A 144,179-nucleotide genomic window follows, 5' to 3' on the forward strand; every position below is an offset into this window, starting at 1 on the left:
ATGAGGACCCCCTGCCCCCAAAAGGCTCTGCAGAGGCCAGGCCCAGCCAAGGGCCACTGGGGGACAAATCTTGGCACCTGTCCCCAGCGAGTCCAGTTCCTCCCTGAAGGGGGTGGACAGGCTGCCCACTTTAGATGCCCGGTCTCTTCACTCTGTCTTCCGCTCCCTGGGGCTGCGAGGTGTGGGGCAGGCTGGCAGCGCACTGCCTGGCCCTGGCGAGGCCTTTACTGGAAGGCCTGTGACATGGGGTTCTCTGATTCGCTTTCTTGGCTGGATGGAGACTTGCTGCTCCAGGGGCTATTGGTACCCAGGGCGGGGGAGCCGTTAAAGCTGTCCTCGTGGTCAACACCTGTGGGTGCGTCAAACCGGGTCTTCTCCAGCCGCGCAATGAGCCTCTGGTTCTGGTCCCCACACTCCCCGCCCATTAGGGTGGGCTCCCCCACCACCTCGACATCTTGGCTGGAGAGGGCGATGGTGCTGGCTCGGCTTTTCTTCTTGCTGTTGTTGGTGGGGGTGCTTCCGCGCGCCTCCCCCCCCCCCCCTGGTGCTGTCCCCTAACATCCGTTTCTGCGGTTTGCTGGGCTGCTGCCCGCGGGCTCCAACAGGGGACGCTACCATCCGCGGCCACTCGGGGAAAAGCCGGGTCTCGAGGCAGCGTGGAGGGCTGAGGCTGTGCGACCGGAGGCGGGACGTGAGCTCCTGCGTGGCTCCTGTCGGACAGCCCACACCAGGTGATTTTTGGGAGAGGTGATCTAACATCGGGGTCCTAGGCACGCGTGGCAAGGATGCTGCGGGATGAGCTCCGCGTGCTCCAGATGCTGAAGGGCCACGTCTGTATCCACGTCATGCCGTTAAACGTGAACTCCAGATACAACCGGCCCTCCATACACACCCGGGTGAACAAGCGTTGGCCATACCGGGTCGCCATGCTGTCCTGGTTACAGTCGAGGGTTACGTGTTGCTGTGGAATGCCTCCTTGGGGAGCCGTAGCACCCCAAGATGCTGCGGAAGTAGCCCTGGATGAGGGTGTGGCCAGGGTCACCGTCCTCAAAGCATTCAGTTGTGAAAGCGTCCCAGCAGGGACTGTCACAGGCCTCTCTCCGGTTTTGAAGCCGCTGGTAAGCTCTCATATTCTGTAATCAGTTTGGTTGCCATATGGCGCGTGCCTTCCAACCCTGGACTCCAGGGTACATGGGCGGGTGGTTACCTGGGAGGGTGGGTACCTGGGAGGGTGGGTACCTGGGAGGGTGGGTACCTGGGAGTCGCCCCCCACCAGGATCTAGCCTGGGGCCGGATGGGAGGGGGAAGGCTTTGTCCTTCGGGGGCTCCTTTGCAAGTACAGTTTGGGTGACTTTGAAGAACAACCTGGGGGAACAGAGGGGGGTCAGGAGAGGTGAGGGTGGGGGGCAGCTGCAAGCCCAGTAGGGCCCTGGCAGGGGTGAGGGCTGAGGGGGCCAACCTCAGCTGCTCATGTCCCGAGTGGGACAGGCAGGTGTGGCTGGGAGCTCCACTCCCGGCTGCACAAAGACTCAGGTGCACAGCCTCCCCGCCCGCCCGTCTCCTCAACCCCCCACCTCAACCCAGGCAGGCACATCACGAAGCAGTGGGGGAAGTTGCAATGGCCACTGGGTCTGGGTGAGGCCAGGAGCCAGCCTGGGGAGTGGTGGGGTGTGGGGAACCAGGAGCCTTCTTTGTTTGCAAGTTCTCTCAATGATGGCTGCTCCACTGTTTCCTCTCTCCTCCTCCTTCTGGGCTCTCCTGGTCACCGCCTCTTGCTACCTCTGCCTCCAAGCAGCCTGCCACCCCTTCCCCGATCTCCAAGCTCCTCTGCCAGGGCACCAGGCTAGGCAGGGCCTGGCACTCACACTCACACTCGCACACACACAGAAACAGGTAGCGCCGGCCTGCTCCCTGCCTTTTCTCTGTTTCTCTGTCTCCTTTCCTCCCCACTGGCTCTCAGAGTCTCTCTCAGAATGAGGCCCTGGGGCAGGCAGAGGGTGGACCTGCCACCCTGCCTCCCCCCTCCCCTGTAAATAGTTGTTACAATATTACTGACTATATTCTCTATGCTGTGATTTATATCCCCATCACTATTTTGTGACTGCCAATTTGTACTTTTAATCCCTTCACCTTTTTCACCCTGCCCCCAAAACCCCCTCATCTGACAACCAACAAATTATTCTCTGTAACTCTGAGTTTGTTTCTATTTTCTTTGTTCATTTGTGTTTTTAAATTACACATTTAAGTGACATCATATGATATTTGTATTTTTCTGTCTTTCTCCACAATACCCTCTAGGTCCATCCATGTTGTTGCAGATGGCAAGATTTCATTCCTTTTTATGGCTGAGCACTATTTCACTGTACATATGTATCACTTCTTTATCCATTCATCTCTTGATGGGCACCCTTAGGTCGCTTCCATATCTTGACTATTGTAAACAATGCTGCAATGGACTTATGGATACATATGTTTTTTTGAATTAATGTTTTGGATTTCTTCGGATAAATACCCAGAAGTAGAATTACAAGGTCCTTCTTTGTCTCTTGTTATAGGCTTTGTTTTAAAGTCTGTTTTGTCTGGTATAAGTATTGCTACCCCAACTTTTTGTTTGTTTCAATATTCATGAAATATCTTTTTCCATCCCTTAACTTTCAGTCTGTGTGTATCTTTCGATCTGAACTGAGTCTCTTGTAGGCAACATATGTAAGGGTTTTGTTTTCTTATCCATTCATCCCTCCTATGTTTTTTGACTGGAGTATTTAATCCATTTATAATGAAAGCACTTGTTGATAAATATGTAGTTATTGACATTTTATTACTCTTTTTTTTTTTAAAGTGGTGAAAGAGTAGTTTATTAGAAGAGATAGTACACTTCAAAGAAATACGGACCTGAGCAGTAGAGACTGGATCAGGGCCCTGACTAATCTTTATTACTCATTTTTTAAATCTTTTTTCTACTTCTTTAAGAAGAAGAAGAAACATTTAACATTTAAAGTAATTGTTGATAGATATGTAGTTACTGACATTTTATTATTTACATTTTTTATTTTATTTTCTTCTTAAATAATTCTATTTAACATTCTTTGTAATATTGGTTTCGTGATGATGAGCTCCTTTATCTGTTTCTTATCTGGGGAGATCTTTATCTGTCCTTCAATTCTAATAATCTTGGTTGTAGGTCCTGACTTTTCATCACTGAATATTTCCTGCCAATCCCTTCTGGCCTGCAGAGTTTCTGTTGAGTCTTATGGGAGCTCCCTTGTAGGTAACTAACTGCTTTTCTCCTGCTGCTTTTAAGATTCTCTCTTTGTCTTTCACTTTGGACATTTTAATTATAATGTGTCATGGTGTGGGCCTCTTTGGGTTCACCTTGTCTGTGATTCTCTGTGCTTCCTGGCCTTGTATGTCTATTTCCTTCACTGGTTAGGGAAGTTTTCTGTCATTATTTCTTCAAATAAGTTTTCAATTCCTTCCCCTCTCTCTTCTCTGTTGTTATGCTTGATATTGTCCCTGAGGCCCCTTAAACTGTCCTCACTTTTTTGGATTCTCTTTTCTTTGTGCTGTTCTGATTGGATATTTTCTTCTACTTTATCTTCTAAATTGCTGATTCAGTCCTCTTCTTCATCTAATCTACTGTCAATTCCTTCTAGTGTCTTCTTCATTTCAGTTATCGTAGTCTTCATTTCTGACTGGTTCTATTTTTATGTTTCCTGTCTCTTTGCTGACGTTCTCACTGAGGTAATGAGCATCCTTATAACCAGTGTTTTGAACTCTGCGTCTGGTTGATTGCTTGTCTCCATTTTATTTAGTTTTTTTTCTCTTTTTTTCCTGGAGCTTTGTTCTGTTCTTTCATTTGGGACATGTTTCCTTGTCTTCTCCTTTTGGCTGCCTTCCTGCATTTGTATCTGTGTATTAGGTAGGGCTGCTATGTCTCCCAGTCTTAGTAGAGTGGCCTTATATAGTAGGTGTGCTGTGGGGCCCAGTGGCGCAGTCTCCCTGGTCACCAGAACCAGGTGCTCCAGGTGTGTCCCTTGTTATAGTTGATCCATGGTTGTTGTTTGCACATCAGTGGGAGGGACTGACCCTCAGGCTAACTGGCTGTGAGGACTGGTCATGACTACAGTGGTGCAGGGGCTGATCCTACGGAACAGGATTCACTTTAGCAGGGCTCTGGTGCCTGTCCAGTGTGCCCTTTGGGTGTGTCATTTGTGAGGTGGTTGGGTGCTCTGGTGTGGTCTGAAGCTGGCCACCTGGTGTGTTGGTTCTGGGGCCTCTCAGGAGGGCCTCTGTTGCAGGCCCAGTATAGCTGCTTCCTATGCCCTGCCCAGGGCCACTGGTATGATGTACAAAGTGATCTGCAGACAGTTGCCACTTGTGCTGGGCTCGGAGGCACCTGAGAGAGAGACTAAGCTGTGCATTGAGACCAGCTGCTGCTAATGCCAGGCTGGAGCTGCTCAGCCAGGAGCACGGGACACGCCAAGGGCAGATGCTGCTTGTTTGGGGTTTGTGAACCTTTGGGAGACTTTCGGAAAGTCCACAGCATGAGCCCAGACAGGACATTTGTGTGGAAAAGCCACTGGAAGGAGTTTGGGTGTATCCGAAAGCTGGGTGGGGTGTGGTCTCAGAATCACCAGGGCTGGGCCAATGATCATTAACCAGGTGGATGGAGACTCAGATATGGCGGCCGCCTGCTCGAGCATGCTGGGAATGGGGAGGGCCAGCAAAGAAACAGTGGCTTCCGTGCGCTCCTGCTTCCGGGACAAAGCTGCCTCTCCATTCCTCACTCTGAGACCAGACAACTCGGTTCCTCCCCATATGTCCCTGGTGCCTTTCTAGCTGCTGCCCCAGCGCTGGAGCTCGGAGCGAGTGAGTCCATCAGTGGGTAAGTCCATGCTCGGGCCTTTTAAGAGGAACAGCTGGGAGTGTAGCTGCCCTTCATCTCACTCAGCCACAATCTCTGCTGGTTTTCACAGCCAGAAGTTATGGGGGCTTCTCTCCTCAGCACTGGAACCCTGGGTTGGGGAGCCTGGTGGGGGGCTGAGACCCCTTGTTCCTCCAGAGAGGACCTCCGCAGCCAAGATGTCCCTCCTGAATTTTAACCGTAATAGGCAGGTATCTCTCACAATTGTATTTTGTTATCTTTTCTTTAGTCCCCATCATAGTGATAACTATTTTCTTGTTCCTAACTTTAAAACGTTCCCTAGCGATGTATTGATGAGATACAATGAGTTTTATCTATTTTTAAATGCTTCGAGTCTGAGCGCCACAGCCCACATACACCAGGCTGCATTGCTAGAAGGGGGCCCGGCCCCAATCCTGGCTGACTTCTGCTGCTCCCGCTGCAGGTGCTGCAGAGTACGTGCCGCTTGGCCCTGGAGGAGACAGCTTGGCCAGTCTCAGAAAGGCCTTAAACTGCAGAACTGTGAGTAGAAAACAATACTCTTGCTCATTTCCATGAAGAGTTTGCAATCATGAATGGATGTTTAATGTGCTCAAATAGGTTTTCCACACGCACGGCAAAGATTACACATGTTTTCCCTTCAGTCTGCTCAGATGGAGGATTGTATCGGTAGGTTGTCACTTGCTCGTATCGCTAGCTAGCCTTTGAGTGGGCCATGGGTCATGCTTGCCAATGTGTGTTAAGGAATTGAGTAGAGTTATTTTTAAGTGCAGTTGGCCCACGGTTCTTGGTTGGGTTTGAGTTTTATGTTTTGCCAGCTTTACAAAATGATTTGGAAATTTTTCTTCCTTGTCTACCTCCTTCTTCTGATCAGAAACCTTTAATATTATTTAAGCATCTCTCAAATTGTTAGAAATCTGCTGTGAAAATGACGGGGCCAGGGGCTCCTTTGCAGGAAACCGGTGAATTCTCTGAAGACTTCATTTGTTCCATGTTACCTGGCCTATTTGGAATGTTTCCTTTCTACAGGAGTCAGTTGGGTGATGCACGTTCTCCTCCAGACTCTCCATTTATTTGCATAAAGTTCAGGAAAGCTTGTCCTTACCTAGTTTTTACTCCCCTCGTATCTGTAGTCGCTCCTTCCTTACTATTTTCTATTATTAATAGTTTGTTGCTTTTATGGTTATTGTTGGTCTTTGATGTTGAAAACCCAACTGTTGAATTTATTAATTAGCTCTATTTTTTTCTGTTTCTAAGTAAATGATTTCTGCCTTTATTAATTTTTTGTTCTGCTTTCCTTAATTTTATTTTTTTAATTTCTTGGGTTGAATAATTAAATGATGCATTTCCACTTATAGTTGCTAATCAGTGTATTGGCAGAGGAATTTCTTCTGAATGCTTTTATAGTCGAATTCTGTGGATTCTGGTATTTCGTTTTCATTGTTATCATGTTTAGGTATTTTGGACGTGCAGTATTGTGGTTTTGATTTATTCTTTGACCAAAGTGTTGTTAAATGGAAGTTTCTTAAATTTTCTTGTGACATGTTTTTATAATTGGTTTTACTTTCTAATTTTGGTTTTTAATTTCTGAGTTTTTCTAATGCTGTCTGTAGCATTTCTACTCATTTGGTATTTAGTGAGGCTTTACTTGTGGCCTAAGAAAAGGTCAATTTTTAAGGACTGTTACATGAACACTTGAGAATGTTTGCATATATTCTGTTTCCACGGCGTATAATTAGACATATATTAATTAAATTCACCTTATTAAGTATTTAAGTCTTCAAGATTGTGATGTATTTTGTCTACTTTTATCTCTTATGTAATGAGTGCGGTGAATTAAGATTCTGCTGCCAGTATGCTTCTATTTGTCCCTGTCATTAGTTTTAGCTTCATAAATGTTGCTTCCAAAGTATTTGGTGCATAAACCTGACGTTTGTTCTGGCTTAAGTTCAAATCCTGGCTCTATCAGCTATTAAGAGTTCGACGTTGGTTGAGTTACTCTATTAGGCTGAGCTGCCCTTGTCTGGAAAATGGGATAATGATTCATACACTGCGGAATCATGAGGAAGCTTGGGAATAATGCCCGTGAAGCGCCAGGCCCGTAGGCCACGCCAGTGACCTGGTGCGGCTCTCGTTGTCCTGTCATTGGTCTTGTGCTTCTACTCTGTGAGCAAACATAGTGGTTGGCTTTCATTGCGAACGTGCGATCAGCAGTGCACTTTTTGAATGGTTTCTCTACCTCTCTGGGGGTTATTTATGTAAATACGTCCACCACACATACTAGTTTGCGTTACTCATGCTAATTTAATGCTGTTCCCTGAGTACCACTGCTAGTTCTCAAGCTGTCATTACTGTTACTACTGCTGCTGGTATTGCTACCCTGCGATAATTCTACTTTTCTGCTATTTCTACTCTAATACGACTTCTAATACAACTGCTTCTGGTGTTCTTACTGTGTTGTATCACGACTGCAATCATGGCTCGTGAATAACAATTATGTATGAGCTTTTTAGTATAAAGGAACGTGGGACCGGAAGCTGGAAGGTCCGGCGTGATTCCAGTTTTGCCACATATTCAGAATAACTTGCTTGCTGTCTCCAAGCACGGTTCCTCATCCGATGGGTGAGGCTGTCAGTGCTTCCAGGGTTTCCTCACAGAGTTGCATGACGTTCAAATGAGATAACATTTGTGAAAGCCCTACGAAGACTCTAAGGCTCTTGAGGTCCTCTGAGATTGTAAAATCCCTGTGTCTGTCTTTGTTTGCCCCAGAAAGGCCTGGCAGGGTGTGTGTGTGGGGGGTGGGGGTGGGGAGGAGGTTAACATTGATAGAAGAGCATAGGACTGAGCTCCTCCATTTGCACCTCTAGTCCCAGACCAAATGCATTTATGCAGAGAGAGGATCACGACGGCCTTGAAATTCTGGAGCCACGTTGATTCTCTGCTGCTCCTGAAGGGAGAAATTAGGTACATAGAGGCCAAAATATGAGTAACACTCTGCCCTTTAGAATATTGAGTCTCAAATTTCCAGTTGAGTCCAAACTAAATCCAAGATAAAAATATATATCTATAGATACAATAATTAGTTTAGGTTCCAAAATTTATTATTTCATACGTGAGGACAAGAAGATGGCTTCTGCCAGGTTTCCAGGAGAGCCGCTACACACCAGAATGATACTTTTTTGTAAGAAGGAGTTACGTGTGGTTTTCATTAGGGTTGCCAGTTCTTCCGTCCGCGACAAGCCTGTTATTTCCCAGGGAAGTTTGCATTTACAGTCGCTGAGCCTTCCAACTACAGGACAGAAGTGGTCCTGTGTCTGCAGGACAGAAGTGATGTCATAAATGAGTTGTGAACCTCCAATTCTGGGTGGATTACTGACAGCTGGGTGGGTTGGCCCAGGGATGCCCTCTCTGAGCTTTCATTATTCTCATATTTATTACATGAGAGAGTCATTCCTAGCATTTGTGTATTGTATTAAATGAGATCTTGCATGCAAAAATGTTTGAAACCATGAATGCACATAGTAAACATACAACAAATGTTGTTATGATTAAAATGAAGATAATCTGTATCCTGCAGGGGGCTTGGCTATTAAAGGGAGGGACCACATGCCTGGCACATTTTGGGTGTTTTGGAAATGTTACCATTTTCTCTTAGATGTTCCATTGTAAAAGATGATGTACGTGGTGCTAATGAGAGCCAACCACACATTAGGATTTTGGAGGAGTAATTAGGAGAGAGAGTTAGGCAGATTAATTTACGTACAAACACTCGTATGAGTGAGTTCCCACACGTGAACATGGCTATAATATTGAGTGTGACATAAGAGCAAACAGAAGTGAGCTCCGGATCAAAGCATGCTGGACAGGTCATGCCCTGTCACAGACAGGTGCTCAGCTGGCTGCTGGGCTTGGACACAGGTGCCTCATCTGGAGCAGGAGTCCAGGGAGTGACCTCGCCTCCCTGCTACGATGCGTCTCGTCAGTGGACCTGATCTAAGGCAGCTTGTTTCAGAGGGCTTCAGTGGCCAGGTAGAATGTTCCGGGTTGTCAGCAGTGGGAAGGATTAGCGTTCAGTGGGGTGGGAGGCCAGGTGAGTAAAAGAGAGTCTAAAGTCTGAGGTGGCAGGTGGGCAAACTGACCTGGAGAAATTTCCGAGCTCAGGTGTGTGTTGCTAATCCAGGATTTTATCAGGAGAGCACGTATTGTGTTGGGTTAGGGGGTCACTGCCTCGTGACCAGTCTGCACAGAGGCCAGGAGGCTGCATGGACCGGGGTAAGAGGAGCCATGGTTCCCTGGAGAAGGCACTTTACCACTGCATGTCTGGGAGGCGACTGCTGGAGGGTGGCCGGGCTGTCCACGTCAGCCCGAGCAAAGGGAGTGACAGCTGAGTGGTGGCTCAGGCGACATGAGCACCTTTGTCCCTGGCGGGAGCACTCCAGAGCAGAGAAGGGTGTCTCTGGATGACTGATGAGGAAAGTGAGTGCTGGCACATGAGAGGTCCACCGTGAAATGAGAACAGAGTCACCTGGACAGATGAGGGGTGGGGACAGCTACGGGGACTTTATCTTGTCTTCTGTGAACCTTGGTCACTTAAAAATTGTCCCTAGGGCTCGCCTGTATTACAAAATCATATTTTTACGGCTCTGCAAGTCCACGAATCGATTTTATAGGTATATGTAATATTTGATCCTCAAATTCCACAGAGGAGGATATGGAGCCTGGACAGGCAGAATTTGCTCAGGTTCATGCGGCTCGTGAGAGGGGACACCTGGTGTGATGGGCTTCAGCGATGGGGCTCTTTTTCTCTAAATCTCTTGGCCTGAATGTCCTAAATTTATCCAGCCTTCCAGGGGTCATCAAGGGGTTGATTCTTTTTTGAAGCTCATTTATGACCATATGTTTATTCAACTGTTGCCTGCAGGCAGCGTCTGGCGCTGTGTGGCTGTGTGTGCACACGTACCGGCTGAAGCAGGTGTGTGTGTGTGAGTGTGTGATGTTTGCCTGAGCGTGCACCTGATCCTACTCCAGCCAACCAGGGGCTGTTACCACTGAGCTTATCCAAACACCCAGCACAGACGTTTGGCTGTAATGCGTGTGACTGAGGCAGGGCTGGGATGTGTGGTATGAGGGGGCATAATTCCCTTTCATTAAGCCCTGGAAACATCTGTTTCTCTTCAGCCTGTTTAAAGGTTTCACTTTATTAGATATTGGTTAATGATCACAAAGCCATTTGCCATTAAAACCAGGTGTTCCTCCCTGTGCTGAAAGCTGCTGAGTGGGGCTAATGGCAGAGTGACAGGCCGTGCAAAAGTGTGGGCGTCCCAGAGCGAAGCCCAAAAGCACTGAGGCAGCAGAGCATTCAGCTGAGGGCCCCTTGGCTTCCAGTGTCCTGACCCCAGTCCTGCCAAGTCAGGGTCATTCGTGTTTCATTGGGTGGGGGTAGTGTCCAGTGTGGTGGAATGTCACATTTGGACACATAAAGCACATGCATGCTGGAGTCAGTGTGGGACATCTGCGGTGGCCCTCTGGTCTCCTTAGTGCCAACACAATGGACCGCTTGCCCTTGGCTGCTGAGAAAGGTGGTGAACTTGGATAGCTGCCTACCTGGTTCTCCAGGAGTAGAAAACCCCGACTTTGCTGGAGCCAGGCCCTGGGAGGAGCATTGGAGTGAAGTTGCAACCACCAGCACCACCGCGCTCTCGGGAGCTCTGGTGCCGTGCAGCGCCGTGAGGTCCTACCCAGGCCCCCGCTGCTGGCTATGACAACGGGCAGCTTACGGCTTCTTCATGGTTGAGGTTAACGCCAGAGATTTTACAGGGAGTCTGGGACGGAAATGTAAGAAGTCACGATTCTTTATCCTGTTTCATTTCAGTCCTGCAAATGTTTAATGCGTCCCTTCCTATATGTGTACAGGGTCCTGAGCAGCACAGTGATGGAATCAAAGGCTGGGATGTAATCCTTTGAGAAGCTTAAAAAAATATTTTTGATCATCTAATCAAAAATTCCGTTCGTATCTGCTTGACTTTAATGACTTGAGTTATTTCTACTCAGTACCTATTATAAGCAGAAAGTTCACTTTTCTTCCCTCAGTGTGTCCAGAAGGGAACGGATGGACTATGGCAGATGGCCTGTCGTTCAGGCAAGGACTGTGCACCCTCTCGCTCAGTGGCCCTGCATGTTGGTTGCGCATTAGAACCAGGGGAACTTTAAAGCATACCAACCCCAAGGTCAGCCATACCCCAGAGAGTTAAGTCAAAACCCCTGAGGCTGAGATGGAGGCGTCATATTCTTTAGTTCCTGGTGGTATCAGTGTGCAGCTCCCCTTGAGAACCAGTGCCCCAGGGCTCAGAGAAAACAACAGGTGTGTCATATTAGAGAGACCAATTTTACTCCAAACAGCCAAGTGATTTATTTTTCAACAGCTTGGTTTGGCTATAGAGTGTTGTTTTTGGATCTTCAACATGCAGCAGTGAAAAAAAAAAGTCCTTGAACTTGAGGGACCCAGAGCACTCAGCAATGTTCTGTTTCAAATATCCACTCACTTGCCATTTATTCAGTCAGGTTGGGTGAGAGCTCATTCTGTGCTGGCATCGTGCTGGACAGAAGGACGGTACGGCTAGTCCTCCTCCACATAAAAATGTCATAATCTAGTGAATGAGAGAAACAGGGAAACCAGTGACTCCAATCCAGATATACACAGAACCCCAGCCTCAGACGATGGCACCTGCTGTAGGTAATGGCTCCTCTCAACACTGCTCTGACCCTGGGGCTGTTTTCTACGTGAACATGAGCTAGCTGCCTCTGTCCTTGGCATTGAGACACATTTCAGGCCCCTTCTGTTGGACAGTTCACGCACCTGACCCATTGTTATGCTCTTTTGCACTCGTGTAAAAAATCTACACCTCTGTGTGGTAGGTATGACTGTAAATGTCTTTCACTGAGAAGAAAGGTTGGTTTGTTAGTGATTTGTCCATTCCTGGGTAGCAGCTTTCTTCATGGCCCTGCTTTGGGTGAAGAGGCCGCCTCTCCCACGGCGACTCTGCTGGGCCCCGGCAGCCACGGCCCATCTGGCTTCCTTATTGCAGAAGAGAAGGGTGTGTGGCAGGCACTGACTCGAGTCCAGGTTTTCATAGAGCGGTAGAGCAATGGGCCACACAGGAGAGCTGGGGTACAGAACATCCTAAAGGCCGCACCCGGTGTGTAGGGGGCCTTTCCCTCATCCCCTTAGACTCCAGCCTCCAGTGATTGATTTGTTGGCAGCAATGGAGTATCTTCTTCCACTGATGTGCCAGAAACCCTGGCCTCCTCCTAACGTTCCATTCCAACCTCTCTAAATCTGGATATTTATGCAGTGATTTTCGAGCCTCAGGTTCTGCAACTCTCCTTTGCACTTAAAAATTAAAGTCTGTGTATTCATCCCAGTCAATTCATCTTTCTTCCTTTGACATTTCATCCAATGGACAGCTAACCTAGGTAGGTCTTTAAATCATGACTCCTGGCCCACAGGGTCATATCAAAGACCTGGGGCACTTATGCTGTATATCTGACACACCATTAATGTTTTTTCCTTGGGTGACGTTACCTTCAAAAGAAAAGAAAAATTACAGCAAGTGTGCGGGTATTTATTGGGAGATTGAGTACGGCTTTGTGCTCCCCTCAAAGTTACTGGGTGAGGTTGGTCCAGCTTCTTGGAATTCCAAGGCCTTGATCTTCTCACATGTGAAATGAGAGGTTGGAGTTGTATTCCAGACCAAATTTGAGTTTTTGCACTATAGCTGCACAGGATGTGATGTGAGACCATAAAAAAATCCATCAGTCAGAGACAATCAAAACACTGACACTTAGATGGCTCATCTGCCTAAAACACTGACACTAGGAAGGCTTGCAGGCTGTTCTTCAGTTCGAGGTAGTTGTAGAGGTACCTTTCAAAAATGGTGCGCTGTCCCCAGTGGCGAGCATCTCTGACAGGCCAATGTAGCACAATGCTCCATGCTCCTTAACCTCCTAGCGCCCAAATGTCACTTGGTGACATTGTGTAGAAACCTGTGGCACAAGTCCAGCTCAGAGTGCACGCACAGTAAACGTGACTCCTGCCTTCCAGCCTTTCTCAGTCTCCAAGGATTGGACTTGTCTGATGGCGTCCACATGGGCTGTTGTCATCTGGCTCCAAGGTGTCAGCTTCCCAACGGTTGTGAGTGACAGACATTTGTGCTAGTTTAGTGGCCAGGTGTGTGTTGGCTTTAAGAAAAAAAAACAGAGAGAGAGAAAGAGACAGACAGACAGACAGACAGACAGACAGACAGAGACAGCACTTAGGCTTTTTCTCTAGCTTTTTTGGCTGGCTGCTTCCTGCTTCATAAATCTGGGGAGGGAGGTGGGGGTGCGGGTGAGCTGCTGGGGTCCCCAGCCTGTGGCGGGGTCGGCCGCAGTGCCTCTCAGGCCAGCTGCTGGCCCATCTGCAGCTGGGGCTGGCTCCGCGATCAACGGCCAGAACACTGCGCTGGAGCCCTTTACTGCTTCACAGCAGCTGGTGTGAATGGCAGTGGAAAATAAACCCTTCTCTTCCCCAACAGCAGGAAAACGCTCCCTAAGACAAACAGCCTCCCCCACCCCCCACCCCTGCCAGCTCTTCCATTCTGCTTGAAATCTCAGGCCTGTGGGATGGAGCCCCATGGCTTGAGGTTTTCACTTTTCACCATCTGCCTTTTCACTTGGGAGTCTGTTGGATCCCCAGCGATGCATCCATGTTGTTTGGCATTCAAGTTCCCTGCCTCCTGAGGACTTAGGAGCCCAGGAGAAAGGAGTGGAGTTGAATTAAGAGGGAAAGAAACCTGTTCATTTTCATTTCCTTTGGATTTTAATTTGAAAAACATTGTTTGAAATGACAGAGCACAGACAGCTATTCTGTGAGCTGTTAGAAGCTGTGTGTTTGCCTGGATCAGCTCGGTAACTCAGGGACTGGGGACAGGCCGTGGGTCTGTGCGCCTTCAGCTCACCTGCTGCCCTCAGGTAACTCAGGGACTGGGGACAGGCCGTGGGTCTGTGCGCCTTCAGCTCACCTGCTGCCTGCAGGCCCAGCACACAGCAGGCCCCCTGGATCTCACTGAAACACCCCTTTGTTAAACTTGTCTCTACACCCCTGAAATTCTGGAACATCAGTTAAACAGCACAGGGATTCTGATACGAGCTTAGCTAAAGAGCCAGAACAAGGATGTACTTGTTCTTTCACTCGGCAAGTATTTTTAATAGATGCTAATAAGTGCCAACCACTCTGCAGTCTTCAGTTAAGACAAACCCCAAACCCTGAAGGGGTTCAGAGCCCTGCGAGAGGAAATAGAACTCTGGGCAGTGGTGCTGTGGTGTCAGGACAAATGTGTGGAGGGTCCTGGGGTGCAGGGGAGGAAGCTGCCAGACCTGCCGCTGGGGAGGGACATCAGGGAGGACAGGCCTTCCACACGGTGGCCATGTGGGGGTGGGACTGAAATTCCCAGTTCATTGCCGCCTAGATCTCCAGGAAGCATCTCTTGACATTTTAGCCCAAAGGGATTTTTTCCTTCCTCTGGGTTCTAATAGTTTAGTTTCTAAAGCTTGGTCACTCATTCTGAATAGATGTCTCAGTTCTGTCCCTAGAGGTTCTGTGGGTAAAGATCATATGTGACACATCTGGTGTCCCTAGTTTGTATGCTTGGCAGGTAGGTAAGTGGTACGTGCTTCTTCTTTGCCTGCATAAACTCCTGGGCAGGTATCCGCCTCAGTCAAGTGCTGTGTCAGGGCCTGGCCAGCTCAGGACCAGTCTGGACAGATGGGGGACGGGGGAGCGGGGCCTGAGTCCACTGCTTGCAAAGCATCCTTAGTCATGGTGGCCGTCCCGATGGAGTTAGTATTCACCAAGGTCCTTATCCTGATAATGTTGAGCTGGGAAGGTGAGCGCTCACATGAAGAGCATATGTTCGAGCTAAATGGAGCCTAAATTGAGGAAGCTGGGCAGACGAAAGAGAAGCTATCATATGAGAAGGTCATGGTTCATGGGCTTCCTTATTCTACCGCCATCGTGTGCCACCTGGTTTCTCCAGACTTTGGCATCTTCATAATTAGTGGCATTTGTGAATAGCATTTTTATTGAGTAGAGAGGAATTAATAGTACACATATGAGTATGTAAAAATACCTAGCACAATTACTGTCAGAGAGAGAGCTAGGTTAGGATTCATTATATAAAGACATTTGTAGAAAGGGAGCCCATTGATTTTTTTCTTTTTTCTTTCTTTTTAAAAAATCATAGCAACAAGTGTACATGGTTTTTAAAAAATCAGAGCTCAGGACAGATGTGTAGACCCCTGTCATACCCCTCCCGAGGCCCCAGGGTCAATTACTCGAGATTGTTTCAGCTATTTCTTTTGGTTTAAAACTTCAGGTTTCTAAATAACATATATTTGTTCTGGTTTTTTTTAAAATTGAAAAATTCTCATTGATTCCAACGATGAGCGATGACGGTTCAGATGTCCTACCATATGTTTACCACACGTAGCTTATATAAAATAATTGATTTTTGTTCTATGCACCTATCAATAATGCTTTTTTGAAAAGATGTTTACGATCCCACCCGATATCATCCAATACATGGAAAGTATGTTGATTCCATTGTGTCACTGTTGTTGAGACATGCTTCTGAGGTCTTCCTTCCTGCCCTAGCCCAGAAGCCGTGTTAACCTCAGAAGGCTAGGTTCTGCAGATACCAGCAATCATGGTTACGATTCTTATCTGAGTCCTGGCACTTTGAAGATACTTGCTTCTTCTCTCCGAAAGCTTCTCTCTCTTATCTTTATGATTGATATTCTGAAACTCTGCCATGATGCTTCTTGCTATCTTTTTTCTCCCCATTTATTAAGTAGGTCACTTTATTGCTTTCCTGTGGCAGCAACAATGAGCACAAACTGGGTGGCTTAAACAACGGAAATGCACCCTTCAAGGCCAGCAGCCTGACATCAGTTTCACTGGACTGAGACCGCGAAGTGGGTAACCCCGGGCTGCTTGCAGAGGCTCAGGGGAGACCCGTTTCTGGCCTCTTCCCGCTCCTGGTCGCTGTAAGCATTCCTTGGCTTGTGGCTGCATTGTTCCAGCCTCTGCCTTTGTGGTCACTGTGCCATCTCCTCGGTGAGTCAAATCTTCTTCCTCCTTCTTATAAATAACATATACAAGTCACTGCATTTAGGACCCACTTGGATAATCCAGAATAAGCGCCTCATCTCAATATATTTAACTTAATCACATTTTCAAAGATTAAAGAAAACAAACAAACCATATAACTTTCACCGGTTCCAGGGGCTAGAACACAGACATCATTTGGGGGCCAACATCCAGCCCTCCACAGTCACGCAGTAGGGAACTGGAGTTCTTTGGCTCTAAGATGTTTTCTCTTATGATTTCTTTACTAATTCTTCCCTTCCATTTACTCTGCTTGTGTTTTCTGAAACTCCTATTATTGAGACATTTGATTTCCTAGATGAACCCTCTTAATTTCTTAACTTCTCCTACTTCGCATTTTCTATTAATATAATTTTTATTCCAATTGCCAGGAGGTTTTCTCAAATGTAGTTTCTAGCCCTTTTGTTGTTTTTTTAGTTTTATGTATTAAAGTTTTCATTTCTCAGAGCGCTGTTGTTCTGTGTTCGTACTGAGCAGTATTCTGCTCCTGTTTCATTGGTGTACTGTCTCTGAAGATGTTAATGAAATGGGTGTTTACAGTTTTCTTCTGTTCATTGTGCTGCCTCAGTTTCCTTTTCTCCTTGTCCTTAAGTTCCGATGTGTCTGTCCTGTTGGACACTCTCAGGTGTCTCGTGTTCTTGGTGTTCTGCTCATGTTTAAGAGTCAAGTACGAAAAAGCTCGTCAGAAGGGCTGTGCTACGTGACTGGGAAGCTTCACTTAGTAATTGTGCCTGGGGTGAATATGACTGCGTACTCGGACCCGTGTCTTTCCTCTCGGGCTCATCCATTCTCAGGAAATCCATTGTCCATCTCCTGCCGAGGGTGTGCTGGGAGCCCAGGAGAGAAGCAGCTCGGGAGGACTTTCTCTTGCCTCGGTGGCCTCATCCATCCCCTCTGTCTTCAGCCTCATGCTTTACCTTCTCTCTTTTCCCTACTCCTGTGTCTGGAGACTCTGGTTTGATTTCTCCATCAAGTAAACACCCAGCACAACCCAGAAGGAGGACGGCACAGCGCAGGGTGGAGCGGTTCTGGAGGCCGCGTTCTCTGTACGGGTGTCCAATCAGTGCTTCTGTTCTAGGCTTTCCTTCCTCCTCTCGCTTCTAGAAGTAAGTGGAGCCTTCACTTTCTGAGAGTTTCCTGTGGAATGTGTCATTAATAAACTATTGACTTTTACTTAGCATAACACTTAGCTAAGTGAATAAGTCAGACTGAGGACGACAAACACCATCTGATCTCACTTATAGGTGCAACCTAAGGAACAGAATAAATGAGCAACCCAAGCAGAAATAGACAGATACAGAGAACAAACTGATGGTTGTCAGAGGGGAGAGCAGGAAGGGGCTGGGTATAAAAGGGGAAGAGTGAAGAAGTACAGTTTGTTGTTGCAACGTAGTTTGGGGATTTAGGGTACAGCATAAGGAATATAGTCAATAATATTGTAATAACTATGTGTGGTGTCAGATGGGTCTAGATTTACCTACAAATTGGTAGTTACAAAATAATCATGGGGACGTAAAGTAAAGCACAGGGAATATAGTCAATGATATGGTAATAACTATGTATAGTGCCAGGTAGATATTATACTAGTCAGGGGGATCACTTCTTAAATTATATAAATGTTTAACCACTATGCTGTATACTTGAAACTAATATAAACTAATACTGAATGTCAACTGTAACTGAAGAAAAAGAGTTTAAAAAAAAAACAAACCTACTGACTTTTAAATACAATAATGTTAGTTTTCTTGTTTGGATAAACAGCAGACACTGAGTGCATACAGTGTGCCAGTGAGCAGGCGGGGCATAATCTGAGACCTATGGACGTTGGTGAGATAGAATCAGTGGAGGAGACATACAGGGAATTATTAAGAACTGAGTTGGGGAGAGTCAGGGCAGACTAATCAGAAAGGTCTCTGTGTGCTGCACGGGACAGACTGAGTTCATCTGGGGGCGACGAGGCACGTATGAAGGGACTGAAACAGAGAAGTGGGCTGTCTGGGAGAAAGTTGAACGCAGGCGTGGTCACCACCTCCCTCCCTCTTATTCTCATTTCTTTCCCTCTTTGCGCCCTGCTTCTCTCACAGTCTTTCTGATAATAAACACTTTCATTTATAAATCTCCTAAGTGGATGTATTTCCTTTGAAGTATTTAAGATCCTTTAACTAATTTAGCTACTCCTGCTTTATGCCATTTGTTTTTTTAGTAACAAGTGCAGAGTTTGATTTGTTTGAGGCAGATTTTTTTTTATTATTAAAATGAACAGTTCACACCAATCAAAAGAAGTCAGTGCTTTGAGTAGCTGAAAATAGACATCGAGCTTTGGAACATATTTTGATAACTGAACAGGAGGACAGCTTCAAGATTTGTGACTAAAGGTTGTCCAAGATTCCCATATTTTAAAGATTTGCAGGCAAGCTCAAAACCTGTTTAAAATAAGGAACTCCCGTCTCAAATGCCGGTTGCACTTGTGCTATGTATAGACAGTGCTTATTTTATAAATGTCATCCAAGGGAAGGTCAGAGCTACCCACCTGGTCCTTATCTGTCCCAGCTATGAAAAGAGAACGTTGTGAAAAGAGAGCTTCCAAAAAATTCACGTCTCTGGCCATGTATGAAAAAAAAAGAAAAGAAAAAAGAACAGCAGGAAAGGACGCCCAATATATGGAACTGTGTTCCAGGTGCTGTGCCCAGTACCATCCCCTGCAGTAACCTCACTTCATGCGATGGGGACAAGAGGCGTGTCACTTTATTACCGTCTTCAAAGGCAAAACCCCGGCTCAGAGGCTGGAAGGTCCAGATCACAGGGCGGAACAGGGTGCGTGTCTGGGGGAGGCGCAGAGTCTGCACCCCAGGGCCGCCTGGGGTTCCGCAGCTGCATTTCGGGTTCCAAGGGAGTCAGCATGACCCAGCGGTTCCCGTGGTGCACTCCCGAGAGGAAAGGGCCCTGGGACACTGCTGTGGTTGGACGGGAAGGCGGGTCCCTCTCGTGCTTCCTTGTGGGCAGCGGGGTCTGCCTCCCTCCAGCCTGGAGCACAGGGTCAATTGAAACCCCGTGACGTGCCAGGAGCCCCATCTGCTCCTCCGTCTGAAATGGGAATATTTTGTTCTCTCTCTTTTTGGGAATCTTGATTTGGTCTTTCAGTGTTTGCGTGGCAGCCTCCTTGCCCAGAGGCCAATAATGAGGAAAACGTATTAAGCGATAAGGGGGAAATCAGTGAGACTGACATGAACGAGGGAGGAAAGTGGCAAACGGGAAACAGAAAACCCAAAATCTTGCTGAAATGTCCAGTCCAGGTGTGATGGGGAATGAAGGCCCATTCCTGAGTGATTCCAACAGAACTGACGAAGCCCCCACGTGCGGGCCGAGGGCTGTAGCCGCCCCGGAAGACGCGCTAGAAACACCTGGAGGAGCCGAGGGGGGGGGGGGGCCTGGAGACGCCGCCCGGTGCCAGGTCCCGCTGTGGCGTGTTAGGGACGCTCAGATGTTATGCGAGCCGGCCTGACAGCGGCTGCTGCCCCGCACGCACCGTGTGGGCGTCTGCACATTGTTGGTTCAAGTCCATGGGCAGAGCTGCACCTCTCCATTATAAGAATGGGAGGAAAACGTTTCAGAGAATCATAAAATTAGAGCTTGAAGCTGTGGGCGTGGTTACGGGGTGGGGGTGGGGCGGCGCGGCGATGGACCAGGAAACGCCGCATGGAGAGGCTAGAGTCACCCCTGGAATGTGCTGCTGGTTGACCTCCAGAGTCTCCCTGAAGCTGCTTCCTCAGCTGGAAAATGGAGCCAGGGCTGGTTCCACAGAGAGTGGATGCAAAGAGCAAACGAAGCGGCAGGTTTCGTATGCTGGTGAGGGAGAAAGGTGTTAGTGGTCACCTACTATGAGCTCTCATTTTAGTGCTGGGGAAGGGAGGCCTAAGGAAGTAAGCTGAGAATTTTCCTTTTTTTTAAGGAAAGCAATAATTGTATAGCTCTTTGCATTAATTAAAGTGTTTTCAGATAAGTTGTCACCCGTGGTTCTCATGGTGACCCCTGGATGTGTGACAGGCTGAGCCAGCCTCGTGTTGCACCTGGGAATGCAGGTGTGTGGCTCTGGCCTTGGCATTTCTTGCAGGAGTGTGGCCGTCGCCTGTGGGCCACGGACTCCCTGGGCTGGACAGGAGTCAAGGCAGGTCATCTTGTGCTTGACAACCTGCCCCGTGGGGGTCTCAGCGCTGCCAAGGAGTCTTCCCAGGCTGCTTGGGGGGAAGTCAGCACCCCACCTCTTCCACGTTTAAAATCAGACTTTGATGCAGATTTTTTCGGATATGCAGAGGGCTAAATTGATTTCTTTAAAACTTTGAAACTCTTGAGTTATGCTCTGGTTCCCTGATTTGGCACAAGGGGAACTGTGAGTCGGAAAGGTGGGGCCACCACTGAAGACACTCGTCCTCGAAGCGGCTTCTAACTCTTCAGACAGCACTCCTGCCCCAAAACAGAAACTCATCCCTTGTGGGTCGTTTATGGATTCCCCGCGGTGTCAAAATAAAGGCTGAACTTCATATCCAGGTAGGAGACAACACATGTTTGGAGTGTGGTTGTGAAAGTATTTACACAATGACAGCAGGTCATTTAAAAATCTCTGTTGTTTTTTAACATCAGGTAAGAAGTTGAAGCACCATACACATTTCCAATCCTATCTTAATTTTAAAAGTTAAGGCACATTAAAATCAGTAGTACCACAATTATTCCTTACGATTAAAGGCAAATGGGAAATGGGCTAATACATGTCTCCTGTTACAATTTCTCGGGTTTCAAAGACATGGGGAGACTGTGTCTTTGAACATGAGGGCACTGTGTGCAGCAGCAAGCACTCACTTCCTCACGCTGGGAAGACAGAAGAAAGAGAACGTTCCTCCTCACCCCTATGCCAAGGGGTGTGGAAAACGCACCAGGGCTGTTCTTGGCTTCAGAAAGTGCATGAGAGAAGTCGGGTCCTTGCTGGGCCAGGGTCTGCCCTGAGGGAGGCCGGGCTTGGCGTCCACCACGCAAGCAGGGCTCTCCATTCCAGAGCAGGTGCTCGCCGATCGCTGCACCTTCGCAGAATTCCCGATGCCAAGTTCAGCCTTTGCTGGCAGAGCAGCTCCCTGGCCAGGGGGCTTCATACCATGTCAGAAGCGGCTTTCATTTCTTTGTTTTCCAACTCAGAAAACATTTTCTTTCCTCTTTGTTTTGCTCTCCCTGTCCCTTGCCTCTCATTTGAGTTTGCTTGTTCAGCACAGCAGTCCTCCTTCCCAACAAAATAACCCACGCGTCCTTCCAGATGTTGGAAATCTGAAAGCAGTCTTGGCTCACCGAGAATTTTCTCTGAGAAATCACCAACTTTGTCCTGAACAGCAGGTGTCACTGTTGCAGCAGAAAACCCGGAGGGCCCCGGGCCAGCCCACAGATATTTTTACCCAAAGGAGAAAAGGCCCAACAGGAGACACAAACTTGGCAAAAGGAACTCCAAAATGAATGAGAAGCCTCATCAAAGGCTATAAATTATCAGCATGTCTTTAAAGGCTGAGCTGTCGGCTTTGAGCACCCGTCCTTCTGGGAGAGGCAGTGGGACTGGGCCCAGTGGGTAACCGCTAATGACCTCACAAAAATCGGCAGCAGCAATCAGGTCCTTCATGCCAGGAGGAAAATCATTTTCCTTGCTCAGGAGGGAGAGAAAGGAGCTGGGACCAAACCCCCTTGTCTCCTGGACCACAGACCTCAGGGGGACAAGAGGCAGGTTTGCGGTGCTGTGCTGCTGTCTGGAGCCCAAGTCCTAGATTCCTGATGACAATGTCATTGAGAAGCTGTTCTCTGGACTGCACAGTGTACCTGATTCACCCAGGATGCCCAGGGGGACGCAAAGCCATGCTGGACCCTACTGGCCATTTGGCAGCTCAGGCTGGCATAGACTGAATGCAAGAACAGCAAGGCACTTGTCACCCCAGCCTCTCCTGAGTTTCTGTGCACAGGAATGTGTAAGACCAGTCACTCACAAAGGTGCTAAGGCACACACAACTCAAAACCATACCTTTGCATGAAAATGTGCTTTGTTCTTTGCAGACGTGGTCGTTCATCTAAAGCCAAACATCATGAAATATAAATAAGAAGGGTACCTGCCTTCCGGCACCCATGCAAACTACCTGTTACAGTAAATGGGACTTTGAAATGCTAGCATGCAGCCTTGCAGCATTGCCATAGCACGTAAATAAGCCATGTTCTCCTCATTAATAGAGAAAACAAAGGAAATGAAGAAAAATTGGGAGAGACTGAGGCTGCGACCAGATGCCGACAGAGTGTGATCCCTCAGCTTCCCAAACAGGACCCATCTTGCCGTGGAGGCCAGCGCCGGGGGCGGGCTGGGACCTGCACTTGCTAGTCAGTGGAAGCCAAGCTCCCCAAGGACGCGAGCGGCGTCTGCAGCACGTGGAGACAGAGGGATCGTGTGGTGTTGGCTTCGGGGAAGAGAGATCAGAATGTTTGTCAACTCAAAAGTACTAGGTTCTGGGGACAGCTCAGCGGGAACACATACAGCTGTCCTGAGAGAGGGACGCAGTATTGTGTCAATGCTCAGATTCAGCTCACAGACCGGGGGTGCTGGTTGTTTTCGTAACACATCCAATGACATTTTTCATTTAAAAAAATTGCCTTTAAAATCTGTTTTTTTTAATATTAAGCCATTTCTATTAATGTTATATATGTTGTATTAATTTAAGAAGTCACGTTGCCATATCCCTATTCCTTTCTTCTCTAGTGAATTCTTCTATTTACCTGTAGGTTTCTCATTATCAAGTTATACCATTATTTCACGCTTTTAAAAATTAATAGACTTGGTATTTTCGAGCAGTTTTAATTTTATAGAAAGTTGGGCTGCAGAGGTGGTCCGTAGAGTGCTCATGTACCCCCTCCATCCTCTGTCACAGTTTCCATGTTATTAACATATTTCTTTACTGTGGTGCTTTTGTTACCATGGAACCAATATTAAGCAGTCTTAACCCAAGTCCATAGTTTACATTAGGGCTCGCTCTTCGTGTTGTACATCCGATGGGTTTTGGCAAATGCATAACGTCATGTAGCCACCTGGACACACCATACGGAACAGTAACACTGTCCTTATCATTCTCTGTGTCTGCAGATTCATGCCTACCCTGAAACTGGGTTTTAATCCTGGACCTGAACTAGCCAGCTGTGTAGCCCTAAGTTAGCCATGTGATCTCTCCGAGCCTCAAGTTCCAAATCTGTGAAATGGGATTTATAATACTGTCTGCTTTATGGGGTTGTTGTCACAAGGAGCAAGGGAGAAAAAGACTATAAACACACTGAGCATAAACCCTTACGTATGGCAAATGCATGTTAACTATTGATTAATGCTACATAACGTGGGTCAGCGCTTCGTCCTCCTTCCGCAATTACAGAGTTGGATGGCTGGAGGACTCTGACTTCAGAGGTGACAGGGAGTTCCATCTCCTGCCCCCCTGTGAGAGGTGACAAGGGTTGTCTGAGGGCTGCTTCGTGCAGGGTGCTGAAGCTGGGTGTCACTTACCTAGGGCAGAGTTTTGATCTTCATTATTACAGCCTGTCTAGGGCAGAGAGAAGTGATGTACGAGGCCTGCATACTTGCCTCATTTCAGACAAGACCAGAGTGGTCAGGAAACTTTATCCTCAGGTGACACAGCTCATTTTATGCCCGGTCAGGTACAGCCCTCAGTCTCCTGGGCTTCACTGAGGCAATTTCCTGTTCAACCATGCAGCTACCACTGCTGATAACCTCGGTTTGAAATACAGAGAGCCTTGTACAAGAAGGTGGTGTTAGTGGTAAATCTCAAATGCGTGCCCTCAGGCCTCTGGATGGGATCAGGGGTTTAACTCTTCAACTCCAGAGTAGAATTTCTGTAATGACTCTGCCTCGTCTCTATTCCCAGGGTAGGCTAAGAATTATGAATTTTCCTCCGTGTCCATCAGAAAGAAACGAGAGCAGTGCCATTGGACAGAGTCCCTGTGGAGACCCTGCCCTGCTCTGGCAAGGTGACCGGTCGGCCCAAATGTCCAGACGCTGACCTGCAGCCCTGCGGGTAGATGTGACCAGTGCACAAATGGCATATTTGAAAGTAAATGTCATAGAGCTGGAGATGACCCTATGGTTTGGGGCCAGCATTCACTCTAAATGGCATATCCCTTTCTCCTCTCCCTCTGTGCTTCCCCTTCCCCAGGACCCCGGGTCCCTGCACCCAGCCTGAAGTTGGTGCAGAGAGAACAGCGTCGGTGTTCACACACGGCTCCTCTAGCGCCGTCAGAAAAGCCGCGATGGGCTTCACCTGTCCCCGCCTGTGGTTTGGAGCACGCAGAGGGCTGGACTGGCTCCCGAGTGACCATCCCCCTTCACGTGCTGTGATGAGGTGACTTGATCCTGCCATCTAGCGGTCGTGTGAGGCAGAGTGAGCACGTGGCATGGAGGTGGCCCAGTGCTCACAGCCCAACAGGGGAATCTCAGCGCTACCCCAGTGGCGCCTGGTCCTGGCTGCGTCCTACGTGGGCTGCTCACCTAAGCTGTCTGTCTTCACCTACTACCAGAACTTTGACTGCAGTGGTCCAAAGTTCATGGCTAGCAGATCACATATCTATTTCTAACAATACCCAGAGCTGCTTTAACTCTGTGTGAGAATTGCAAGAGAATTAGTTGAGAAGGGCCAAACCCACACTGTGGAATGAGAAGAGAACTACCATGTTTCCCTGAAAATAAGACCTAGCTGGACCATCAGCTCCAATGTGTCTTTTGGAGCAAAAATTAATATAAGACCCGGTCTTATTTTACTACGATATAAGACCGGATATAATATAATATATAATATAATATAATATAATATAATATAATATAATATAATATAATATAATACCAGGTCTTATATTAATTTTGCTCCAAAAGACGCATTAGAGGTGATTGTCTGGCTAGGTCTTCTTTTCAGGGAAACACGGCACACATTTTATTAGGCGTCTTTCTTCATGCACAAGTTTAAGTACCATCTAATACAGTGGTTCTAAGATTCGCATCCTCAGCCAAGTGTGACCAAGGTAGTCATTTCTACGGAGTCTCTTCTAAGTTTACCTGGTTCCCGTAGCCAGACCCTGCCAGTCAGCTTCTGTTGGTGCCATGCTTTCTGGCCCCATGTCAATAGATGCTAGGATGCTACTTCCCTCTATTGTGTTCTTAAATAATTCTCAGAAAGTCCTTGCTTTCTCATTTCAGTTGCTAAAAGAATGGTGAGAATACCTCACTCTTATCAACTGCATTTCTATGAGTATAAAGGCTTCCTTTCCTCCATCTGCTTTGCCCACCTCAGCGATTGACTTGATAGAGTGGGGGTTGGGGTGGGGGGTAATTATTTCCCTTTCTGTTTGAGTGATTTCTAGCACAGTTTGTGTCCATGTGGCTTTCACCAAATGCCCTGACCTGTCCCACTATGAACCCTCTGTGTTTCCTTAAATATTGGAAGTGTTCTTTAAAAATCTGTGGAGTTTGCTTTATTTGTATTGCTGTTAGAAGGATAACTTCGCGATCTAATTTGGAGGTAATAAGAGAGCCCCATCCTTCCATCTTTGGACGTTCACCATCTTCCTTGGTACAAGCAGCTGAGGGCCCCAATATCTAATCAGTGCCTGTGTTTGTACTGACAGAAGAGCAGGGAGTCCCCTGGTTGGCCACCCCGTGTTTCTCGTACTCCAGGGCGCACAGCGCACTTCACACACTCCCGGTCCTCCGACACAGGCTTTCTTCACCCACCTAGTTTGCTGATTGGTAATGCTGAGGCTGACCTTAGAGCCCCACCTTGTCTGTGAGCCTCACGCCGGGAGCTTGTTTCCACCCCAGGTACCCGTGGTTCTCCCAACTCTGTCAGGGCAAGCATCCTTGTACAGGTGAGGGAAATGTCTCCCTTCCGCCCTCACGTCGTCTTCTGGGAAATGAGTGCATTTTATCGAAATCACCAACTGAACATTTTAAATGGATAATCACTAACAGGAGATAAAAACAGGCAAACATTCCAAATAAAATTGCCACCAAGGGCCGCTGGCTGTGGACGTTGCTTTTGGCTCCGCACTGTTCAGTCTGGAGAACCCTGGGTGCCCGAAACTAGGGTGTTTTTCCTGGGACTTGTACGAGGCGGGGGCTCTGGGACCCCCTCTGTTGCCTTGGCTCTGCTGTTCCTGGGGTTCTGAGCACAGAGGTAGCCAGGAAACTCCCAGTTCTCCGGCTATATTCTCTAGGTTCTTTTTGAAGTAGGTGTTGGGCATTTGGAAGGGAGAGTGAGGCAGAAAACGGGGAGGAACTTGGAAAGAAAACATGTAAAGAAATAGTATATAAAAAAGTCTAGAATAATGTCCAAATACCCTGAAGTTTTGTGCTGGATTTTGTATGTGTGTTGACTATAGCTTAAAAGGGGTGGGATGTGCTAGGAGAAAACTGGGCTCCTGTTTTTTTGTGCTACTGAGACAGGCAGTGATTAAACAGAATGGAAATACACAGTGTTGAAGGGGGGAGAAGGGTGTGGCGTCCTGGTGCACAGCTTGTGTGAAAATAAGCTGTTGTAACCTCTCTGTAGACGACATCAAAAGCTTTAAAAGTGCCCGTTGCTGTGAACTGCTCTGAGGGATTTATATTAAGGAAATTATTAGTCAAGTGCCAAAATATGCATACAAAAAGATGTTCATCAATGTGTTTTTTAAACCAAAAATGACCAGGTTAATCAACTATACTCTTAATAATTTAAGGCATTGTAGCAAATAATAGCATCACATGCATGTGGAGCCACTGAAATAACACTGACCATTATATGAACATTATAATGAACACATGATGAACATAACAATGGAATTATTAATGTGAAAACCGGATAATAGATCACAGCATACGCAGTGTGATTTCATTGTGTAACATAAATATGTGTATTATAAATCTATAGAAAGTAAAAGGGCAAACTCCAGAAAAGTTAAAGGAGATTAAAAAAAGACACTCCCTCCACCAGTGGGTTAACATGAACCACAGCAAGTTGACTTTAATACCCCCCTTATTTCTGAAGAGTTTATACAGAATTATTTTCCTGTTCTCCCCTTTTTGCTTTGTATTTTCTACTTTTGCAAAGAAGCATGCTTTACCTCTATACTAAAAGTAATGGGAGTTAAAATAAAAATGAGGAAAATGTCAACCTGGATTTAAACATCCTTCCCTTCGAAGAAGAAATCAACGGTTATTTGACTGGCCTGTGTTTTAAAAATGATTTCTTCATAAATTTAAGGGTTTTTGGTTTAGGACCCGTTGAGTCCCCCAATTCTTTCCAATCTGCAGTTTGGAAATGCCAGCTGCCATCTGTCCAAGTGTTGACCACAATCATCGAGAAAGTAAAATTGTGCTTAAAAAAGAAATACAGAAGAGAATTCTGAGACTTAAAATACAGAGAAAGCCCAAAAGCCATTGCTCTCCCTGAGAGAAGACCCAGGGAGCTCATGCTGTCTGTTGGTTCCTGTTACCGCCCAGCATTATCTTGTGTATCGCTTTCAACAGAGACGTAGTTAAGGGGCAAATGGGATATTTGCCCCCATGTCCCCAATGATATTCTCTTGTCTCTGTGGGAAACACTCGAAGGTGCAGTTCCTGTTCTTCTGGATTCAATATGTTTACTCGTTGGTTCATCCCTGAGTGTGAACTAAGCAGAATGAACAACTCCCCGCCCCCCAAAAAAGTAGTTGTGACCACATGTGCGTGCTGGCTGAATATCAGGGGCGCTCTTGGTGTTCACGTAACTTCCAGTTAAACCACTGGGTTTGGTAGAGCATCTTTTGCAGCAGAAAGGTCTGTAGCAATGCAGGACCCGCTCAGAGGATCAGCCTGGACTTCGGGCTGATTTCCACTTCTCTTCCGAGTGGACTTTCTTTAGCTTGATGATGATGGTGTGGTTGGGTCCCGAGTCCTTGGATTCCGACGGAAGAGGACTTGAACCTCATCAACCACACGTCCTTGGGCAAGTTCTTCCACCTTTTGCGGCGCGGCCCCCTACGTCACAGAATGGTGGTGATGTGATTTATCTTGCCCAATGGGAGATCCTATAAGGCACACAGGATGCCTACGTGTTCTAGCAAACACATATGCAGTCAACCGTCATTCTTACAAATATCATTAATAAAACAAAGTTAATCTTGGCCTTTAGATAAAAACCTGCTTCGTGTGAAGGCAGTTTTTGAATATGAAATAGTCTAAACAAAAGCTCATTCAGAAGCCAGTGCAAATATTAATTAGCAGTCTAGCAAGAAGCAGGTCACAATGCTGAAAGCCAATATGCTCAAGTGTCTCCTAGTTACAAGACAGTAGCACCTTGCTAATTTGTCATTATTCAAGGGCCCCTGGCGCTGAGAGAGATGACAAAAATCTGTATGAAGAAGAAATTCTCACTGACTAAATCAGGCTTCTGCAGTTTTGTAAAAATGTGCGACTTTTGTTAGCTTTTCTTTGGCGTTTTTAATGATGTTTGTATAATTGACAGTGTCTTCTGCAGGTGAGCACTTTCTTCTTCAAATCGAGTGCGACAAAATGTTTTTATCTTAAGTGACAAAATCTCATTGTGGACCTGGGACTAGAGACTTGTCCAAATTTTATTTTTTTAGTTCAACTACCTAGATATTTTGCAACAGGCCCTGTCTTCAAAATGAACTCATTATTGCATTGTCGTCAGGAAAACGTCAAGATTATTTGGCATTTCCTTGTGACTATGGGAGAGTTGAGCAGATTGAACCCAATGAGAAAGGAAGCGTGAATTCAGATGAGTTTGTATTTGACGTCTGATTGCAAACGGAGTGAGTGACCTTGGGACATACAGATAAAATGGGGACAGCTTTTCCTGGCTGACAAGGTTGATGGAGGGAAAGTATGCGATGTTCTGGAACATTGCAGCACCCGCACACGGAGATACGCAACTTCTCTTGTCACATAGATGCTTGTTAAGTATATAGTGTTGGAAAGAAGAAAGGCTCAGGGGCCAATTCTATTCTCGATTGCAGCCTCTTTGCCCACAACAAATATTTAGAGAAACTGAGAGCTCCCAAATGTTTTCTGTAGGACCTACTGAAGACAGACAGGTACTCGTTTTTAACACAGTGACTCAGTGAAAATTCAATTTACCAATGATTTGTGCAGCAGCCCTTCCAGGTGGCCTAGTGTGCCAGTCTCATCGTAACCGTGAGCTCTGCTGTTAGGGGTTTTGGACTGAAGTTTCCTTCAGATTGTTTGGCCACTCCACATGTGTGTGGCAATCCAGAATTAAAATCCCGGAGAGCGGCCAGCATCCTACACCATTTGCTTCTTTGTTAACAGAGGAACTAGTTCTTAGAGGCCACGTTTCCGGCCGGACGTAGGCCTGAGTGATTCCTATACGTGACCTGCGGTGTAAATCAGCCCGTTCTGAGGACTGGGGCCCGGGATCTGCCTCAGTTCTACGTGCACGGAGCCACAGAACGTTGAGCAAGACCCTCTTCCTCTCTGGTCCACTTCCTCGTCTGCAGGTCCCATGTGAGGTCCCACACTGGTCATCCATCTGGCTGTTTAGGAAGTGACATGTGCCCAAGTCTAGGTTTGCATCAGAAAGTCGCTTGCTCAGGAAAGAAATCGCAAGGGAAGAAGTAGTTGTAGACACTCCTGCACAAGAGCTTTTAGTAATTAGCATAGTGTGACAGGGCTCATATACATGCTCTACCGGAGGGACAAAACTCAGCCGAGAGTTTGGGCAGTGGGAGAGTCTTGTGCTCCATGCATTTACAGGCAATTTACCTCTTCCCCCATTTTTAGCAGATAGTAGAATTCCTCAACTGACATACTTATATTCCCTAACATTGTTTCATATTCTTTTGTCATAAGTAATATTAAGAAGCTCTGCTGGTCTTCCAAAAGGTTAACGCATGATTATGTGTACTTAATAGTTTGTCTTTCCCTATGAACTTGTGCTTATAGGGATCCACCATAATGAAAAAGCCTCTTTTTAGCAGCCCACCTCTTGGTTCTCATGAAATCATATTTATAACCCAGAGGTATAAGACATAATAATAAGCCAACATTTTATGGTGCACATTTTGTGTCTGGCTTTGCTTTCAGATATTTAGCTCATTTAATCCTCATGAAAAATTCTACAGGCTTGGGAAGGCAGTATTATTGTCTCCATTTTATAGATGGAAACACCGAGGCACTGAGAGATTATCATGCCCAAAGTCATAAAGCTTGTCCCTAGTGGCAGCTGGAGGGGAACCAAAGCAGGTCAATTCCAGTATGTGTAGAACCACTACATCGTATTGTCCTCATGAAAAGTAGAGTTAATTTGGTTTAAACACACAGGCTTGGGAGCCAAGAGCCCCAGACTCTAACTCTCTTCTCTGTGTTGGCACAGCCCAGCCCCCCCGTCCTCAGACCTCCCCCTTGCTGTGGCTACACTACTCTGGTGTTTTCCTCCAGTCTTCTGGCTTTAAATAGCATGTATGCCCCGCAGTGCATATCTGAGACCCTCCCCCAAACTCCAGCTTTCTGTGACTAGCCATCTATGTGATATCTCTTGTTGGATATTTCACTGGGTCGACACTTAACATGTTCAAAAGCAAACGCCTCCTTCCTCCCCCCTCCCCACCCCAGGGAACTGCCTCCCCATCTCAAATGACTACCATTCTTACAGATGCCCAGTCAAAGCACCAGGAAGCCAGTCATCTTGGGCTTCTCTCTTTCTCTCACGGTTCAGCTAGAGATTCCTATTGGATCTATCTTCAAAATAAATCCAGAATCTAAGCCCCTCACTATTTCCAATTTGACTTGCTGATCCAAACTAACTTCATCTCTCACTTGCATTGTGACGATTGCTCCCAATTTATCCAGGCTTCTTTTGCATCCATAACATGGCCTATTGTTGCCATGGGAACCAGAATGATCCCTCTCTGTGGAAGTCCCCTCATCTCAGCCCTCTGCTCACAACCTTCTGATGGTCTCCATATCGCACTAAGTGACAGCTTTCTGACCTGACTCCCCTCCACTCCCCTGGCCAGCGTCCCCCCGCCTCTCCTTCCATATCACTGGGGCCGCCCTGCTCCTTGGACATGACGAGCTGGTACCATCCAGGGTCTCTCCCTTCGGTTCCTTCTTTTGGACACTCTGCCATCAGATCTTCCCCTGCCTCCCTCGCTCCTTCCCTCCCTCCCTCCCTCCCTCCCTCCTTCCCTCACTTCCTCTCTGCTAAAACAACACTATATTATGGAGGCCCATCCTTGGACACTCAAATATAGTGACCTCCCTCCCTCACCACACCTGGAAATTCCCTCTTCCTCATCTTGCTTTGTTATTCTGCGTGGCATTTAATAGCATCTGAAGTGCTCCATCGTTTTGATTGTTTCCTGCCTGCCCCTTCCCGTCCAAGCCCTACCAGAATGCTAACACACGAGGACCGGGTTTTATGATTATTGTTGCAGAATCTGTAGAGCCCACTGTAGTCAGGTAAAAGTACTTACTGAAGAAGATAATGAGTTAGTCTCCCCCACACCTCCAGGTTTCATGGAGCACAGCCACCTCGGCTCAGCAGCAGGGCACAGAGACCACGGGGGCTTGAGCTGAGCTGTCAGGGGAGGAAGTTGGAACCAGGTCAGACCTGGCGCTGGGCTGACTCCTGACCCTAAGAACCAGGAGTCTTAGTAACTTTGTCCCCGTGTGGTCAGGGGGACAAGTGTGGGGACAACTTTTGTTTGATCTGTGCGAGTGTCAAAATCCAGGGCGACCTAGTCTGAAAAGGGGGATGCAGGGGTGACATTTGCAGTAATGATATCAAAAAGTTCAGTCTATTTGGATTGAAGGGAAGTCTGTGAGTGGGGTCCGGGCAGTGCACAGAGCTTGGAAGGGAGTCGGGACCAAGCAAAGTGGCGGGGATGGAGCGAGTCAGCACTGTGGGGCCCCGTGGAAAGTGTGTGGGGGTGTGCTGGGTCCCCACAGACTGTGTGTCTCGTCTGGGCCAACACCTCTGTTGCTAAGCCCAGACTTCACAGAGCCCACCTAGAGCGTCTTGCCCAGGTGCGGGGGTGGGATTTCACAGGAGCTGTAGGCAGCACCCACACCTATCCCTCCAGCATAACAGATTACCTTTCTGGAGGTTTCTCCAGCTTATGTTTATGGTATTTACCTTCTGTTGCTTTTGGTTTGTTTGTTTATTTAAAGGAAGATTAAATAACCTCATACAACATCATGACTCTTGAAAATAGAATGAGTCTTGAGATTGTTTTTACACGGTGGTAATGAGGTAAACAAACACCTCTGTCTCCTGCCCACCTCTCAGGTGGGCCTGCTGTCGGCGTTCTCCTGTTCCATCAGCCTTACCACGGCGTACACCTCAGTCTTTCTCGTAGGCACATGTTGTTTGTAAATCTCAGGGGCCCCTCCAGGCCTCCTCCTCCAAGAAGCTTCTTTGTGCATCTCAGGTAATGTTCACTCAGCCCCAGCTGGAAATGTGAAATATCGTTTTCCTTCCTATTGTCGTCCCAAATCACTCCAGTTCTGTTTGTGGCCCAGATGTTGGCCGTGGGCCCAGGCCCACTGCCTAGTTGACTTCTCCACTTCGATATCTCAAAACAAAGCATCTCCCACTTTAAGCTGAAGTTTCCTCTCTTCAATGCTGGTTTATTTCAGAGAGTGACACCAGTATCCATCGTGGGCTCTCTCATTTGGGATGGCAACTGTTTACTCCTGAAAATGGCATCAAAGCCAGGGGCGGCCTTATTCCCAAACAACACGTGCAAGCACAGTCTCTACCTGACACGTTCAATAACAAAACACAAAATGTCCTGCTAACCTGGCACCTGGGGGAAGGGCGGCGGAAGGTCCCAGTCTCTGCTCTGCCACATCCCTCTGCTGTCCCCACCCGTGACATGTGGGGTGCGGCTACAGGAGGGATGTGTTTCCAGCAGCACCAGGAACCATGTCCCCCAAATGACTTTGTGCATGAAAACAATGAAAATGCCATTGCTTTACAATTTTCAGAGATATTGTCCTAGAAATACAGATAAATCATCTTTTTAATTGCATCAGTCGTCCCTTAGGAAGTGTCGGAGGCCAAACCCAAACCCAGTGTGCTAGAGGAATCTCAGAGACACAAGCAGAGCAGCACCGTGCACTGTCACCTTGGGGACACTTGCTGGCAGGTATCTAGGAGCTTCAGAATTCCAGGCCACGCAAAGCCCAAGCCCCACCCACGGTGGGGGAGCCGGGCGACCTCCCCACCGCACTTGTGACTTCAGCGGCCTCACGTGTAGCATAAGCACATGTGGAATACATTCAGTCCCTGCTTAACTGTAAGGAACATGACCTGTCTCAAGCCTTTGTTCTGGGTGGGAGGTGACAGCCTCGAGCTGAGCCTCACAGAGGAGCAGAGCTCAAGTCCGCACTCCTTGTATGGGGTGAGAAACGTGGGGCCAGGGCTGAGTCCCCAGGCTCCTGACACAAGTAAATATAATTACTCTCCCAGGGAACTTGTTAGCAACGTAGACCCTGGGACCCGCCCCAGACCTACCTACTCGGTTCAAATGTGTGAACGTGTGCATGTCCGGAAACCCCACAGAGAAAGTTCCAACCAGCAGGAACTCACAGTAAGTCACAGAACACAGGGAATGCACCACGAGCAAACTTGAGCAGGAGCAGGAAGCGATGGGATCATGCCACAGAGGTACCAGATATATCGCCATGATCAGGGACCAAGTGTCCTAATGCTGCTTCTGGAAATGTCTGAGTCGCCCGGTGATGTTTGGATCTATTCTTATAAAATGAAATTCTACCTCAGTGAGCCTGTTAGTGGGCCCTGCTGTTTTGCATTTCCCACACTCTCCCAGGTGTCGCCATTGAGGCCCATCTGTGGACCATGAGTTAAGTAGGAAAATTTTGCTATTGTGTTTAATACGCTGTATTTAGTTTTCTATTGTTGCTATAAAAAAATTATCACAATTTGGGGTCTGGGCACAACCAGGTTTATCACGCCCCAACTCTTAGGTGAGAAGCCCAAATCCTCTCAGCTGAGTTCCGTGTGTGCTCCAGGTCTCAGGAATCCAAAATTAAGGTGTGGGCCAGCCAGGCACCGGTGAGGAGGCCCCGCCCGGGAAGAACCCACTTCCAAGCTCAGTCAGGGTTCTTTGTAGTTGTAAGACTAACGTCCATTTCCTTGCCGAGTGGTACCTGGGGCCACCATGAAGTCACTTTTTGGGAGCGCTACCTCTCAGAGCCACCAAACATTTGTTGAATCCTCCTTACCCTGGAACTGCTCTCATTTCCTCTCTCCTGCATATTTCTGCTGCTTTTTTCCCCCCCTGGTTTATTGGTCAGTTTGTTTAACTGATATTCTCTTTATAAATCACAAGTGCTGTTACCTAGGTGATGAGGTTATCAACCAGATTTTACCTTAAACTGAAAAAAATCCAATAATATCTCAGACCCAGAACTCATAGCATTATTGAACATATACTGGGGGTGCCGAAAAAATGTATACAAATAGCTGTGTTCATCTTTTGTTATCAGTGTATATTATTACAATTTTAATACACACCTTCTTAAAGTGTGTATACATTTTTGGGGTACCCCCTGTATACATAATGGGGACTTTTATAGATTGCAATACCCACTATACCTAAATAAAACAAAAAATAACTATAACCTTGTTTAAAGTTTCTCAATAAAGTTTTACAATTTTTCTCAGAAAGGTTTTATAAAAATTTTACTTGATTTGCTTCCATTATTTTATAAATGATATATACATTGTACTTTTTAATTTAAGTATAGTTGGTGCACAATCTTATATTGGTTATATTAGTTTCAGGTGCGCAATGTCGCGATTTGACATTTTTATACCTCACAATGTGATCACCCCACTAATTCTAGTAGCCATCTGTCACCACACAAACCACAATCTTATAGGAGAAATTCTCCCCTTTTAAAACTGCACGAGGTTAGATTGGCCCCACCTGGATAATTTAGGCTGCTCTCCCCACCAGAAAGCCTGTAATCTCAATTACACCTGCAAAGTCACTTGGCCAGTTAAAGTGATATGTTTATAAATACCAGGGATTATGGCATTGACATCTTTGGGGACCAGCTCTCTACATCATGTATCTTAACAGATACTAGGAAAGCTTGATAATATCTTTAAAAGCAAGACAGTCAAAAATAATGTTCATTAGAAAAATAAGTGAAATATTTAAAAATGAAAGAAATATAACAATTGCAGTTAGAGTCTATTGGGGAAAATGGAGGGAAGCTTGGACACAGTGGAAGAATTAGTGAAATCACATGGAATGTGGCAGAGAGAGAAATGGATGGCACAGAGCAGAGTGAAGCTGAAACACATGCAGAAGAGAGTAAAATGGGTGACTTGAATCAAACTGGAGTCCCTGAAGGAGAAAATACAGAGGCCGAGAGAAGAAGCAATAATAAAGGATATAATGACTTACAATTTTTTTCAGAATTGTTAAAAAATATCAGTCCTTAGAACCTGAAATCTCATTAAATCTCAGGCAGGTTAAGGAAAAACGAATCCTCGCCTAGCGCCAGCGCAGTGACACTGGACAAAACAAAAACTAAGAAAAAGATATTTAAAACAGAAAGAAAAGAAAGGCTACATTTACAAATGTGGCAATTTGATGGGTATCTGCTTTCTCAAAGGCCACAGTCAAAACTGAAAAATAGCAAGGTTTTCAATGTACAGGCAAAATAAAAATAAGGAATACATTCACTTCTGGACAAATAGATGCAGAGAGAAACTGTGGTCAGCAGAATGATACTTCAAACATTGCTAAAGGAAATTCTTTCAGACGGAGCAAAACAATTGCAAAACGAAGCACAAAACTACGGGAAGAAAAGCAAGTGACTGAAAGAGAAATACAGAGGTCAGTCATCTCTTGTGTTTGTTGATAATTCTGCCACATTCATTTTCATTCCTAAAAAATAATGCTTGATTACACAAAATTTTGGATTTTATAGAAATAAAATTATATTACAAGTATTCTTCAGCCACTTGCTTTTTCTATTTAAAAATCTGACCCTCAGATTCATTGATTCTTTGAGTATAGCTGTAATTCATTTCCATCACTGCCTAATATTCAATTTTATGAAGATTGAAAATAAGAGAGAGAAAATGAAGAGAGAAAATCAATGATAAGGTAAGATTATAATTACTGTGTAATACCCATGTGAACACTAAGAACAAATAATTTTAAAAAGAGACAAGCTTTGAATATGCGCTTCACAGAAAAAGACATTCAAATCGCCAATAAAGTATGAAAAAAAGCTCAATTGCATTAATCAGGGGAATGGAAATTAAATACACAATGCCACTGGACATTGGCGGCAATTCTAAAGACTAACGATATCAAGTGTTGGCAAAAGTGTGGACTAACTGGGTCACTTGTATACTGCTAGTGGTAGTCTAAACTGGTAAAACCATTTTGGGAAATAATTAGCATTATCGAGTATAGTCAAAGGAAACCAACCTATGGCCCAGCAGTTGTGAGCCTACATGTGTGCCTTCACACACAGCACATGGTACGTGCAAAATGTATGAGAACGCGGTAGGACATTGAAACTAACCCAAATGGCCTAGAGAAGAACAGACTAATGCAATTTGGTATCTCGTAAAATTGAATATTAGGCAGTGACGGAAATGAATTACAGCTATACTAAAAAAAATCAATGAATCTGAGGATCAAATCTTTAAATAGAAAAAGCAAGTGGCTGAAGAATACTTGTAATATAATTTTATTTCTATAAAATCCAAAATTTTGTGTAACCAAGCATTATTTTTTAGGAATAAAAATGAATGTGGCAGAATTATCAACAAACACGAGAGATGACTGACCTCTGTATTTCTCTTTCAGTCACTTGCTTTTCTTCCTGTAGTTTTGTGCTTCGTTTTGCAATTGTTTTGCTTCCTCTGAAAGAATTTCCTTCAGCAATGTTTGAAGTATCATTCTGCTGACCACAGTTTCTCTCTGCATCTATTTGTCCAGAAGTGAATGTATTTCTTATTTTTATTTTGCCTGTATTTAAAGGCCTATTTTTGTTGGGTATAGGATTTTATATATATATATATTTTTTTTCTTTTTTCTTTTTTGCACTGTAAAATGCAGTCCTGTTATCTTTTGGTTTTTCAGGGTAACTCAAAAATTTCCATTGTTGCTCCCTTGAATATAGTAGAATGCTTTTCTCTAGCTGTTTTTAAGAAATTCTTATTGTCTAGTTTTTAGCAGTTTGATCATATGAGCTCGGTTTTGTTAGCTGCAATTTTCTCTGTATTTTCCCTGATTTGAGTTTGTTGAGCTTATTGAATCTGTGAGTTTATATCTTTGGAAACAAGGTTTGAAAACAAGTTCATTATCTTTTCACGTATTTTTCTGTTGTGTTCATTTTCTCTTTTTCTTGGACCCCAATTACACACAGAGCAGACGCTCTACGTTTGTTTTGCACCTTTTATGCTCTCTTAATATCGTGATTTTTCTTCCACTCTGCTCTAGCCTGGCTTTTCTTTTATCCAATGTGCTGTGCGACATTGTGCGAGTGACACTGAAGTCCTCCCTCTCAAACCCGAACACTCCACAGATATTTCTGAAATCGGGTTCTGTCTTCCACTGCTGTAAAAACCAAAGTTGGCAGCTACCTTGCTGATAAAAAGGTTGCCTTTGTACAGGCAAAACTAAGCCACATGTAAACAGTATCTGGTTGTTGAGTTGTCTTCTTGAGTAAGTTACATGCTTTGGTAGCACATGTGGTTGAATTTTAATTTAAATTTGAATCTCTACTTGTTTCATAAAGTATTGTTTAAAAGTTGTCATCATGACACATTGTTGAAAAGACAGAAAGTTATTTGTATACAAGATATGGCAAGTTTACAAACTATATGACAACAGCAGACAATAAATATTGGCAAATATATTGAACAGTACACTTAACATTTGAAACTAGGCAAGACTAATATGCCTTGTATGGGCATGTCACACACGTAGGTAATTTTTGATCATCAAATCCTTCCAGTTGAATTTGAAGAGAAGTTGCTTGACTTTGAAAAATAACGTGATTATTTTAATCCAGTATCGAACACAAACAAGACCCTGTTATGCCTCTGGTCAACATCATAATGTGGCTGTTAAACAGGTTAAAGGGTTGCTGTCACCCACCCAGGTCAATAAAATGCACTGTGTCGTCTGGTAATCTACGAAATAACCTGAGACCCCTGAGGACTTGGAAGGCTCTGCACAGAACTTTCCTAGGTTCAAATCCCCATTCCGAGTGTAATTCTGAAGAAGAAACTGGTATGTCGGTAGAATCCCTTGGCTCTTGTAACACAGCTTGTTACCCTGCCTACTCGCTCTATTTCTGATGCAGGTTCATTGTCTTTAATCCAGACACTAAATCATGTAGTTCCTTAAAGGTCAGCCCCAAACCCTGTCCTCTTCCCGTTCTGTCTCATTTCTCCTCAGGCACTTTCAGCTATGTCCCCGGTTTTGTTACCAGCAGTCACCGACGATGTCCAACGATGTGTTACCCCAGATTTCTCTTGAGCGCTAGTTCCATATATCCAAACGACAACATGATATCTCCATCTGGGATTTCCAAGGCAGCTCAAGTTCAACATTAAAAACATTGGTTTCACCATGTGTTTACTTCAGACCATATCAACTGCATGGAACGGCGCCGGCGTTTCTTGTCTTAGGAAAGCCAGAATCACCTACGTCACCAGGCAGATCCAGCCTGTGGCCTGTATGGCCCATGAGCTAAGAATGGTCATAAATGTTTATTTAAAAAAATTTTAAAAAAACAGAATAAAATAAAACAAGAGGAATATGCAACAGAGTCTATGTGTGACTGGCCTTCAAAGAGCGATATTTGACATTTGCCGTTCGTTGACGTGCCATATCGAATCCATGACATAATTTTACCAGTTTGTCTTAGGAGTTTTCAGAAGTCCTTTCAGTTCTGTTTATCACCACTGCCCCACTACAACAGGCAATCTGATAATCTCTTACCTCAACCACAGTCGGTGCCTAATTATGGTGTTTTTGCCCTGAGTCCGCTCAGAGAGAGGAACTTTGGTCCTATGCCTCCCAAAAATCATTCAGTAGCTTTGCTTTGGTCCCCAAATAAAGATGAACCCTTAACATGGTTTATGAGACACACGGAAGTCACTGTCATATTCTGCGCTTCAGCCTTCTTGGCCCGATTTCAGTTATAAAACACGCCCTTCTTCCTGCCACAGGACATTTGCACAGATGCACTTCCTATGTCTGAAACGCCCTTTGCTCCTCACCCCTGCCCCAGTCAGACAGCATTGCTCCTGCATAGCTCACTTCCGTTCTATCGTCTCTACACCGTCTGACCAGGCTGATTTTCATTCCTCCATGTTTTCTTTTGTAGCTCTTATAACAGATGTAGTTACAGAGCTGTCTTCTGATTCCTGGTATAATTCTTTACTTTTTTTGCTTTTATTTTTATTTAAATTTACATACAGTAAAATCTACTTTTGGATGTAGAGTTCTATGAGTTTGGACAAACACAGAGACCTCTGTAGCCAGCAGTAAAGTTACAGAGTAAACCCTCTCGTGCTGGCCCTTCCGCCCACACTTCCATCACAGCCTGTTCTCTAACCCTGTACTGTTGCCTTTTCCAGAATGTCGCATAAATGAATAATATAGAATGTAGCACTTGCAGTCATTTCTTTCACTTATCATGATGCATGTGGGATTTATCTGTACTATGGCATGTATCAATAATTTGTTCATTTTTATTGCTGGGTGCTGTTGATGCACCGTATTTTATTTGTCCCCTCACTGTTAAAGATCATGTGGATTTTTTTCCATTTTCGGTGATTAGTAGTAAAGCTTCTGTAAATTTTCCGTGGCTTCTTGTGTGAACTCAGTTTTTCATTTCTTTTGAGTAAACACCTGACGAGTGGGATTGCCTGGTCATGGAGTCAGTACGTGTTTCAATTTATAAAAAAACTGACAAACTGTTTTCCAAAGTGGCTCACCATTTTGCCTTCCCCTTGAGACAAGTCCTCAATAAGACTTAATATTGTAAATTATCATTATTAATTTTTCAGTAGTTCTAATAGTGTGTAGTGATATTTCCTTGTGGTTTTAATGTGTTTTTCTCTGATCATTAATGATGTTGAAGACCTTCGTATGTGCTGGTTTGCTACACACATATCTGGTTTTAGTAAAATGTCTGGTAAAATCTTCTGCCCATTTTTAAAACTGGCATGTTTGTTTTTTAATTGTTGAGTTTTCTAAGTTCATCTATATTGTGGAAAAAAGTGCTTTGTCAAATGTGCAAATATTGTCTCCCAATCTATGGTTTTTCTATTTATTCTCTTAGCAATGCCTTTTGAAGAGCAGAAATTTTTAATTTAGATAAAATCCAATTTATCATCTTCTCTGTCATGGATCATGCTTAGTTAAGAAACTTTTGCCTAATCCAACATCATAAAGGTTTTTCTCTGATGTTGTCTTCTGACAATTTTATAATTGTATATTCTGTATTTAGATCTTTAATCCATTTTGAGCTAATTTTTGGATAAGGTATAGGTTGATATTTGTTTTGTTTTGTTGTGTTTCTTTGCTTTTTGCTTGTGTTTGTCTGTTTTGCATATGGAAGTTCCCTTGGTCCAGCACCATTTCTTCAAAAGATAATTTGTTTTTCACGTAATTCCCTTTACACATTTGACGAAAGTATATTCTGTTGCATTAATTCAGACAAACACCACACGGTTTTGATTACTGTAGCCCTATAGAAATTCTTGAAAAATTTTTTTTTTTTATTTCCAGGTTTCCGTTCCTAAAAAAAGGCAATTGACTTTTGTGTTCTGATCTTGTGTCCTGCAACTATTTTAAACGCACTCATTAGTTCAAAGACTCTCTTTGTAGGTCTTGTAGTGTGTTTTAATTATGTCGCCTTCCAGTAGAGAGAGTGTCTCTCTTCTTTTTCAGTCTGTGGACTTTCCGCCTTGTGTCCTTCCTTGTCCCCTGAGATGTGATGGGCAGTGGCCAGAATGCTCATCTTTGCCTAGGTCATGACCTCAGTGAGGAAAGCACAACTTTTCAAGATTAAATCCTAAGTTAGCCCTAAGTATTTTCTAGAAGCCCTTTATCAGGTTAGGGAAGTTCCATATTATATGTAGTTTGCTGATATTTTGAATCATGAATAGATGTTGAATTTTGTCAAAGACTTTATACGTCAGTGGAAATGATCATGTGATCTATTTCTTTAGTCCATTGATATGGTAAATTACATTGATTTTTCAGTTGTGCAATCAGCCTTTTTATAGTCAGTGACATCTGCAGAATTCTGCATTTGGTTCACCTTTGGGAAGACAAAGGAGAAAAAAACAAATTTATGAGAACGCACTCTGGCCATGAGTCGTTACTCAGGTTTTATGTTCAGTTCCCAGTCTATCTGATACTGCTGACTTTCAGAGACCTCAAGTAGATTTTTGTTTTATTCTGTCCGGAGTTTTCAGCTGTGGTCATTGGGGAGATAGGCTGCGGTCAGTGAACTGCATCTTGGCTGGCAGTGAAAGTCTGTGCTGCCTTGTTGAAGATTCTGTCCTCCTCCTGCAAATTCACTGAGGTCAGGAGGCCTGAATTTCCCCCGTTTTAGTCTCTCGTCTGTGTTTCTAAACCTGATACATTACTAGGTGGCTGGTAGACAGTGTACACGACACCTCTTTTTCCGTGTCTATGCAGCGTTCCGAGTTTTCCATAGGGTTATCACTACGCTGACTTTACATCTTATAAGATGGACTCTTAGGATCAAAGATAATTTAGTTTTCTATTACTGCATAACAAATTATTACCAACACAGTGTCTTACAACAGCATGCGTGTTATCTCACAGTTTCTGTGACTCAGAAGTTCCCGTGTGACTTACTGAGTCTTCCAGTCAAGGTCTCACCAAGCGGTGATCAAGGTGTCAGCTGGGCTGTGCTCTCACCTGAAGGTTAGTCAGGGCATTGCCCATTTCATGCTCATTCAGGTTGTCGGCAAACTCACTTCTTCCTGGCTGTGTGACTGAGACCCTCGGCGTCTTCCTGCTTGCCCACAGGTCTTAGAGGCCAGGGCCCTTCCCTGCCAACTGGCCCTGTCAGTGAGCACTTCATAGCGTGGGTGTTTGCTTCTTCCAGGCCAGCAGGAAAACCTCTCTCCAGTCCTCTAAATCATAACCTTCTTTAATGTGGTGTGATCATGGTTGATATTCTCCACCCTCTTGTACAATATAACCTACTCAATAGAGTCACATCCTTTGCCATAGTCTACTGTTTAGAAGAAGTCACAGGTCCTGTCCATACTGGGGAAAGCGTATTCTACGAGAGTGTGACATTTTATGCATTGCCTCAGGGGTGTCTAGCACAAAGGAAGTACATAATATTTCTTTATTTCATGGGATTATGTGGAAAACATTTGTAAAATGGACTTGGGTTGAGAATGGAAGTAGGTGTGCCTCTCCTTTCACTTACTGTCATGCTCCTAGTTCCATGTTCACGTAACCCAGAGGAGATGCACAGGGGATAGCCCTTAGGTGAGCAGTTGGATTAATGAGTGAACACTTGGGACTTAACGTTTGGTAGAATGGAGCTCTGCTCGCCAATCTCTGGCTAGAGAACATCCAGAATAAAGTCCACTGATAATGTGACTTCATCTTAAACTCTTCTAAAGATTCCAAATAAAACTAAGTGCACCATGTCCAAAAGTTTCCCAGTGTGTAACACAGCTTATGTCTGTAATTCCAGAGTGACACTTTCCATCCTGGCCCCTGAGTGATGCTTTTCAGCCTGGCAGCTGGGTCTCCCAGAGCAAGAACCCAGTTTGTAATGAGATGTAGCACAAATAACTAGTGAATTCATCCATTCCACTGTTACTTCAGCGAAACCCCTTCCGTCGATTCCCTGCGATATCTTGCATTTTCTAGTGAAGATCAAATAAAATTGAAATGGGCTCAACTTATTGAAAATTACATGTTAAGTGATATTTTGATGTGCTTGTTGTCAGCTGGGGAGACTGTGGGAAGCTGAAACGTGCAATCATAGCTTCGGTCTGTGAATTCTGAGCTCAAAGCATAATTCTCCATTTCATTTTGTTGACAGCATCCAGAACCTGGAAGTCATGTCCACACATTGTCTATGCAACGCTTGTGTTTTCCTAAGGTTTCCCACCACGTAAATGATACACACCCATTCAGGGAAGGTCAGCCTTCCTGAATTTATATTGACATTTTTCTAGTTCAAATCAGATTTCCACCGCTGCTCCTAAATGCTCTTACCAACTATAGTCACGTAAACTTTAAACATGTCTTCAGGATTCATTGATTTCCTTCCCCTGATAAGGGGTTTACTTGGGACTATGGGAGGACCAGGGGCAACGTGCTGCTTTCTGTTACTGTGGGTCAAGGTAGTAGTGTTGGATTCTGTGAGAGTGTCCAAGGTCAAATAAGAAATAGTAGATCTGAAATGTAGAATGATTAAGGGATTTGGTGGAGAAGGGGTCATGCTGTAGAGACTAGAAGGTGGGGTGAGTGCAAGGGTGGGAGAGCAGGTCACAGTTGGGCAGAGTGAGGAGGACCAGACAACTGGAGGTCATCCATTCTAATGGGCCAGAAGGAGGTAGAAAAGGATCGTGTGAAATCTCCTTACCTTGACATGCAGGCCTTCTTGTTCCTTGGCCTTCCCATCTCTTGGTACTTGACTCTATGGCCACACTGAGTAAATATCTCACCACTCCCTTAACGCGAAACCCTGTGTGTGCTTACTGGCCTTTGCACACGTTATTTCTAGCTCTGCCCCTAATATACTCTCCTTTAATTTCTCCGATTGAAGATCATAATCACCCTTGAGAACGGAGTTTGAAGATGACCTTCTCTGAGAAGCACTGGGTTGCACTGCTCAGCACACTCATCATCAAAGCATGGACGACCGCTATGGGGCCATGTCTTCCCCCAACTCAGTGGGAGAGCCCTGCCATCAAGGCTGCAGGCTAGGACCAGACATACTAGGTTCTTCTTTAAGTGTGTGTTTATTTCATTCATCTGAAAAGTGAGGGACCTTGTAGGAGTAGGGGCTGTGGAGGACAAAATGTCCCAGCTCCTGTAGTCAAGAAATTTACTTTCATTGACAAGTTGACATGTCCACGTATGGATAGTTGTTGGAAAGCGATGAAAACCAGCATTTGTAGAGCACTTTACAGACCACAATCATCCCTCGTTTGCTGCTCACAAGACGTAGGGATCAGATCATACTGTCATCACTTCACGAATGAGGAAGCTGACATACAAACAGGGTCAGAGGCTCTTTCCAAGGACCACAGTTATGGTTCAATAGTCACACTGAGGAATTTAATATTGCCTCTCCCACTCCAGGTGTTACGTGTTTCCCCTCCAACGTGTGATGGCTTTGACCAAAACAAACGATGCAAATGATGTTGGCAGTTTTGAGGGACGCGTGCTTGCTTCTGCTGCGTTGGTTACGGAAGGCTTCACGGACAGTGTGCCATGTCGAGATATGCCTGGAAGAACAGAAAACCATTTGATCAGTGAAGTGATAGAAGCCATTCTATAGAATGAGGACAGAGGGAGCACGTTGCCTTTGGGACATAAAATTTCTGGCAGGAGATAATTTCAGAAAGCATTACGTGCTTGTTAGGGTTCTCACTGGTCTCAATGGCAACAGGTATGTGAATGGCTTTAGGGCAAGAAAATAAAATGATGAATGAAAATAAAACGATGACCAGACAGGAGACCTGCACACACTTGGGTATGACCACCTCTGACAATAGGATGCAATAGCAGTGCATTGTATCAGCACATTTTACAGTGAACCAGCCGTTATAGTGTCCAGAGAACTCTTAATCCACCTCTCATATTTAACCAGCGATTATATTTATATTATTAATATGTGAATATCTTTGTTTATAACAGAGAATGTGGTCTGGTGTTCATCAATCACAGCAAATAATGTGTGAGCACCGACTCCATACCCAGTTATCGTTCCGACTGTTGCTGATGCCACAATGAACAATACACAGTTACCTTGATGGAGCTTCTTTTCTAGTGTTAATGTGCTCCAGTGCAGATGCCACGCCACGCACGGCGTGGGAGGGGTGAGGGGGTGAGAGGGTGGGGTGACGGGCAAAAAGAGAAGCTGGTCGTGAAAAGGAAAAGCCCTGTTTTAGCCATTTATGCCTGAGTGAACGGGGATGAAGCCATCAAAGACTTCATACTTGAAACTACGTGAAGAAACTCCATTGCATGAAAAAACATCTTGTTTCTGTGGGCAGCTGGATGGAAAGTTTGAGGCATTGTTGTTTGGAACACTGGTCATTCTCATCAAGTTATTCCGAATATTCTGGTCTCCCAAGGTAATAACCAAGCAGGATGCAGGTATGGAGCAATTTTTCTTTTTCTAAATTTAAAATAAATCCAGAGGGTTGTGTGCCAGATACTCACCAGCTGCTGTGAGATCAATGTGTGTGGAATTATTAACAGGAAGCAAATTACTAACTACAACCTATGGAGAAAATTTGTCTCAGGCAAGAACTTTCTTTGAAGGATTGCACCCAGCATGAAAGCATTTATTTCCCCACAGTTGCTCCACAGGGATCCACCAAGGGTGCCATTGGTAATAAACAAGAAGATTCTGGCTGCAGAGCTCTGGAATTACTAACCTGAAATACAGAGCGGGGCGCGTAGGGGAGAAAAAGTACGTCCCGTCAACAACAGCTTCACGCCTTTGCACAAGAACTCCAGATTCAGAGTTTTGTGACCAGATCCCTGTCATTGACCCTTGTGCTTAGAAGGTCCTCAGTAAGTGCTTGCTGTCATTGGCTGGATGACCCCTATTATTACGCCCATGCAGTGTGATTTCTACAAGGGACCATCTAAGTGAAGTTTGTTTTTCATCCACACAGATTTATGACCTTGGTCCCAAACCAGTTACTGGCCAAGGACGAAACCGGAACATAGATCTCCAGAGATAGGTCCATTGCTCACTGTACTTCATAAAAACTGGTTTAAGAGCCCCCCTCCCCCCAGTGGCATGCCCAATCAATCTCGAATGAATGAGGAAATTAGGACATAAATCCACAGAACCTTACTGAGGAGCAATGAGCCTGGGTCTCTGTTGTCCATTTCCTGATTCCTTCCTGCTTCTCTGGATCGTACAGACCCTGTTACTGAATCATCTGGTAACACATGAGGGGCCACTGAGAAAGAGGAAGGTTCCTGAGCCCCAGGTGTCTCTGATACCTCAGCCATTGCTGCGACTTCCTGCTTGGACATACAGCCTGCAGAGTGGATACTGGTGAAGAGTGACACGGTCTAGGACACAGGTGTCCAGGTAGAGGAAGGCGACATGTATAAAGAGGTGGGCGGGCTGGAGAGTCTGTTTCAGCTCGTGCTCCTCTAGCTTACTCACTGCTCAGCCTTACACAAGCTGTGTTTTCATTGGGCTTCACTGTTCTCACAATTTGTTTAAGGAACTCACATTCTGAGTAGAGAGAGAGAAGTACACAAACAGTTGCTAAACCCAAACACCGAGTCCAATATTAGCGCTGTACTTAGGAGCCGGCGATGGCGGCGGTGGTGACTGTAGCATTAATACCAGGAGAGCCTGACTGAATTGAAGCTGTCTGCGCTGAGTTGCCTAGAATGGGTCATGCTTCACAGGAGCGCTGTCAAAGATCTGTCCTCGGTGCAGGACACTTCATGACCCAAATCAGAAAACATGAAAGAATGGCCGCAGTCCAGGCGTTTGCAAGAGGTTTGATGCGAGAGCTGGTGGTGTGGGGAGGTGAGTGTAAGGCCCCCTGGTAGGCGGGTGGCAGATCGGGGCTGACTTTGTTCTCTACATGGTAGGCTTTTTTTTTCCCCTTAATTTCTTTTTTTTTAATTAAAGTTTATTGGGGTGACAATTGTTAATAAAGTTACATAGATTTCAGGTGTACAATTCTGTAATACATCATCTATAAATCCCATTGTGTGTTCACCACCCAGAGTCAGTTCTCCTTCCATCACCATATATTTGATCCCCTTTACCCTCATCTACCCCCCCCTCCTTACCCTCTGGTAACCACTAAACTATTGTCTGTGTCTATGAGTTTTTCTTTCTCATTTGTTTGTCTTGTTCTTTTGTTGTTTTTGGTTTATATACCACATATCAGTGAAATCATATGGTTCTCTGCTTTTTCTGACTTATTTCACTTAGCATTATACTCGCAAGATCCATCCATGATGTCACAAATGTTCCTATATCATCTTTTCTTACTGCCGAATAGTATTCCATTGTGTATATATACCAGAACTTCTTTATCCATTCATCTATCGAAGGACATTTTGGTTGTTTCCATGTCTTGGCTGCGTGGTGAGTTTTGACTTCACACTGTATGTCATAGAAGGATGTTAACACGGCAGGAGAAGATTCAGATTTTATAAGGTTTACACGCGCACCAGTGTAGGTGATGACTTTGACAAAGCGAGAGCAGAGATGTGGCACGTACTTGGGCAGTTGTTGCTGTCTTCGGGGGTAGGTATGAAAGTCAGTGGTAAAGCAGGTCAGTTAGGATAGGCTGGTTGTACCACGGTTGCAATGGGACCTCACATCCCACAGGTTTATGGCTCACTCATACTCGATGCTCATCTCAGGTCAGCTGAGAGCTCTGAGCTCTGGTCTGTCTGCAGGCTGGCAGCTCCACCTCTCTCTGTAATAATGCTGATCACAGGGAAAGGAAAAGAGGATGCATGCACAGTGCACACGCCTCTGAAAGTTTCTGCCAGCCCACACGCCGTTCCTCACACTTCGTGGGCTGAAACACACCACGTGGGCTCGGTGTGGTGGGGACATATACTCCTCCAAAAAGCATGGAAACTGGATATTGGTGAAGAGTGACACAGTCTACTCCTAAGATGGTGACACGGAGGAGACTTAGTTGTGAGTATTACCTAGGCAAGTGTAAATAGAGAGTCACAGATCTTACACACCTGGTACTGTATGTAGCGTTTCAATTTTGGGTGAGTCTTGTCGTTAATACAAGTATTGGGCCATGTCTGCTGCTCTCAACATGTTGTGGATGTTAAAACACAGATCATGAAAATCAGAAGGTCGATTTCCTCCCCTTTATCTGTCAACATTCCAGTTTGATTCCAATTAAGAGGAAAGCTGGCAATAGACCTTGATTGTCTTTATTAAATAGAGATTTCCCACCCATTTTGTTGGTGGCAGAGAGTTTTTTTGCACATCTGTTGATTCTAAATAAGTTTGGCCTCAATCCTTGGATTTGGTTTTTGTACTTTTCTGACTACTTGATAAAATCTGTAGTTGAAAAAATCTGGAGAGCAGGATGACTTTTCTGGAGTGTCTGGAAGCTCCAAGGGCTGGCTGATCTGTGGACAAGTCCTGCCCATAGCGACTGAGGACGAAGGTGCTTTTCAGGAGGCTGACATCCAGGTCTCCTTGCCTGTGGGATAGGTTACATGGAAGCAGTATTTTCCCGTCTTTACCTGAGTGAGAATAAGTCCTGAAATACAAGTTGAGGCACAATCAGACCCTCAGCCTCCAGCTTCTGTACGACACATGCCGCTTCATCAGCAGTGCGAGTGTCACCGGTACCTCGTCACTTGCGTGTTCCATGAACAGCTGCCATTTGGAGCAGTGGTTATAATTGTGTGTGCAGCTCACTAATTAGGCAACTTTTTCTTTTCTTTTTTTTTTATCTATCCAAACTTACCTTTGTATAAGTGAGAAATGGAGAGTATTGTTTTATACCTGGGGAGGGGGGTGGCACGTTGAATGTCTGAGTCAGGTTGTAAAGGGCTCTGGGATAGAAATTCCATAATTTGGATCAGAGTTAGTGACTATACTATATTAAATTAAAGATAAATAAGTCAGAAAAAAACTAGGCCAGAATTTCAGACAGAGACAGAATATGTAACACCCTGGAGACAAAGTATACTAGACCTCAGACGCTAGTTGCTAAGTCCAGTCTAAGAAAGCCTGACATAAACTTAACTTTGTTTTCCCTTCCTGAACTCTACAAATTTTTAAATTATTGCAATGATGCCCACTCAATTTATTTAAATTTTTTAAATGTAATTTTGCTGTTTGCAATTGAAAGGGTCTGGAGTAGGTAGATGAGCGAGGCAAGGACCCCCCAGGCCTCGGCGGCTTCTTCAGTAGGAGGACGTGGTGTGGCCTTTACAGATGCAAACACCAATTATTTCCCTCCGGTTTGGGGGTGAACATGGGAAATTGATAATGCTATGGCTACTGTTACATGCAGTACTGCTTATTCATTTTCATATTCGGTTTAATAATTTCTTCTACATGTATCTTTTAGCAGAGCTTTGCTAAAATAGTTTTCAGAAATGAGTATGCCTGGACGTCTTTGAAAAACTGAAAAAAAAAATTTGTGGGTCTCTGTGAATATACATGAATATCATTAGGTTTTACATGATGTGTTGGTGTCATTGTTCATTTGCTTAAGTACGGTAATGGTGGTTACTTCCGTGAGATTCTCACTATCGTATTTGGGGTGAAGTATTATGATGCCTGAAACTTAGACATGGTTCAGGAAGAAAAAAGCTGAGTAAAGGAAACCGTACGACAATGTTAAACACACACACACACAGTTTGAGATGGTTGGGTAGATGAGTGGTTATATTAGGTTTTCTATGTTGTGTAATGAATACCACACATTCTGTGGATTAACAGAAACCCCCCACATTTATCATTTCACAGTTTCGGTGGGTCAGGGGTCTGGGCTCAGCTTCGCTTGGGTCCTCTGCTTGGGGTTTTCCGCTTGCTGTGAAGGTGACGGCTGGGCTGTGTTTTCATCAGAAAGCCCGGCTGCCACACTCATTGAGGCTGTTGGCAGGGTCCTGGTCCTTGCAGCTGTGTTCATGTCACCTTCTTCTTCAGAGCTAGAAACAGAAACAGACCGTAACAGAACAGGCACCACATTCTTCCAAAACCATGTGCACACAATCAGGTGTGTCAGTGTCGCCACATGCCATTGGTTGGAAGCAAGTCACAGGTCCTGCCCACACTCAAGGGGGAGGAGTCACTCCAGGTGATTCCCGGAGTGGGTGGGCATCACGGGGTCTGCCTTAGTGTCTGGCAGCCACAGTGTTCACGAAAGGCAGACGATCTCATCTGGCCCTTTTCTGGCCACATTGGAAATGGATACCTGGGGAATTTTGTAAGTAGCTAGAGGATGCTTTGGGGGAGATTACACTTCATTGTTTATTCTCCAGCTTCCTCTCTCTCTTTCGATACATATATATGTGCAAATATTAAGAATGCCAGCTCTGATTTCAATTTATATATTTATATTGAACACATATATAATTTATATATTAAAAGACAGCAATTGTCATGTTGGAATAAAACACAAGACCCAAGTAGATACTGCAGTAGTTTTCAGAACCATGATGCACTTTAAATATAAAGACACTAATATATCCAGATGATGAGGTTGGAAACAGTTATAAAACAAAGCTGGTGTGACCATATTATCAATCAAATTATATTCTAGGGGGAAAAAGTGTTACCGTGTTTCCCCAAAAAGAAGACCTACCCTGAAAATAAGCCCCAGTTAAGATCATTCGCCATATGGACACATTTAATACGTTATGATGATGTTCCAGAAGAAGATGACATGACTGTATTTTAATAAATGGAGATTGTTGTACATGGAAAAATAAGACTTCCACTGAAAATACGCCCTAATGCATGTTTTGGAACAAAAATTAACATAAGACCCAGTCTTACTTTTGGGGAAATACGGTATAAGACTGGGTCTTATTTTTGGGGAAACACGGTAGCAGAGATCAAGAACTTTTCAGATGATAAAGGAGTGACTTAACCAAGAGGACATAATTCTAAGGGTTAATTCACCTAACAATGAAGCTTTAGAAACATGAAGCTTTGAAAAGCTTCAAAGATAAATGAACTCATCAACAATTATAGTTGGATTTCAACGTTTCTCCCTCGAAAACTGACAGAAGTAAATATAAAATTAGCAAGAATAGGTTCATCTTCCGAAATATCTGATTCATAGAAGAAATCACACGCGTATTAAGATTTTCCAGATCACCTGGCATTCACTTCCACTGTGGAGGCGTCAGAATCATGTGTGTGCTTGCCTGGTTCCAACACAGACGTTTGTGGAGGACGCGTGTTGGGAACCAAGGCTCCCCAGGGGCCCGTGCCGTTCACTGGCACATCAAGTAGCCTCGGCTTGCATTCTGTCACACAGAAAAACCTGTTGCTAATTAAAGATTTAAGAAATACAGCTGGATAGTTACATCAGCCCAGATGGCATTTCAAGGAACCTGGTGAGGCTTGAGGCCGACAGTAATTCCGCGTGATTTATCAGCCAGGCGGGGTCTGGGATGACCGGACCCAAACACGTCAGGTGGGAAAGGACCTGAGACCCGAGGCAGACAGAGACCCTACCTTCCTGAAATCACCTGGGAACAAGACAACCTTCAGCCCTAACGGCCCTTGTGTCTGTCAGGGGCTGTTTGCTACAATTAATAACCAAGGAATGAGGAGGCTTTTAGTCACTAAGTGTCATGGAGATTTCTGTCTCGGTTCCTTACCTCTTTCTAGAATTCAATAATCAAATTAATTAAATGCATGCTTTAAGTCCTACTGTGTAAAGAGCATGATGCTAGATTTGTAGGGGGTACAGTGGTGGGGTATTTCCCAGAATGTGTTCCTCAGAACACTAATTCCATCAGCAAAATGCTGAGTAACACGTTAAAAAGGAAACATGGCAGGTTTGTAGCCAAATAAAATCAGGAAGGATTGGTTCAACAATATCACTAAGGGTTGTTTTTGTTGTTGTTGTGGTTTAAACTTGCAGAAGTTCTCAGAACTTGTGATAATTTGAGGAATGAAATGATTGTCGCTCCAGCCCTGGAAAACTTGACTTTACCATTCGATTCCCCAAACACAACTTTGGGTTCTATGTTTGATCACTTGGCAGAGAGAGAGAGGAATGGAACAGGCTAGGAATACTGTCGTGTCATTTTGACATTGATGAGCTGCCTTGGGAGCTTAACTTGTTCATATCAATTAGCCTGTGGTCAACCTGGTTTCTTTATAAGACGTTGCACCGCAGTGCCCGGAACCTATCGCTGAGTTAAGGGAGGACTTCCCGTGCCCACCCTCATCTCTGGTCACCGCTGGAAAGTTGCGTTTGGCTGATAACTGGGCTTTGGGGAACCTATAGCGTCATCAGCTCAACAAAGATGGGGTCACATTATGTGACCAAATCTTAGACAATTTGGGTGGACTTTGTTGAGAAAAAATTATAAAATTATAAATACAAAATCATGATAGAAATGGGATAGGCATTTAGAATGAAATACAGGTAATAACAAATTGCTAGAACATTGGGATTTAGGTCCCAATCTTTCTGAGTTGTCTTCCGGCAATTGACCAGATATACTTCCATAGAAATGCTTCCCCATTGCAAATTATCCCCTAACTCTCTCTCTCTCTCTCTCTCTCTCTCTCTCTCTCTCTCTCTCTCACACACACACACACACACACACACATGCACATGAAAATATTCCCAGCCACTGTGACCACTGCTGGGGAGGAAGGGTGGTATCTTCATCAGCTTGGGCTATTATAACAACATGCTGGAAACTGGGTGGCTTATAAACACCAAACACTTATTTCTCATAGTTCTGGGTGCTGGAAGTTCAAGATCAAGGTGCTGGCAGATCCGGTTTGTGGTGAGAACCTGTTTCCCAGTTCACAGGCTGCCGTCGTCTTGCTGTGTCCTCATATGGCAGAAGGGGTTAGGGAGCTGTCTCAGGCAGCTGTCGTAAGGACACTGATCCCATCATGGGAGCCCCAACCCCTGCCCTCATCCCTCCCAAAGGCCCCACCTCCTAATGTCATGACCTTTGGTGCTAGGTTTCTGCATATGAATTTTGGAGGGAGACAGACATTCAGACCGTAGATTGGGACAAGAAACTGAGGGGCCCTCAGGCTTCAATGGCTTCAGGCCAAATGGCTGTTGGTCTGTTATTCTGACCGGGCTCCTTCCCATGGGGCTGAGAACAAGTACCCGCATTCCCATTTTACAAACCCAAGGATCACAGTTTGTTGAATTTTTCCTTTGAGGGTGTCTAATATCAAAATATAAACCTTTAAAATTATTGAAATATATCTTTAAGTTTGTAATGGTTTCCAGAAATACCTTATTTAAAATAAATCATAACTTATTTTATTAAAAAATTTCGACCCGCCTAGACAAACATGGAAGCATACACATGGTTAAAAAAATTGGTCCACCTCCAACCAGGCCACTTTGTTGCCTGGAAGTGGTTGATTTCCCTCCTGCTGTACTGAGGAAGTATGTGGACTTGGGGTTTAACGCCATGAAAAGCCATGTGTGGGTCTCTTTCGCACAATGTTGGACTACGTAAGTCAGGGGTGTCTAAACTTTTTTCAACGGTTTTCACCAAGGGCCATATGCGGTAAAATACACAAACAGCCGGGCCACTCACTCGAGGTGAAGTACATAGTGCCTCACCTGGTTTATTTAAGTAAACTAAATATATTTTTGGAATTTGCTGCGGGCCAATTAACGATGAATTGCGAGCCGCAGTTTGGACACCCCTGAGTAAGTGTTAAAAAAATTACAGAAGGACTTGCTGTTGCCCCAAGAGTGTATTAAATACGTGTTATAGAGTTCTGAGATAAACGGAATACTGAGTATTTAGTTATATTTTTGCTGAAATCGGTCTGCTGTTAACTGACAACAAATCGAATGACTATCTCGGAAGAAAGTCAATGAGAACAACTGAGGAAGCGTGAGAACTGGCTTTATGAGAGGAGGTTCAAGCATCTAAACTCACGCCTTACATGGCTAGCAGATGAGAACACCCTCTAAGTACTGGGCAGTGGGGAGCACATCCATGGGAGCGTATCTGGGAGAGACAGACTAAAATTAAGGGAAGGAAAATTGAGCAAAGGGAAATTAAAGCAGTCTGAACAGCGAGGGCTATTAAACCATTGAAAAGTCTCCCGAGGGAAGTGATGGAAACCTCCTTGCTTGAGTTATTTCAAAATCAACAAAGCAACGGAAAATGTACTGCAGGGAACAGCCCTCTGCCAGCAGGGAGCGGAAACGATGATTTAATACTTCTTTTCTGTCTCTCATTTCCACGTTCTGTGAAATTGTACCGCAGCTAGGAAACAAGATATCCCTCACTCCGACTGTGTTTACAGAGGCCTCATCTGAAGCACCAAGTTGAAAAGAAAGAAAAAAGTGCATTTAAAAATTCTCTCAGTCCACATTCTTTTCATGTAGGGTTTCACGTAGGGTTTCACATTGGGATTTAAGTTGAGCTTTGCCTTCCTTTCACTTTAATGTGTAACAACGTCTAGAACTTTAATTAATGAATACTTCTGAAGTTCAACTTGTTTTCATCCCAATGTGTAGATGAAAAGTAGAATGAGTGAAGTTTAGTATCTTTTTGAGCTGCCATGTCAATATCAACTGATGTACAGCTTAGAAAATACACATTAACAAAAACTAATTTTAGCATAAAAGGAAAAGAGGAATACAATGTGAGTATCAGGGGTTTTTTTGTACCTGGCAATCTCAAAGACAAGTATATTATTTTGAAAAGGGGGCCCTTGAATTTTATTGGTGTTTAATTCTTGCTTAGACCTGATTGTGACAGTGGAGAGAATAGTTATGGGAAGAAACCTACATATGATCCGTACACTGAAGACACAGAAAGTTTCACCAAAATCAATATTGGGTTCTATCTTGAAAGCGTTTATGATGACGAGCTTGGTGTGATTGCTGACCATGGGCAATTTCTTATTGTTACCTTTTTAATTGTTACCTTAAGCTCTCATATTACTGATTACTTACTGTGTTCCAGACATGCTCAGCCATTTCTCTGTATATGTAGATCCATAATTCTTCCCCTCAACAATATTTATTGACTCCCTATCATGGGCTAAAAACTGCACAATAAGAATATTTTTTAAAGTGAACTTTCTAGGTGAGTGATTTCTGATTTAGAGAAGTCGTAGAGAGTCCCCCTCCATCCCTTGTCCAGGGTCACTTTCTCCTAGTGTGACATGACCACGAGATGTTTGTCGAAACTAAGAAATCAGTATTGGTACCTTCCTGGTACACAAACTCCACTCTTTATTGGGATTTTGCAAGTTTTTCATGGATGCCCATTTTCTGTTCTAGGATACCACAGTGCTTTTCACTGTCGTATCTTCTTGGCCTCCTCTGGTCTGTGAGGGTCTCTCCGTTTGTCTTGTGTTTGATGACCTTGACAGTTTTAAGGTCATGGTCAGGAACTTTGCAGAATGTGGATGGAATCTCTCCTGATTTGACGTGACGAGGGGTTTTGGAAAAGATCACGACATGCCCTCTGATCACATCACACAGGGGCTACCTGACCGCACGTAACATCTGTGGCACATGAGCATTTACCTGATCGCTTGGTTAAGGAGTGCGGGCCAGGTGCCTCCAGTGTGGAGTCAATTATTTTTTCCTCTCCATTCTCTGTTCTGGGAAATGAGTCACTGAATTCAGACTACTCTCAAGGGGGTGGGAGATGGATTAAGCTGGACCTCCTATGGGGGAGAGTATCTACATAGGCTGTTTGAGATTTTTCTGTAAGAAAGGTTTGCCTTCTCTTGTTTATTGATTTGTACACACAACCATTTATTTATATGACCACATATTAATTTTATCCTGTGGATTATAATCCAATACCACAGTACTTATATTGTTGCTCAAATGGGTGTAGCTTTTGGCAGCTCTTCCAGGCTGGTCCCTGTGTTCCTCTGATATATATCCGTGCTCTTACTTGTTTCAACACTTCCTTACTTTGTGGAATGAGGAGATGCTCCAGGCTCATCTGGGATCCCCTGTCATTGTTCCAGAAGATGTTTCTCCAAGGAGCCCTTATATTTTCTACACGAATGATATTTAGAAACCAAGTTATGGGTGTCGGTACCCAGTTGCCAAGACTGCCTCAGTGGACAGGACTAGATCACATACATGTGTGAACTAACCAACGTGTTCCCCGCGTGTCTGTGTCTACCCGTGTGTATGTGCGTATGCACATTTACACACACAACCCATTATTACGTACATGTGTACATTAAATCCAATTGTATTTGAAAGATTTCTGTATGCAGCATATATGTGTATATATGTGTTATGTGTAGTCACGCAACAGCCTAGTCAGCTGTCCCCGTGTCTTTCCTTAAGGAAAGAAGAGTCTGTGAGACTGTGCCTTTCTGGGACTCTGTTCCATCCTTGTGTTTTCACCTTATGTCTCTCTGTCTGGTCCCCAAAAGATGGTTTGCAGCCAAAGACAGGTAAGATATCTCACGGGAGATACAACCTAAGCCATGCGGAACTGAGTAGGGACCCCCAATGAGCTGCCTTAGAAAAATATGGGAAGGAGCCTTGCCTCCCCTTCCCCCTGCCTGGGAAAAGCCATTGCTGGCTCTGGCTTTTCCCTGGCACCTGTTTGTGAGAGAAGTCATGAGGACAATAAAGGTCAATTCTCTCCACTCATCTCAACGGAGCTGTTACAATATGAGAGACTTGACCCTGAGAGGGTACATACCGTAGTTAAGACATCATGGGACCTTGTGCTTCGGCTGTTGGCAGACAAAGGGTGATTGGAATAAACGTTTTTCTGCTATGATGTATGAGTCTCACAGACCATGTAAGAAACAACGTTACTTTCTTGTATTTGTATACCTATCAATAAAAACCTTCAGTCGGCCTTATTCTGGGCTCCAGTCCTCTGAGACTGAGAGACCCCTGGACTTTGGAGAGATTTAACTGCATGAAGTCTCTGTTTCTTTCTTAAAAACTTAACCCAAACCGCCCCTTCTCGCACCCTCATTGCCCGTGTTGCGCTGGATGCGACAGTTATGTGTACATAGGTATAAGTACTCCTATATACATAGATATATATAGTACTATATATTTATTTATACATACCTACATACAACTAATATGTGTAACATTTATACCCACGCGTATAAAAATACTAGTTTTAACATGTGTTTCTAGATAAAGAATGATGGCTGCAACAAAGAGCATGCACTTCCTGGTCTTTTGACACGCGCTCTCTCCCCCATCTCTCCTTCTGTTATGTAGAGACCCCTCTATCCCCTCCCCTTTCTATGTATCTATTTTTTCTGACAGGACTTAAAAAGGTTATATAAATTTATGTCACCAATGGTTACAATTGGGAAAGGTTGTCTCATCGCACCCTTTCGAAAATGATTTATTCTTTCAGAGTCAAGGATATTCTTAAATTCACCTTCCGTATACCTTTATTCAAAGAAGATGTATTATTCTTTCTGCTTTGTTCTCCTGCTAGCTGCGGGGTTTGAAAAGCTGGTAACTGCATTTTGAAAAGCTGACCTCTGATTTTCTGATTTCCTATCTTTCTTTCCTTCCTCTTACATGAGAACAGATAATAGGGGAGCCCTGTTGGCAGACCATTCAGGTCCAATAATATGGCCCCACCATAGTGTTCTGAGGCTGTTGTGTTTGAATAGACTTTTTAAACTCATGGTTCTAGAAATATTAATCAAATGAATATTCATAGTTTAAAAACCATAACCGTGTGAAATTTAACAGGAGGGTGCTTGACCTGAGGGAAACCTTTCCACAATATGAAATACAGCATGACACTTTCAAAAGCAATTTGAACACCCCCCACCCCCAACTCATTTCACTCATTTAAAATTGGTGAAGAGAATTGAAGGAACTGTCATTTACTCTCCGGGCTGTGACTAATGCCCAATTTTAGAGCTGTGACTCCCCTTCTATCTTTCTTCGACTTCAAAGGATTCTGGAAGCAAATAAAAGGCTCTCTTAGACATGAATCCTAACACTCCTTGTCGGTCTCTGTACAAATACATACCAATTCTCTTAAACACAGTGCTATCAAGGTCATCGATAGCCTTGAGGACCAATGAAGTCAGGAACGAACGAATGTCAAGCATATGACTGAGTTATCTGTAAGGAAAGGCTGGGAAGCCCATGAGAGGCTGTTTCCACTCACGTATGAGGAAACTGAGGCTCCATGTCACACAACTGGTTGGTGGTAGAGATAGAATTGGAAATAAACTATCCCAACTCACTCCAACACCATTTCCATTATCCGTGAGATAATGGCCTTATTCTCTACTCAGGATCATTAATAACTTGGATCTAATAATATGAAACTCAGTGTAGGGGAAGTTGTCTGTTTTGTAAGGTGTGAATATGCACTTGATGGGATAAGCTGCTTTGAGACTCCTTCATGTCCAGTCATCTGCCTCTGTCTAATAAAGAAGGGACAGTACCATTTTTAGGAAAAGCCAAGTTCCTGGGGTCGCTTTACCTCCTGAAGGTCACCGCTCTGAGACTTGCCATGTAAACCTGAGCTTTATGCATCAAGGTCCATTTTTGTTTAATGAAAGTTGCTGCAGGGTCGTACCCCAGAAATCTCAATACAGTAACTCCAAGTCCAAAGCTTATAATTATTATTATTTTTAATCTGATTGCTTTCATTCTTCTACCCATCCATCTTGGCATTTGGTCTTGTTCCTCTAATTTTTTCCCCTTATGGAGCTCACTGCTGTGTACCCCACCTATGAATACCATCCCTCCCCCCATTTTCTTTACTGAGCAATATCCTATTGCATGAGCTGACATCTGTCCTTGACTCTGTAGAGAAGAGACCTGACTATAAAGTGTCTTGCCTGTGTGAGAAGGTCTAAAGGTGTCAGAGAAAGACTGGTGCCTTTTCACACTTCTCCCAACACCCAAAACCTTGAGCACACATAATCAATGCATGCCCTTCCATTTTAAATGCAGATTTGTCACTTTCCAACTAAGTGTATGTAAAAACACATCATTAGATGCAGAACGCTTTGTTTTATTGGGAAGTTGTAATGTAATGACTACAGCTAACATTTATTAGGAGCTTACTATAGATAGACGAGTGAGAGGTGGTGATAGAAGGATGGATAGATAGATACATAGATAGATACAGATAGATACTATATGGTAAGAACTTTTTATTTTACTTGAACTTCTTATCCCGTTTGCAGAAGAAGAAACAGGCCAGAGAATCCGTGTAACTTGCCCGAAGTCACACTAGAGAGTGGCACAGCTAGAGTTTTAATTCCCGAACTGCCCTTCACATGCTGTGCTGCCCACTGTTGTGGCCAATGAAAGGAAACAACCAACCTGATCGCACTAATCGGAAGTTCAGCTCCATCAGTGGGTCAGTGGCCCGGAATCAGTTTGACCTAAATGGGTTTAACTGTTAGTTCATTTCTTTTATCAATAAAAATACAGGTGCGTTTGGAGACTGTTTCTCTCCCTTTACTTTACGCTTTATACTATTCCATTTGGAAGTATCAGCGTTTTGCTTTGCATGAGAGGAAACAGAAATAACCTGCCAGGTCTCCTGGTTTTACTTTCCTACTAGTTAAAGTCACAGAGGAAGACTGAGCGTGCAGAAATAAGCCCCGAAAGTTGGAACAGAAGGAGGGAGAAGGATTCCCCTGAAATACGTAGATGATAGATAGATAGACAGACAGACAGACAGACAGACAGACAAGTGATAGGCAGATGACAGATGGATAGATAGATGATTGATAGGTGGAAGATAGACAGACAGACAGACAGACAGACAGACAGACAAGTGATAGGCAGATGACAGATGGATAGATAGATGATAGATGAGTGATAGGTGGATGACAGATGGATAGATAGATGATAGATGAGTGATAGGTGGATGACAGATGGATAGATAGATGATAGATGAGTGATAGGTGGATGACAGATGGATAGATAGATGATAGATGAGTGATAGGTGGATGATAGACAGACAGACAGACAGACAGACAGAAAGTGATAGGCAGATGACAGATGGATAGATAGATGATTGATAGGTGGAAGATTGACAGACAGACAGACAGACAAGTGATAGGCAGATGACAGATGGATAGATAGATGATAGATGAGTGATAGGTGGATGATAGACAGACAGACAGACAGACAGACAAGTGATAGGCAGATGACAGATGGATAGATAGATGATAGATGAGTGATAGGTGGATGACAGATGGATAGATAGATGATAGATGAGTGATAGGTGGATGACAGATGGATAGATAGATGATAGATGAGTGATAGGTGGATGACAGATGGATAGATAGATGATAGATGAGTGATAGGTGGATGACAGATGGATAGATAGATGATAGATGAGTGATAGGTGGATGATAGACAGACGGATAGATAGATAGACAGACTGACAGATAGGTAATGATGCCTCCAGTTGGGGCAAAGAACAGTGCCTTCCAGCCTCTTACCAGTGGGCCTCAGAGCTGCTCCCTGGTGGTGCCCTAGGGAGCCTGCAAGGCCCCAGGAAGGGCTGGCTCGCAGAGTATAATGTGGTAAAGAGTTGGGACAAGATCTACAGAGGTTTTGAAGCTTCTAGAAGATTCCCAAAGAGCTGCTGGACTGGTGGGCCACGTAAACTGGGACAGTGGCTACCTCAGTCGTCCTGTGGGGACATTAATAAATGACCTGAGGTACCCCTTATGAGAGGCTGGGCACTGTGGGAGGGCGGGGGGAGGAAATCCGCAAGAATGGCTGAAAGTGACCTTCCTGCCAGCCAATCAGAATAGAATTTGGAATTAAAACTCGGTCATGTATTTACCATAAGTTATTCATCATAGATATGTATTAAATACTTAACACTTCTCAGCTACTAGGAACTCAGAGCTAATTAAATGTGCACTAAAATACAGGGTGTGGCCCATGGTAGCTACAGATGCATTCTTGTCATTGACATGTAAAGTAATTAATTTGGTGTTTAAATATTTTCATTACTTTCATTTGATGGCAAAGCTACCCTGTAACCATGAAAACTAAGAAAAAACAATCACAGGGCACAATACCGACGGTGGTTTTTGGACTGACTCCCGACTTGCTTCCCCTGGGTAGTGTGATAAATCTTGAGTGTCGGGAACCACAAGCAGGGACAGCAAATGAACAGAAGGCAGCAGGTGTCATGGCAGAAAGGGCATAGTTTCCAGCAGACTCTGTGTGCTCTAAAGATGCCAACAGGTGTTTATGCAATTCTATCCCTTGCCTCTGACGCTGTAAACAACATAGATGTAGATTTTCTGGATCCACCACCCCTAGAATTTTGGAAGAAGTGTGTCGTCATGTCAGGACACAAGCATCCTAGGCCGAGGACCTCACAATACAGCTTCGCACAGGTTCTCCCTCCAGGGGGCGGCATTGTGGCTTCTAACCATCCGTTTATCGATATCCTGTACGTTTCCCTGCCCAGTCAAATTCACTGCGTGTGTCCATTCTTATTCATGTACCTATAAACAAAATATAAGGTATATAAAAGCATAGAGTAAAAATACTAAAATAAAACTGGTGTTAGTCCAAGAAGGTGAGTGAGCTGGAGGAAGAAGATGGCAACAGAAAAGGCAACTTTTGCTTCTTCATGATTCAAATAAAAACACAAAAAAATCCGCATACCTACCCCTGGGTTCTTACTTTTCAAGGTACGTTTGCGTGCTGGGCAGGACAGGTGTTACTTATCATGAAACTATGTTTCTCAGACATTTTTAAAGCAACACATGCTTTGAGTGGCAGAATCTTCCTCTGTAGCTCGATGTGACCGGAAAAAGCAGAGCTGTTTTTCTGAAGCAGGGGTAGGGGGTCCCAGGTGCCACTGATCCCTCATTCACTCGTCCCCAGCAGTCCCCAGTGTACACCTTGGAATATTTAGGGCTCGTTGAGCACCCCAACTTACCACACTAGACCACTGTTGTCTCTCCGATGCTTATTTACTGAAAAGACTGTGAAAGTCAGCAGCAAAACTAAAGCTAGAACGCAGGTGTCCTGATTCCCAGCCCCAGACTTTTCCTCACTCCACCAGAAATGTATCTATGGGTTTTCACTTCTGCATACCAAGGATTGTATGGATTTGTGAAGCTGAAAGTTACACATGTTGAATAAAAAACCCAGTACAACTGAAAATCTGAGGGTTATTTTCTAGTTATTTCCAAAATCTCCTAAGCATTCTGTAGGAAAATATATTTACCACAGCTAATAAGACCCTGTCTCTCCTCTATCATTACGTTTCTTCAAAGCCTTTCCAATAAGAACACTCCAAATTATCCCCCTTCAGCTAGTTCATCTGTTCAGTCAATAAGCAACATTTTATTGCTTTTATGAATTAAGCCCACTTTGCATCCAATCATTTTGCAAACATCTGTAGCAGAAGCAGTCGAGGGAGCTTTTGAAAAATCAATCAAAGGGGGAACAGCTTTCACTTCACGTGTTGTTTTTTTTAAAATTTTATTTTAATAAAGTATTTACACATGTTTGCTCTGCCTGAAATGGAAACACGATGGAGGCGGCTCATCGCAGAGAAAGGGCGGCTGAGCTGAGGCAGCCGCAGGGCCCCTTCCTGGCTCAGTCCAGGTAGGAAGGCGCCCCTGGCTGTTTCTGCCTTTTAGGGAAACACCACAGCCCAGTGACTCTCACCCATCGTGAGGTGGGGGCACTTCACAAATGCATCTCGCTGATTGGTTGACGAGCCCCATGCCTTATTAACAAGAGAAACCTGACTTAAAAACAGTGAGATGATTTTGAAGACTAAGAGGATCCAGGACAAACTAGGGTTTGTGATTTGCCGGCCTTACCAAGGCCATAAAATCGTCGTGCTTCAGAACTGGACCAAGTGGCGCTGGGGCCCTGAGAGGGGTGGGGATAGAACTGAAGGGACTCCGAGAGGAGGCGTTCCAGCCACCCACGCAGGGAGCACAGGCCTGGCACCAGCTCCGGACACTGTGCTCATTCTCAGGTCACTGGGACCCTCCTTCCTGGTTGATGGCTGACCTGTGAGCCTCCCCAGCCACTGGCAGCAGAGGGCGCCCAACAGGGTGGAGATGCATTTGTCCCCTGGTTGGACAGGGGTGGTTTGGGAGGCGAAACCCTAGAGCAGAAATGGAGACAGAGTTCAATCTTTTATCCAAAGCGAGTTTTCAGAAAAGTCTGTAGCTGCCACCTGGCAGTTCAGAAACAGCTGTGAATCAAGAAAGCACCCTTTGCTCAAGAGACTCTTCTTGCATGGAGGCAAAGTTTAATACGCTTGTACCCCGCCCCCCAGCCATTCCTGAATTACTGACTAAAAGGATTTATGCAGAGAAGCACGCTTCCCTCAAGCAAATACACTTCCAAGTTCCTTTTAAAAAGCTGTAATCTACTTTGCACTGAAATGAAGCTCAGAAAACTTGAATTTGTAAGAACCCTAGCTGCGTTCCTTAGTCATTGAAAGCTAAGCTTTATCACCAAAGTCTTGATGGATGTTTACCTACAGTTTTCTCAGGGATGTTGGCATATTTATCAGAAATACGTATCTGCCTATTTTCACATCCTTTGTGACAAATAGGAGCTCCTGCAAGCACAGGGTTTAAATACACTATCTTTTAAAAAATTATGTAATGCTACCTTACTTTGGCTAATACAAAACAATTATTTTTGTAGCAAGAGGGTGCTTGAAAATCCCTGTGCCAACACTACTGGTGCACATGTGTCGATTTCCAGTGCTGCCCTGAGAAGGGACAAACGTGGGAGAGTGGTTATATTCCAGTCTGTTTCTTGCTTACTCCCTGTGGCTTTTTAGGAACATTGCTGGTTTCAATAGTGGTCCTTCGATTGCCCCCTGAACACAGAATGCGCAGGAAGTCCAGCTCCTTTCCAAAGCTTCACTGCAAACCTCAGATAAATGTCAAGTGAGGTCCTCATTCCACTTTAGTCTGCCTTCTCCCAGCTCAGTGCCCATCGCATCCTGGTGACCTTGAGTTTCTTCCACTTGGGACATTTAGGGTGTGTTTTCGGCCACACGCTGTGGACCAGGGAAGAGGATTATTCCCGTGTCATCCTCTGTCCTCTGGGACCAAGGCCTGTCGTATAAGCAAGATGTCTTCCTTTTTCTTGGCTTGGTTGAAAGGGATGTTTCTGATTCACCCTTGTGTGGGTGGCCCAACGTGATCACAAAGGTCCTTATGAGTGAAAGATGGAGGCCGGGGAGTCAGGGTGGGAGGGGTATGTGAGGATAGAAGCAGAGGCTGGAGCCATGCGATGCACGTGATGACACTTGACAGGTGTCTATTGCACGGACGAGTTATAGATTCTGTCCGTCAGATGTGAGGCTCCTTCATTCATGCTCGAATCCACTAATTACCTAGAAACTGGTAAGCTCTGGCTCTGTGCCCAGGGCACGACTCCTGGTGTGCCATCTTCTTATTTCTTCTTCTTTCCTGAGTGCCTCCTTCATTGTTTGCTGCCCCCTTCACCTTGAAACGCTTTCTCCACGCGGCTCCCAGGACTCCATTTCTCCTGGATTTTCTGTGTCTTACTGACAGCACCTCCTCCGTCTCCTTTGCTGGATCCTCTCATCGTCCTGAACTCCAAATGCTCGCGTGCTCAGGGCCCAGCCCTTGGCCCTGTATTTCCCCTGCCTACACACTCTCCCTTCGTGAGGTCCTGCAGTCACATGCCTTAATTATTACCTACCTAGGAATGACCTTCAAACTAGCATCGCCTACGTGGACTTGTTCTCTGAGCTCCACATTTGTGTATTCAGTTGCCTACCTAACAGCAATCGCCGCAAAAACATATGTTGAAATCCTAAGCCCGGTACCTCTGAATAGGACTTATTTGGAAATAGAGTTTTTGCAGATGTAATCATGTTAAGATGAGGTCACACTGGCTTAGGGCGGGCCCTGAATCCAATATGACTGTGTCCTTATATGAAGAGGAGAAGCAACACAGATGTAGACACACAGGGAAGATGCTGTGTGAAGACAGAGGAACAGACAGAAGTGATAGAGCTGCAAATCAAGGACCCCAAGGACTGGGGCCTCCACCGGAAGCTGGAGGATGTGAGGAGGGCCGGTCCCTGGAGCATTTGGAGGAGCTCAGCTCTGCCGGCTCCTGGATCATAGACTTGAAGCCTCCAGAAATGAGACAGCATATTTCAGAAGTGATAAGACACGCGATTGTGGGCATTGTTGTGGCGGCCCTGGGAACTTCATACAGTGTCCAAAATTGCAAGTGAATGATACTTGACACACTGTGATTTGGGGCCAGGCTTCCTTTCACAGCATTTGGATGTCTCTGCTTTGCTCGAAAGGGCATCCAGTACAGTTTATACAAAATAAAACCTGAAAACAACACCTGGTCTTCTTTTCCGCTTTTCTGCAATTCAATACACAGTCAGGAAAGCTGGTCAGTGGGTAAGTGGATGTTCTTTGCGCAGCTCTGGTCATGTGGATGTATACTTTAATAGTAAATATGAAATGGCTTTGTCAGCCCATTTGAAGGGAAATTCATTGCCAGTGCATCACGTAGTGAGGCTTACAACTTTGCTTCATTAAAGCTTTTGGGGAGAGCGCTGAACTGTAAGTGCTGAACACTGGATACCAGTAACAGCCGTGTGCAAACTGTGTTGCATGCGGGGCCATGGATGAGTAGCAAACCTAACAGTTATTCAGTGCTCACCACTTCTCCTGAGTTTGTTTTGCTCATCCCCACTTTATAGATGAAGACCGATGCCCAGACAGGTGAGTTAATGTAGTTGAGGACACTCCAGGACTCGACCCAGGTCTGGCGACCTGCACAGCCTGCTCCCCCTTTTCTACAATACACCGCCCTTCAGCATCTATTTGTGGAATGTACAGCTGCTTCTGGTTTTACTTGCCCAGTAGTGAGGCAGAGTATGGCAGTCCTTCCCCTCCTACATTTGATTGTGTAGGTGTGTGCACTGCACACAGACCCACGGACATAATTAAACACCATGCAGTTCCGAGCGTTATGGACAATAAAGCCACATTCTTTGTAATTGGCCCTTCTCTTTTGGAGTTTTATCAATTACCATGCCCTTCCATTTAAAGAGCCTGGCCTGCTAGATATAGACAGGGACTTGGTAACTTGCCTCAGTGGCCTTCATTTGCGTCGTGAGAAATGAGTCGTCTTATTGGGACACTTTCTTCTAATCATCTAAAAAATCTGAAGTTAGGCTCAGAAGACAAAATGAGCTTACATTCTGGAATTATTCTTATGGGTAAAGAGTTGGACATTAAATATTCAGTCGTGTGTATTTTTGTACATGCTGTCAGGAATTCTGAATATCTTCCTCTAAAATCTTAGAGAACAAAGATCACAAAACCGAAGACAAAATACCCTAGTGTGGTTAAACCTCGGCGGGCATTGTTCTGCTTTTCCTTTGCTCTCCCTGGAGCCCTGTCGGAGATGGAAGGTTTCCTCAGACAGCGATCCCTCAGCACAGGTTGGAAAAACAAAGTCCCTAGGACATTAGGCCACATCATTGACTCAGGAAAAAGGACTTTAAACTGTCTTTTTTAGTTTGGGTTAAAAAAAAAAATCACAGGAGCAGCTGCTTCCATTTCCTTTAAAATTGTAATGGTGGAAACACTGATGGACATTAAGTTTCATCAGCGGGCAGTGGGGTTGCTAAGTAAGACCCTTTATAGTCTCTCTCTCCATCACTGCTTCCGTAATTCTCCTTGAACTTGCCCACACTTTAAGCTTACCTTTTCCCTGGTTCCAATGCATCCATCATACGGGCACAGAAGTACAAGGCGAGGAAAGAGCTTAAGGTAGAATTTTTAGAAGTCATATTACAGAGCCCAGAAATCCATGCCGAGGCCACAGTTCCTGACTTACTCTGGGTCCTGAGGCCGTGGCCTCCCCTGTGGATTTCTCTGTCCTTCCCAGGACCCCTGCCGTAGGCAGCACCTTCATAGCCGTCTTCTGGGTAGGAGTCCACACACTAACCCCCGTAATGGCAGGAGGCTACTTCGGTATAAGAAAGAACTCGGCATTTTTTTTCTTTTTCAGATCGCAAAAGGAACACTCATGTCAGAGCCAACAGCTGGTTTGGGCTCTGGGAGAGACTGGGGCGGAACCTGGGTTTAGCATACAGTGCTATACAGAGTCTGAAAGGTAGGCGAGACTGGGCAAATGCTTGAATTCTGTAACATTTTAAATAGAAATTTAGGCAGAAACCCAAGTGCACCATTTTTTCCCCCTTGGCCTCTTGTTTGCAGGAAAAAGATTCATGATTTCAGGAGGAATAATGCTAACGAGGACTCAGGTGTACACACAGCGAGTCTTCAGGGAGTCTGGACTGTGGGGGCTGGAAGAGCAGGCCTCTTTCCTCCTTGTTGGACACAACAGGACACGCAGATGGAAACTTCCGATGGCTTGCTGAGGTCGCGGTGAGGATAGAATGAGAATCAAGATAGTCTGAACCCAAATGGTTCTCTTTTCACCACACGTGCTGCCTCCTGTTTGGGGATTTTCTTTCCTTAAGAGAAAATAATATAAGGCAAAATGGAAGGGAAGAGAAACACTTGGGAGGCAACGTACTGGGCATGAAGAGCATGGGTTTGGGGCTAAGACTGAGTCGGCCTTGAATTTGTACTCTGCTATTTAGATGTCTCTAAGTCTTAGTTTCCTCACCTGTGCAATGGGGTCGATAATATGTACCTTGCAAGGATGTATTCACGGTGAGGGGAATATGCGTGAGGCCGTGCTGGGATACAGCTGGCGATCAGCAAACACGTTCCCGCACCCCCAGCGCCGGGAATCACCCCCTTCCTTGCAGGGAATCTTGGACCAGCTTCATCCTGGTCATTGCCAAGCGGAAAAGGCTTCTCTGGGGGAGCCGCATAAAGGAAGTGCTGTGACTTCATGCGGCGTGTGTCCCAGGCGCGCCGCTGGGATCTGACATGTGGCTAGAGCCCCCTGCTATCATATTAACCACGTGTGCTTGTAGCTGACTTGGGCGAGGGTCACGCAGACTTTAGTGCTTCTCTTTGCTTCAGACAATGTTGGCTCTTGATACGGATTATGCTCAACTTTACACTTCTTAAAAATCGTGTGGAAGGGGACACATCTTTTGAAGAATGTGTCACTTATGGGTTTCAGGAAACAGCCTAAAAGGAATGGATGCTGAATTTTCATTTTCTGGGGGACTTGATAGTGTGTAGGAGGAAAAAGTGAGATGTCCCCAAACTCGTTGTGTCCCCATTTGTGCCAAAAACTAGGGGTTCCTTTCACTTTCCCCTTTTAACCCCACCTGTGTGCCTCTTATGTTATTCATGAGTCCCAGGGTTTAATAGACTGTGAGCTGGGAATGACACTTCTGTTGCAACCCCCCTGTAATCAAACCGTTTTTCCGAGAGAGGCTATTGGTCCGATCCACTCTAAGCCATTGGGGTGAGGTCATCCCCATGACTTATGATGTAAAGTATGTTTGCTGCAAACACACCAATTTCATGGAGGTGGCACTTCCTCTTAGCTAGCGTTGTCCCCTCTTCAAATACACTATCTCGGAATGTTTTTTCTGCAGACACCAAATTGTTTATAAATACTCATTTTGTAGATAGAGATGGGCTTTTTTTTTTTTTTTTTTTTTTAACTACCATTTTTTTAACGCTGAATTTTAAACTTTTGTTTGCTTGTTTTACCTTTTGTCCCGTTCGGTCCATGGTGGCTGGCTGCCCTCCCGTTGTTCTTACCTGCGAGACGCCCACAAGGTCTGTGTGGTGGATAGAAGTTATTCCACCCTCCTCTGTCTGGTCCGAACACAGTTTACTTCTCCTCGTGTTCTCCTGGACATCTTCCTCCATCGTGGAAGCCATCGCGGCCGCCTTTGATAGTTGTTATTTGGTTTTCGTTTCTTCCTAGGCAGATTCTCCCATACAGGGACTGTGTGCCCTTCGGTGCTTGACACATTTCTGGGGTGTGGGGGTGTCTTTTGCTCCTGAATGAGAGGTCACAGAGTGTAAGGGAAGGAATGGGGATGGGATTAGCTTTTCCTGGGACCCATTGTTAGCTGGGTCTGACTTGCCCGTGTCCCTGCAGGCATTTTCTGTCTTTCTCTGTCCCTCTCTTCTTCTTAGTTGCTCATTAAGGTGTCGTCCTTCCTTCAAGTGTGTGTCTGCTTTGCTCTGTGGTCACTCTTGGGATTTTTCCTCTTTCTGCACATTGGCTTTGCAGTGTCAAGGCCACAACCTCTCCACATCCACGTGAGGAGTTCACCAGGCTGAGTCGGGCAGATCTGGGACGTCCCGGCCCTGGTGTGTCTTGGCCCTGCCGAGGCCGGGTCTATGCGGGCTTTTCCCGAGCCCCGGGCACCGTAAGGAACACAGAGTACAACCTACTGCTCAGTTTTCGGCTCTGAGCTCCGTGTATTTTGCAGCGTTTTCTCTAGTCTCCCTCTTCACCTTGAGCTTTATGGTTTCACTGTATCATTTAGAGGTTGAGTTGCTTCTTTCGCTCTCTCTGTTGTTGATTAACTTTAAAAATGTCCTCCTATAACTCTCATCCAAAAGTACTGCTTAAAGATCCAGACGGTTACATATGGAAATCTGTACTGATTTGTGACCTAGTCTGTCATCTCCAGGAATTCCCCTGGGGGTCGCAGCCCTGCTGCCCACTCGTTCTGGGCTTCATCCATTCCCTGCTCATGTCCTTGTGTTTTCAGTGGTACTTCCTGGGATCACCTTTTACATAAACTCTTTGCAGTCACATCTTTGTCTCAGAGTCTGTTTCTGGGGAAACCCAATGTAAGACAAACTCTGTACATTGCTTTGCCTATTTTGTATAATCCCCGAACATTTTCTTTTCCCAAATAGCAGTATGCAAGCAGAAGTGTGATGTCAGCCTTCAAAAAGCCTTTCATACCAACAGCATCTAGAAACGATGGCTGTCGCATATGTAGATCATGTCACTGCAATCACGTGAAGTAGGGGTCCGCCATGACCAGCGTGCATCAAAGCTGCTGGGGCCACTCACACTTCGTAATGCACATTCCCCACTGTGATCAATAATTGTTCTCATATTGTTAGCGTGTCTAGGTCACAAGGCGAGGTGGGGGCCTGATGAAGACAAAGCATCCATCTCTCACGTTAGCACTAAGGGCTTGAGAGTGAGACCATGTACGTGCTGTAATTACCTTGTTGGCTATTTCGTAACTTTCCAGTGTTTTTCTCATCGTAACTAAGCTCTTAGTGAAACAGGTCTATGAGGTGGTTTTCGGACCAGGAGGAAACGGGGAAAGCTATCCTGCAGCCACATGTGGGGAGGTGGCCTTTAGATACATCAGGGGTGGTGACAGCCTCGAGAGTGGAGACGGCAGTATGAGTCCTGGGCGTTTCACAGACAGAGGGCAGTGTGGGCGGCATGTGGGTCTGACACGGGCGCTCGGGCTGAGCGGGAGAAGCCCCCCCTCGAGCCCACACACATGTCATGACCTCTTTGTGACCCTACAAACAAGCCCACGTCCCCACCTTGTTGAGTAAGAGCATTGATTATAAAGTACGCTATTGATAAAACAAATAATCTGTCACTCTTTAAATCCTAGTTAGGAACCCAATCATAAAACATGCCTATGCAGTGAAATTTTCATTTTAATGATCTCAAAACAGCAAACAGCGTTTTAGGGAGTGAAGCTGCACATGACAGAGTTACGGGGTTGGCCCCAGGTACTTGTATGACTGTTCGAGCAGAAGAGACCTGTTGGGAATCATTGTGGGAACAGGGGAAAACAGCTCCCCCAAAGCAAAGGGTTCTGTTAACAGGGACGAGAGTCACCTTGAATGAAACGAGCCTGTGGAGTGAGTGTGCTTTCTGATGAGATGGTTAAAAGCAGAGACTGAGAGGAAATGTTGAATGTGAACATGGTGGTAAGATTTGACTTGTGCCGAAAATGCAGCCGTCAGAGCAATCATTTGATAAGGATGCCTGAGAGTAGCGTTCGTGCCACAGGAAGAGCAGAATTCCTCAGGGTATCGGACTGTCTTCAACGTCTGTCTTTACTCTGGAAGTGCACTCCTAGGACCTGTCAGCTCATTAGGGCCTGTCCCACTCAAGACTCGCAGAGTTGCCTGAGTCACCACTGAGAAACTTTGCGGTTATCATCAATGTGCGTGAATCACAATACCTATTTTCTCTGCTGTCACAGTGGAGAGGCTGGGGGGCATGCACTTTCCATTGCTTTCCGTATGGCACCCCAGCCTCTGCGGGCCCCTGTGAAGCATCAGGTGGCCTGCTGTCATTGGTCAGGCTGACCCGCAGGACAGGATGGTGGCAAGTGCTGACAAAGAGCTCAGACTGGATCAGTGACAGCACCTGAAATGAAGTCGAGGGGACTTACCCACCAGTGTGAAGGAGAAGAGAGATGTGTTGAGAACCAGAGATGATAAATTTGTCCGTTTGTTCACTCACTCACTCACTCACTCACTCACTCACTCACTCACTCACTCACAGCCTGTGTACTGGGCACAATGCTGCCCGTGGATGTTTTAGGGAAAGGCTGTGAAGCACTCCTGGAAGCTTTCTCACAATCTGCTCATGTATTATAACCGGCACAATTGTCCTTTATTTGACAGATGACACAATTGTAACTTGAAGGTGTCGTGTTAGCTGACTTCCTCTGAATTATGCAATATTAGTAGGATTTGGGGTATTGTGAGAAGTAAATGGGTATTAGACCTCTAGCTAATTTTGTTGTTTTCAATGGTGTGGAAAGTCATCCACCATGAAGAGTAGCAAAGCTTATCTAATGCAGGCTTTCCACAATTATTTCATTGTGACAGCAATTCAGTATATATGTTTTTGCTTTAAATTCAGGAATCAGGCTTAGGTTCTTAAGATAGCTGCTTCCTGGACCAAGGTCATGAGGTTTTGGAAGGCCTCTTTTTCTTCCTTGGTTAAAGCTGTGGGTTGTTCCTCTAGGCAGAGGCTCACTGAAGAGAGAGGCCCTTGTGTAGCCAGGAAAGGCTGTGGTTTTAATAGACCCAAGGCCTTTGGCACAGGTGAAGCAGTGAGAGAGCTGCCCTCCAGAAATTCTGAACCTGGGAGAGAGCAGGGCTAAGTAACGTCTTTCCCTGCAGTTGATGGGCTTGCAGGAAACTGGCCTCTGGGGCTTTTCAGGCGTGTGTGGGTCATGGTGGACTGAAAAGTGATGAGCTCAGCTTTCTGTAAGGAAGGCTGCTCGTGATGGAGGCCACCAGCTCGGGTGTTCACCAACTCAGGCCCGCCCTGCCTCTTTGAAGGCGGCAGTGGCCAGGAGGTAGACCCACCTGCAGTCCATCTGAGCTACATACACTGCTCGCTGGGTGAGACGTTCTGGTTGTGCCTTCTTAGGATCCTCACATGAGAAGCAAGTAACGTGAGATGTGACTTCCTGACTCACTCACATTCAACTCATTTAACTTATTCTACCAACATTTATTAAACATCTAGCAGGTGTTGGGTTTCATGTGAGCTGCTGAGCTGACAAAGACACGTGATAACTCAAACCTCGTTCTCCAGAAGGTTGAAATTAAGTAGGAGAGGCAGACGCAGGAAAACAAATTCGACAATGGTCCCATGACGCAGATGTGTGTGTGGCACACCTGGGATCACAGGGGAGAGCTGTCCTCAAAGGAAGTGCTCTTTTGGAGGAGGTCTTTCTTCATGTCACCTGACGAAAGGCTGGTCTGGTGTGAGGGGTCTTCCATGGGTACACACTGGATAACTCATGTTGGGAGGGTGTTTTTAGCTGTTGCTGTCACGATTCGATTCTAGGTGTGTGCTTAACAAATACTGTGTGTGTATTCTGTGCTGGGTGCTTTTAGACATTGAAGAGATAGCCTGCCATTCAGAGACCCACAATTTCCTGGTAGAGGCAGGCAGCACACAACTGCAGGAAATGTGTACCTCAATTCTATCAGTGTTTCTTGGGTCAGGGAGGTGTCCTAAAGGGAGGAGCCATTAGATCTGAATGTCCCACACTTAAGTGGTGTGACAATTGGACATCTGTCTGGCGTTTCTCCCAACCTTGGAAAAGTGGTTGACAATAACAAGCTGAAATGCAGGTGGGCATCTCCTTTCAAACCGTTCAACATAACTACCATGGCAACCCTCGCCTGCCATCACTGGTGACCGCCACCCCCTCATGTGATGGCCGCCGTAGCGTGCGTCCTTCCTGCACAGACACTGGCCTCCAGAGCCACGTGCCTGTGAATGCCTCTGCTTCATCCTCGGGGACCAAATACTCCTTACGAGTCAGGACCATTCCGTGCACTTGCATTTTGCCCTTTTCTTAGCACCTGGTACGTGCTGCATACCCCGGGCTGGGCATCTATACTGGTCTTCATTTACACTTTCACTGTTTAACCTAGTCACCCACATCTAGCGACACCGACCATATGCCACTGGAGTGGATACTAGGGACACAGTGGTGACAAGACGAAGCAGTTCCTGCCCTCACGGAGTTTGCAGTACAGCAGGGAGGACGAGCAATTCAATACACAATTAGAATCCAGCGTGGTGAGTGTCTGAAGAATGTAAAGATGAGAGGAAGTGACTTCCTGCATGTAATATTTTAAGAGATTTTACCACACTATGAATTGTTAGCAAGTTAATTAGAACAAAGAATAAATTATATGTCACAACTGAAGAATTGTGAATTAAAACCTGGCTTTTATGAAGTATTCAAAATATACTATGGTCAGAGTTGGTTTCAATGAATAATAGTCAAAAGATATTTGCTGGAAAGCCCAAGTTACATCTTTTCTTCTGACGCCACATCTTATCATGTCTCCAAGAAATGGTAGCATTCCTAGTTGGCTACGTAAATGTTCTGTGCCTGGGAAGACTGACATTAGTTCCAGTCAGGAGAAGGGGCTGCCAAGGTGGGAACCAGAGCTCCCGAGCCTGTGACACGTGGAGTGGATGTGGATCAAGAGGCGGGCGAAGTTAGGTTTGAATAAAACCGACACAGAAGACGGGTGGTGAGTGTCAAGTTCTCCCACGTGAATTCTCCCAGACCTCTTTGCTCCGTGCTTATCTGTTGTGCTTCTGTACCTGTGGGGGTTTTGCCGGCACCCCTTTACGATACTGCTGGCTTCTGCATTGATTGTTTATTTACAATGTTCTAACACCTGAGGAAGCCATCACAGGGGGTGGAAAGATGGTGTTTATCCTACACATTCCGGTCTGCTGTTACCAGAGATACGGGCTACCCAGTAAGGCAGAAAATACATTATCTTAAAATTTGTGTAAATTGCCAGTTGCTGTATGTGACATTCTATGTCACTTCAGAATTTTTGGCACCAACTATGGGAGCAAAGAGAACTATTGTGGCACCCGGATCAATCCCCAGGAAGGAAGATTTTAATCCCTGTTACGCTGTCCACGAAAAATTAAAAAATAGAAATAGAATATATGCAGATTTTCTCTATTTTCCTCACACTCTGTTTTCTTCCATTGCTGTTTCTTCCTGTTCCATTTTTCAGGAAGGGCAGCCGCATTGCAAAGTGTGCACCAGGAAGCCTTAGCCTTCAGTCCACGCCGTCTGCTTCAGTGCTAAAGCCTTCCTTGTATTTTTTCTGCAGTGTCTAAATAGAAGCCATTCATTCAAATCTTATTCAACTTCCTAGAAATAAAATATGAAAGTGGGTGAGAGCTACAGTGCTCTCTGCTATCCAATGCAAATGTATGCAAATTTCTTCATATTAGAATCATTGTCTGGTTGTCATCCTCGCACGGGGCACATCAAAGCCATATGACCTGATTTTTGCACCTGCTGTTTAATTAAATTTACAAGGCAGACACACTCTCCACTCCTGGTGATATACAAATCCGTTTTTACAGCCCCAGCTTCTAATTTACAAGGTAGCTGACTGCTGTGCTTCACCATCAAGAGCGGCCCAACTGCTCTTTGTTACACCGAAGATTAAAAAAGGAAGACGTGGCCATCATGTGGGCAGGGGAATTAACAAAAATATTAGAAGTCGTTTCCCTCTCTCACCCAAGCCCCAATTTTTGCTGTAGCAACGCAAAGGAAGGATCGGAGAATTTCATAGCAATGGGAATAGCATTTGGGTTCCTCTAATTGTCACAAAGGGGACAAAGCTCCACGCTTCTCTGACATACCCAGTTACTCTGTGTGGCGGGAGTCAGGGCTTCTCAGAACAGCAGGGCCGGTGTGGTCTGGGGAAAGATCAGGGTCCCGGGGCTGTCATAAGCTCCAAGTGCTGTCCGAAAGACATGGATTGTGTGACAGTAATACCTATGGCATTTTCCCTTGGCTTCTCCCTACAAGGAATTTTCAGTCTTTAAATTGTATGTATCTCTTCATAATGGTGGAAGAAAATAGCCGCGCGTGATTCTTACTGTCTTGTGATAGGTGATTGTTTGTTCTTGGGCCGACGTGGTGTTCTTTGTTTATTAAGAGCTGGCAAACAGACATGGCTTTGGTTTTCCTGAGAGATGGCTCAGAAAGAAAAGCCAAGGCAAATGTTTTAAGAGAAGGTTAGGGTAGATGAAAAATAATACATACTTCTTTGTCTTTTGGTACTGTCACCCGGCCCAAGGGCTTAAGTGGAAGCATAATGCCTTTTCAGTGATTGTAGAGAAAATACATATGCTCTGAAATCTTGAAGGTCCTTACAAAACATAATTTTTGTGAAATACATGAAACATTACCTTCTGATAAAGGAAAGTGAACTTCTGAGAGTCAGCCAATAGGTGGCGCCACATATTCACCGAACCAAATTACACGGCAGTCAACTTTGGAACAAGTCACATAAATGAAAGCCTAGAGCTGCAACTAACTGTGAGACATATGGGTTGAGTCCCAGGCCTGCCCAAGAATAACTTTGAAGAAATTTTGTTTTCTGGCAATACAGATGCTAACACACCACAGAACCTTTAAAAAGAATAAATATGTAGATGGTTCATAGCTTTCAGAATAATTTAACCTTCCCCCCAAAATTAAGATAGCATCGCAAGAATAAAATAATATAAACTCTGTTTTTCTGCTTTGGGAGAAATAAAACTCGGTGACTGTGATACTCTCAGGAAGTATCTGTCCATTAGCTTCTATTTACTAACATTTTATTATTTCAGCCTCAAGTATAGAGCAATGAGTGAATTCATCTTAAACTGAGCTATGAGAAGTAAATAATATTTAAGCACAGAGTTCCATGCAGGAAAATGTCATTGCCTGAATTTAGAATGTTTGGCTTCTTTGTTCTGTAGTATGAAATGCAGTCAAAGTGTTCCCATTTGAGGACCAAATGTACTCCTTACAAAATTCTTTGTTCCGCCGTGGGAGCGCCTAATCGTTGTGCTAGAACAGGTGGGGAGCAGTTTCTGAAAAACGGGATTTGCAACGCTATCAATTTTAACTGAAAGATGAAGCGATAGCTTTGAGATACGTAAGCCTTTCACCTTAAAACTCGCGTTTTATTTCAACGATGACTGTTGACAAAAGACTGAATCTGTGTGAGTTTGTTGGATCAGATGCTGGTTGAAGTTACCCTTGTCGAGTGGACCTGCTCGGATGGGTGGACTCCTAGGGAAATGCAAGCGTGACACGCAGAGGGGTTGACAAGAGCCACGACTGATAGAAGGGTCAGGGCCCTTTGACTAATACAGTGCTTCTGCGATGGACGGTGCTAGCAAGGACTTGATTCCCTAAGCTCCTAAACATATGTTTTGTTGTTGCCTCTGGAAGGTAAAGAAGGGCAGCAAAATTAGTGTTCAGTTACCATTAAAGCCAATATGATTAGACCATTTTGCTCGTTGCCACCTGGACAGTCTGGGTAAATCATTTCTAATATGTCTCAGTATATAAATGAGTAGCATTTCTGCAAGGAAAACACATGTAAAAGTGACTTATATGATGGAGTCAAACTACTGTAGTTTGTTGTTTATATTTTAATATCTTCTCAAATGTAAAGGGAAAAAGGCAGACTAGAATTTAATGCCTGATCCATGCCAGGTTTGGTATTAGTCATTGGTTAATGCCTATGTATGTGTATATGCGTATGTATATTATATACATACACATATAATATGTATATACATAACACACACACAGACACACACACACACACATCGCATTGATGAAAGGTTAAGAGATCTTTAAACCTGAATCCCAAAGCTGGGATAACCAATATAAAACACTTTTGACTCCTTAATTATTAAAATTAACTCCAAAATTAACACCTTACCTCGATCTCCTTAACAACAGAGGACGTATCTTATTCCATTTTCTGTCTTTGTCCAGCACAGAGCCTGAACCACACTGAAGGGTTATTAGCTGTTCACTGTTGCTGCTGTTATTTTAGTTGTGTTTCTATATTGTGTGTTGATTGATTAATCAAATGATGTGACATCTAGGAGCTGGACCCCGTGGGGGGTGCTGGGGGGGTGCGGGTGTGAGAACCAGTCCTTTGTTCTTAGGGAGGCGTTAGTGGAATTGCAGAGAGACACTTACGCATGTGTAACAGTAATAAAGCCAAGTGTCTTTAGCTTTTCTCAACATCCTCGTCTTCCTTTGCTTAGTGAGGCTAAAATAATCTTCTTCACAAAGTTGGGAGTGTCAAGGAAGGGGCGCTCTCCCAGTCTGGGTTCCTGGCCCCGTACAGGGCTGTCCTGGGGCTCTGCCTGACCATCACATGACCGCCATCGACTACCAATGCACCCGAGGGAGCTGCCACACCAGCCCCTCTTACAGATGAGCATGTGGGAGTCCCTCTCTAAATGTCCTTTTCTTTCATTCCGTGTAAGCTCTGCCAGTGGTGTTCATCAGCCCCCACACCCCTTAGCATTCCCAGCCCCTTCCCATGGCCGACCTGGCCTGAGACCGTAGCCCACCTCATGGCTGTCACGGACCTCTTGCAGGTCCCAGCTATGGGACCATCTCCCGGTTCCCATGGGCTATGCTCTCCCACACTTTCAGGACACGCTCTTCCTTCAGGCGAGGACTCTCAGGGGTATTAGTCCCTCTGTCTCACTGATTAAGATGAGGTGGGAAGTGAAGTGATATCCAAGGTGACAGAGCTGGCAAGTGGGGAGCTGGGATTGGGCCCCAGTGTGTCCCCGTTGAAAACCTGGGGCCCCCTGGGGTGGGGTACGCAGGAAAGGTTTCTCAGTGCCAGCTGGCATAGGATTTACTGTGAAGACAGACATGGATTTTGAGGGGCCGAGGGTGGGGGGCAGACCACGACGGGGAGGGCGGAGGTCAGCATGAGGCAGGCTCAGAGACGAGTATTCCGTATTGTAGTTTCATATTGCTTTCAGTACAAGAAAGCTTTTCTGCTCACTCCATCTTGACAATTTTCCAAAAATAATTATATGGACTAACTACACAATTGAACAAATATAAAGCACCTACTATTGTTACCTAATCTGACACATTCAGTACGAGCGACCCATCTTGTTAAAATGGAAAAGCTGGTTAGTACACCTTTGTCCAGATTCCCAAGGAAAAGGTTCTCGCAGTTCGGAGGTCTGAATCCTAGAATTCCAAGACCCTTGGCCTTTCCCACAAAGGAACCTCAATGTCAGCCAGACACAGCTCACACTCATGTCCCCAGGGCCACTCAGAGGAGAGCCCCTTCGTACTCCAGAGAAGCAAACTCCGAAAATAATAATTAAATCACTGGGACCAACCAGCCTGGTTGGAAGGGACAGGCTGGCCTCTCAAGTAAAGGTTCCTAAAAGGAATGCTTTAGGGTTGTGACCTGGTGACCCCTGACACCGAGATCCCCTTCAGCTTGAAGGCCCCTTGCAGATAGTTCTGCGAAGGCATCAGAATGCAGGGCCTGTCCCCGGTGGCGTCCCTGGTCTGGTGCAGGGGGCAGTGCTGCTCTGAGCGGTCGAGGGAGAGGACATCGCCCCATGTTTGCCATTTGTCAGGAAGGGAGGCGACGGGGCAGAAAAATCCAGTGACGGCCGGGCTGTGGGAGGCGTGGGGGCCCATGATGCATGGCCAGGACAACTGATAGAGTCATCTGATGGAGACACCAGAAGAGCTGGGCTGCCTGCACCAGCAACAAAGGAGGGCAGGGCAGAGAGGACCACCAGTGACAAGGGGAAGGGTGGACCTTCTTCTGCCTGCTGAAGTCATCTTTATAACCAAATTGAGCCAATGCTTAAATAGAATAATTTGAAGTTTGGGACATTTGGAAACAATAGAAAAGAAGGCAGTGGAAAACCTGCTTTGGTGTTTCTTTAGCATGAAGCGTGACTGATGACCTGGCATTTGGTATGAAGCGTAAGAAAAGGCTTGTGACTTCAGGCGTCAACATGCGAGACGAACTCCTCTCTCTTAACAGTAAGCACGTCACTTGCCGCTTGAGTACACGAATGTCCCTTGCCTCAACCATGAAGTGAGGTGACAGCTGTCTATCTTGCCTGCGAGGGTGTTGGGAACTCCAACAAGGTGAAAGCTTTGAAAGCTCTTTGTGTACAAATAGGAACAGTTGTGATACGTCCACCTTAGATTCCATTCAGGCTTTGATGGCGGTCCTAACAGTTTCTCAAATGACACTCGGCTGCGAACACATTATAGTGATTCTCAGAAAGTACATGCGTAGTTTTCTAAGCAGAAGTCTCCCCCACTCACATCTTTCTTTCTTCTCTTGACTTACGTGTGCATCTGGGGTGAGATTCTAGCTCAAGACCGAGACTCAAATCTTGGCCCCACTCGTTAGTTAGATCCTATCACATCAAGATGCAGGTTTTGAGCTTCAGTCCCTCCACATCGAAAATGGGTAATAATATCTACACGGTGGACAAGCTTTGAAGGTTGACTCGGCCTCCAGATAAGTCCCGGCCCAGCGTTTGGCACACAAGCGTGCTGTCTGAAGTTTCCCCCATGCCGATGGGCTAGTGTGAGGGCAAGGAGCCTCCTTATACATTTTCACAAAGCACTCACTTCTACATAAGACCTCTGCTGATGCTCGATGCCCATACGTCCTTATTAAAGAACGGCATTCCATCCTACATAAGAAGCTTTGGCTGCTTCTGTGTTAGGCAGGTGATAGGTCAAAGGACCCTACAAATGACTGTTTAGTGTATAGTTAAAGGATGTTTCCACTGGGCTGTGTGGGTGCGTAAGACAGTGCAGGTTTGGGAGTCGTACAGCTTGAGTTCTCTCCCACGCCTTCTGCTTGCTAGTTCTCTAGCTTCCAAAAGGCTAACTAGCCGTCCGTGGGCCACAGTTTCCAGGAGAGGATGACAACGTATTTTAAATGCTCAGCATAAGGAGCGACACAGAGTAAGGGCTTCACAAATGCTGGCTCTTTCTTTCCTGTGCCTCTTATGAATTAGCATGTTACAAATAATGCAAAACTGACAGGCGTGTGTTCCAAGTACCGTCCAGTATATCAGGCCCTGTGTCCTCAAGGTCTGCTCTCCATTCACTTCCACATGGTGTCACCATCCCGGACCCGTAGAGGAGGTGAGACTGTACTCAATTTTGAGTTCAATGCTCAACTCAACCCTGGAGTCCTGTCTGCAGGGCCCGTAAAGACAACAGCCATCACCACACGGGTTATTTAACCCAGTGAAACTTCGCGGGTGCAGTGATGATTTTTTTTTTTTTTTTAATAAAGAGACCTTCCTTATCATGTCTCCAAATTAGTCCTTGTGCCGACTTCTATGGAAAAACAGAATTCTCCTCTGCCATGTGAGAGCCTTTTAGTAGCTCATAATGTTCCTATCGTTAAAGATAATTTGGGGGGATTTAGTGTATTTTATTTTCATTATTTCATCTCTGCAGAATGCTCGTCTCCCTCTCCCTTCCCAGGAACATGTATTTAGAAACAGAAAACTCTTAAATATGAAAAACAAACAAAAACCACACAAACAATAGCAGGTAAACGTTGGCTTTGCAATCTCAGCTTGGCGGCTGCTTGATTTCAGCCAGTTCCTTCCATTTTCTGTTGTGTCAGGAGTTTCATTTGCTGACAGCCAGGGAGGCCACGACAGCAACTCTTAAGTCTTCCTCCCCCACCCCCACCCCCTACTTACTCAAAATTGTCCCTAGAAGGAGTGAGATGCCTGCAAACTCTAGGACAGGCAGACCTTGCTGGCTGAGGCACATGAATGCATCCGTCATGAACACACTGCTGGCTGTCACTAAAGAATCCCCTTTCAGAAAGGTGTAGACACGTTGGCTGTCAGAGGAAACCATAAATCTTCCCGTGCACGTAGCAGTAGAGTTTCCCTGGACGGGAAACGCTCGTGCCAGTGAGTCCTCTCAGGGCCATGGCCGTCGGTGCTCAGACAGGAAGTCGTGCTTCCAAACCATACGACCCCATAGCAAAGCTGCCGCCCCCTGAAGCCTTCTGAGGCCAGGCACTTTTCCAGGGTGCTATTTTCCAGTATGCCATGATGGCAGCTACTGCTCCCCTTCTCTTCACCCAAACTTAGCCTCAGAGCCTTGCTGTGCCCTGTTCTTATGTGAATAATGAGAGCTCGGTGTGCTGGAAACTGTGCCTGAATGAGAAAGTCCCCTCGTTTCTTGCCGGGAGTGTAGGTGTTAGAAGTGAGAAGATTTGGGTTGGATGGAGATGCTGGGGTGCAGCTGTCCAGCACGGGGCTGCCTCTGAGCTTCAAATAAACGATAGTTCCACCGCATCATGGCAGCTTCAGACCCTGGCGAAACTTGACTGGTTAAGTGAATTCAGGATCATTCCTTGATGAGGCAGGCTCTGGCGTGCTGAGGAAATTGCGAGAGTGTGATGGTATCCTCGTATATTCAGTGTCGGGAACTCTTTATTCCCGTCTCGAGCCCGAGAGGGCGCCTGGGTGGGGCTGCAGGACTCCGAAGCACCGCTTGCCCATAGTTGTCCAGAGCGGCTGCCGTGAGCAACTTCCCGCCAGGGCTGCTGGAGGCACAGCTTCAAAAGATTGTTGTGGACTTCGATGGAAGACAGCAGGTATAAAACATAGTGGTTCACTCAGCCTCCCACACGACTTTCTGAAGCCCACAACTGCAACGTGCCAAATACACGCTAGTTGTGCGGGGGTTTCCAGAGGACCATCCAGAAGCTTAACTTCCAGTGGTCTAGTTGGACTGCGCACATCGGATCGGAGAAACCACGTAAGGTGGGGCTTGTAGCAGTGGGACGACTAGTACAGAACCACTGCTCGGAGTTCAGAGGGCGGAGAGCGGCCCCTGAGCTCAGGGATCAGGGAAGGGGGCCTTCTGAACAAGTGCTAAGGGCAGGCTTTGCAGAGGCAGGAGGGAGACGCCCCAGGGTGGAGCTGGGCTCCTCTGCTCTGCTTCCAGAACCTGCTGAGCTGAGGGAGGGAACCTTGGCCTTAGCCTTAGCTGCTTCTCTGCAGCCGCCTGGTTTCAGCTGCAAGTGCTTGAAGATTAAGCTAATGAGCTTTCCTGCTGGGGACGGTGGGGAGCCGGTGCCTCGCCCTGGCACCCAGCCCTAGTTATTTTTCTTTTAAATAAAGAAACAGGCTGTGTAACATCAGGTGGAGACCTGGGTGCCACGCACAGCCTCAGGGTGGGGAACATCTTTGCCTCGGGTGACAGATGGCCCATCACTCTCCATCCCCCAGACCTCTGGCCCCAGCGACACTGCACACATGACACCCGCTAGCTGATCCTCTGTCATCCATCCCCATTAACGTGTCATAGGACACAGTCAGCCCAGCTGCCAGGCCAGCTTCAGAGCAATGTTGCCGGAAGCAAATACGCTTGGACCCGGCACGGGCCTGCTTGCTTTCCTGCCCAGCTGAACTTTACGAAGCTTTTCTCGGCAGCATCACTGGTGTTTTGAATCCATAGTTGATTTGGGGGCTTTGAGTTGAGTCAGGTCCCGGCGTGCACCACGTTGACTTGGAATCTCAGGGAAGCAGGATTTTGTTTTTGTTTGTTGCTGCTAGATTTGAAGGAGGTGTGTTTGTTGGTGAGGGCAGGTTCTACAGGGAAGGGTTTCCTCTCTTCCTGGGATTCTGAATGTCAGGTGTGCATTCGCCATTCTGTTGTTTTTTTGTGCTCTTCATTTTCATTTCTTTTCACTCCGTTTTGCTCCTTGTAGCAGAGCGGTTGAGAGTGGTGTGGATCTGGGGGCTCCAGAATCCCGCCTTCATTGTAGCCTTGCAGAAAAGTATCACAAGTTGTTGGTTTAGGAAGTTGTTACAGCAGCAGAAAACCACTGAAGGACAATACAACACCTATTGTTCCAGCTGAAACACCACGTTTCCCAGTCTCTCTCTCAGCCTGGTGTGGCCACGTGATTCAGCTCTGACTAATGGAATAGAAATGTATGTGTGTGCGACTTTGGGGGCCTCCTCCCTGCCCTCTGTCCTGTCCCCATATATGAATGTGCCGCCTAGACCATCAGGATGTGGATGGAAGTCTTTGTTCCAATTGGAATGGTTTCCTTAAAAGTTCTTGAAGAAATTGTGTTCAGGTGACCTGACTTTGTCTTGAACATTGTCTAAAGGGGAGTGGTCAACAGAGAGAATTCCAATAAATCCATGAACAAAACCAACCTCGAAGACTGAGAAGTTTCCGGTTTTGTCAGGCCACTGACACACTTTGCCTCACGCTGCCACCTGAAAATGGCAGGGTGTCTATTTTTCCTCCATCCTGTCTGCATTCCCGAGAGTTGATTTAAAAGATTAAATCTCCAAAACTTCCTCTGCTAAGAAAGGCAGACTGTGGTCTTAAATGGCTGACTTCTGGTCCACTGGTCTGAAACATGAGGCTCTGAGGACACAGTCACCCCGCTGTCAGCAGCGCTCACCTGATGATCTTGTCTTACCTGTGAGCCAGGCTGGATGCACATGTCATGAAATGGCACAATTTCATCATTAGACTTTCAACAAGGGGAACCTTGTTGACATGTCCAAATTGTCCATCTTATGAATGCTTCAGAGCAAGAAGGCAGGGCAATTCCTGATATTTAATGATTTGTCTTTATCAGTTGGCATGAGAAATATTCTAAGAGAAATGTAGGTTCAAAAATAGCTTCTTTAAAGGGTGCTGTTAGGGAGAATTTAGCTCCCTACTTTCAATTCTTCTGTTTAAAATCTAAGGGGAATTGTAATTAACTGTTGGGGGCCCAATTCTTTTTTTCTAATAGATACACCAGTGCTCAAGTTTTAATAACAAGTCATACGCCTGGGTCCATCCTCTTCCTTAGAGTCAGTGAATGGTTCAAGCGGTGGGCATCTCCCCCAGGCTCAGGTGGCCTCTCCTTTCCAGCTGACAGTGGTTGCCTGGGCCCTGCTGATGGAGGAGAGGCTTTCTCGTTTCCGATACCCACCGTTCAACAGCACTGGGAAGCTTTGTCAGCAAAAAGAGTTGCTAGAGTAAATGCTTCTTGTTAGATCTCTTCCTTGAAACTCCTGGGTTTCCCTCTATTTATACTTAGGTAGCTAACGGATAAAGGATACTTACCGGTATCCTTCTGCTGAAATCAGACCCAAACTTGAATAAGGTGGTAGGAAGATCAGAGTTTAGTCTATAAAGTGGGAATAATAACAGTACTGTAACCAGAGGCCAAATGAGTCCGTGACTCGAGCTGCCTGCTCTGCTCAGCCAATAGGCTGACACAGGAGCTGGGTCATAGAATAAGCGTTTATTATCAGAGCACCGGTGGTCTGAGAGGGCAGCGGGTTAACACCTCCACAAACTGCCCTCCATTCTCAGACCGGCTGGGGGTATTGGAGGGAAAACCAGGGCACTCTCCCAGAGGCTGCATGACATCCCGGAGGTCTGTTCTCCTTCCACGATGTCCCCCTCTGTCATCGCATCTCTTGTGGCGCTAGTGGTCCAGGAACGGTGGGGGAGTAACCTGGGAAAATGCTAAGCGATAGTTTGTAATTAGCAAGTGTCTACAAGGTGATCTTCTAAGATGAGGAGCGGGAACCGGGACAGGGCATCCTGGAGACATTCTGAGTACAGGGGGCCCAGCTGGGCCCTGCTTCAGTACCAACTGAACAAGATCCCAGTGAAAAGCACTAAACCATGTGTGGCACCCAACACACTCATCGTCATCGTCATCGTCATCAGGATGAAAGCGGGTGTTGACTGTAAATCACTCGAGGATCAGAAAGTCCATGCTGATGGGAGTGGCACCAACTGATTCAGTCACAGACGCTGTTCCTCCCGGACGTTGAATGACACCATTTTTCTTCGCAAGCCAGGTGTTGAAATTCTTCCTATTGAACTGTGGAAATTGCTCAGATCACATTGTATCTTGTTTCCAGTAACTAGACTTGAAGAGACACGTAAACAACTCCTCTGCTATCATTATTTGAAACAAACACTCCCGATTTCTCTTTAAAATGTATGTATCTCTGTTACAGAGTCACAAATCTGATTCCCTCTAGGAATTGAAAATTAGGAAATGAAATTTGCTGGAAAAATGTCCCTCATATGTCCAAAGGCATATAGAAATCATTTGGATGTGTGTCATATGAGAAATCACCCAGTTTTAGTAATCAAGAGCATTTTGTTCTTGTTTTTGCTTTGTTAGCCAATTAGCTAGATAAACTTGATCTATTCTCTCTACTTCGCTGGGCCTCAGTTTCCTCATCTGTAAACCGAGGAGATTAGAGATAAGTGACTCTAGGGTGTCAGGCAGTCCCATTATTATGAAATTCTGTAATTCCGTGAAACTTGCTCACAGTCTCTAACCTCCAGTGGAGTCACAGCGTGTTCTAGTGCCATAGTAACCCAGGTGCACTTCACTGCAATTAACTCAGAGAGTGCTCAAACAATGCCCAGCCAGCAAAGCTGGGTACCAACCTAACAGGTGGCTTTTATTAAGACGATTCGAGATTCTACATTTAAAGCTACAGGTGCATTAAAAATAAAAGGGAAAACATAAAAAGGCAACCCCTCTGCAGAACCAGTGACCTAAGAATGCAAGGATGAAATGTCATTTTCATCATGAGTAAATTTGACAGTATATATCACAGCTCTATCTGAGGCTTTAGGGTTGGGAACCAAAGATGACCCTTTTATAGTAAAATAAAGCCATTTGTGGCAAGAGACCTCATGCTCCTGAATCTCTTCTCAGCTCCATACCTGACACTGAGACGCTGATTAAAGAATAGCTGTTATTTCCTTTGAGCTGGAGAAGTGCAGTGCTTTGCAGGAAGCTGCTACCTTGATTAATGTATAGGGCTCATCATTGAAGAGCAGCAAAAACATATATTATGCTTTTCTTGATTCTAAATATATGTACTTTTAATCTCTGTATTCAGTCTGTGTAACAGCCTGCCAGGGAAGAAAATCAAATTACATACTGTACACATAAACCTCAGAACATACTGATTACTGATTAGAGAAAGAAAAAAAAAGCAGGATAGAATTGCAAACGGAACCACGAAAAGGCAAGGATCTGAATGGTTAAGAACTAATTACCATCCTGCTGCTCTCAGGGAAATGAAACACATCAATATATATTTTAATTAAAGTATGAAGGATTCACACACAGTCCATAAAGTTCTTAGTCAGCACCTTTTAAAAACCCTCGTATTTTATCTTTGTTGGAGCCAAATGCAATGTGATTTATTTGCCTGGAAATTTATGATTTGTGAGGCTGTATAAATCAACCATTCGAGGGTAATTGTTTCAAGTGGCAACATATTTGTACTTGGTAAAGCAAGTTAGGATTTTGGAAGAAATTCATTAGCTCTAGAAGAAACGAAAAGGCTTATCGACAAATGAAATTAAATGTGTGGTCTGAAGCTCTTTTTCTGCAATGAGGCATTTGAGGAGTTGTAATGCTACTTGAGATGCAGTAAAGAAAATGCACATATCCTGTATCTTTAAAAGCAACTTAAATGGCTGTAGTGACAGCAACTCTCTCATTCTTACTGATCAAATAGGTATCCTTCAAAACTGCATTTTACTGAGGATTAGATACAATATTTTACAGGCCTAAATTATTCTCCTAATTAATTCCTGAGTTCAAGCTGAATCAAATAAAGCCTGGTCAAGTCTCTGTCTTTTGAAATAAGGTATGGACAACTGTCACAGTTTTCTGGGATTCATCTCATCAAAGAGATCTGCTCCCCGCCACCCCCCACCCCCCCACTGCCAAAAATAAGAGACATGCCTCAAAACCGATCTGAGTATTTCAACAGAGTAAAGATTGAATGTGATGACTATTGGGGAGCATCTTGTGAGTCTGAGTGAATTTACATCATTTGGCTAATCTGAAAGTTTGTCTTTGCAAAGTCACAAGTGCAGATGACGTCCCATTATTGCTGTGTATACTGCAAGAGCACATTAAGTGCAGGCATTGTCCAGCGCTCCGGGACTGGGAGACTGCAGAGCCAGAGGAGACGGTCTCTGAGAACTGCTTCCTTGCTGGGCAGATACATTAATTCATTCGGGGAACACATGCGGGGAGCCCCCCACAGGCTAAGTGGGCTGTATTCATGTATGAAGCATTATAAGCAAATCCCACAGAATTGCCAGCATAGTTTTTATCTGTTTTTTCATCCTTGTTTCGTGATACCAAATGCAGATTCACCAGAAGTTCTAGGAAGTTCAGTGTTGTCTGAGACATGGCTGGCCCAAGGGGTCTTTCTGTTGGCATCCTGGGAGGTGAGCAGGCTAAGCTGTTTTCAGTGCGTACTCAATGTCTGCGCGTCAGTGCGGCTGGGATCTGTTGAGCCTGGGGACCCTCTCGTGTTTATACTCTCAGAGCTAGAGAACCTCCCAAAATGATGTCTACTTCTCGAACTTTTCCATACCAAAGGTTTCTGAGGGGAAAATTTGATGATCGTATGTAAAAACGTTACTCACTCACCCAAACGTGGTTTTAATTTGTGTGTTCATCTTGAATGCTAGAAACTTCAAAAATGTAAACAAATATATCTTGTTTATTATCCTAAGTTTACTTTGGCTTATTATGTTCTTGTTTTATGCCAAGTTTGGAATATTCCGTGGCTTAAACTTCGAAATGCAGCACACCTGTGTTTGTTTCAGTTTCATATAATAGAAGCTCGCTGAGCTGTGCCACAGCGGACACTTAGCCTGGGTGCTAGGGGAAGGCAGGCGGTCAGTCCCAGCCCCGGGAAACCTTGCGGTCGAAGAGGGGACTCAGACTGTACGTAAACAGAGTCAGGAGTCGGCTTAGGTCAGGACAAACAACTGACGAAGTGGAGAGAAAGTTGGCAAATTCTGATTTGGGGAAATGGAACTCAGAGTAACCAGAACTGAGAACGTAGCTTTTGATCTACATCCTGAAGAATGCTTTTTAAAGTGGGGCGAGAGGGGGGTTGATGGTGTTATATCTGATATAACCAAACCATATTGTATTTGGTTTTTGTTCTGGGAGTTACAACAAACTGCCTGTGAGCGAAAGAATGAAAATATTCACCCTGATTAGGTATCGTCACCATCATCATTAAAATATAGGACATGTGTGAAGTAAGCAGCCAGTTGGGTAGTGTAGGATGCTTTGCAAGAAGAGGAATGCTCGGATCTTAATATTGTGAAATCTAAGAAAACAGCTACAGTTTCAGCACACAGCCCTTTCGTACAATAAAAGAAAAAGATGTTTCTATCAATATTTTTAAATTATACCCAGTTCTGACTCACCAATCCCATCTTTACAAATTTGTCTACAAACAAAAATTATATGAAATGATAGCTGTACAAGAATATTTATTATAGCATTGTTTATAATAAGATGATGGGAAACAGCTTGAATTTCCAATAAGGGATCAACTGTATTAACTTATATCAACTAAGGGAAAACCAACTTTCTTATCCTGATTAGAACTCATTTTTCTTTCTCAAAAAAAAAAAAAATCTCATATTTCATGAATTCTGGAAAATTCACAGCATTGTCTATTATCATTTCCCCTCCTTGCATATCTCTAATAACTTCTGACACTCCCATCAGTCAGAAATCGAGATCTTTCCATGTATCCACTGTAATCTGTTGTATTTTCCGTTACGTTTTGCTCCTTTCGGGGTAGTTTTTGCAGGTTTACTTTCTAGTTCACTAATTTTCTCTTTGCTAAGTGTTCAGTCTGCTGTTTGAGCCATGCATTCAGTGTATTTATTTTTAATTACTATACCTCTGATTACTGTGTGTTGTATTTGGTTCTTTTTTCACATTTACTTATCCATTTTGCATATTGCCTCATTCTTTCTGGATGTTTTCTAAACTTTCTTTTATTCTCTTACCATGTAAACTTACTTAGTTCATGACCTCCTTCAGCATCTTGCTGTCTTACTTCAAACACCTGAGATGCTAGTACCCGTTTTTGTTGTGTCTGCTGATTGTACTCTTGATAGAATGTCTCATCTTGTAATTTTATTTGTAAACGCATCTTTGGTCAGTCTTGGTCGTTGCCTTCCCCTTCCCATGGGAACTCCATGAGGCGGGAGTTGTGGAATAATTTTTAATTGGTTTCTGTTCGAGGTATCACCATCCTGGGCTACCTTTTCTATTTTAAAGCGTTAATTCATATTTTGAGTTTTCCCTCTTAATGAAGAAGGTGGAGTCTCAGAGTCCAGATCCATGTGAAGTGCGTGGTTTAGTCTCTAGTGGACGTTTCTAATGGCGTCCATTGTTTTTCCACTGAGGGTTAAACAGTCTTCTCTTTTTTCCCTAGGCCGTTGGATACATTTTTATTAATTTGCATTTCTCTGATTTAGTGGCACTTTGGGAGTTGTGGCTTTACATAAGGCTATCACTTCGCATCCCGCACACTTATGGGCTTGAGGCCCTGTCTCCCGTGCGTGTGTTCGAGAACACTCCAGCAGCAGCACGGCCCTGCAAACCGGCCAGGGCTCCCGTGGCGACAACCTCGCTCTCTGGCCTTCAGCTGCTCCCTCACTGTGGGGACAGAGGCTTTTGTTGTCATCGTGTTGCGATCCCAACTCGTCATTAAAAATATTGGGGACATCTTTAAGAGTGGGAAAAGAAACCCCTAGTTGGGGGTCTATGTTGGCACTACACATGCTTATCCAGGGACCCACATCTAGAATACTTAAAAACTCCTGTGTTTGAGGAAGCCGGGAGCCCAGCTGGCTAACTGGGAGAGAGCGATGGGAGAGCAGAAGGAGATGCCAGAGGAGTCCAGGGCCACGGCACTGGAGCCTTTACGGGTCTGAAAAGTTTGGCTTTATTCTGAGTGAGATGGGAAACCAGTTGGTGGTTTTGAACAGGCGGGCAACCAGATCTGACTTAAGTTTTAAGGCTCACTCACTGTACTGGGACAAGGGCTGACCAGGGCAGTCAGCTCGGAGCCATGGCAATGGCCAAGTGAGGTGAAGGTGCTTGGCCCAGAGTGTTTGGTGTGGATTCTGGATGGAGCTCAAAAGACAGGATCTTCTGACAGATAGAACGAATATTCTGAGAGAAACAGAGGATCAACGTAATTTCTAGGTCTTTGGTTCGAGCAACTGAAAGGCTAGAGCTGCCAGCAACCAAGACAGGGGATGAGTTCAGGGGGAGCAGGTTTGGAGAAGCACAGAGATTTGGATTTGGATATGTTATGTGAGAGAAAGAAACAGGAATACTGAACAGGCAGTCTGATAGACGTGCCTGGAATTCAAATGTCACCCGTGGGCTGGTTATATAAATCTGAGAGTAGTCTAGCTTTTGATTGGTATTTAAAGCCTTTGAGTGGCTGATACCATTAAGGCATATGGATAGCTATGGAGGAAATCTAAGGATTATGCCTGGGCATTGAATAATTAAGAGATTAGGGAGATAAAGAATAAGCTGAGTAACCCAGTCAGGTGGGAGGAAAACCCTTGCAATATCGTGTCTACAGGAAGAGGACTGATCAGCCGTGTGCGGTGCTGTGGGTCTGTCGAGAGTGAGAACTGACCTTTGAACTAGCAGTGCAGAGGCTGTTGGTGTGCTTTGTAAGAGACATTTCAGTGGAGTGGGTCCCAAAGAGGGTGAGAGCTTAAGCACTGAAGAGAGTAAGTGTTGCTCGTTACCCCCGGACAGTGTTTACTGAGCTGTGGTGGCCGTATCTAAGCAGGGCAGTGAAACGGAAAGTTCAGGGTTGCTTAACTGAGCCGTTAAAGGCCCACAAGTGGATGCCCAGGCAACATGAAAAGCTGCTAACAGCAGATTACGACAGTGAATAGAGAAAACTTTTTCAGTAAGTTCTTCTATATGAGGGAGCAGACAAGGGGAAGAAGTTTGGTCAAGAGAAGGTTTTCTTTCTGTTTATGAAATAGAAAAAAAAAAAAGCATATTTGTATCAATGGGTACGATCCAGTAGGGAAAACATGAAGAGGGAAAGAGGAAGAGGAGACTTGCTTAAGCAGTTGTTCATGGGTGTGAGACGGTGAGAGACGTGTGTAAGTGGAGGGGTTTGCCTTCATTAAGGACCTGGGAAGATTTCATCCACAGTAATAAGAGGGGAGAGGGGAGTCAGAGGAGAAAGATGCAGCTGTAGGCTGATTGGTAGATTTGCTAATGGCCATGGAAATTCCCTTCTGAGAGCTGCAACTGTATCAGTAAAATACTAAACAAAGCCATTCGTTGATAGTGAGGATGAAAATGAAAGTATTGGAGGTATGAGGAAAATGGAAAGTGTATGAAATAGTCATCCAGAAGTGGCCAGGAGAATAGACTAGGAAAATATATGATGATGGGCAGACAGCAATAATGGCCCCTTGAAATTCTTGGTATGAATTTGAATTTGACCGTATTCAGCATGACTGCGTGCTTTTCTCTAGCATCGATTCGATGTGTGAGCATGGGGCAGAGTAAGGAGAGTTAGATTCACCCCATTTGTTGTTTTGCCAAATGAGGATGAGGAACAAGAGGGGTGAGGGGGTTGAAGATGAATGAATACAAGGGGGTTACTGTAATGAGTGATCATATAGTTTTAGATGGTGAGTAAGGAAGACCAGACACCAAGGGGCTGAGGCAGAGTGGAAAGATGATAGGACCTGTGGGTTGGTGGCAATACTGGGATGGAAAGACTGTTGGTGTTGGAGTGCTAGAGAAAGTGAGCTGGAAAGATGAGAGCAGCAGTCAAAGAATAGGACCCTTGAAACTGAGCGCGGGAAGGAGTTGTGCCTATTGTTAACAGCACGTTCTGGGGTATTAACCGTAGGAGTGGGTGGCTGGGGTCCAGTGGATGACAAAACTGTTGGGTGACAGGAGGTCAAGGAACTGATTGGCCAGGGTTTTGAGAGAATCACCTCCAAATCACCAACAATTAAGCCAAAGTTATTGTAGGAGAGAGCGGATCAGAAGCCCAAACCATGAAGGAGTGAAGACCATCCAGTAAGCAACCCAGCCTATGAATTTGATCCTGTTGCTTAATCTGCTTTGCTTTCCATCTCATCTACTTCAGTGCTCGGTCATCTCTCCATTCCAGGGTATTATACGTAACTGCCTTCTAACTGGATTCAGTCTCCTGCAGCCAGACGGTCCTTTCCCAAATCCATTCTTCAAGTAGCCATCACAGTAATTAAGCTGAAGTACAGGTCTGATCTGATCACCCTACTGCTTCACAGCCCTTTCATTACTCCCTGTCACCTGTAGGAGATGTCTAAATTCCTCAGTCGGGAGTTCAAGTTCTTCCATGACCCACAGACTTCCTACCTTCTCACCTTCCACTCTTGGACATTACATTTCAGCAATGGAAAACAACTAGTGCATTTCTGCTTGTAGTAGGTTATCTGTCGCATGATTTTGCCTTTCCTCAGCTGGGCCTGTGCCTCCTCCCTCATCACTGCTCCTAATTGTTTGTCTAGCAACATTCAACTCATCATTTAAGTCCCCACTCAAGAATCACGTTTTCCAGGAGGCTCTCAAAGATCTCATGGTGGACACATTACACCTTGGGCTTACTTTTTCTAAACATGCCAGCAGTTCATGAATATTTGTGGAATGGAGGTATAATTGAACGATTGACCTTTTTTTTCTTTTCTTTTTAAACACTCTGGGGCATTTAGAGTGTTTTATTTAGAGTGCAAATAAGACCTTTAAGCCACATCTCACTTTTGTGTTTGACGTACATGTGTTCTATAGCTGAAAGCAATGGAGAAGGACATGAGATTAAAATCGTGTTTTAGAAAACTCACCTTAGTCTGGAATCAGCCACGCAGGCAAGTCCTGAGGGTTTAAACGGCAGCCTGGTCCAAAGCTACTAAGTGTCCACCAGCTCACAAACTGCTGTCAGGTCTGAATGGTGTGACTCCTGTCGCAGTGGGATGAGGAGCTCGCAGCAGACTGCGAACCAAACCCATGCAAAGCACACTGCTTAGTTCAGCGGAAATGATTTTTGTAACCAGGCTTTGTTGTGATGCCGCGATTCTCCATGTGTTGATTTGCATCCTGGCACAAACTCCTTACCTTGGCATTTTGAATGGCAGCAGCCACTGCTTTTAAATCATCAGTGGGGAGACTGAGGCACAGTGTGAGCAAAGTGACTTGCGTAAGTCCCATAGCCGTGCACCACTTAAGTCTGCGACTCCTGGCTGCCGTACACCCGTGCTTTCTACGGCTCTGTGCTGCCCCTAGAACTAGTTTCAGATCCATCTTTGCTTTTAATCATTTGACATTCAGCTGCGTTTCAAGAAGATTAAGTTCATTCCTACTGCATCATATTCTTCAGGTCTGTCTTTCTCAGAAATGTGTTCGGTCTTCTCCCCTTCCTGGTGGAGAGGAATCAGCACGTGTTGTAGTATTATTACTTAAATGTTTATAGTCTGCCGTTTTCCACACACTGAGTCCCCAGCATTGCCGAGTCAGACGGCCCCATACAGGTATTGTCTGCTCCATCTGGTTCCCGTCTTGCTGCCGGCAGGCCCCTGTATGGTGCGGCAGCTGAAGGCCCATCTGGTCTCAGGTGTAGCCCCAGGTAGAGCATATTGCGGCGCGCCAGTCTGCAGGCCTGGAGGCAGGCATAACTGCCGGGAGGCACACATCTGAGCCGAGCGGCCACCGCTGTGCCAGAATCAGAGGGCACATGGTGTTCTTGGCCTCCAGGACGCACTGGCTTTCCAGGACCAGTCGGGGACCACGGAGCCATACTGCATTGCAAATGTCAGTGCTGAAGCCACATCCAGAAAACTTACTCTTCTCTTTACCTGATCTCGGCCCTACTGAGCCAGGTGAAGAATTCTGAATTGGCATGGCAATAGAAAACAGACGTGATGGGAAACCATGTGCCTGAATCTCAAAGTGCGTTAGTGTGAGTTTAGCTTCTCCTCAAATTTGGCATTTTGTTGTAGGTGTTTGTTCTTTGTTTCATTTCTAAGGCAATAGTATTCCTAAAGGAAATTTGCATTGGAACTTATAGTTCTTTTCCTTATTTCACTCTGGACTTAAGCAATTAAAGCATACACATAATGAGTTGTACTCATGAATCTTTGAAAAATAAGAATTCCACCTAAAATGTTAAAATTTTTGATCAATGACCGGGAAAGATATATAAAAAAGATACTTTACGGTGATTTTCAGTGGGAGGTGGATTCTGCCTTCTCAGGGGCCCCCCGATTCTCCCACTGCTCATGTTCATCAGAGACGTCACCTATGGACCTCTGTTCAATGGCATTTCTTTGTTTTTTCTTTTTTAAATTAAAGTTTATTGGGTTGACAATTGTTAACAAAGTTACATAGATTTCAGGTCTGCCATAAGAATAGATGAAATACTCCCATTTGCGACAACATGGATGGATCTTGAGATTATAATGCTAAGCGAAATAAGTCATACAGAAAAAGTAGAGAACTGTATGATTGATATGTAGTCTATAGAACTGAAAGGCCCTACTCAACATCAGACTTTACTGGTCCAGAGAAACCTCTGAATTTTTAAAAGTAATTTTAAAAAGCCATAAGACGCAAGGACAACTTTATAATGAAGCTTCCAAGGGGACTCAAGGAATTACATTCATTTTTGGTGTGAAATTGGCTAGTGATTTTAAGAATGCTTTAGAATTTAGTTGAATCCCTAAGGCAAAGAAAATATTAATGCACACCTGTTTGTGAGCCCTGAAAAATGGACAAATCAAAGACTTTTAGAGAGCCCTAATTTTTATATCTGTATCAAAAATATACTGAAGCGTGTATTTTATTTCCCAGCATCCATAAATTGCTGCAGTTTCACAGAGACATATCCATTTGTTTTATGACACTGCACCAGTCCAGACTACCAATAGCCAATAGCCACTAGCCAGGTGTATTGACAGGATCTTTTGACTTGCTTTCACTTCCTGTATGCCGCAATGGACAGACAAGTTGCGGATGGAACCACCCAAATATTTAGTGGAGACATAATGGGAGGGTTTAACTCAAGGAGCAAGGAGCAGAGATGGAATGTTGAAAATGTTTTACGAGGAATTTGCACTGTTAGAAGGGAGAAGTAATCTTTAAGTCTGTAAATGGTGTAGGATTATGAAAGGTTATAGAAGTGCATAATCAGAAACAGAGCAAAACATAACAGACAACGACATGAGAAAGAATAACCACCATTTTTAATAATTATACCTCAATTTATAGATGGGGAGACAGGTTCAGAGAAGATACTTTATTTGTCGGAGGCCACACAACCAGCCAGCAGGGACAAGGACGTGAAGCCAAGTCTGTCTGTAAACCCTGAGGTCACCACCACCACCACACACACTAACTGCCTCCCCCAGAGAAAGAGAAAGCTACCTTGTCCATATCATGAAGAAAAGGGTCCTCAAGGTCCATCAGCACATTCAAATGAATGTTGGGCTCTTGAGGCCACTGGTTGGATACGAGCTAGCCACAGAGGGTAAAGTCTTCACAGAAAATTAAAGTGGAACTAACACAAAGATGTATAAATTGTGTTTTGAAACTAGTTTTTAAAATGAATATCCTGCAACTAAATAAAATTTGAAAACATTTGATGTGGCTGGGGCTCTCCGGCCACTCTGTCCCTCACAGGTACTGATGAGGTTTGTGGGTATCAGAGCGGGCAGTGCCCACCCTGTACTTGGCAGCTGGAGGCTTCGGGTTGCAGAGGTGGACACGGCCCATTCTGTACGCAGGGCATGTTTCCATGGTCAGAGTGAGTTTTCCAAGCGAGGGATCAAACTCTGGGGTCCCGGTCACTGAGCAGCTCCTTGTGTACACTGACCAGCACGAGGGGCTACTCTCCTGCCCTGGGAACTGACCCCTCTGGATTCCTCTATTTCTTTGTGTCTCTGGGTCCCCTTCAATCTCCATTCTGGAATCTGGGAAAGGATGACTCAGACTCCTGCACAGGTGGCGCTTTGTGTCCCCTCCCGGGCCCGTCCCACAGCCAGTCTGAGTGGTGCACAGAGAGAGAAGTTCTCTTCTCCACTGGCCCTACAGCCTGGTGAGGGGCAGCAGGTCCAGCGGTGCCCACAGAAATGGAGGACATGACACAAACAAGGGGTTCAGCGCAAAGCGGAAAAGCCTGCAGCCCCAGGAGGGACCCTAATGTGAACGATGGGCTGGGGTGGCCACGACCAGTCAGTGCAGGTGTGTCAGCTGTAACAAATGCCGTAGTGTTGCGTGGATGTGGACACTGGAGGGGGCTGTACATGTGGGGGACCTCTGCCCAGTTTTACTGTGAGCCTAAAACTGCTCTAAAGTAATTGTCTTAAAAAAAAAAAAGCCCGGGAGTAATTGTATAATCATGGTATTTGAATCTACGGCTAGAAGGTACTGTGCTTAACAGTAGTTATGTAGTTTTGCTGATATTACTGAGATTAAATGGGAATTAAGGTGATTTGAAAGAAAGAAAAAATTAAGGTTAAATATCAGAATATAATCCTCTGTAAGGGGTTTTCTCATGTGAAAGGAATACTGAGGACATCTGAGGAATGACCTTCGAGAAGCTTTTCAGAATGGTCTAGGTGACTCAGTTTGAATGGCAACTTGCCATCCTGGTGAGGTGGGTATTCAGCTTTTTATCATGTTCGGAGTCTATGACAGTGCGATACTAGACCATCCAGGACTGTGAACACATTCAAGTAAGGAATTTCTTTTTCTTCCTGTGAGTTATTTGCCTGTGAGATGGGTATTATTAAACCCTGGGGCATCAATGCACTGAAGATGCCGTATGTTATTGCTTTTCTCTGCTTCTCCCCGTTCAACAGTGGAGAACGTCCAGATTTCAAATCCTTCCACCGACCAGTTATCTGTGACCTTCAGTAGTGGGAAGCTTTCTCTGTCGAGCCTTTACTCTCCCACTTTATTAAGGGCCTAATTCTGGGGTCCTTTCCACTCTGGGTCCTTAGCTACATGTATCCCCCATCTTCTCACGCTTCCCCACACATCGCTATTGCCACATGGGCCTTCCTTGGCCAGAATCAGCCATGCTAGTCCCAGTATTTGTAGTACAGCCCAGTCTGCTACTAAAATATTCTTTACAATGCCAAAATAATAATAATAATAATGATAATAATACTGATAATAATACTGATAATACTAACCTCTGCTTTCCAAGAAGCGTGTGTGTTTGAGACCCACCTGAAAACGTATTTGCCTTTGTGCTTCTGTGGCCTGTGTTTACACCGTGGATATATTAGCTCACTCCTTGTGGGGTGTTGTTACAGAAGAAGGTGTTTGGGGACCCCGTTCACTCAGGACATGCTCCTGGAGACCCAGTCGCTTTATAATCCCTCTCGACACCGACACGAGTCCCGCCAGCCTAAGGCGTCTTTGGCTCCCCGGTTCTGTGGTTGTTTAGAGAGCTGTGCGCTGCTGTTCAGCCCTTCAAACAAAGGACTGGCTTGGAAACAATGTTATCAAAAGTTTGCAGACAGGGATGGTGGCAGGGATCCTACCTGGGGGCATGGACAGAAGTGGCCGCAGCCAGGGGTTTGGGCTGGTCAGCACTGGACGCCTGATAACATTTGCTTCTGTGCGAGTCCTCAGCCAGGGAGAACACCAGAGAGTGATGGTATAGGAAGGGAACATTCTGGAATGGGAGCAAAAAGCAGAAAGAGAGGAGGAGCTTCTAGGGAAAGTAAGGCCTGAAAAAAGGGACACGTAGGTGCTCAGTCTTCTTGGAAATCGGCAAAGGCTCAGGAGTAGGAATTTCCTTTTCCAAGCGGAGGTGCAAAGTTACCTTCATGAACAGAGCTGTGTAATTACAGGTGACCTCATGCTTTTGCCTTTCCTGACTTCTTCTCCAAGTTGAACTTAATTAGGTCACCTGCTCCAATTCTCGCGTCAAAAATGGAGAAGTCACTCTCCTGTCCTCACCCAAAGCAAGGACTGCTCCTCCGGGAAGGCTCTTCTGTCCCTCAGAGCACGTGTGTTTCCTACACCTGGGTGGGGCCACTCTTCTGTTTACCTTGGACTCCAAGCCAGAATAGGTACCGCTGTGTACAAACAGGTGCTCAGAAAGTGTCCCGTTGATTTTTACATGGATATTTTGAACGCAAGTGATGGAAGAGCTTTTGGAGGTACTGTGTTTCCTGTCCCCCCGGGGACTTGAGAGGACCAACGAGAAGGAGGACTGGGCCAGTGCGTGACATGCATTTCGAAGTAGGGAAACACAGAAATGCAACGAGCAGTTTATAAATGTCCCAAATGCAATAAGAAAGGCAACCCAAAAGTCCTCACACAGAACTACAGATGGAACAAGAGAGGCAAAGGGAGGTGGGTTCACACGTCAGTCTCTGCAAAGTGGGGGCAACATTAACAGTCCGATGCAAGGAATTGAAGAGCAGAATACTGAACAATGAATCTTGACATGAGATACAGGTATTTCTTTTTCTATTGATAATTATTGCTAGCTCTTCCTAAAATCCTCTTGCAGGGGATAAAAACAGATGCTTGAGTAATAGATACTCCTTGTGTCTTTTACAAGGTTGTGAGCTCCAGGTCAGGAGCTCACCTGCCCGCCTTTGCAGAGCTCCCCCAGTGGCGCGTATCTCAAGGCGCGTATCTGTGGGTGCACATACGTGCCCATGCCCCGTACAACACAGGTGCTCAGTAAATGTCTAAATGGAAGGAATTACTCAGTCACTTGACAAATGTTGAGAAGTTTGTCCAGGACAGCACTTTGCTGGTGTTCTCACATTAAGATGAGATGTTTGCCCTCCAGGACTTCATAACACAGGGGATGAGATTCCTTTCCTGTTTGTGAATTTCAGTGAAGTGCAATAGTTAAATAGCATGAGGGCTTCTCCAAGGGAGAGTTGGCTAATCTACCCAGAAAGACCAGAATCCGCACAGATGAAGCACTCTAACTAAATTCGAATTTCTAGAAGTGAGATATTTCCAGGTAGAGCAGGGGCACAGTGTCACCCACTGTGGAGGGACCAGCATGAGGCATATTATGGGGACAGAATATAGAACCCGCCCCACTGTCCTAATGGCTGCTCTGCATTCCCCTCAACTCCGGGAGGTCAGGGACCATGGAGCCCCCATTCGTCTCCATTGCCCAGAACTTAGAACACGCCTGGCAAACAGCTAGTAAATGCCTCCTGGAATGTGCAGCAACAAATGAATGGCCACAAGGAGTCTGCATAATTCTTGTGACCTTATTTTAAATACCTGGTATTTACCCCAATCTCCCTACGTATGGGTTGTCAGTAGTTGGGGGTAATAATAAAAACATTGTGCTTAAGTTACTTAAATTTCCAGGCGGACATCAGGTGGTGATTTGACAGAGTATGGGGGGAAGTTAATGGGAAGTCGACAATGGCAAGAAGAACCCATGCTTCGTCTGTGGGTATAAATCTGGGCGAGGTCGTCAGCGGGACTTGCTCCACTTTGGACCCACTCTCTCCCTGCAGTCCACCCACCAGCGGCAGCCAAGGACTGTGACACTCGGTGACATTCACGCCAACTGGCAGAGACTGTGACAAGCAGGCCTATTTTTAAGCGGCAGTTGAATTGAATTCATGTCAAGAAAAGAAAAGCGTTGGGGGATGGTGAGAGAATGAAAGCGAGAGAAGCTTTTGAGGGGGCCCTGCTGCGAAGAGCCCCTCAAAATGTGCTGGAGAGCCAGCTTCTCCTTGTTTGGGACACCGACCAGGCAGGAGTGGAGGGGACATTCAGTGGAGGGGTCTTTGGAAGGCACAGCGCTTTCTGTCCTCCACTTGTCCACAGCGTCGCACTCGTCACCTGTTTTGATTTCTTCAAAGTGGGCAGGGCCAGGCAGCCGGGCCGTTCTGGACGACCTGAGATGCTGTGCGGGCATCGTGAGGCCTCAGGGATGCCTGCAGACGGCTCAGAGACCCTCAGCTCATGGCTACTTTCACACCTTGGAGGACAGTCCTTGCTCCACAACATGACTGTTTGCCTGTTTGCAGGAGAGAGGGGGTGGAGAAGGCAGAGGTGAGGCCCCAGGGGAAACGTCTGAGCACAGCCCTTGCCCCTGGCAGCTTGTCTGGACTGAGCTCTGCGTAGGGATGAGCTAAGAGTGACATTTAAAACCTTAACATTTCTCTAGTCTGGAGAAATTCCAAAAGTTCAGGGGAAGAAACAGTAAACCAAAATAACAGATAAAATTCAAATTTATTTTAACAGGTTTGAGAGATATATGAGGAAAAAAAACATGCAACCCTGTCGTAGAGTTCACATTAGTTTTGAATTAAAAAAAATAATCACAAGAAAACTGCAGAATAGCAGGCAGAATGATAAAGTCAGGGTGTTCACCAGTCTTCCCGCTGTGTCCAGTCTCCTCAGGGAGACAAGACACATAGTTTCCTTGCGTGTGGACTGGAATGAGCTTCTGGAACCTTCCGGCTAAAGCCTTGGTTTACAGGAGAGTGTGGAGGCTGAGGAAGTGGCGGGGGGTCCAGGGGGTCCCTCTTCAGGACATCAGGATGTCTTGGCTCCTACTTCCGGTTTCTGGAGTTTTTTTTCAGAGACCCCCAGTCTTGGTTTGTGGGTTTAGCAGGGGTGAAAATAGGCTAATTGGGTATGGTGGTCAATTTAATGTGTTGGCGTCATCACTGGCTTACAGGATGCACAGAGAGCCGGCAAGCGTGATTTCTGGATGTGTCTGTGAGGCCGTCATCAGGTTGGCATGAGAAGCGATAGACTGAGGAAAGATGAGCCTCCCTGATCTGGGTGGGCACCATCCATCTGTTGAAGGCCTGACTAGAACAAAAAAATGGAAGGAAGGGTGAACTCTGTGATTGATGTGGGACATCCGTCTCCTGCCCTCGGACACCTGCAGCCCTGGCCTCAGAGTCTCCTGCCTTCACACACAGACAGGCTCCCCTGGGAACTGAGTTACACTCGCTCTCCTGGGTCTCCAGCCTGCAGATGAAAGATCGCGGGACTTTTCAGCCTCTGTAATTGCATGAGCTTCTTTCTGTAATGACTCTTACTATGTATCCATACCAGCTGGTATCCACACCAATACATCAGCAACATCTGTAATACCTATTGCATCTCTGTATCTCTCGCTATATCCTGTTGCTTCTGTTTCGTGACAGGTAGAGCCAGGGTGGCTGTCACTGTCCTGACGAGGCCACGGGCTGCCTCCTTTGGCATTCCAGAGCTGCCTGTGCCCCCTGCTTCAATGATCCGTGGCACTCCATGTTCCTGTACGAGAGACACAGGCCGGACACCTGGCCAGGGCGCCCAGGGGCCTCCGGGGAGACCGGGCACTCGGGCATCTCGGCAGAAGTCACACACGGGATGCTTCTCTCTTCCGCCAGGCTCTGGGAGGCAGCTGCAGCCCTCTGAGCCCAGAGGGAAGTGCAGGGCTTTGGTTCTCCTGGATTTGGTTTCCTCGTGCTGTACTCGGGCAGGCATAAGGTGTGTGGCTGTCGTCCCTGCAGACCACACATCTCCTCGAGTCTCCTTGTTCCACACACAGGAATCAGGGCTTTCGATATACTTCCCATGCATGTGCCCAGGGTGGTGCACGTTACACAGCTGCACCTTGACAATTGACCTCCCTGTAGTCACCGGGCAGTGACACAGGGCATGGAGGCAGGTGTACCGACAGGCCCCTCAACACCTGTTTCATGTGGGAGCGCCCTGCAGGCTCCCTGGGGTGTGCAGGCATCTTCATCCTGCCCCCTCTTGGGACGAAGAGGAAGGCAAGCCCTGACCCCCTCGGGTGACACTCAGTGTGCTGCGTGTGCCAAAGGCTTGTTCTAAAATGTGTAGTTCCAGCATTTTGTACCTCAGTAGTGTTATTGGTATTTCAGCAACTTTAGAATTCACAGACATTCTGAGATGTGACAAGCAATCCTCTTTCTCTTTGTCTCTCTCCATCTGCCGTGACTTGACAGGTCACCTTGGTCATAGCAGACTCAGGCGCTTTTTCTACAGCGCTCACGTGTGGGTTTCCGTGAATCGGGCTGACACTGGGGAGGGCCCGCTTTTCACTGCAGTGAAGCAGGACACTCCGAGGCACACTCCAACCGCATTTACGTAAAACAAAGATCCACCTGGCTGGAATTGCAGGTCCCCTTCCGGAAGTCCTGTGCCGCACAGGGAGTAGGGGGCAGGCGGGATGAGGGGCTGTCAGCTGTGCCTCTAAGTCTCGACGAATCTCATGGGGGCCCCTTTTCCTGAGTAATGTAAAACTCCGGCCAGATAACTGTTACTGGTGTGTATAGACTTCCTCTTACATTTGTGACTGCCGTTCAGAGAAAATGAGATACTATCTCAAGGTTCCCTCCAGGTGTTTCCATTTCTTTTCATGCCCCCCTCGAGAGGAAGGGTTGTGGGGGACCAGGAGGCTGGGGTCAGGTGCCAGCGTACTGTGATTGGACGGCTTGTCATTTCTCTGGGTTTGTTTCCTCCTCTGTGATGGGGGCTTGGATGCGGCATTCCCTAAGATCCCTCCTGGCTTGCAGGGTTGGCCTCAGTGTTCTAGTTCAGAGGGGGCACATGGGGACCAGGCCCCAGTGTGCCTTCTCACAGCTCAAGGGGAGTTTTGCGTTACTCAGGGAAAGGGGCCCTGGTGAGGTCCCGCAAGATTGAGTACCCACTCCCTTCCATTTTGAATTTAGGATAAACCCAAATGTATACATAAATCCACGATAATGAAGGCATCTCATTGCTGTTGTTATTGATTTTTTAAGTGTGTTCACTACTCAGCTTCTAAATCCATTACGAAGAACAAATACATTTTTAAATATTTATTATTATCCGAGATTGTGGTCAGACACTTCCTTATCCTCCCACTGCCACCTGCTCTGTGATTGACTGAACAGATGGGTGTCGCACCCAGTTCTAAAAGCCAGAATACAAGGGCTCTGTGTTTCTACGAAGGGAAACTATGCAGCAAAGGCAGAGAAAGCATACAGTTAGATCATTTCTTCTCTTAGGTCTTTTCCTTATTAGTGAGCAGGGATTCTGTAGTGCTTTTGAAAGCCACAACTTCAGTACATGAAAGGTCCAGTAAAGAAAATGACAATTAAATTATTTAGGGCTTCTCCTGGGTTTCTTTGCTCCATTGGGCAGTCTTCCAAACGAGAAATCTGTTGCTACCTCAAACTGCCTTGCTTCTCATCCACCTTGGTAACTTGCCTATCAAATTGTAAACACTTTAACTCTGCAGTAGGACTTGAATAAATTCCCCTCTTACCATCTTCACTGCGTCTGCCATATAGTCCTGCCCTGCAGTTCTTCTCTGCAGCATATCTTCCCAATCTCTACTGTTCTGTAGAACACCTAGAGGTAAGCAGAAATGCTCTGGGAGCACAGCCAGAGCATACGTCAATGCATGGACACTGTCTTGGTTCACAGGGCAGAGTCTGGTCGCCTTCTAATGTCCTGCTGGGCAGTTTGGACTGAATGCAATAGGCTAATGGGCTCCATCAGAGGTTTATTGAGATGACAGGAATCACGTGATCGTGTCTCTGTCATAGAAAGATGATTCTACAGAGGAAGCAGAGAAAGGACTGGAGGGAGGAGACTATTGGTCACACATGTGCTGAGCCATCCTAGAGCCTGGTGGCACGGAGCGAAGGGGATGAGTAAGCGGTCCCCCTATGGTGGCATCAACAGGAAATAGTCATCAGAGATGGAGTGAAAGCAGGCAGGAGAGTTAGGTGTATGTCCAGGTCTCTCCCTTGACTGACTAGGTCAGTACTGGTGCCAGAAGAGAGAGAGGGAAGACGCGTGTGCAAGAAGAGGAGATGGAAAGCAAAAGGAGGAATGGTCACTGGTTTTAAAATGGTTAGGATTGAATTACCCATGGAATTACCCAACCAAAAATGCTGAGTAAGCAATAGATAATTGATATAAGTGTTATGGATTAAGAAGTAGTCTTATTTACTAAAGTTAAACAGGCGCATAATTATTACCCAGGGAACTATTATCTCTAGGCAATCTACCCTTGAGAAATACTCTCCCATGGGCAGAAGAAGGAATGTAAGCTGATTTTATGGAAATGCTGTTATAATCTCATTGTACATGAACAGAGGAGTGAGTGAATAAAAAGTAAAATTTGGCCCATGAATCTGATTAAATGCCATATACAGTGAAAAGGAACACAGTGGTTGGCTGGTAAACGCTTTCCAATCAGATCTCCGGGGCGGGGTTGGGGGGTGGGTCCTGATCTGTAGCCTTTGCTGACTTCAGCCCCGTAAGTATCCCCATCACGGCCAGCTTCAGCCCACCAAGGCGACACCACAGAGGTGGAATGGGGAGAAAATGCACCAAAGAGGCCTCCCCGGCCAGTGTGACCCAGCTCCCGCCACCACCGGGAATGAACCTTGTCTATTTATATCACCACAGATGATTCTCAAATATTAACGTGAAGTGAAAAATGCAAGTTGTGGAATGATGACTATAGCATGGTAACATCTCCGGTAAAAAAGTAGAAAATCAGTATTATATGTTCTTAAAGGACATTGTACATGGAAGTATTCTTGATTGAAAAACCCTGGAAAGAGAAACCTTAGATTTCATCACAAATTTCCTCTGGGGCGGAGGGGGAGGGAAGGTCAAGAGTAGAAACAGGATCAGGAATCATACCCTGGGAGACTGAAAGCTTTATCTGGAATGTTCTAATATTTGAAGGAATGTACATTTATGAATTATTTTATTAAAATTAATTTTTAAAGTGCATAAATAATTAAATAAACACCACCAAACCAAAAGTATAGGCAGTATTGCTTTTGCATTTTATTTTTTCCAGAAATTTGAGGAGCGAACAACTCTCTGTGGTCTCCAGCATAGGGGGCAGTGATGAGTGGATGGGATTCATGGGTGATAGTTTGAGATTAGATAGAGGAGCCCAGTTTCAGTTGTTCACATTTGATCCTTTTAAACTAAAGTGCTACCTTCTGGACCTCAAGTTCTGGCTATACAGTACAGCCCGAGGCGTTCTGGCTTTATTTGTCTGCTGTCCAGAACCAGAGACTTTCTCATTTGCCTAGGAAAAATAAAATGGGGTGGGGTGCTTTCAAAATTGAAATGTCCTTTCAAAGCCATGGTATTATGGACTGAATGATCGCCCTCCCACCTCCATTCGTAAGTTGAAGCCTAACCTGCAATGTGATGGTTTTTGGAAGTGGGGCCTTTGGAAGGTAATTAGGTATCGATGAGTCATGAGGTTGTGGCCCCAACATGGGATCTTTACAAGAAGCTACCAGAGAGCTTCCTTCGTCTCCCTCTTCCTCTCCACCACGTGAGGATGCCAAAAGAAGGTGGGCATCTGTAAGCCAGGAAGACGGCTCTCCCGAAGGGAGAGAAAGAAGAGAAACTGGAGTAGCATCATTGAAATCCAGAATATTGGACCACAACCGCTGGAAAAAGTTACCCTGTAGTTGGGCAAATTCGAACATTTCCTTGGAAGACAACTCTATCATCCCCTTCATGGGAAGCCTGAAGTGTCAGTCAGCTATAGCTATTCAGGTGATGCAGCAGTGTAGTAACAGAAGCAGGGCTTCCATTTGCAACGGCCAATTATGGTAGAAGGGCTGGAAAGAAGGAAATTGGATTTTTAAAAAATGTGAAATGACTACAAGGCCTGACAATTAAGTTCATGAACTCATCCTATAAAAAGTGCTGCATACGTCATTGCTAAATATCCCTATGGTCACCTTCGAAGTACTCCCCTTGGGAAGCTATGCCAGCTTGGGACCTATGCCAGCACCTAGTCCACCCTTCAAAGCAATTTTGGGACTCTTTTTCTGGAATGGCCAGCAGAGCTGTCATCGTATTACCCTTGATGTCTTGAATATCACCAAAAAGTCTTCCTTTCAATATTTCCTTTATCTTTGGGTACAGAAAGAAGTCATTGGGGGCCAGATCAGGTGAGTAGGGAGAGTGTTCCAATATAGTTATTTGTTTACTGGCTAAAAACTCCCTCACAGGCAGTGTCCTGCGAGCTGGTGCATTGTCGTGATGCAAGAGCCACGAATTGTTGGCGAAAAGTTCAAGTCGTCTAACTTTTTCACGCAGCCTTTCCAGCACTTCCAAATAGTAAAGTTGGTTAACTGCCTGTCCAGTTGGTACAAATTCATAATGAATAATCCCTCTGATATCAAAAAAGGTTAGCTACATTGTTGCAACAAGTTCGTGAACTTAATTGTCAGACCTTGTATACTGTGCACCTGAAACTAATATAACGAATATAATATTGTACTACCAACTATACTTAAATAAAAAAATAAGTAAAATAAAATATAAAAAATGGGAAAATGCACGAGGCAATGTTTCAACGTATACCCTCATGGCATCCATACTTGGCCGGATGTTATTCTAGTCAGTGGCCTGTACCCCGTTCCTCAGAGCTGTCCTTGTCCTTCCTCCTTTTCTGCTTTGCAGCCACCAGAGCTGTAGACAATCCTTGTCTGGAGACACTGCATCTGTCTCCTCACTGTCCTTGACTGCTCGCTCCCAAGCAGCAAGTCCAGAGGTCTTTGTCCCCATCGCAGCTGGTGAGCATCAGTTCTGTTTGATTTCCATCCATCCATGTTCGTGGATACGGGACAGGCGGAAGCCCAGGACTTGAGCTTGTGCCGACCAGGAGGTGTGACCCAAACAAAAGAAGGTCCACAAACGTTAGGACGGAGCCAAAGGCGACTCTCTTTTCACAGATAAGCAAAGCACTTCTTTTGGAGGTTATACCAGAGTACAGCAAATGAACTTTGGGAAAAAGTCATTGTAACGTGGGGGCTTGGGGACGGCCCCTTGGAAGAAGCAGCCATGGGGCAAACCCAAGAAGATAGGTCAGATTTCATCAGGTGGAGTGGAGGGGAAGTGCATGCCAAGGATTTTATGTAATGTCTCTTTGGAGATGAAGCATTCTTCTTCAACTCACACTTGTACATTGAAATGACGTAGAGAAAAACACCACTCAATCTTGTCAATTCAGCAGAAAACAACAACAATTGAACCAATCACTTGGCAAGAAGAAGACAAAATAACCAGTCGATTCACCAGACTTCGTGCCTTTTTTCAAGTTATTGCATTAATATTGTGCACATTGAGGCATAACCTCACAAGGGCTATTGTTTTGAGGAGCAGGAGATTGATTTCCCTTTGCAGAAATAAAACAAACAGGTCTGTGTTTGTGTGAGATACTATGAAGCAGCCATACAATGTAGAGAAGTTGCCATTCAGAGATGGAATAGGGCTCATTTTTAACTGTGTTTAGTGGAAAAGTGTCGGGATTGTCTTCGCCAGCGGGATGCACATTGGAGGGTCAGTGGTACCACTGTTTACCTGAACCGATGCTGAAAGTCCCACATCATTCAGGCTCTTCGTCTTTCCAACTGAGCAAAATGTTCAGCATGAACTTTTAAATACAGTGACACCTCATGGGTCCAATCAGCTGAAATCTGCAGCGGGAAACCGGTTAACGGGCAATGCTGTCAAGGTTTGCAGTGACTAAATGCTGCCAAGAGACCTCATTTCCTTTGGGAACGTGAAGCTGGTGGTCAACTTGGCAATTGACAATCAGCTATGATGGGATAATTTTTGTGTGTATTACATAACTATACCTGGATCATTTGGACAGCAGAATCAAAGTGAAGGCTTGAAACTGTGAAGTTCCCAGACAAACTGCGTCTCTTAAAAACACTTTTTTCAAATTAATGAGTCTAATCAATATAACTATAATCATTGCAGTGTAGTAGATGCCCTATTTTAGAATGCTTTACAAGTAGTATGATAAATAAAAAGTGTAACATAATTTATGGATGTAGTCGTAAAGGCCTCTCATTTCTGTCATGCCCATGACCCTTAATAAGACAGGAATCACACACACACACACACACACACACACTCACGGACACACGGACACACTCTTGATGTGCTATTGTCCTTCTTTCCCTGGGAGACTGAGGTAGATCAGTGATCATAGTGCCCACTTACTGGCAATGTTTCTAGGAGAGAAAGCTAGCTCTCTAGAACCAACATTTATGAAGCATCTATGATGAGAAGAAGGATGCAGAAAGAATAAGGTCCTTCAGGATTGTCACAGTGCGGAGGGGGACAGCAGTGATCACGCCTGGTGAGTGAAGTGTGGTAGCTTCCGTGACCAAGTTCTATCTAGGGCTAAGGGCACACACAGTAGGGACAGTGAGACCTGATGGGCCTCCATGAGACATGACGTCCGTGCTGACCCTCGCGCTCCTGCTTCTACACCTGGTGAATCCTCCGGTAAAGTCTGTAGCTAATAAACAATTGTTACATGCATAGGTGGACACGAATCCGTTTTGTGACTGTTACCGCTCTGTCGGTGTCAGTTTTTAGTATAATGAGTGGTGCCACACCTGAGGCTATAAACAGTGCATCTCAATTTACTCACCCTCCTTTCACTGTTGAACTTGATGCTTGCTCTCTGCGACCCAGTTCTCACCTCTGCTCTGTCCTCCCTACACTGTCAACTTTCCATTGGGCCTAGACATATTCACCGATTCTCCTCCAAGTTACCTGCTCCTGGCTTGACCCCGCCTTCACCTAACCTGTGCTGGAAGTCACCCCACTGCCACCCCGTGCCAGAGGTCACACACAGATAAAGAAGACAGTGAATGTGATCCAGCTACAAAGAACCAGCAGCACCTTTTATTTATTATTTCTTAGTTCAGGTTTATTGTGGTAAAGATTGTTTCATGTTTTGCAGAGTAGTTTTGATTCCCCCTGTAATCTGTAAGATGGGCTTACCTGTACCTATTATTTCCACTTCAAAGCTTGAAAAAACCAAGACTTACAAACTCAGTAGAATAGCAGCAAAGGGGGTCTGGGTTTTCTAATTTCCTGTCCAGGTTCTTTCTCCTGTTCTCGTAACAGGAGCCTGTTTAGCAGAGAGAAGCTGGGCACGCGGGAAGGATCAGGCACTCGCACGGGCCCCCTGCGATCAGACCGACTGTCACTCATTTTCCCGGAGATGATCTGGTCTCCAGTTGTACCTTTGTGATGGGAGATGAAGCTTGTACTTCAGAGAAGCAAATAAAGAGATGTAGGGGGTGATTGTGACGTTTTAGAGTATGTGCGAGGAAGGCTGTGACATCTGTGACCTCAATAATTGGAAGGTTTGGCCATGCTGTGAAGGGGCAGGGGGCCAGCAGGCAACCCCTGTCAGACACCGTGTCAGATTGATAAATGCGTTACTTGGTGCTCTGTCAAAATGCTCATGTTCGCTGGGCGTGATCTCTCACACGCATGGAACACGGGGTGGCACCATCTGCTCTCCCTGGAAGTGTCATCGTAAGCCCATACCCTCTGCTCAAGCCTGGCCTGTGACGTGCCCCAACTTGGAGAGGACTCCTGTGATGGAAGAGATGCCGCGCTCTGATCTCGTGTGCACAAGCCTCAGGCCACCTGGGGACGGAGAGAATTGCTTGTCCCTGCGTGGCCCTGGGTTCTGATAAATCACCATCGCTGGCCCTGCCATTCATTCAGGGACCGCTCTGGTCTCAGCTGAGTGCTAATGTTTTTATAATGTGCTGTTGCTGTGACAGATTGGGATCAGAAAGCAGGCTGTTCAATGTCCTTTGTTTTTCTTCAAACATGGTCTTCTTAGAAATCGTCACTCTCATCAAACCAGGGCCAGCTTCTGCGTGGCAGGGCCAACTGTGGCCACGGTCCCCGCCGGTCTTCCATCACGCTTCTCCTGCTGGGTGGCAGCTGCAGGGGTCCCCAGCATGGTGTCAGGAGGAGGGTGGGACAGGCTCTTGATTAATGTTCAGTTCCCTCTTCTACTCTGTCTTTGTGTCGAAGAAGCACCGGGGCATTTCAGGAGAGATGGGCAGAATCCTAGGCCAGAATTGATCTGACCAGGATGGAGGGCTCGGGGCTTGGAGCGGCCTGAGGCCTCCAGAAGCCCGCAGACTGGCTCCCCTACCCGCTCTGCCACGTACTTCTGGGCGTCTCTGGGCTCCTCACCAAATCTCTGGGCCTGGATATTTTTCTCAGTGAAGAAGGATTGCTTGTGATTTGTGAAATAATAGACCCATTATGAACTTCTCTTTGCTGACACTGCCTCCTCTTAATTAATGCTGGTTTCCTTTGACATTCAGATTCCTTCACAGCAGAGAGTTCCGGTGTAGTAGCCACTATAAGCTAAGTTAGGAGGACCAAGTGCCACCCACATTTGTCACATGCATGTCATTGACCCAGCAGCCATGCTTTTCTGAGCGTCAGATCTCAAACTTAGACAATCATTTTGGTCATTGTGGAACAGTAGGGGACCATGGTACGTGTGGGGACAACAGGAAAACATGATTTATAAAAAGATTGAGGACCCGAAATCCTCTTCTTAGAGGCCACCACCTTCTGTGCCGATGTGGGCCTCCTAGTGGCCTCATTCTAAAGGCTGGTGGTCCTCAGGACTAGACACTTCCAGTGACAGGCCACCCGCTACCTTGTCATATCACTGAAGACAGCTGTGAATGACTCAGACACCGTGATGGCTTCTTGTAGGTGCTGGCATACTTTTTCCGTGAAGGGCTGGGTGATAAATATTTTCGGCATTTGGGGCCATCCAGGCTCTGTCACAACTGCTTATCTTGATGCTGAAGCCTGAAAGCAGCAGAGATGACACAAGCACAGCTCATTGGTGGCACTTCACTTTTATTGCGCTCCACAGTTAATTGTGTTGTTTTTGTTTTGTTTTTTTCTCACAAATTGAAGGTTTGCGGCAACACTGCGTTAATTAAGCAAGTCTGTCAGCGCCATCTTTCCAATAGCATTTGCTCACTTCATGTCTCTGCATCACACTTTGGCACTTCTCACAGCATTTCAAACGTTTTCATTCTTATTTGTTCTGGTGCTCTGTGATCAGTGATCTTTGTTGTTGCCGCTGTAATTATTTTGGGGTGCCATGAACCACATCCATATTAGAGGGTGAACTTAATCAACAGATGTGGTGTGTGTCCCAACACTGCTCCACTGACAGAGTTCTGTCTGTCTGCCTCTCCTTGGGCCTCCCCATCCCCTGCAACACAACAGTATTGAAATTAAGCCAGTTAATAACCCGACAGTGGCTTCTAAGTGTTAAAGTGAAAGGAGGAGTCAGTCAGTCGATGCAGCAAACTTCATTGCTGTCTTATTTTAAGAAATTGCCGTGGCCACCCCCAGCCTTCAGCAAGCCCCAGCTTGCTGCCACCATCAGCAGCCATCATCGAGGCAAAACCGTCCACCCGCAAAAGCATCACGACTCGCTGAAGGCTCAGATGATGGTTAGCGTTTTTTTTGGCCATAAGGTATTTTTACATTAGGGAACTACTTTTTTATATTTTTTAGACAGTGCTATTGCATACTCAATAGACTATAGTGTAGTGTAAACATCACTTTTACATGCACTGGGAAACCAAAATTTTGTGTGACTGGCTTTATTGTGGTGGTTTGGAACTGATCCCCCAATAAAGGTGCTTTCCTGTGATTACAAAGACGAAGATTGAAGCTCTCACTTCATGTTAAGCATCTATCACTTAGAAACTCCATGTTCTATGCTACATGCTGCAAATTATAAGACAAAATGGACCCCTGGTATCAAGCCTTGCACAGTAGGCTCTTAAAATATATTTATCAAATGAATGAATAAATACAAGAAGAAATGCTTTTTTTTTTTTTTTTTTTTTTTCAAATTGAGTCATACTGTCCAATTCCTTAGTGGAATAAATTGTGCCATATTTTATCACCCACTATTTCGGTATTATCAACGTCAGCTAAGAAAACCAAATATACCAAACAAAACCCTTTATACTTTAGCTGGAATCGCGAGAGACTTGGGAACCAAGTGAGAAAGCATGTATGAAAGGCCTATTGAAATGGAAACTATTTTTATCGTTTCTCTTCTGATTTTTGCCCATGTGTCAGGTAATTAATGTTCTCTAAACAGCCATCCAGGTGCCCCCAGAAACACACTATTTAAAGGGACCTCACAGTGAATTCTTTTGTGGAAAGAAGAAAGAAGTCTCCCTCCTTCCCTCCATTGTGTGTGTGTGTGTGTGTGTGTGTGTGTGTGTGTGTGTGTTTAAATCCCTAACTCTCTCTTCTTTTTCTTGATTCAACCTCTTGTGAGCCCAAAGCAATGTGCTAAGCTTCAGACATTGAGATTAAATGTCAAGGTCTCCACTCCCAGAAGCCTATACAGATAGAGCGAATAAATTGTAAGTGTGTATTTTGAATTTTTGCATAGTGGCATTTCTCAGGGCAGAGCCGGGGGACCCGCCTTGCCTTTGTGCTTGCCACACACCCCCGTTCTGGCTCATGCATTCTTTGTTTCTGGCTCGGAATCGATGCATGTCTCTGTGTGTGTTTCAAAGTGCAGTGAGCTACACAGTGAAATTCTTTTTCTCTGCAGATTTTGTAGGTGTAACATCTCAGCCCACACAGTCCACCTGCTCCAATCTCTGTTTCATCTTTAACAACTGGTGTTTTTAACAGTGGTGCTGACTCTGGATTAGTTATTGAAGCATGTGGCGACCAGATAGAGCTGAGTTACCAGCCTGTTCTGGGGGACTGGGAGCCAGCTGTCCAAGGGATGGCAGCCAGACCCATGCCCAGTCAGAAGGAAAGGTTGTGGATCCCAGCATGGCCACTAGTGGGGAGAGAAGTAAACACAGGAAAATGAGGGGCCGTAGGGGTGCTTACAAAAGGTATAATAAAGTGAAAACCTTCTCAGCATGCAGGTGTGTGGTTAACATTTCAATTTTTCTTTTGCATTTTTTCATAGAAAATTTCAGTGTTGGTTTTTTTCCCCCTCCCAAGTAGTAGTGACCTTACGGGACACTGACACATTCCCTGGCTTCTGTGGAACCCCTCTGAGGGACAATCTGGGTGACTCTGAGGTCCAAGAAGGGCTCTCTTAAGTCTGGCAGGTGGGAACACTATTTGACAATGTAGGATTTTACCTCAGCTTGCCAATGTTTGTTTTAGACACTCTAAAATCTATTTCTGGACTAAACCAGAGAACAAGGAACTTTGATTTGTAGATGACATGATTTGCTTTGCAGAATTATTTAACCATTACTGGCCACATTAAAGGATGTTGTAGGAATATCACTGTAGGAAGCATCATTGCATTTGGCTGGGACTGAAGGCATGCCCACGCCTAGCTGCAAGAGAGGCAAGGAAACAAGTAACTGACATTTTCAGAAGCTATTGTGGGAGACGGGTTCGGTCTGAATAGGTAACTGCATCAGCCTGACTAGGGTTGAACAGCAAACGTTTATGTCTCCTTCACTCTAATTGTCTATCCTGCTTCTTCAGAGATTTGGTCTCCATCATCCTTGATTTCACTCCTGGGGTGGTGGAGGCTGATTATCTAGAATTTGGCTGATTACCGTGGCAGAAGGGAAAGAGAGTGTGGCAAACTATACACTAGATATTAAAGTCCTTTTCTTCTTCCAGAAGTGATGCCCGTTATCTTGCCTCACTTTCATTGGCTGCGGCAAGTAAGACGGATATGCTAAGTTTTGATGGCATGGGAAATACAAGCTTATCCTGAGCCCATAGAGAGAATGAGATAAAATCTTTTTAAACAACACTAATGCTACCACAGCACATTCAGCAGCTGTCCTAAGGGGCTGGAACAGGAATCCGAAGAGGACAGGGGCTCGGCGATGAGGACGATGATACAAAGAGGGGCGACAGGCTGGCTGTGAGGGATTCCTTACTCCCAGGGGAAGAGTGGTGGCCACAATAGGAAGGTGTCAACATGGGCTTCTGACACTTTCAGATTGGCGATTTTCATGAATTTCTTGAGTTTACGAGCTCTCTTTCTGCTTATAACGGGGTATTTAACTCATCAGTCCCAGTACCTATGGCCTTCAGCTTCAAACCCAATTGAATCCTCTTTGGGTACTCTTCAGGCAAGTTCAAGGTCCTTGTCTTCTCCTTTTTTCTTCTAAGAGGATCAGGTACTATCTTGGTTCGGCCTGAGGGCCTGTTGATCAAGCTCATGGTCACCCTAGCCTCCACTTAGACGTCTCCTTGGGCATGCACTTCCGTTTTCACTGTAGACATGACTGCCTCCTTCTCAGAACACTGCCCCCACCCCCACCCCCACCTCTAGTAGTCTAAGATCCATAAGTTCTACTTTTTCTCCAGGGACCATTGCTTCCTTGAGACTACTGGCCAGCTTTCAGGCATTACTGTGCAGAAGGTGAGTGGGTGGGTAGAACTCAGCTCCCCAAATGACATGGATTGTGTGCATTGTGGGAGGATGCTCTCAGATCCCATCGCCGAAACCCATTGTTCGTCTGTCACATGGGCCAAGAAAGGACTTTCTGTAAGAATGTAAGTCTCTTGGGGGGTAGCTTGGAAAGCTATTCAGTGTCCTTCTGCTGTGGGAGCCCCACGTTACCTAGGGACTCCATTTGTCCTGCTCCTATGCCCCCTACAGGCCTTGAACAGTGGGGTGGGTGAGGTCCATGAGCTGGGTCAAAGACCCATGGCTTTTCAGTTGCATCGTCTCTGACCTTTCTCCTACCAGGAGGCTGACTATTGAGCTCCATTTCCAGATGTGGCAAAACTTCTTATCACATCAGCCTGTGCTCTTACAGAGAACAGAGTGTCTACACAAATACTCTATGCCCCCATGTTCTGGGTGTATTCTAGGGGTAGACTTTCCTCTTTCCAGTGCCCGGCTCTTAGTATAAAAAAGTTAGACTTTCACAATTATGGTCTCTAAACTGAGAACCAAGAGCCTATTTTGCCAATTTTGGAGTATTGACATCCAATGCTAATAATCTCAGCCCTCCTGAGTCATAGTATATATCTAATTGAAAAAGAAGGGGCCAAGACCCTGCCCTCTAAGAGCCCACAGACTCATGGAGGCAACAGCATCATAAACAGATGGCTCCAATGCCAGAGGAACCTCTAATGAAGACATGTGCACATTGCATCCTGTGATTAAGGCAGACACGCCTCAACCCTGGTCTTTCCTCAACTCCATTTAGGATTTCCTTCTACCCTATTTGGACCCCATATCTCCTTAACCTCCCCCAATTGTAATGTTTTCCCCTATGTTAGTATTACATTGGAAGATAAATTATTTATGAAGAGCTTCTGGCTCGCAAAGCATGGTGCTTGGTACTAAGCGCAACGGAAGATGAATCAGACGTGAGAATGCTGCCACAGAAATACAAGGATGAAAGGACAGTGTGAAGCTTCTATGGTTCAGGATTGATTTCCAAGTGAATGGGGCAGATAATCCATTCTGGGAGCCCAGGCATGGAATAGCCAACTGAGAGGGAGTTTCTGGATGTCCCTATGCAGGGAAACCTGTTATTTCAAAACATTGTCCTTATTCTGCCAAGAAGTCACCAAACCACTCTCAGCTGGGAGCCGGGGTCCCTCAAATACATCCCTAGACTGAGCCATGACGCACCTGTGGCTTCTGTCACTGTTACCTGAGCTTGAACCTCTCCCACATGACCAACTTCTTGCCGACTCAGGTCCATCGCATCTTGGGCTTCAGGGCCATCATGAATTGGGATTTTTTCCCCTGTTTTTGCCCCCAGCCTGTGACTGTCCTCCTTCCCCAACCTCCATGCTGGTTAGACTGCTGTCCTGGGCTTGGCTCTTCCTGGCCCAGCTTCTGGGGCCACAGTCCTCAATTTTTCTCTAAACAGAACCAGTAGCTAAAACCCAGCCTCCCCAGGTCTGCCTCTGTCCCTGGCTTCAGCCCCAGGAAATAAAGTTCTGAAGCCAGGATAACATGTGGGGTTTGGCCTGGAAGAAAACATATTGCTCGAGTCAGCAGATTATGGGTCTTCCTCTGCTCTTCTGTGTGTGTCAGAGGGGATGTCTCAGCATGAGGCTAAAGTCTTCACCTTCTAAGGATGCCCAACATCCAGAAACATCCATAGCAATGTCCCTCCTTTGTTACGAGCCCTGCCATGGAGTCACGATTACTGACTGTTACTATGTTGGAATCCTTTGACTAAATACCTTCACCACCTGCCTCGACACAGAGCGGAAGAGATCAGAACATCTAATAGTACATTTTGCACTTGGAAAAGCACAGGTGAAGTCATGAAATGACTTATCCAGGACAAGAAGTCAATACTGGTTTCCAACTTGGCTATTATATTATAATCACTTGAGAAACATTAAAAAAGGCTGCCTCAAGGGTCCCAACCCCTAGATTCTGATCTAATTGGCCAGGGGAGCTAGCAGGGCAGTGAGAGTTTCAAAGCTCCCTCGGTAATTCTCACGTGCAGACAGAGCTGAGAACCCCCAAGCCAGTTAGTTAGTGGCTAGCCAAGAAATTAAACACAGGTGTTCCATCCAAAAGCCTAGCATGAGCAATTATTGTTTGAAGAGGAGGGACCTGGATTTTTTGCATGTCACAGTGTCATAGAAAATTGGAGGGGGAATCACAGGGCCCACCCCGCGACAGTCTTAATACTTTGTCTATGGTTTTCAGCATCATTTTTAAAGCTTTTTCCACTGCTCAACAATAACTTTTTAACTGCCAGCTTGGGAGTAATTCTCAGTTTCAATAGCCTCTGGAGAAATTAGTTGTGGTTTTTTTCTTTTTTTCTTTTTTTTCACATAGGGTAGAAAATTTAAGGATTTGTTACCAAAAGAAAAGGCATGCTTTTTGTCACCTAACAGAAAGTGTTCATAGACTCCTCGGGTCATTGGGACAGAACATTTTTTTCAACATGCAACACTGTGTACTCGGTGGGGTGAGGGAAACCACGACACACACGCGCTGGCCAGACTGGTTAGTAGTTGTCACAAGCACACATCTCTCCTTTCCTTGACTCCACAAGAGTTTAGACTTCAAGAGGACGCAAAACCAAGCCCTTGAAAAACGTGTCGTCCTTTATAAATTAAAGCTGCTGCTGCTAAACTTTCCTAGCAGAATCTGAATGTATTAGACAATAAGGTAGAGGTGAGACCGAAAAAAAAATTGGTGAAGATCAAAGTATAGCTCATAAAATGTCTGCCTCAAAATAGAGATATATGAGTTTTAGATGAGATTCCAAGAACGAGGTAAACTTGTGTTAGTCTTTGTTTTAATTAAGTTGTCATGTAAACACACTTGCACAGTTGTCCAATATTTGTCTTATACCTGAAAAAATAACTGGGGCAATCTATATCAAATCTAGCTATATGACAACAAGGATAAATTAAAGGGCCAATGCCTCATATACATATACAATTCCTGGTTTAGAAACTACTCAACTCACTATATATTTTAAAATATTAAGTAGAAATAATTTAAAAAACGTTTCAATTGGGTAACTGAACTGACCTTTCAAACACCCGCACTTTTTAATAGGGTACCCACAGTTGTCAGTGGGGTGAATATGGAGGGATTCTTTTGTGCTGAAATTTAATAATAGAGTTTTCTTGTCTGGTAGTTCTTCAAAAAGAAACAATCTAACGTGCAAGGATTTGTCACAGCAGCAGAGTAGCTGGGTGTGGGCTACAACCCCTCAGAGGACATGGTCATAAGGTCCCTGTTTGGACCAGGTGACCTCACACTTCTGGCAGTAGCTGATCATTAAGGTGTATGCCCAACACAGATTTTTCTCTGTCAAGCTAAGTGACAAAAAAGACTAAGTCAGATGCTGCTGAGTGCCGGAGTTTTAAGATAAAGCTGAGTCAGTGCCATGGCAACTCAAAGCCACGTATAAACGATTACTATGGAAAACAAGAACAAAGAGACCCAAGGCAAGACTAGGATCCAAAGAGAGAGAGAATAACAATAATATAGGACATCCATGAAAAATCATGTCATCTCAGAGGAAAACAGAGTACACGGAGGACTCCGTGCCACAGGACTCTTCTGGAATTACACGGTGGCTCCCTTCCCTTTGCTCTTGATTTAAGCTTGAGTTTGTATCTATGTCTCTTGATAAATATCCCCAAGACAAATATAAATAATAGCCAAAATGAAAAAAAATAATATATTTCTTGATAGAATTTCTACAAGAAAGAGAAATAAGTGTGGAATTCTGACGGGAGAAGCGACTATGAAGATTGGAAAACATTGCATTAATTTCAGATATGACGTCAGCCACTTAAATATGTAGCATGGAAATGTCAGACATGGGATCAGAGCTATGAGCTCACAAAGTGCTGCTGCTTCTAGACAAATTTGACACTAGATAAAAATCAACAGAGACAAATGCAAATGATCTGTGTTTGGCATATATGTCACAAAAGCCCTCTTACTGCATCTGTAGCTCCATCTTGTCTTTCTGAAGGAAAAGCTCTGGAGGGATACACACGAACCCAGAAAACACTGGATCTGGCCAAAAACAAATCTATAAAACTAGTAATGGGTATTCATTTTGGAGTCGTAGAAGAACGAATTATCCCCTAAAAGAACAATTCTGTAGGGAGAGATATTAAAGGACCATTTTGTACCATAACTAGATCAACAAATTGCAGAAACTGAGACCTGGATTTGCTTCCATTTCTCCCAATTAGCGCATGTTTGTATAATCTTGAACTTGCCCAATATAAACATGGCTTCACTCCTACCTGCTTATGTACTGACTTTCAAGACCCTAATAAAGCTGCTAACACTAACAAGTCATATTTCATGCTGCATCGTATTATTCAGTATTTGAAGTTGTTCCAGGTACAGCAGTTGCTGCTTTACCTAATATCTATGACAGTTATTCACTCATTTATTTACTCATTTAAAAAATTATATTGGCCATCTACTGTGTGCCGAGTAATTGGGTAGGTTCCATAAGAAACAGGGCGAAGTCCTTGCCCCAAGGAAGCTGGTAGAAAGTGGAATACAACCATGACACATGATTTGGTGGAAGCAAGTCCAACACACTGTAAGGAGTCTGAGGAAGGGAATAAAACCAACCCGGTTTCAGAGCTGAAAGGACTTCTGGGAAGATGTAACTCTTAACCAAAATCCTAACGGTAAATATACTGTCTAGGGATGAAAACTGGGTAAAAGAAAAATGAAATGAACAAACGATGACTTTTGTTGGTGATTCGTTGTGTACTAGAGACTCTGCAAAGCACTTTCCAAGCATTGTCTTCCTTAATCCTCATTGTAGTCCTAGCAGGTACCCGATATACGATGAACGGAAAATAAAAGGCGGAAAATAGGAGGCAATTCGTAATTAGAATCCTTCAACAAAATCAGCTCATTTAGAAATAGTGAGTTCCCACTTTCTGGAAGGACTCAAGCAGTAGCGAAACAAACTCAGAGCCAAAACAGGTGATTGAAGGAAGCATGGAGTCTGGGATTGGCTTCATCAGATGTTTCTAAGGGCCCATCAAACCCTGAAATGATCTGACACTGAAAATTCATCCTGGAAGATTTATATAGCAGTATATTTGTTATGATAATGTACTTGGATGATGACTAATATGGTTATAATGCGCTAACATCTGATTAATATGAAAAATAATAACATCTTTGACAACAAAATAAGAATGCAGCATTTCTAAACATTTGTTATATTCCCAAGAAATTTCTATTTCCTGAGGACAGAGGACCGTAATGATTTTGAGCCATGGAGCCCAGATGGTTATAATGAGCTTACACTCATTATGTATATATTCAGAACAATATATTGATTGATTGATTGATAGCACATTCATTTGGTTTTAACAGTAGTGGTAAAAGCCCCAACTCTGTCCTATGTTGAGGTCCCCCAAACTTGTCCCAACAATACATTTTTATGTTCCTCTTCCCTGATCATATACTGACAAAAAAATCAAACTGAGTTCAAAAGTTAAATCTAAATTGACCACATTTAAAAGCCAAGAAATTAACACATATGTAAAATGATTAAGATATTTATAGTTATTTATCATAGAAAATGTAAACACAGGGTGCGTCATTTAGGCTGTATTTAAAAGAAAGGGCCTAGATTTGTTCTATAAAGTTGTATTCCTTGCTTTAACCCAAGAGAGAGTATATGACTGGGTACGTTTGAAATGCCTACATTCAGAGATTAGAGAAGATGTGTTGAGAGCTAAGGGAATTGCAGTGTGTGGGACAAAGCAGAAATACTATTTTTACCTTGCCCACAATACATAATTACGTGCACACAGAAACACCGTAACTATAAAGATATATAACAGTGCGTGCAATGTTTTCTCTCTGGGATTGCGACACCTTGTCTCACATTCTTCTGTAACTGGCTTTGCACACCTCTGTGTAACCCAGTTAAGCCCCACCCCAGGCTGACTGTCAGGTGACCGCCTGGTAGCCCACCGTATCCCAGCCCCAGGCCAGAGGCTGTTCTCAGGAGCAGGTTTGCTGTCCCTGGCCTGAAGGGACGGATAATCAGAATGTGCCTCTGTGTCCTTATCTTTACAGCTGAGCCTAATCTCAAGTGCAGTGATAATTTTCTCCAAACCTGACTTGTGGGGAAAATATATGATGACTCTGCATAATGGAAAAATATAAATATAAGGAGAAAAAACCCATATGTTACACCTAGTATGTAAGTTAATACATACAAGAAAAATGTGCTATATTTGGGTACATGTATTTGAACACACAAACACATACGTGCAGCGTTTACAATAGTACCTGGAACACAGTAATGTTATGTTTGCTGTCTCAATTCACACCATTATAATGAAAATATACACCATGTATATTTGTAGCTATTAATAGGGAGGCCGTGTAGTTTTCTAGAAGGGACATCACCCTTTCATTAAATGAAAAAGTAATTATTTTTATGTTATGTGCCAGGTTATCTTTTCAAATGAAAACTGGACTTCTGACATTGATATAGGGCCTCCCTAACTTTGAATTCACCTCCTGCCACTCTCTTGTTTACTACGTTCCAATCACATTGGCCTTTTTATTTTGTAAACTTTGTGCAGCATTCTGTTCACTCATTTCTGACTCTGGGACTAGCCGATTGCTGGTCTCCTTATCTGGACTGTTGGGGTAATTCACACCCCACCCCCATCTGCCCCGGCCAGCTCCCACCTGCTTAGGGTAGGAATGTACGACCCCACCAACCATTTTCCCTGGTTTCCTTTGTTTTGTAACATTGCTTATATTTGAAATGATATATTTATTTGTGCATATGTCCTGTTGTTTCCACTAGAATGCAGGTTCCCTGAGGGTAAGATATATCTATGTCTGTATCTCTAGCTCTATCTATATATCTGTCTATATCTGTATGTATCTATATATAGATATTTATCTATCTCTATCTCTCTGTCTATCTAAAACTTAATACTTACCCAATTCAAAAATAAAGAACAAAACATAAAATGCATATAAGGTTGGAAAGGACAAATTAAAAACACCTTTGCTTGCAGGCAAGATGATTATATAGAAAATTCTAAGAAATCTAAAAAAAAAAGTTCTAGAACTAAAAAGAATTTAGCAGTGTCATAGGATAGAACAATATGAAAAAGTTGGATTTCTATATATTAGCAATGAACAATTAGACGTTGAAGTTTAAAAATATGTACAATGGTATTAAAATAGGAATAATTTAGGGACAAATTTAGCCAAATAATGTACAAGATCTATATACTGAAAACTGCAAAGTATTGCAAACAATAATTAAGTAAAATGTAAATAAATGGAGTATGTATGGTTATAAGCTGAATTGTGTCCTCTCAAAGTTTGTATGTTGGAGCCTTAACTCCAAACACCTCAGAATGTGACTGTGTTTGGAGATACGGACTTCAAAGAGGGTGTTAAGTTAAGATGAGGCCATTAGTGTTGGGCCTAATCAATATAACTGGTGTCCTTATTAGAAGAGGAAGAGACACCAGAGATGGGTGTCCACAGAGAAAAGCATGTGGGGACACAGTGAGAAGGTGGTCATCTACAAGCCAAGGGCAGAGGCCTCAGGGAAAACCAAACCTGCCGACACCTTGATGTTGGGCACCTCTGGCCTCCAGAGCAGAGAGAAAATAAATATTTATTGTTGCGGCCACTTAGTCCATGGTGTTTTATTATGGAGCCCTTGCAAACTAGCACATATCCTCATATGTTAGATTTGATTCTGTTAAGATGTTCATTCTCAACAAATTGATCTGTTGATTTCATATGGACCCAATGAAAAGCTCAGAGGACTTGTAGCTATTGACAAACAAATTCTAAAATATATGTTAAAAATTTGAAAGATTTTAATCAAGACAAATTGGACTATGACAAATTGAATTACTTAAATTCAACACTTACTATAAAGCTCCTGTAATCAAAGCCAAAGCAGTATTAGTGTTAGAGTAGATATATAGACCAGGGAAACAAAAAGAGAAGTCTGCTAATAAAACCTCTCATATGCGGCTCATTCTTTTTTTAAAAAAAAAGTAAAAAGGAATTCAATGAAGAATGGATAGCTTTTCAAGAAATGGGGCTGGAAAAACTGGATATCAATATGAAAATAGATAACCCTCAACACTTACCATATGGTATAGACAAAACACACACACACACACACACACACACTCACTCACACACACACACACACACACAGCGGAATCTAAACTAGAAGTATTAAAACTGTAATACTTCTAGAGAAAATTTAAGAAACAAAGCTCTGTGACTTTGAAATTAGCAAAAGTTTTTTTTAAATAAGACACAATAAGAAAGGCTGTCAAATGTAAAATGTCTACTTTTTAAAAGACACCTTATGAAAATAACAACAAGCCACATATTGGGAGAAAAATATGAATATTTAACAAATATTCAGAATATGTGAAAAAAAATCCTTACAATTCAATAATAAAGAGACGAATAGCCTGATTAAAATTTTGAACAGCCACTAATTGAAAAAAGATATTTGAATGGTCAGTAAACACATGAATAACTGTTAAACATCATTAATCATCAGGGAAATTCACATTAAAACCACACTGAGATGTGACTGCACACCTACTTGGATGGCAAAATGCAAATAAGACCCTGGTAGTAAGTGTTGTCAGAGATGTGGACCGATGGAACTCTCACACGTAGCTCATGAGAATAGAAAATGGTTACATTTGTTTTGGAAAATAATTTAGCAGTTTCTTACAAAGTTCATCAGAAACTTACCACATGACCCAACAATCCTACTCACAGGTATTTATTTACACAAAAGAAATGAAAATACATATCCACACAATACATATGTCCACAAATACATAATCCACAAAATACCCTTAAGTACACAACTACTCATAATAGCTTTATTCATTGTAGACTACAATTCGAAATAACCCAACTGTCCATAAACATATGAGGGTAAACAAGATGTACCATACGCATACGATGGAATGATATTCACAGCAGGAAATTAAGTACTGTTACGTGGGTATAAATGAGCCTCAGAAATATTATGCTGAAACAAAAGGCCAGATGAAAGAGTCCATACTATATAAGACTCCACTTATACAAACTCCAGGGGAGATGGGTCTGATATTGCCAGGAAGCACACCAGTGCGATCTTGGGGGACAGGGGTGAGAATTAATCAGGAAGAACACAGGAAAACTTTGGGGGTGATGCAGGCATTGTACGTCTTGACTGTGATTTTGTTTCATGGGCATCTACAAATTTATCAAAACGTCCTGAACTATATACTTAAAATGTGTTTTACTGCTTGTAAATTATGCCTTAGCAGAGCTGATAAAAAACAGCAAGTGAAACCTCCTCAATCCATTCTTCCTACGTCTTTGCCAATCAGAATTGTCTACCCTACCTGGGATGCGCTCCTTGAATGGTGTTTGCATTCTATTTAGCAGTTGTGTCATTTAATGTTTTCATCATTAGTTGATTTTATTTATTTAGATGGTGTCCTGGATGTTTAGAACTGTTGTCTTCGATGCTGTGTCTTCAGGGCCTCTTGCAGTGACTGGCGTGCAGTAGTTCCTGCATAAATTTTTGTTGAATTGAATTGAGGTAAATCAGTACTTGCTGAATTACCAAAATGTGGCAGATCCTATGTCTGGTAGGCAGGCTGTGAGGAAAAGTGGAGAGCCACACAGTCTAAGGTGAGATCCACCAGCTCCCTTTGTGTGGCTTGTAGAACCTCCCAGACAAGCAAGGCTTGGGAAGCCAGAGAGGAAAGTTCAGGAGAACCCATAATGCATCAGGGAGGGGCCAGGTGGCACTGTGGCCTGAATACTTAGAGTAGAACAGTCGAGAGCTGACATCAAGCCAGCAGTTAGGACAGGGGATATGACCAGTCCCTCACTACCAACCAGGTGTGACCTTAGTGCATCGCAGACATCATCTCAGGTGCCCTGACATCATCTCTGTCAGAGCAATAGACAAGCAGGAACTCCGACAAGTCCTGTACACGGGGCTGCAGGTTGAGCAGCCGCTGAGAGCAGGCCTGAGTCTTGAGGCCCCTCCCAAAGCAGGCAAGCAGATTGTCTGTGGCCCGAGCCGAATCCAAGTGAACAGAAGTATCAAAGCCAGAGCCATTTGGTGGACTGGGAGTGGCACAGAGGGTGCACTCAGGGACCTTGTTCTACGACGTGTGTTTTCTGCGCCAACCCGTGGGTCCTCACCAGAGGTAATGAGCAAGAAGGAAGCCAGGCATCAGTGATTGTCATGACCGCTCTAAATCTATTCCAGCTTCATAACCTCTGGGGCACAGAGAGCTGTGTTTATGACATTGATCCTGCTTTTTGTACCCTCTCAGGAGAGCCATGATAGGATAATGCTACACATGTCAACTGGCAAGTGTGAAACTGGCAATCAGAGGATTAAAGTTGGGAGTGTCTTAGGGAAATTCTCGAAATACCACGGACTGTGTGAACTCTGCTGGTTCTACCTCCTAGAAGCATTGTCTTCTGCCATCTGTTCCCTCTCTCCAGGTCCCAGTGCCAACGCCCCAGTACAAGCCTTCATAGACTTTGCCGACCACAGGAACCTCAGTGCTCACCTTCATGCTCACCTTGCCGTCCTCTCATCGGTTTTCACTTCATTCAGAGGAATTTGCGCAAAACAAAAAGTTGACAGAGACACTGTCCTGATTAGTAACCTCAGCGGGCTTTCCAGTGCCAAAAGCAAAGAGATCTAGCTTCTTAGGTTATAGGGATATTTTTCAACGTGGCTCCAATCCCCCCAAGCACCTTATACTCTTACCATGGTGGCCCTCCAACTTGCAATCTCTCTCTCTCTCTCTCTCTCTCTCTCTCTCTCTCTCTCTCTCTCTCTCTCTCTCTCTCTCCAGCTTCCCATTCATTCTCTGTGTCCCCAATTGCCAAATTCTGAGAGAGGAATTGATGATGGTCCCACATCTTTTGCTAAAATCTGTAGCTTTCTAGACCCGGGGCGGATTTCCTTTGCATGAGGCGCCAAACCATGAGAGCTATTTAGCTTGAGGGTGGGAGTGACGATGTTGACAAAGAGAAGGGCCAGTAGGAATTCTGGCTGTGGGCGTGGGTAGGGCTTCTGGGAGATCTTGGAGAGGGCAAACGGGAGGTCATCACCTCTTCTATGTGCTTTGGTAGCACCCTAATTCACCTCTAGCAAGGCACTTTCAAACTATAGTTTCCTTTTTGCCTGGTGCCAGGTACCTAGGAGATAATCTACAAATATTTTTTGACGTACCATATGTCACAGTCTTTACTATATGTCAGGCCCTATATACTGAGACTTACCTAGTCTAGTGGCTCATCAACTTACATTCTGAAATGCACCATGGTGCCTAGTATAGAGGAATAGTAGACATTTATTCATTTAACAAATACTTATTAAATATAGAACATATGACACGCTTCATACACGTCTCTAGTGTTTAACAAGTTGGGCAATGGACTTTCACTCCACAACGTCCCAAAGTACAAAGTGGAGGGGGATGGTACGTGAAGTGGATCACTTGGGGCCTTACTAAGGCCACAGATTCCGGAGACAAAACATGCATTTCAGTCCTCAGACTATGCATTTTAAATAAAGATCCCAAATGATTCCTAAGCATAGTTAGTTTGAGAAATTCTGGTCAAGTAATGATAAAATCGTGATATTAAGTAAGCATTTGATGAGTGAATTAGTTGAAAGAATTCTCTTTTGATGTGTTTCTGACCTCTAAACATACCTGAAGACATTAGCGGTCAGAGTAGGCGGTATTCCACAGTTCGTTTGTTTGTTATCCCTTGCATAGTGGTTCTTTTAGTAATTGTCTTCAGCGCATTTACTTAGAGGGCAGGGAATGTGTTTTATGTCTACCATCTTTCTGCGTGGTGTCAGGGACAGAATAAGCGTTCAAGTCACACAGACTGATTAAAGGAACCGAAATGCAACACTGAGTTGTGCACTCAGGAAGCGCAAGGAGGCGCGTTTACCTCCTTCTCCACAGCTCAGCTAGAGGTCTTGGTTACTCACGGCTTGTGACAGTGCAGGGGTACCTCTCTTGTAGCGTTCTGATGTCACACCATCTTGATTCATGTAGCAATTTCAACTTGATTCCTAACTATTCAAACCTTTGGACTTTGCTCTTCTCATTAAAACATTCTGCCCCAGCTACTGGGTCCACGGTTCCTTTAAACGTGCCGTGAGGGCATTTCGGACGAATGTAGAATTAAGGCCCAGCTACTGCAGCCAGGTTATCTTCATACGATGAGCTCCCAAAGTCAAGAATGATGGCTGTAAGTTGAATAGCCAAGGCAGGGCTGAGGGCTCTGGTTTTGTGTAGGTTTTCCTCTGGCGCCATTTTGCAATCTCTCTGCAGCAAAATGTGTTGCTTCAGGCTGAGGACCTGCCATCTTAATTCAGTGAAAACAAGCTTCTCTATAGGATGACGGGAGTACTGTTATGTACAAATAGCGGGCCTTAGATTATGCCCCAAATCATATTCCCTGATCTTATTTAAAATGTTTCATCCCCTCTTTTCACCTCTCCAGTGCACTGAGAAAGAAGATACTTGGTGGAGAGCTCTGTTTGTATAAATGGATATTTTTAGATTTATTTATTTTTTAGTCAGTAAAAAAAAAAAAAAAAAAAAAATGCATTTTCACATAAACTATGTCCTGATAGATCATTTAGTCACTCTGTCTGCCTGTTCTTAAGAAATGCTTCTGGCTTCCTAAACAAGCTTCTTCTTTCTAGAAAGCTGATAAGAAATATTTAATATACTAAGGTAGGCAGCTTGAAAGAGTAATGCATGTTTTGACCCATTTCTTTCTCTAAATAAAAGCAGTTCCCTTCCTCCTTCCCTCCCTTCCTTTCTCTCTCCTTTCCTCTCTGCCATCCAGCCATCTTAATGCTTTCTCCATTTTGGAACACATCTATTACTCAGGACTATTGTTGATTTATAGTCACTAAACACACCATTGTCAGGAATGAGCCTGATATTTTACTATAGAAATTTTCAAAAATAAATTCCCCCAAATTTAACAATGGTGAAGAAATCAGCCTCAGCTTCTAAGAGTGGTGCTCACCCATTTTGTTTCCATTTTCTCCTCTTTGTTTTCATTCCAATGCCAGAGCAATTTTCATCTCCTTCTGAGTACTCCCCATTGAAAAGCTAAGTGTTTCAAATAGAACGGGCAAGATTCAGTTTACTGCTCCACATCCCAGCCCGTTAAGGACAAACCATCTGACCATTAGCACCCCACAGGGTCTCAGAAGGACTATTTTGCCTTGGCTGAGCGTCATTTCAGCCAGTAACAATTATTTACTTCTGGAAAAGAATTTGCTGAGGGACGTGGAGCCAACTGGTGCTTTTGATTTCAAGGCCCACTTGGTGATTTCTAAATTTCAGCTTGGGAAGGAAATTTGCACTTGCCTCTTGATATCATGCCATTATGCAGGAATCATAATGGCATTTCACTGCAACAGGAGGGCGTGTTTGAGTGTAAGATGCGCCACCACGTTCCACATCAAGGAAGTGGCTTTTCTCAGACTCGATTTGCCTCAAATGATGCAAAACCCACCAATTTTCTAAACCTCCACCTTTCCATCATGTAAAATTCATGTTAAATTCTTAATTCTATTATATGCAAATTAGAAATTTAAAAAGAACACAGATTTCCAAGTCTCCATGACATCAACAATTCTTCCTGGCAAAAAAACAATGGCTTTTTCCCTGTAGTCTTGAAGCTCTCTGTACTTCTGTTCTGGTGATTGTCCCATCTCCACTGAAGGAAAGTGGATTTGTAGGCATATTTGAGCAATCCTGCTATCTGAAGAGTCCCTTGGGGACTGGGAATATGGCCCCCTACATTGTTTTAGATATGTGTATGTCATATATGATTATATATTTATTGCATAGAATTAATAGTATTGAAATGAATTAATAAAACTTTTATTCATGAATTTTATATATATGTGCATATTCTACTAATTCCTGCTAATATTTCTCAATTCACACTGTTAATTCTGTATAAAAATGGAGGCAATAGACATATTGAATTATTAGAATGAACTGACCCCTCCCTTCTCATTTTTTGTTTATATTTCTGTTATTTGTCACCTATGACAATTGTCATTTTATACAGAACCCGGTAGATATAAATATTTAACTATTTCTATTTCTTTCTTTAACATGAGTTATTCAGGGTGATTTTTTTTTTTCAATTTATAAATGTGTGATTTTTTAAACACTTATTTCTAATTGAAAAGTCTTGTGGTTAGAGGGCTTGTATCATGCATAGTTTTAAAACTTTGTTGAGACTTCCCTTGTAATGTGTGTAATTGAAAAAACATTTTATGTGGGCTTAAGTAGAATACATATTCTATAGTTTGAGAGCACATCATACACCTCTATACATATTTATTGATTATGCTGTTAGAATTTTTCACTCTTTATATTCATTTTCTCAGCTTGAGCTATCCTTGAGAAGGGTTATTAACATATTTTTATATGATTAAGAGTTTTCTCATTTATCCTAGAAGTTTGGTTATATAATTTTCTTTAGAATATCTCAACATAAACAACTATATATGATATGAGATGTAATTACAAAATACGGTGACTGCTGCTGCCGAGTGCCATCTAACGGAAAAGCAGGGGTCTTCAACATGGGAAGCGGCGCGTCAAACCTTAGTAACAGTGTGTGACAAGTTTCAACTTGTTCCGTGCAGTCAGCCAGGTGTGAGCTATGATTGAAGAGGGTGTGTTTTAAAGTGTGCTGTAAATCATCCTCCATCATGACAACGCTCCATGTCACACATCGCTTCTGGTATACAGAATTTTCTGTCAAATAAAAACATTGCAGTGTGTCCTCATACAGCTCATTCACCAGATCTGGCACCATGCAACTTCTGGCTCTTCCCCAAAGTCAAAATGACCATGAAAGGTAAATGTTTGGAATTGATTCAGGACATCGAGACAGCCAGGACAATGTAACTGAAGACACTTATGAAAGAGGACTTCCAGAACTGCTTCTGAAAGTGACAAGAATGATGGGATAAGTGTTTTTGAAGTGAGGGGGAGTATTTTGAGGGGGATTAATGGCAATGTATCTTTTATTATAATACATTTTTAAAAATTTAAACATTCACCGTAGTTTTTGATCACACCTCATATACATGTGTGTTTGTGTGTGTGAGTGTGTGTTTGTGTTTATAAGTATATTTTAATCCATACTCTATCAGCAGTTTGTTAATGCTAAAAGTGTCTTAATTGTGACCCTACAACCCAACGGTATTTGAAGATTCTAATCAAAAGTTAACATCATGAGAATGCAAAATGGTATAGGCACTTTAAAATAGTTTGTTATTAGTTTCTTGCAAAACTGTGCTTTTCCCATACGATAAACAATCATGCTTCTTCATATTTACCCAGAGAAGTTGAAAACTTATGTCCACACAAAAACCTGCACACACATGTTTATGGCAGTTCTGTTCATAATTGCCCAAACTTGGGACCAAACCACGATGTCCTCCAGTAGGTGATGGATAAATCTTTTGAATCTTTAGTGGTATCATACTTGATTTCCTTCTCCTGCTCCCTTCCCTTCTTACTCCATCCTTTTCCTATATGGTAATTTTGAGTTTGAATCTATCCAGTCACAGGTGTTCTGTTTGGAACCAGGTCATGTAAGAATCCTTTCACTCTTTGCCCCACTCAACATAAAAAACAATTTGCTTCTTAAAAGAAGTCAAACTGTAAATGTATAAAATTTGAACTCAGTCTGTACTGCAAGATAAACTGAGTAGAAATGCTTGAGAATGTAAATTGTACCATGTTTCCCCGAAAATAAGACCTAGCTGGACAATCAGCTCTAATGTGTCTTTTGGAGAAAAAAATTAGTAAGACCTGGTATTATATTATATTATATTATATTATATTATATTATATTATATTATAAATTATATTATATTAGACCTAGTCTTATGTTATGTTATGTTATATTACATTATTTTATATTATGTAAGACTCGGTCTTATAGTAAAATAAGACTGAGTCTTACATTAACTTTTGCTCTAAAAGACGCATTAGAGCTGATTGTCCGGCTAGATCTTATTTTCGGGGAAACACGGTATTAAACAAAAGGAAAGTGCGTGAACAAAAGGAGGATGGTGCCAGAAGTGTTCACACACAGATTCATTCTGGTTTTCTAGCATCCGACAGCAAGATGCAAACATGAACTGTGACAGTCACAGAGTCGATAAGATACAAAAACAAACTCTTTGCCCCTTAAAGCACATTTATTTCTGATGATAAAACTTAGCAGACATTTCTCAGTTGATCTTATCAAGCACATGGTCACATAATCATCCATGTCTGTGAAAAAGCATCCTAGCACTAAAGACTGGGATGATTTCCACTGGGCTCCTTTGCATGATATCCTTCCACTGTTCTCACTGATGAAAAATGAACCAAAGAACCCAAAAGCCCCGCGAGTCAGAAAACGGCAAACTATAGGACATTTGGAAGGAGGTGATACACGATGGCACCCAACAAATGGCCCCACATGTCTGGCTCTACATTGCAGGGCATTTCTGGGAACCTGGAGCCGAGGTTGCAAACTGGCAACGTACTGGCTTCAAGAGACCTACAGGAATGGCGTCCTCACGCCACAGAATTAGTTCCACAGTGTCTATTTTTAAAAATTATGTCCTAACAAAAAGTCAGGCAAGTTCACATAAAAATCCAGATTTTGAGCCATTGTGACGCCCGACACAGGTAACACTGGATTTTCATTTCCACAAAGTGAACACGTTGCTGGAAAGCGCCCCCTGCTGCATTGGCTCCTGTGCACCGCCCACCTCTTACCCGGGGCAGAACAGATTCACTTCACTCACCCATATCAACTCAGCCCAAACAGATCTTCGTTCACTGACAACCCTCCTGCAGAGGCAAAATGGGACCATTTGTCTTCAAGCAATCCCATCAATGTTGCTTCTCTCTGCCCAACTCTCTAAGGATTTGAATGCCCCTGAGTTTAAGGTCATTTCTATGGCAGCTCTTATGCTTACAACCAGCCAAGTATTAGACTCCATTCTTTTTTTTTTTTAAGTTTCAGGTGTACAAAACAATGTAATAGTTAGACAGTTATCATTTATACCCCTCACAAAGTGATAGTGCCCCCTTCCGCAATCTACTACCCCTTTGACATCGCACACAGCCGTTACATCCCCACTGTCTCTATTCCTAATGCTGTGCTCCTTTTCTTGTGAATATATAAATATATACAATTATAGTTGACATTCATTATTATTCATCTTCAGCTTCAGGTGTACAGTGCAGCATTAGGCATCTACCCCATCCCTGCAGTGGTCTTTATAATAAGACAGTGTCCATTGGATACCCTACAAAATCTTTACAACTTTATTGATTTGTTCCCCAAACTGACTTTTGTATCCCCGTGGCAATCTTGTGGTTACCAGCTGTGCTTTCTAACCACCTCAACTTCTCCCTCATCCCACCCCCTCCCATCTAGCCACCCTCAGTTTTTCCTCTATATCTTGAGACTGTTTCTGATTAGTTCATTCATTTATTCTATTCTTTAGGTTCCACATATAAGTGAGATCATATGGTATTTGTCTTTCTCTGACTTATTTCACTTAGCATAATGTTCTCTAGGTCCATCCATATTGTTGCATTCTTCTTTATGGCCAAGTAATACTCCATTGTATAAGTGTACCACCGTTTCTGAATCCAGTCATCTACTGATGGGCATTTCGGTTGTTTCCATGTCTTGGCTATTGTGAATATAATGCTGCAATAAACATAGGGGTGCATACATTTTTTCTAATTAGTGTTTTAGATTTCTCTGGATAGATACCTAGGAGTGGTATTGCTGGGTCATAAGGTAGTTCCATTTCCAGTTTTCTGAGACACCTCCATACTGATTTCCATAGTGGCTGCACCAATCTGCAATCCCACCAGCAGTTCACGAGGGATCCCTTTTCTTCACGTCCTCGCCAGCACTAGTTGTTTGTTGTTTTATTGATGATAGCCATTCTTACTGGTGTGAGGTGGTATCTCATTGTTGTTTTTATTCGTGTCCCTTTAATGATTGTTGAGATTGAGCATTTTTTCATATGTCCGTTTGCCCTCTGTATGTCCTCTTTAGAAAAATGTCTCTTCATGTCCTCTCCCCATTTTTTAATTGGGTTGTTTGTTTTTTGGAGTTGAGTTGAATGAGTTTTTAAAATAAATTTTGGATATTAACCCCTTATCAGATATGTCATTGACAAATATCTTCTCCCATTCAGTAGGATCCTTTTCTGTTTTATTGATGGTTTCCTTTGCTGGGAAAAAACATTTAGTTTGACATAATCACCTATGTTTATTTTTTCTATTACTTCCCTTGCCCTAGGGGATATAGCAGTAAAAATATTACTCCGGGTAATGGCTCTAAACTTTCTTCCAATGTTTTCTTCTAGGAGTTTTATGGTTTCAGATCTTACATTTAAGTCTTTAATCCATTTTGAATTTATTCTTGTATATGGTGTAAGTAGGTGGTCCAGCTGCATTTTTTTGCATGTGCCTGTCCAGCTTTCCCAGCACCATTTATTGGATAGACTGTCTTTACCCCAACGTAAATTCTTGCTTTCATTAAATGACCATATAGGCATTGATTTATTTCTGGGCTGTCTATTCTGTTCCATTGATCTATGTGTCTGTTTTTATGCCAGTATCATGCTGTTTTGATTACTATAGTTTTGTAGTATAATTTGCTGTCAGGTATCATGATACCTCCCACTTTATTCTTATATCTCAAGATTGCCGAGGCTATCCGGGGTCTTTTATGGTTCCATATAAATGTTAGGATTATATGTTCTATTTCTGTGAAAAATGTTCTTGGAAGTTTGACAGGAATTGCATTGAATTTGTATATTGTCTTAGGCAATATGGACATTTTAATGGTATTAATTCTTCCTATCCATGAGCATGGTATGTGTTTCCATGTATTTGTATCTTGTCTAATTTCTCTCTTCGGTGTCTTATAATTTTCTGAGCACAGGTCTTTTACTTCTTTGGTTAAATTTATTCCTAGGCATTTTATAGTCTTTGAAGCAATTGTAAACGGGACTGTTTTCTTAATTTCTCCTTCTGGTATTTTATTATTGGTATATACAAATGCAACTGATTTCTGAATATTAATTTTGTATCCTGCTACTTTACTAAATTCATATATCAGTTCTAATAGCTTTTGGTGGACACTTTGGGGTTCTCTCTATATAATATCATGTCATCTGTATGTAATGACTATTTTACTTCCTCCTTACCAATTTGGATGCCTTTGATTTCTTTTTCTGGTCTGATTGCTGTGGCTAGAACTTCCAGAACTACATTGAATAGAAGTGGAGGAAGTGGGCAACCTTGCCTTGTTCCTGATCCTATGGGGAATGGTTTCAGCTTTTCCCTATTGAGTATGATGATAGCTCTGGGTTTATCATATATGGCCTTTATTATGTTGAGATATGGTCCCTCTTAAGAGTTTTTATCATAAGTGTCTGCTGGGTTTTGTCAAATGCTTTTTCTGCATCTATTGATTTGATCATATGATTTCTGTTTTTCATTTTGTCAATGTGACATTTTGTCAATGTGATGTGTCACATTAATTGATTTTGTGGATGTTGAACCAACTTTGCATACCACGAATGAATCCCACTTGATTATGGTGTATGATCTTTTTAATGTATTGCTGAATTCTGTTTGCTAATATTTTGTTGAGGATTTTTTGCGTCTATGTCCATTAGGGATATTGGCCTGTGGTTTTCTTTTTTTGTAATATCTTTGTCTGTGTTTGGGATCAGGGTGATAGTGGCTTGTAAAAAGGGTTTGTTTGGGAGCCATCCCCCCTTCTGGATTGTTTGGAATAGTTTGAAGAGAATAGTTGATAATTCTTTTTTGAATGTTTTGTAAAATTCCCCTGTAAAGCCATCTGGTCCAGGGCTTTTGTTTATTGGGAGCTTGTTGATTGCTGATTCAATTTCCCTGGTAGTAATCAGTCTATTCAGGTTTTCCGTTTCTTCTTGAGCCAGCCTTGGAAGGTTGTATGCTTCTAGAAAATTGTCCATTTCTTCCAGATTGTCTAATTTTTTTTTTTTTTTTCAGATTGTCTAATTTGTTGGCATATAGTTGCTCATAGTAATTTCTTAAAATCTTTTGTATTTGTGTGGTGTCTGTTGTCACTTCTCTTCTTCATTTCTGATTTTATTAATTTGGGTCCTCTCTCTCTTTGTCTTGATGAGTCTAGCTAAAGGTTTGTCAATTTTGTTTATCTTCTCGAGAAACCAGCTCTTGGATTCATTGATCTTTTTTTCCTTTTTTTTTCTCTATTTCATTTACTTCCACTTTGATCTCCTTCCTTGTACTCCCTTTGGGCTTACTTTGCTGTTCTTTAAGGATGAACTGTTGGTTTGTGATTTTTCTTGTTTGTTTTTGTTTTTGTTTTTAGGTAGGCCTGCATTGCTATGAATTTCCCTCTTAGGACTGCTTTCACTGCATCCCATACATTTTGGGTCATTATGTTTTCGTTTTTGTTTGTCTCGAGATATATTTTGAGTTCTTCCTTGGTCTCATTGTTGACCCATTCATTATTTAGTGGCATGTTATTCAACCTCCATGTATTTGTGTGTCTTCCAGTTTTTTTCCTGGAGTTGATTTCTAATTTCCCAGCACTGTGGTCAGAGAAGACTCTTGGTATGATTTAAATTTTCTTAAATTTATTGAGACTTGTTTTGTGGCCTAACATGTGGTCTATCTTGGAAAATGTTCCATGTGCACTTAATAAGAATGTGTATTCTGCAGCTTTGGGGTAAAATGCTCTGAAAATGTCAATTAAATCCAACTGGTCCAATGTGTCATTTAAGACCACTGTTTCCATATTTATTTTCCATCTGGAGGACCTGTCGCTTGTTGTCAGAGGTGTGTTGAAGTCTCTTACTATGATAGTGTTATCTCTGTCTTTTGATTTCTGTCTTTATGTCAATCAATATCTATTTTATATATTTAGGTGCTGATATGTTGGGTGCATAGATGTTTACTAGGGTTATGTCCTCTTGTCGGATCGATCCCTTTATTATTATGTAGTGCCCATCTTTGTCTTTTAATATATTTTTCATTTTAAAGTCTATTTTGTCAGATGTAAGTATTGCTGCTCCAGTTTTTTTTCTCATTTGCATTTGCATGAAATATCTTAAGTCCATCCCTTCACTTTCAGCCTGTGTGTGTCTTTTGATCTGAGGTCTCTTGTAGACAGCATATGCAAGGGTCTTCTTTTCTTATCCACTCAGCCACCATACGTCTTTTGATTGGAGCATTTAAGCCATTTACATTTACAGTGATTATTGATAGGTACATAGTTATTGCCATTTTGTTATTTGTATTTCTGGTCTTCATTAATTAGATTGTTTTCATCTTTCTTCTGTTTACAGAAGCCCTTTTAACATTTCCTGCATTGCTGGCTTGGTGGTAATGAATTCCTTTAGCTTATTCTTTTCTGGGAAGCTCTTTATCTCTCCTTCAATTTTAAATGATAACCTTGCTAGATAAAGCAATCTCGGTTGTAGGCCTTTGTTTTTCATCACTTTGAATACCTCCTGCCACTCCCTTCTGACCTGCAAAGTTTCTGTGGAAAAGTCATTTGAGAGTCTTATGGGAGTTCCCCTGTGTGTAACCTGCTGTCTTTCTCTTGCTGCTTTTAGGATTCTCTTTGTCTTTAACTGTTGCCATTTTAACTGATCTGTCTTGGTGTGGACCTGTTTGGGTTCATCTTGGTTGTAACTCTTTGCACTTCCTGGGCTTGTATGTTGGTTTCCTTCACCAGGTTAGGGAAGTTTTCGGTCATTATTACTTCAAATAGGTTCTCAATCCCTTGCTCCCTCTCTTCACGTATGATGCACATGTTGTTGTGCTTGATGTTATCCCAGAGGTCTCTTACACCATTTTCATTGTTTTTCATTCTTTTTTTCTTTTGGTTGTTCCACTTGGGTGATCTCTGCTAACTTGTTTTCTAAGTCGTTGATTCGATCCTCTGCCTCATTTAACCTGCTGGCAATTCCTTCAAGTGTGTTCTGTGTTCTTTATTTCAGTAATTGTGTTCTTTAGTTTCAACTGGTTGTTCGTTATGATTTCTCTATCCTTCCTTATGTTGTCACTAAGCTCCTTAAACATTTTCATCATCAATGTTCTGAACTCTGTCTCTGATAGATTGGTTGCCTCTATTTTATTTGGTTCCAGTTCTGGAGGTTTCTTCTGTTCTTTTATTTGGGACATGTTTCTTTGTTTCCCCATTCTGGCTGACTGTGTTTGCTTCGATGTATTAGTAGATCCCCTAGGGTTCTCAGTCTTTGCTGGGTGGTCTTATGTAGTATGTGTCCTTTATATTTGACTTGCACCACTTCCCTATTCTCCTGTGCGTGTGCTCCAAAGGTGACCTTTGTGTTGTGTTTGTTCTCCCATTAAAGTTGAACTTTAATTGCTTTTGGCTTGTCAGTAGGTGGGATTGACTTCGAGGCTGTCCAGTTGTGAGAATTGGCTCTGACCACAGTGGATGAGCTGCTGCATGAGGGTTGCCGCCCAGATGAGACTTGGCCCCTATGGGCTCTTGTGCCTGTAGAGAATTCCCTCTGGGTGTGTCACTTGTAGGTCAAACCCAGTAATACTCTGGTTTGGTCTGGAGTTGGCCTCTGGGTGTGTGTAGGGCCCTGGTAGGGCAATTTCAGAACAAAACAAATCAACAAGCACAACAACAACAACAAAGAAAAAAACAAATACACTCACATGTAAAAAGAATTGACAACCCACACTCAACACAGGCAAAAATATCAAATACACACACACACACACACACACATCAATACAGAAAAATGGAAAGAGGGAGGAAAAGTAGACAGGGAAGAGAAAAAAGAAGAGAGAAAGGGGAAAGTGTATGTATATGTACATATAATATATGCTAAAAATGATAGTCATACAAAAAAAATGCTTTTTGCCTTAAGCCCACCAAACAATCTCCAGGTTGTCCTCTGTTGTACAAAGAGTCCTCTACGTCTTGTGCAGGCAGATCTGGCCATCTGGCGCCCAGAGTAACCCTGGCCCTGCAGTTCTAGATGAGTGGGGTTATGAGGTGTGGTTGGTAGTTTCTACAAAGTCAGTGCACTTTCTGCTCTCACCTGCACATACGCTCACTGAGAGCAGCACAACCAGCCGCTGGGACGTGGGCTTCTCTGTGCACAGGTCTCCTGAGTCTTAGGGCACTTCTTCCGTCAGGGGGTGTGGAGGGCTGGAGATTTCTGAGCTGCTGAAAGCCCAGAGCTGCCTCTGCCCCCTGCTGTTAGCCCCTGTGTGTGTGTCTGCTGCTGTAATTATCTTGTCACAGCAGCAGCCCAGAAAAGGCGGGGCTGGGAAGGGAGGTTTCTGCCGTCTCCCAGCCCAGCAGTGTCACACTCTTCCCTGCCTCTTCCCTAGGTCACAGTTGAAAGCAGCTTTTTTCCGGGTCCTGAGCACTATGGCTCCTCTGTTATCTGACATACTCCTCAGTTCAGGGACCAGCTAGAGACTCTGGAAGGGCGGGGCTAGGATTGCTGTGGGAGAGTGGGGGAAGGGGCCCAGGTATGGCTTTGCTTTTTTGTTTGACCTAGGGCCCAGCTGGAGATCTCTGATGAGGTTACTGCCTCAAACACGGGATAAGCTGCTCTCTCTGCAGGAGAGATCAGCTGTGGGACCAGAGAAAGAGCCCACCTCCTGGCTCTTGTGATCTCTGTTCTGTGTCCTCAGGCCCCCGCGTCTCTGCAGCCATGGATGCGGGCCCTGTCTCCACTCTGCTCCCTTCCCTCTTCCCCTGCTTGCCCAGTTCGCCCACCTTTGAATAAACCTTGTACGAGCCTCTTAGCTGTTCTGTGTGATGAGCAGAGAGTCCTTTGATGGGTTATACATGTTCAATTTGTGGTAAGTTCTAGAGGAGATCTCAAGAAGACCACATCGCTGCCGCCATTCCTCTAGACTCCATTCTTTGATTCAGCTGAGCTGGTGGTAGAATCTAGTGCTTTACGAGGATTGTGCTGAGTGGAGTGTTAAACCATTGGGTTTATTCCTGCTCTGTGCTCCAACGCACTTCAGGGAAATGTTCCATTCTCACCAATGATGGTGACCCAACCATGCTCTGACCTCTAAGAAGAATAGGATGAGGGGCTGTTGGCAGCTAATGTCACTCTAGAGATACACATCTTTAGACAATGCTGAAATCATGGGGGAAGAGACGCTCTATTTCTGTTGGCTGATGGGATATGATGTCATCCGGTGGCAGTTGGTGGGCATCTTGCTTTCATAAAGGGAAAGACCACCTGAGAATGACGCCAGCACAGAGGGAAGGAGGCAAAGCCAAAAGGTCAGGGGAGATGATTCCTGTTGACATCACTGAGTGCCCAGGAAGGAGAATCTCTCACAGAAGCCCCTGTGGACTTCCTGTAATATCTCATTGGCCCAAACGGTGTCATGAGTCCTTGCCTCATCCAATCGCTAGCAGGGGGTTAGGGGAGGGGAGTGGTTGCCATAACTGACTTGGACCAACTGTGATTCCTTCAAATTGAGCATCCACAGGAAGAAGGCAGCATGTGTGCTATGTGAGCAAGCAACACCATCCTGCCACAAAGGAGAAATGGACAAGGGAGCTGAGGGTTCAAAGCCAAGGGAACAGAAGACCAAGAGGGTACCCCTTGCAAAGGTGCAGAATTGTGCCAATTAAGTTCAAGTATTACATCACGCCACGCTCCTCAAACTGGAGGATGCAAAACAAGATTACCCAACACATCTTTCTGAAGCAAGACATTTATTGAAAGGTTTAGAAAACCAAGTTACTTTCATAAGAACCATCCATCCCCTTCCCACAGTGCAGGGGAGGGAAGAAGGGCCCAAGGAAAAACTGCACAGTCTCTGAAGTTGCACCCAGCTGGGGGCCGAAGCGGTAGACCTGCAGCGAGGGTGGTCCCTCCTCTTGTCTGCCAGGGAGCTCCAGGCTGTCCTCCAAGGAGGTGCTTCTGAAGGCCTCAGCTTTATCCAGGTCAGCCCCTAAAATGCAGGGAGCCTGGCTTGACCTCCCCAGAGTCTTATTCTCACCCTGCCTTTGCCCACCAGAACCTAAAGGGGCTTTACTTGATTCCATTTGCAGCACCCCTTTTTTGGTGGCAGACAGAAGATCTTCCTGAAAATGTTCAAGCACCTCCTAGCCACGCGCCGCCGGCCCTGTTTATTTTCTTCTGGTTTTCCACTGCTGCTGGTGGTGCTGTGGCTGGAGAGAGAGTCCCCAGAGTGAGGTGCTGGGCTAGGGATGGTGGTGCTGGGACCAGGGATGAGCTCGGGAATGGCGGTCGTGGATCCTCGGCTGGGCTCGGGAGTGGCTGGCCTGGAGCCTGGTCTGTGCTCGGAGGTGGCTGTGCTGGTGCCTGGTCTGTGCTTGGGAGTGGCTGTCCTGGAGCCTGGTCTGTGCTTGGGAGTTGCCGTCGTGGATCCTCGACTGGGCTCGGGAGTGGCCGGCCTGGAGCCTGGTCTGTGCTTGGGAGTTGCCGTCGTGGATCCTCGACTGGGCTCGGGAGTGGCCGGCCTGGAGCCTGGTCTGTGCTTGGGAGTTGCCGTCGTGGATCCTCGACTGGGCTCGGGAGTGGCCGGCCTGGAGCCTGGTCTGTGCTCGGGAGTGGCTGTCCTGGAGCCTGGTCTGTGCTCGGGAGTGGCTGTCCTGGAGCCTGGTCTGTGCTCGGGAGTGGCGGTTGTGGAGCCTCGACTGGGCTCGGGAGTGGCCGGCCTGGAGCCTGGTCTGTGCTCGGGAGTAGCAGTCCTGGAGCCCCAGCAGTACTGGGGAGTGGAGAGCTTGGGAGTGGCGTTCCTGGGCCCCCAGCTGGGCTCAGGACTGGCGGTCTTGGCTCCTGTGCTAGATGGGCGGATGGTGGTCCTGAACTCAGTAATGGTGGAGCTGGACTCCAGGATGGCGGACGGACCACTGGACTCTTGGGCCTTCTCCCCTGGCTTGTGGTCTGCAGGCTGCTGCTCCGCCTTCTGGGAACCGGACAACTCTGGTTGACCCTCCTGGGCTGGGGAGGGACTGCAGCTCTGGAGCTCAGGGGGATGGAAGGGCTTGACCTTGATGGTACGATGTGAGAATTTGGGGTTTTGCCTGTGTAAGATGTAATAGGTGGCCATGATGTTATTATACGTGTTGTTTGCCAGTGTGTTCTTGATGTCGTCTTGATGAAAGCCCAGAGTCACCAATTGTTCCATTACTCTGGGCTCTATGACGTCACTGGGTGGCTCAACATATGGCTTCAGTTCTTCCTCTTGGTCCATATTAAGCCAGGCATCTGTCATGATGTTCTTCAGGTCTTCTCTATGCTCAGGTTTGGGTGTGAGCAGTTTTTGGAGCAGGGTTTGTACTTCGATGGATAGATGAGATGGCATATCATACGGCCTACTGCCTATGCTCTCCAGCAGCTCTTCCCAGCTGATATCCTCAAAAGGGATGGTGTCCGTGAGCATCTGGTACAGCATCACTCCCAGGCTCCAGGTGTCCGTGGCACAGCCATCATAGATTTTGCTGCGGAACATTTCTGGGGCTGCATACAGGAAACTGCCACAAAACGTGCTGAGGTGATGGATATTGGAGGCAGCTCCAAGTCCAAAGTCTGTAAGTTTGGCATTCATCTCAGAGTCCAACAGCACGTTTTGTGGCTTCAGGTCCCGGTGAGCAACTCCCTTCTCGTGGCAGTAGTGCACCGCTGACACCAGCTGCCGGAAGACGCCACGGGCCGTGTCCTCCGACATGCAGCCGTGGGCACGCAGGTAGTCCAGCATGTCGCCTCCGGGCACGAACTCCATGACCAAGAAGAGGTATTCTGCCGAGCTGATCACGTGGAATAGCTGGACAATGTTTGGATGGTGCAAGTTCTCCATGCAGAGGACTTCGTGCAGGAGAGATCTGCGCATTCTCTTGGAGACCTGTTGGTCGATGATCTTCACCGCCACCTTCGTCTTCGTGAGCATGTGCTCACCCAACACGACCTTGCCAAAGGCGCCCTCTCCGATGATCTCCTGGAGCTCGTAATGGGCACTGATGGGCCCCTGGTCAACACGGATGTCTCTAATGTTACGTGCCATGGTGACCCACTAACTACACTCACTGACGATACTAACTATGCTATACAACTACGCTACCAAACAAGAACTACACTAACCACACTGACTAAATATACTAACTGCACCAACACTATTACTGCTAATAGACAATAACTATACTAACTACGCTGACACTACTAACTCTAATATTACTGTGAAAATAAACAATAACTACGCTAACTATGCTACTAAATATACTAACTATCAACAAAAATACTGTGCTAATAAACAATAAAACAATACCACGCTAAAAAGTCCAAGTCCACAGGTCACCACAATCAGCTTCCTGGGCTATAACGGACAGAAAGCTCAGCCCAGCCAGGGCCTTATATAGCATCTTGGGGTCATTCCATCACACTGGTGCTTTATGAGCTCAGAGCCAGAAACTGACCCTGTGTGGCTAAGGATAAGCCACAGTGGTTTTCTCAGTTTGGGGTTTCAAGACCCCTTTACTCTGAAAAAAAGGGGGAACCCCCCAAAGAAATTTTTGTTTATGTGGATTATTAAAGACTGATATTTACTTTATTAGAATTTGAAGTCTGTAGGATACTGAAAAAAAAGAAAAAGAGACTTGTATTAGCACGTTTTTCCAGGGGTGGATAGTGTTGCATTTTGAAAAGCCCCTAAGATGGTTTGTTTCCACTCCTTCTGCCAAGAAATGGTGCTGCCCTTTGAGAAGCACTACTTGGGTGTATAATAAAGTAACTTTTATGTAAAATGTTCATTTAAACGGTATCTACAAGCAATTGTTCTTTAAAACTACCTTGTGCTTATTTACCGTAGCTTAGCTGAGTAGTTCCCTCAGAAAGTACTTTCAGGTGTGTATTCATTTGGGATACCTTCAGTTTTGTTTGTTTGTTTGTTTGTTTTGTTTTTAAATAAATGGGACCCTGTTAAAAGTGAATTTGCTTCCAAAAGTGGCTACTTCATAGGCATAAAATTGGCTGGGCTAAGGGGAGTCAGACTGAAATAATGCTAAGGACACAAAGTCTACAAGTTTTCACCATTGATTCAATCCAGTTAATTGTTTGCACAATTTCAGTTTCACAATTTCCAGAAGTAAGTGTTGCCTATTTTTCTCTAATTAGTAAATTACCATATGTCAATGTTCAATACATTGTTTAGAACAGATTTTTTGTCAATTTTTGTATCAGTTTAAAATAATCTATTTCAAATCATGGGAAAATCGTGACTATTTACTGAGTATATTGGATCTGATCTCAGTTTTCTTGAAGAGATACTTTTTTTCTTTAAGCTCTGTCTGATCCACTGTACTGAAGCTCCAGACATAGCTGAAACATTTTAAAACTAAACCATTCACCCCTTCAGACCATACCTCCCATCTTTCTCCATTAGCAGCACACAAAATGGAATGAAAGAAACATCTTGGAATTATTATAATTCAATGCTTTTGGATAACTTATTTGTGCCATATGTTTTGTGCCAAGTGTGTTTTTTTCTTAAAATTCATTCATTCAATCACCAGCTCCCTGACTCCATTATCTTTCCATTAGTGAACTTTGATGCACCTCTTCCTTTGGTCTTTCATCTGTCACGAGCCTTTCAACACTCTTCTCGGTAGTGTTTTGGGTTCTACAGAATGCCCCTCCCCATATCCGCACACACTCAGGATTTATAGGAACACTCATCAATACTGAGATATTATGAAAAATACTTCTGTTCTAATTGATACCTGCAAAGGTACCCAATTGGACACCTAACATGGTACCTGAAAGCAGAATAACTCACAACCGTAAAGCCTCCTTTTGTCTGCTGTTGACAGCAGATGCTGCAAAGCTACGTCACACATGTCTGCTTAATATTATCAAAACAAGTATTCATGTATTCCTCTCAGTATCCCGGGTCTGCACAATGGATCCTGCAGACATGGTCTTCACGAGTGCATCAACAGAAACCTGTGTCCCCTGCAGTAAATCAGTCTTGGCCTGCATCACCCACATGCCTCCCGACGCAGTGCTGACTGGGAAATAAGGGAGCCTCACTTTGACACACTCTGGGGAGAACCGAGATTCTCATTATCGAGGAGCTAGTGATACTGAAGTCTGGTGCTATTACTTATATGTCCCAGGGCCTCAGAGCAGACGGAGCCTTGCCTTCTGCTGAGTGGGGATGGCACACAGTGAGAAAGGGTTGAAAGATGGAATTGTTTTCATTCAGTCAAGCAGTGAAGCCGAGTGAGTGAGTGACCAGGAACTGTGTGTCACACAGTGTCTTCACTGAGTTAAGACAATTGTTATTCTTTGATTAAAATAGGCCTT

General features: G+C 44.6%; 1 pseudogene; it reads right to left on the bottom strand.

Moving 5' to 3' along the window:
- Positions 1-224: 224 nt before the first annotated feature.
- On the bottom strand, positions 225-68,982 carry LOC109461404 (LIM domain-binding protein 1; annotated as a pseudogene).
- Between the last annotated feature and the right edge of the window lie 75,197 nt (positions 68,983-144,179).

The sequence above is a fragment of the Rhinolophus sinicus genome, linkage group LG05 (genome assembly GCF_036562045.2).
Source record: "Rhinolophus sinicus isolate RSC01 linkage group LG05, ASM3656204v1, whole genome shotgun sequence".
Taxonomy (NCBI): Eukaryota; Metazoa; Chordata; class Mammalia; order Chiroptera; family Rhinolophidae; genus Rhinolophus; species Rhinolophus sinicus.